The sequence below is a fragment of the Tiliqua scincoides genome, chromosome 5 (genome assembly GCF_035046505.1).
Source record: "Tiliqua scincoides isolate rTilSci1 chromosome 5, rTilSci1.hap2, whole genome shotgun sequence".
In the NCBI taxonomy this organism is placed as follows: domain Eukaryota; kingdom Metazoa; phylum Chordata; class Lepidosauria; order Squamata; family Scincidae; genus Tiliqua; species Tiliqua scincoides.
In genome coordinates, this window is record NC_089825.1 from 53,006,460 (window position 1) to 53,117,727 (window position 111,268).

Here is a 111,268-nt window from a genome sequence, read left to right on the forward strand (position 1 = left end):
AGGACCGCAGACCACTCCAAGAACAACATCCAGATGCCCAAACCTAAATAACACCTCAAATGAAGGTTGCTTTTTTCAAGACAGTGCAGAATCTGACCAGAGCAGTGTCAGGCTGCGGCTACAGCTGGGCTACAGCCTGCCAAAGCGGCATCATGTGCTGGGGGGGGGGGGAGGCAGTGTTGCAGTGGAGTTTGCTGCATTGCCACATCGCAGTTTCCAGTGGCTGGAAAGGAGGGACTAGAAAAAACAGGAGCAGTGATTCATGGCCCCCCTTCCTCATTAACTGCTTTGTTAAAACATCATGTTTCAACAGACACATGTGATCTCCTGCAAACTGCTTGAGAAACTTTCATTTGCTTGTAGCATCTGGTTGTTCCTGTGTTACATTTTTATGATCTTGTTTTCATGAGGGGTATCATTGTGATCTTGAATTGCATGAGGTTTTTGAGCACTTCACAGAAAAGCAGTTTACAAATTTAATAAATAAAAACAGTAGTTGCTCGATCTAGAGATGATAGTGTGCCAAACCAATGTACCCGATCCTTTTTCAACCCCAGGAAATCTGATAATACCCCCTCCCCCACCAGTGAGAGCTGTCTCTCAACCTCAAGGCTGATGTGTACAGTTGCACTTCCTAGCCTTCATCCAGAATGTTCCTGGGTTTATTTTCTGGGATCAGCACAGCTCCAACCACTATGTATGCCAAGATGGGGAGGGGGAAAACAGGAGTTGTGCCAAAATGCCAAAACTCATTTTGTGGCATTTTGTAGGAATGCCAAAAACATGGCATTTTACTATAAATGTCCCAAGAGAGCAGATTTTATGGCTTTAGAATGTGATTTTTTATTACATTTGCTCCCAGAACACTGTGCTGGTAACTCTGGTGACTCTAGCAATGCTTCCAATGAAACTTCAAGCACTGTAACTGAAAGGAAAAGCACATCTTTGGAGAATCCGTCTCTCTGACCTCCCAATTCAGATTAACAAACTCGCATTGTGCTTATAAAAATCATAGTCCACACTAATAACTAAACCTTGGAGTTCTGTTTAAGTTTAAGGAAAGATCCTCCAGCATTTAACATTCACTCTTCCAAGCAGGATTTTAGCTGTGTACTGTGTACTGATGAAGATGTACTGTGGCTTCAACTGAAGGCTACAAGTTAAGACAACCAGTTTCATGGTTCTACCAGGGCACTTGGGCCTCTTGATTTATCTAATGCTTTGTCATTAGTTTCATTTAGGTAAAGCTGCATCCTTGGAGAATATACTAATATAACTGACTGGGGGCTTTGATTGGTGATTAGGAGCCCAATCCTGGGATTGATGTGCCAGCTTAATGCGGCATGGACCACTGAGCCACAGTAAGGTAAGTGGGGGCGGGGGAGAGGTGGGGCAGAGGCGTTCCGGGGAAGGGGGAGGTGGGAGGAGGGTCGGGAGGAGGCATGACAGGGAGGTGGGGAGAAGCGGGTGGGAGGCGTGCCAAGGGGAGGGAGGGGAGGGAGGAAGGCAGGACCAGTGGAGCTCTGCTCCACCAGATCCTGCATGTTCGTGTGGGGCTTGGCGCCCAACATGAATGCTCTTACTGAATCGAGTAGCCTATACTACAGTATTACAGCCCAATACTGAATCATGGTGAATCGAGTAGCCCCATTGCAGGGCTACTTCCCTTACCTGGGAGAAGGGGACAAAAGTCCCCTTCTCCCAGAGTGCCACCCATGGCTGCTGTTGGTGCGCAGGATGAGGCGGTACCCATTTTCGGTGCTGCCATAACCGCACACCATGGGAGCTCAGAATTAGGCTGTAGGTCTGCATGTGAGGAGTCAGGCATGCCACACAACCTTCCATAAGTTTATTAACAAGTATGTCCTGCTGAATACATGAATGTACTCCCTAGTAACTATGATTATTGCAATCTGTGCATGCTTACATTGAAATAAGTTTCACTGAAATCAGTGAAATGTTAGCTGCAATCATATACACACTTAGAAGGGAATAAATCCCATTCCAATCAATCAGTCCTATAATTCTAAACAGTTCCGATCCTCAGTGGCGTCACTAGGATTAACGTCACCCGGTGCAGGAGGCCTGCACGTCACCCCATGTAGTGGGTGGGACAACGCCCCAGGTGGGCATGATGAGGTACCATTGCCTTGCCCCCACCGGTTTTTTTGCTGTACCTTTTATTAGAACACAGATATTTCAATGTGGTTTGCTTCATTGCATTCTGCATGAAATTACGCATTGATTGATATATAACATGATGGGATTATTCCTCCAAATTCTGATTTTAGTGATTTTGCATCTGTCCAGGACCCACTGGAAGTGATGTCATGGCCAGAAGTGACATCATCAAGCAAATGAAAGTAAATAATTATAAATAATTAAATTAAAATAAAACAAATAATTAAATAAGGGGGACCCTGACCTGTTCCACCATGTGAATCTACTCTGAAGTAAGTCCTATTGTGGTCAATGGGGCTTACTCTCAGGAAAGTGTGGATAGGATTGCAGCCTGTGAGCCCAAGCCTATGCATGTCTACTCTGAAGTAAGTCCCATAGTGGTCAATGGGGCTTACTCTGTAGTCTGCCTGCAGTAACAACCCCCAAAAAGAATCAGTGAGATTTCCAGCCCTCCCCAGTGCCCAATTTAAAGTTCTTCTGTTTCAAGCATATCAATACAAAGACCCACCTGGCTTTACAAGTGCAAAATAGAAAACTTTCCTCTTACCAGTTGAAGCCTCTTTTTTTGTCCTTTTTAGTGGGGGGGGGGAGCTACCTTCTGGAGCATTAGTTGCACTCCAGCTCCATCAGATCAGGACCATTCTGCTGTCCTCACATTCCCCTTTGCCTAGCCTGACCAGCAGCCAAGGCTCGTCTGCCTACTCCCGAGTAAAAGCGACATGAGGCTGCTTCACTTTCCGTAGGGCTCCATAGACTCGTAACTGGGAGGGGGGACCTCCTTCTCTGTGTTTTTGGGGGCTGCATTCATTGGATCAGGACCATTCTGACCTCTTTGGAGTCCTCTCAGCCTGCCTCTCAGCCTGCCTCCACTAAGGCAAGTCCACCTTCTTGCGAGTAAACGTGACCACATGGCTTTGTTTCAGGCTCAGACTTGCAGCTGGGAGGGGGGAGCTTCTTGGGTGTTTTTGGGGGGCTGTATTCATTGGATCGGGACCATTGTGGTGTCATTGGATTCCTCTCAGCCTGCCCTGACGGACTATGGCAAGTACGCCTACTCACGAGTAAATGCGCGATACGGCTCACTTTCACTTTCCATAGGGCTCCATGCATTTTTTCCTTCCGGTTTTTTGGCCATAACTTTTGAAGGAAAGGAGCTATTGCAATTCTGTTTTTTGCATTGCATCCCGCTGGCCATTCCGCATCCAACAGTCTATGGCATGATGCAGTACCTCCTCATTCTGTGATTTTAGCACGTCCTCCCCCCAGGGTGCGTCACCCCCCCGGCGCGTCACCCGGTGCGGCCTGCGCCCCCCGCACCCCCCTAGCGGCGCCAGTGCTGATCCCAAAGTAAATATGAAGAGCAATGGATTTTTTAGATGCTGATTATGAATCTCATAAACTGAATGGCATATATACATATATTTATTTGTTAATCGATTTGCATCTGAGGGCATTGGCATTTATAAACATGGAATCAAATCATTTTCCCGGTGAATGCGAATGAGAGCTTTGACCAATTAACTCTGCTCTGTCCCTGTGACACCTCTCCCCTCCCACCACACTACCATTGGTAAATACATCCTTAGGCAGTTTGAATATGAAAAGCTACATTGAGACCGTTAAGGATTGAGACCGTTAAGGGGTGTAGGTTTTAGGAAGGAAAATATGCCAGTCCATCAGAATTTGGACTAACAGGCAATGGGAGTACACTCTTTCTAGTTACGTTCAAGACAGAGCAGAAACAGGACACAGAAGCTGACATTTGGTTCATCAACATGCTCCCCAACTGGACAACCCAGAGTGTTCTTAAGTATATGTATTCAATAAGCTTCTAGAGGAATAATATTTGGATTTTATGAAAGTGTGAATGGCACATAGATGCCTTTATTGACAGTTTTACACTCATTTGCATTCAGTAAGGGCTTTGAATGCTAACCATTTTCATTGTTCCAAGCAAGCATTACAAGAAACAACATAATCATAGGGTTTTTGTTGTGGTGGGGAATGCCTTATAAAAAATACCGTTACTTTCACATGAATGTCCAGAAATCCATGTGCAGGACGCTAGGCATTAGTATCTGGGGAATATTTCAGATGACAAAAAAAAATGCTATTCTTACACTTACACTATTTACACTACAGGGAGGTGCATTTTAGTTGAGTTCTCCACATAGCATCAGGCAAAAAGTCATCTTCCTGCAGGATCTGTAAAATAACCTGTGCCATTTTTAGACTTTGTTTTTCTTTTTCGGTTGAGCTTCTCGCTATGTGAAATGTTGAGTCCCAGTGGTTTTTTGTTTTTTTTAACCCAAAATAGCCACAGAGATATTTTTACTTTTCCCACTTTTTCTGCAGTTATGCAGTAGGCATGAGGGCTCTGGTGATTCCACAAGTAATACTTAAAAAAAAAAAACTGAGAAAAACTCACCGTCAGCCTTGATAGAAGCTATCTGGAGGAAAAAGAAAGCAGATCCCACACACTGGATGAAGGTGAGAGGCGACTTCTGACAAGCTCCAGCCATGGCAGTAAGCTTAGAGTGGCTTAGAAAGAACTTGATCCCAGCTTGAAGGAGAGGGGAAGGGGTGTGTGTGTGTGTGTGTGTGTGTGTGTGTGTGTGTGTGTAGGAATTCAAGCAGTGAGATCCCAAGCCTTGGACATTCACTGATGGAGATGGAGCATAGAGGAAGGGAAAAGAGTAGTGGGAAGAGAGAGGGAGGCAGTGTTCCCAGGGCTGCCCTAGGGGAGGGGGGAAAACTGTTCAGCCTGTTGGACTTGGGAGAGGTTTTATCTAGCTTGGTTGGGTATATGGAGAGCTGGTGTCAAAAGTCACATTGCTCTGTCAGTAAACCTGGAATACATCAGAGGGGAAGAAATTCAAAATGCATATAAGGGAAAGGGGAGGGGGAAAGGGACTGACCAAGCAATCAGCTGGAGAAATCATGTTTACTCAGAAGCAAGTCCCACTGCTTTCCGTTAGGATATTTCAAGCACAATCCTCCATGCTCAGTTCACGCATGTGAGTTGTGGGGGCTTGGGGTTGTCTGGTTGAATGAGTGCACAGAACAGCATTAGTCTGAAATGGAGAGAAAGCAGGATGGCAGGAAGACACCCACTGCCAACTCTGCTATTGCAAGCTGGCAAAAGTGCAGCCAGAATCACAAGTGCTGTCTCTGTATTACACATGTACACACATACACTGAGTTCATGCTGGCATTTCTGCACACAGTTGAAACCCTCCCCCCCCCTCCATATACCGATCATTTCTTGCATGGACGAAACTGGTCCTTCCCCCAGCTGTCTTCTATGCTCATCTGAGAAGGAAAGTGTGCAATATACTTTTGTATATAAACTTGTGTGAACAGTGCAGACCTATCCCCATGCACTCCTGAATAACCCTTAAGAAGAGAACACTTGCCATTTTTCATGTGTGAATAGAGCTGCCTACAAACTCAAATGTGGACATAGGAAATAATTTTGGTGAAATGCAAAGACTAATTAGGCAAAGGTCCAAACTGTGTAAGGGCTGATGGGGTAGACCATTGCTCCTGTTAGTTCCTTTTTGAGATCTTCAACCCCTGATACTTCTACTGTGTTTTCCTGCACTCTCGGTGCATAAAACCATTGTGCCTCCTCAGTAAAAAAGGGCAATCCCTGTGATGAAATAGAACCTATCCATAGTGTTGCCAGAATCTTTTTGGTTAAAACACATACAAGAAATACTTTACTATTTCTACTGCAACTGAACAGAGCTCAAAAATAATGTTTTTTTCATATTTGTCTTTTTTCTTGCGACTTCTCCTTCACTTCTTGATATTTTTTTTCCCTTTTAAAATGTTAGGTTTGCCAGAAATGCATGAGCCTCCAAGAAAATCCTAGAGAATGAATAACAATCAAAAGCATCACTGACTTCATATGGAATACCACCTTCAATCATGCCCATTTGTGTCCCAAATTCAAACTAGTCCAGCTTCCTGTATCTCACAGCAGCCCATCAAATGCCTCAGGGAGCACACAAGACCGCAAGAGACCTGCATCCTGGTACCCTCCCTCGAATCTGGCATTCTGAGGTAGCCTACTTCTAAAATCAGGAGGTTGCACATACCCATCATGGCTTGTAACCTGTGATGAACTTTTCCTCTAGAAATTTGTCCAATCCCCTTTTAAAGGCATCTGGGCCAGATGCCATCTCTATATCCTGTGGCAAGGAGTTCCACAGACCTCACTACATACTGGGTGAAGAAATATTTTCTTTTGTCTGTTCTAACTCTCCCAACACTAAATTTGGTGTTGTGCGTGTGTGTAAGAGGGAAAAGAACATCCCTCTATTCACTCAATCCATCCCCTGCATAATTTGGTATGTCTCAATCATGTCTCCCCTCAGGTGCCTTTTTTCTAGACTGAAGAGCTCCAAAAGCCTTTCCTCATAAGGGAGATTCATCCATTCACATGGAGATATGACCAGATATGGAGGTGTGTCAGATGTGATGGTAAATTGAAAGATATTGTGGAAAACTTCTAATATACTCAACAAATATGATGGCAGTGGCATAAGGAAAAGAAAAATCGCTTGTGGGTTCTGTTGACCTTGTAATCCAACACTCTGCTATAATCATGTTCATTTAGCGTCATTTCATCCCATCTGTGGACAAGTCCTTTCTAAAAATTAGTATTATGAATTAAATGAAGTGAGAATATATTTTTATAGGAGTTTATAAGATGTTAAATAGAAATAATTAGAAACAGTGTAACTACAACATCAACATATAAGTTGACTCCACCCCAAAGTATGCGTTCCACAGAAATTAAGATCTACCATCAGTTAGAATTTGGGAATGTCCGTAAGAAAACATTTATTTTTCATCCAACAACAGAATGATGCCAGTGATGGATCTCTTGATGGATCTCCCTGACAAGGAGACACTGAGGGTACTCAATAACATGGATTTTGCCATGGAAAAGTCATTACTCAAGGCTCCCATTGACCTCACATCAGTACATGGGGCAACAAGAGGGGAATAAGTAAGAGATGAGAAATAAAATTACATAAAAGTATTTTTCCTCCCACTCCCTGGATTGGAAAATGAATAGGGGGATAATGTGGAAGAGAAAGTGTGGTGGAGAGCAAAGTGGTGAGTTATAGGAACAGAGGCTAATGCATCAGCAAATAAGAGGGTGTAGCATTTGGCCTGCCACCTTAGGTGCCAGGATCAGCCGTGGGTCAGTCCCGGTAACATTATAAGAGACAACTGCAATGCAATTGTTACATTTGGGGGTGGGAGTTTTTCTGTTCTTGTACTTACTGTATCTGGTTCCATTTTAAGGTACTGGTCTTGGCATTTGTATGATCATATTCTGGAAGGCAAGTTTTATGTAATGATAACTGTCATAGCCAATGCCAAAAAAGCATTTCCAAATAGTACTGCAATGACTATTGGTTGGTGGGATTCATGCAAAGAATGCTGGATTAAGTGGACCTTGATCCAATCCTACCACCTTACTTGCTGCTATCAGAGGTTCTGAAGCTGGTTGTTGCCGGCTTGGAGAGTACCGGCTCCCATACCATCACTGGTAGACCATAGAATTATGGAGCAGATCACTAGAACTGCCAGTGCAAAGCCCACATAGGATTGGGTTATTAGAGTGCTAGCCTAGGCATATTTACTCAGAAGTAAATCCCACTGTGTTTAATAGGACATCCTTCCAGGTAAGTGTATATAGAACTGTAGCCTTCATATAACCTACCAACTGTCTCTCAAGTAGACCTTGAAATAGACAACAGCCTGGACACCAACATTTGCTCAAGACACATTTCTCAGTTTGCCTCCTACTGAGACTGATGCTGCTTTTTGGTTAAGATTCTCTAAAAATATTTTTAAAGGCAGCACCTGAGCACTCCTGTTGGTGGCATTACCACTCCAGCTATAGGAAAAGTCCCAGAGATCCACATGCCCCCGCTTCCCCTCAACAGTACCCCTGATTCTTAAATAAGAGTGCAGGCTCAAGAATCTTTTAACATAGATGAATTGTGCCTTAATGGTGAAGAGATCCTGATCCAAGAAGCTGAGTGTGCATTCTTGCTTTGTCAATTTAAAACACATCAGTGGACCACAGAGATTCTAGGGAGAAAAAATAGACCACTCAAGGCTGAAGTCAGCTCATTCCAATCCTAAGAGGAAAGGAGCTTGAGTGACCAGTGCCCTTAGAAAACTCCTAAGTCTGTATATTTTTTGTACCTACTACACACTGTGATACGAAATTGTTTGCAGCTCTACCCATGCGTCCACTGTTCCCCTTCACTTCCCCCTTCCCCCTGCCTCCAAAGTTAGAGGTGGGGAAGAAATACAAGGTACCTTTGTTTAGAGAATCTGAATTATGAACATATAGCGAAGGGGGCACAGGCAAGCCCCTTTTAGTCTCTGGCAGCCAGCACAGTCTGGAAGCTGTGGGGAGCTTTTTATTTTATTTATACAGAGTGTTTTTTAACCAATTAAATGAAAAGAAAGTGCATGCAGAGCTACCTGAAAGAAATACAGGAAACTGGCTCAAAACAACCGTAAGAAAGCATATGTGCCAGTTTGCGTGTGGTGAAAGAAACATTGACGGCTGTGTTGTGGTCCTCCTAGCAATGTGTGTATAAGCAGGGTGGCATATTCTGATAATTGCAGGATGTGGGGTCAAGTCCGCCATGTGACACGCCCTGATAAATCATAGCAGCACTGTGTCGACTGTAAAAGGTCACACTTCAATAATGGAAGAATATACTGCCTCAAGAAAAGAAAGTTAAGGCTGGAGGCCTCTCCAACAGCTAGACATATTTAAAATAAGTGTGTGTGTGTGTGTGTGTATGTGTGTGCGTGTGTGTGCTTTGAAGACCGTTTTTTCAACACTGCTAACTCCAGATACTTCAAAATTACTGGTGAAACCAAGTCTTTCACATTTGTTCTCTGCCACATACAGTACATAGTATATTAATTACATGCGGCCTAATAAAGGACAACGGCAACGTTTAAGAATTGTCCAAGAACTTGATCTTTGTGTCTCACAAGATTATGTATTATTAATTTGATCTTTTTGCCCCGCCTTTCTCCTCAAAGCGCACCCAGGGAGATTTGTTGAGTTGTGAAAAACAGTCATATTATACCAGTGGTTCAGAAGGAGGGAGGAATGTAGCATAGTAGTTAAGATACTGAGCTGAAACTTTGGGCTTACTTGGTTCAAATCTCATCACTTCTGTGCAAGCCTATGCATATCTATTCAGAAATAAGTCCCACTGTGTTCAATGGGGCTTACTCTTAGGTAAGGGTGGGTAGGATTTTAGCCTAACAGCCCAATTCTATCACCCCCCCCCCAGCTGAGGCAGCTGTGCCACCAGCATACAATCAAGCTACTGCCAGAAACGGTGAGTGGTGCTGACTGCCCAGCAATGGCCTCCCTGGAGCCTCCAGCACTGGTAAGTCAGCAGGGGGAGCAGGTTGTTGGTGGGAAAATAAGGGGCATTACTGGACAGGGAGGAACTGGGTTGAGGAGGAGGCAGGAGGGGGTAGATTCAGCTGCAATGGAGCACACTGGATCTTATCCCCTCATTTAAAAACTTCCCTGCTCCTTTTCTATCTTCAGATATACACCCCCAAATTAGGTGGTATATGTCAGAGGAGACTCATTGCTGATAGGATGGCCTACCAGGAGGTAAGTGCAAAATGTTTTTACTTAGCTCTTGGAGGTTGTCCTATTCCCCCCCCCCCCCGATATAATTCAGAGTACATGCCTTTTTGGCACGGCTGCATCAGCACTGGTTGGGGGTGATGGGATTGGGCTGTAAGTATTATTATATTGGGGCTGATTTGCCTTGGGGTTCCCTAAACCTCTTCAGGGACTCCACATGCTGTCCCCTGCTATGTTTGCTCATCTGTCCCTCCTGCCTCCCTGTCCATTGTTGTCTTTCCCCATTCCTATCTGTTTTGGCTCTTTGGTGGTATTCAGCTTTGGGCTTGGCGCTGCGCCACTCCTTGCATGAGCCAGCACTCTGGGGCTTCCCAAGACTCCTTTTAGGAGTGTAAAGGGCTCCAGAGACTGAAAAGTTTGAAAGCCACTGGTCAAAACAAATAGGTGGTGCAATTCTGGTCTGAAAAATTTTGAGTTCTGTTATGTTATGCAAGTGGAGAGTGCTTGGCAAACTTTAACACTTTGATTGAACTATAAATGGCAAAATATACCAGACAACTACTTTCAAGGACAAAGTTGCTGCCAGATGAAAGTAAGCCTTTATTTTACACTGACTTCTGGAAAACACAAAATTGTATACGAAAATTACTAAGTATTCATGCTGTTCACAATGTCAGTGCCAACATGGTTGTGACTTCAGTTTCTAGAAGTGAATTTGCAAGCTAGAAATATGATGTAAGAAGAAAAGAAGTCATAACTAATTTAAGCTGATTGGCAAGCAAGTCTGAAGAACTAAGATACTAAATTAATATTGGACAGCAGCATTCTTTGGTATAATTTATTTCACATATGCACAATATTACGAAGAACATTTTTTGTCAATCTGGGTGCAATTTCCCATCAAAACATTTAATAGAATGGGGTGATACAGCCCAATCCTGCGCTCCCATGGCATGTAGAGATGGCGGCACCAAAAATGGCTGCCGCTGCATCCAACATGCCCATGGCAGCCGCAGGCAGCACCCTTTGTCCCCTTCTCCTGGGTAGGGGAAGTAGCCCCGCAATTGGGCTACTCAATTCACTGCTGACCAAAACGTTGGCGGTGAGGGAAGAGCATTTGTGCAGGGCGCCGAGACCCACACGAACGCTCTGGATCCAGTGAGCTCTGCTCCACCGGACCCGCCTCCCTCCCCCTGGCATGCCTCCTCCCCGCCCTCTCCCCTCCCTGGAACGCCTCCTCCCCATCTCCCTCCCACCCCTGCTTACCTTACCATGGCTTGGCGGTCCATGCGACCGCTGAGTGGCGGAGGCTGGGCACCCGCCTGGTACTAGCCAAGCGCTGTCCAGCACTGGGCTAGCATGAGTGCTGGCATGGCGTTAGGCCTCGCAAACGTGCCTTACAGCACATTTGCGACAGTAAGCCGGCGCATTGAGCCCAGGATTCGGCTCATAGTTATTAGTGTATCAGGCAGAATAACAGAGTCAAAAGTTTTTTGGGGTGAAGGAAAAAGACAATCACAATCATATGAGGCAAATTCAAATGTACAAATTATTATTATTATTATTATTATTATTATTATTATTATTATTATTAAGAATAAAAATTTATATACTGCTTTTCAACAAAAAAGTGCCCGGAGCAATTTACAAAGAAAATAAAATAACTAAATTAAAATGTTTGCTAGTTAGTTGCAAATGAATGAAATTAATTAATTGCAGTTAATCTAGTTGATAATGAATGCAATAAATTAGAAAATATATATACCCAAAAGGGCAAGGAAACAATCTTTATTAACTTATTAAAAGGATAAATTTTAAAACAATAATTAATAATTTTATCTTTTGAAGTAATTGATAAATCAGGCTCATTGATTTTTTTAACATTATTTGTGTAGTACAATCAGTGTACTACCCTGCTAACTGGGCAAAGAAGCACTTTTGCAATTGGTGCTCCTCATATATTTAGCAGGGGGATATAACTGTCCCTCTACACCCCAGCACTGTGTCTTTTCTAGTGGGTGTTTGCTGGTGTTCTTCTGCATTGTTTAATTTAGACTGTGAGCCTGTGATGTTCACAGCAGCGAGGAGCCCCTCCCCCTGCTTACCCTGGTATCAGACAGTCAGGGTCGCTGGGGAGACAGAAGAGACTGAGGATGGACAGCTTTGCAGGAATGGTTTACTCTCATAAAAGCCTTTACACTCATGGGGCCCCTGTTACATCACAGGGTGCCCCTAACATGAGCACCTCCTGTCCTCCTCAAAAGAGTCCGCCACCAAAAGTCCAATGTGTTGAGGCCCGGGCCAGAGCCGGTCAGTCCAACAGTGGTCCAGAATAGTTAATGGGTCAGAGCTCATGACCCTGGGTGTTGTGCCAGTGGCCTGATCCAGTGCGCTCTCAAGGACGTCCCTGCCGCCTGGGTGCTGGCTCTTGGTGCCCCCTGGGCATTCAAACTGGTCTCAGGTAGGTGGGGCTTTTTCGCCAGTCAGGTTGGCCCTTGCCCATTTAGAACCCGGAGGGTTCCGTCCCCAGGAGCTCCCAGGTCCAGCTCCCAGTGCCCGGGGCCGAGGCCTCGAGGACCCCTTTCAGGCCAGTTACAGGCAAGGGAAGGGCAAGGTATTCATCTGGTATGGCCCCCCACCCTATGCTGCAGACACAAGAAGAGAAGCAACTGCTCCCTCTGGCTGCTGGGCTCATAAGGACTCCCAAGGAAGCCCTCAGCATGGAGGCCTGGTTCAGGCGGGATTTTTTTCCTGCTGATTCCTGCTGATGGGGCCAGGCACGGGTGACAGAGCCCTTTTGGGACAGGGAATCATTAAGGGTGCAATCCTGGGTCGCCCAGGAGGGTTGCAAAGGTGCTGTAAAGCATGTTTGTGCCTCCTCAGGAGGAAGCCACACCAGCGCATGGATGGGTGCTGGAGCACGGTGGCTGCATCCAGCCTCCTTGGCAGCTTCCCCCCGGGTAAGTTGCGTCGGCCAAGCTCAACGGATGCAGGTGTCTGGAGAGGGTGGGGAGGAGGCGGGAGGGAGGTGTTCTGGGGCAGGGGGAGGGCAGTCCCTTGGGACGGTGGGCAGGGAGTGGGAGGCGGGGCTGGAATCCGACTGTTATGCCGGATCCTAGTCCCCATACCTGAGCAGCGCTTCAAGCCGCTCTGCTCTCCTCTGACTTATGCCACCTCAGGAGGTGGCGCAAGTCTGAGGTGACCCATAAGGGCTGCAGTGACTTACCTGGAGGTAAGGGAGAGGTTCCCCTTACCTTCACTTGAGCTGATTTAGTGCCCTAGTGTGCGTTTGATATAGCGCAGACCTCCTGGCCTGCCTGTTCCAGCACAAGATAGAATTGCGCTGCACGTAATTTAATTTTGTCTGTAAACCACTTTGTGAACTTTTTGTCGAAAAGCAGTATATAAATATTATTATATTATTAACAACAATACATTGTACTGTACTGTAGCTCAATAGAACAGCACCTGCTGTTAGTGATGGTCCCAGGAGCTATCCCTGGTATCCCAGGGAGGGGGTCTGGGAAAGATCCCTGTCCGAAATCCTGGAGACACGCCACTGGTATATGTAGACCAAGGATGGTCAAACGTTTTGGCCCAAGGGCTGTGCTGGAGTATGGAAACTGTACAGAGGGCCATCATTCACACTTGTTACAATTACTGTCATAACTTGCGTTCCTGTTCTATAAAAACATTTTTATGTTCCATTCTTTCTTTCTTTTTTAAACATACCTCTTCACTGTCCACTTTTTTCTCTCCCTCTCTTTGGAGGACTAATTTTTAAATTGGAAAAATTCTAAGGAAAAAATAGTAAGTTTTCTTTTCTTGCTGTTTTTTGTTTATGGCTGGTTCTTTTAGACTTCAAATGCTTCCAGGCAGGAAACACGCTTGCTCATTCTTAGTCCCAGCATGCATGTGCCAGCTTCTTCTGTGTTTGTGCACGTGCAGATACATAGACACACACTGACACTGTGTCTGGGAGCAGGGCTGCATTTGGTGGGCAGTGCAAGCATCCGTGGGTGTATGCAAAGGAGAAGGGTCTATGGTAGGTTAAGCAGGTATGGTAGGTTATGGTAGGTAAGCAGAAGCAGTCAGAGAACTGGAATGGATCCTCTCACAGACCAGATTCGGTTCCTGGGCTTTACTTGTCCACCTCCAATGTACTGACCTAGATGGACCAATAGTTTGACCAGTAGAAAGTAACTTCATATGCTTCATGTCTCTTACCTGCAGGATCATGGGTTTTTTTTCAGGACCAAGTAGGTGCTGTCATCTCTTTTTGTTCCCTAGTCACAAGCTGTGTGTGGAGGATGTGTGTGGTGTTAGTGCCAGCTTTTGTGGGGCCATAGGACAAGAGCCTTTGAGGGGCCCTCCCAATGTGTCTGCTGCTGCCACCTGCTCCCCACCACCCCCTGGCTGCTCATTGGCCCCTGGGCCCCTAGGTGGCTTCCCAAGTGATAGTAGGGAGCAACAGCAGCTGTATTTATGAGATGGTGATGGGGAAAGAAGAGGATGGTCCACTGCTGTTGCTCATTGCTCTCACGTAAGCCAACTGGGAGCCGAGTCCAATGGGGAGGATTACTGTGAGACAGTGGTGAACGGGCAGCAGCTACGGGCTGTCCTTTTCCTTTCTCTGTTGCTATTCAGCAGTTCCTGGTTACCCCAGCCCAGTGGCGTCACTAGAGTTTGCGTCACCCGGTGCAGGATGCCAGTGCATCACCCCCCCATGCAGTGGGCGGGGAACACCCCAGGTGATGGGCATGGTGATGTACCATCACTCCGCCCCCACTGGTTTTTTGGCTGTACCTTTTGCTAGAACAAAGATAGAACACATTCTGCATGAAATTACACATTGATTGATATATAACATGATGGTATTATTCTTCCAAATTATGATTTTTGTGATTTTGGTCACTAGTGGCATTACACACACCCCCAGGGGGGCCAACTTACTAACACTTTATTGCAGCAGTTCTCAAACTTTTAGCACTGGGACCCACTTTTTAGAGTGACAATCTGTCCAAGACCCACCAGCAGTGATGTCATGGTGGAAGTGACATCATCAAGCAAATTCAAATAAATAAGTATAAATAATTAAAGTAAAACAAATAATTAAATAAGCAGAAGCCAGCCCTGTTCCACCAAGTGAATTTCCTCTGTCACCTGCCTGCAATAACACCCCCCCTCCAAAATCAGTAAGGTTTTCAGCCCTGCCCCTACCCAGTGCCCAGTTCAATTTAAGAACTTCTGTTTAAACCAGATCACTGTCAGGATCCACCTGGCTTTGCAAGTCTCAAAAAGGTTCACCTTATCAGCTGAAGCCTCTGTTTTGATCCTTTTTAGTGGGGGGGGGGGGGAGGCTGCCTTCTGGAGCACTTGTTTAGCTCCATTTCCATCAAATCAGGACCATTCTGGTAGCCTTGCACTCTCCTTCACCTGATCTTCCACACCAGCCAAGGCACATTTGCTTACTCCCGAATAAACACGACCGTGAGGCTTAGTTTCACTTTCCATAGGGCTCAATACATTCATCTGCTTGGAGGGAGGGACTTCCTTCTCAGGTGTTTTTGGGGGCTGCATTCATTGGATCAGGACCATTCTGGTGTCGTTGGATTCCTTTCAGCCTGCCCTTTCCGACGGACTAAGGCACGTTTCCCAAATTGCGAGTAAACATGTGATACGGCTCGCTTTCACTTTCCATAGGAATCCATGCATTTTTTTGTTCTCCAGGTTTTTGGCCATAACTTTTGATAGAAATTAGATATTTCATTTTTGTTTTTTGCATTGCATTCCGCTCGAAATTCCGCATCCAACGGTATATAATATGATGGGGTTACTCCTAACCACTGTCGTGGTTACCCCCCCAAGTGCGCGTCACCTGGTGCAGTCCCCAAAAGCATCCCCATGATCTTGGTTTGCCAGGGAATAGTGGGAAGCAGGAAAAGTAGTGGGCCCTCCCTGCCTCAGGGGCTGGTCAGGCACAGATGCTGGCCCTTGTGTGGACATGGGTTGTCTGGGCACATTCTGATTGGATGTGCCTTCTTACATTTCTCACAATGAGAGGATGCGGGGACAAAGGAGCGAATAAACAGCGCATCCTGGGGCATTCCATGTATAAATGCTTTTATGCGAATGCCCGAAGTCTACGAGCAAAGGTGGGAGAACTGGAATGTCTGGTGACAAGGGAAAATATTGACATAGTGGGCATAACGGAAACCTGGTGGAATGCGGAGAATCAGTGGGATACCGCAATCCCGGGCTATAAACTCTACAGGAGGGACAGGCAGGGGTGTGTTGGAGGTGGGGTGGCCCTTTATGTTAAGGAAGGGATAGAATCCAGCAAAGTAGAGATTGAAGGTGGGTCCGACTCCACCGTAGAATCTCTGTGGGTTAAATTACCAGGCTTGTGCAGCGATGTAATACTGGGGGCGTGCTATCGTCCTCCAGACCAGAAATCGGATGGGGACCTTGAAATGAGGAAACAGATCAGGGAGGTGACAAGGAGGGACAGGGTTGTAATCATGGGGGACTTCAATTATCCTCATATTGACTGGGTCAATTTGTGTTCTGGTCACGATAAGGAAACCGGATTTCTTGACGTGCTAAATGACTGTGGCTTAGATCAGCTAGTCACGGAGCCCACCAGAGGACAGGTGACTCTGGATTTAATATTGTGCGGTACGCAGGACCTGGTTAGAGATGTAAACGTTACTGAGCCATTGGGGAACAGTGATCATGCTGCGATCCGTTTTGATGTGCACGTTGGGGGAAGAATACCAGGCAAATCTCTAACAAAAACCCTTGACTTCCGACGGGCGGACTTCCCTCAAATGAGGAGGCTGGTTAGAAGGAGGTTGAAAGGGAGGGTAAAAAGAGTCCAATCTCTCCAGAGTGCATGGAGGCTGCTTAAAACAACAGTAATAGAGGCCCAGCAGAGGTGTATACCGCAAAGAAAGAAGGGTTCCACTAAATCCAGGAGGGTGCCCGCATGGCTAACCAGCCAAGTTAGAGAGGCTGTGAAGGGCAAGGAAGCTTCCTTCCGTAAATGGAAGTCTTGCCCTAATGAGGAGAATAAAAAGGAACATAAACTGTGGCAAAAGAAATGTAAGAAGGTGATAGGGGAGGCCAAGCGAGACTATGAGGAACGCATGGCCAGCAACATTAAGGGGAATAATAAAAGCTTCTTCAAATATGTTAGAAGCAGGAAACCCGCCAGAGAAGCGGTTGGCCCTCTGGATGGTGAGGGAGGGAAAGGGGAGATAAAAGGAGACTTAGAGATGGCAGAGAAATTAAATGAGTTCTTTGCATCTGTCTTCACGGCAGAAGACCTCGGGCAGATACCGCTCCCGAACAGCCCCTCCTGACCGAGGAGTTAAGTCAGATAGAGGTTAAAAGAGAAGATGTTTCAGACCTCATTGATAAATTAAAGATCAATAAGTCACCGGGCCCTGATGGCATCCACCCAAGGGTTATTAAGGAATTGAAGAATGAAGTTGCAGATCTCTTGACTAAGGTATGCAACTTGTCCCTCAAAACGGCCATGGTGCCAGAAGATTGGAGGATAGCAAATGTCACGCCTATTTTTAAAAAGGGAAAGAGGGGGGACCCGGGAAACTATAGGCCGGTCAGCCTAACATCCATACCGGGTAAGATGGTGGAATGCCTCATCAAAGATAGGATCTCAAAACACATAGACGAACAGGCCTTGCTGAGGGAGAGTCAGCATGGTTTCTGTAAGGGTAAGTCTTGCTTCACAAACCTTATAGAATTCTTTGAAAAGGTCAACAGGCATGTGGATGCGGGAGAACCCGTGGACATTATATATCTGGACTTTCAGAAGGCGTTTGACACGGTCCCTCACCAAAGGCTACTGAAAAAACTCCACAGTCAGGGAATTAGAGGACAGGTCCTCTCATGGATTGAGAACTGGTTGGAGGCCAGGAAGCAGAGAGTGGGTGTCAATGGGCAATTTTCACAATGGAGAGAGGTGAAAAGCGGTGTGCCCCAAGGATCTGTCCTGGGACCGGTGCTTTTCAACCTCTTTATAAATGACCTGGAGACAGGGTTGAGCAGTGAAGTGGCTAAGTTTGCAGACGACACCAAACTTTTCCGAGTGGTAAAGACCAGAAGTGATTGTGAGGAGCTCCAGAAGGATCTCTCCAGACTGGCAGAATGGGCAGCAAAATGGCAGATGCGCTTCAATGTCAGTAAGTGTAAAGTCATGCACATTGGGGCAAAAAATCAAAACTTTAGATATAGGCTGATGGGTTCTGAGCTGTCTGTGACAGATCAGGAGAGAGATCTTGGGGTGGTGGTGGACAGGTCAATGAAAGTGTCGACCCAATGTGCTGCGGCAGTGAAGAAGGCCAATTCTATGCTTGGGATCATTAGGAAGGGTATTGAGAACAAAACGGCTAGTATTATAATGCCGTTGTACAAATCGATGGTAAGGCCACACCTGGAGTATTGTGTCCAGTTCTGGTCGCCGCATCTCAAAAAAGACATAGTGGAAATGGAAAAGGTGCAAAAGAGAGCGACTAAGATGATTACGGGGCTGGGGCACCTTCCTTATGAGGAAAGGCTACGGCGTTTGGGCCTCTTCAGCCTAGAAAAGAGACGCTTGAGGGGGGACATGATTGAGACATACAAAATTATGCAGGGGATGGACAGAGTGGATAGGGAGATGCTCTTTACACTCTCACATAATACCAGAACCAGGGGACATCCACTAAAATTGAGTGTTGGGCGGGTTAGGACAGACAAAAGAAAATATTTCTTTACTCAGCGTGTGGTCGGTCTGTGGAACTCCTTGCCACAGGATGTGGTGCTGGCGTCTAGCCTAGACGCCTTTAAAAGGGTATTGGACAAGTTTCTGGAGGAAAAATCCATTATGGGGTACAAGCCATGATGTGTATGCGCAACCTCCTGATTTTAGAAATGGGTTATGTCAGAATGCCAGATGCAGGGGAGGGCACCAGGATGAGGTCTCTTGTTATCTGGTGTGCTCCCTGGGGCATTTGGTGGGCCGCTGTGAGATACAGGAAGCTGGACTAGATGGGCCTATGGCCTGATCCAGTGGGGCTGTTCTTATGTTCTTATGATTGGTGGATAGTGGTGTTGTAGTTGCCAGGGTCAATATAGGAGTACCTATCAAGTTGCTATGCTAGCTTTCGTTTTGATAAATATTGTTATGCCATTGACTGTACTGCTTCTTTAAAATAGAATTATGAGTACAGGTCACATTCAACTGTTAACAATCAGATACACTGTAGAGGGGGAATGGAAGGATATAGGTTAGCCAGGCCCCCAGCATTGACAGCAGTGCAGTGCCCCCTGCTGTGTCCCCTGCTGCACTGAGTAGGTATTTGTCTGAGGATGACAGAACTGAACTCAGGAACAGAGCTGAAACCAACTCTGATTTTGATTGCCAGGACAAGGGGTGCAGTGAGGTTGCGTACCGGGGGGGGGGGGGGTTGACACCACTACTGGCCAAACTTTTTAAAATCTTGGTATTTTTTAATAATAGCATAATGTTATATATCATTTGATGTGTTATTTCATGCAGAATGCAATGAAACAAACTATGTTAAAATATCTTGATTCTATCAAAAGTTATAGCCAAAAAAACAGCTAGACGATGGTGCACAGATGGGGCAACGGTGCATCACCACGCCCACCAACCAGGGCCTGCCCTGGCCTGCCCTGCCCACTGCATGGGAGGTGGTTCATCATCAAGGGGCTGATGCACTGGCCTTCTGCCACAATCCCTAGTGATGCCACTGGCCAGGGTTATTGTTGCACCCAAGTTAGTACTGGTACAGTAGTTGCCTGGTGTACTGGGACTGTAAGATCACTCCATAGAAGAGGAAAATGACTTTTACATTCCATATGCTAGAAATATTTTCGGCCCACAAAAATAAAGAATGTAGACTTTTTGAAAATACAGTTTTGGCTTTCATATACCATGTTCTCATGTTATTGTAAGAGTTTTGAGACATGTTAAAGTCTTTCCAGTCACCCCTGGTAATCGGTACAGCAGTAGTTTCTGTCTGCTTTTACTCATGTGAATTACTGGTTGTTTCTGCCTATGTTATTGCAGCTGACAGAAGGTCAAGAATAAAATATAAAAGAAAAATCTACTTTATTTCCGTTTCTGAATATTTCTCATTTTTTTCAACTAAGAAAAACCTCCCAGATTTATAGGAAACAACAATTTTGCATGAGTGAGATGGAAGAAATTTTCTCCACTTTCCAACTTCTGGATACAATCACTGTGCTTGGAAATAATAATGTAATATGATTACCATTTCCATTTGAAAATTGTCTTCCACATAAAGGATTTAACTAATTCTGCTTCCTTAGCATTGCAAATTTGTATTTATAAAAAGTTAAGAACATAAGAACATAAGAACAGCCCCACTGGATCAGGCCATAGGCCCATCTAGTCCAGCTTCCTGTATCTCACAGCGGCCCACCAAATGCCCCAGGGAGCACACCAGATAACAAGAGACATCATCCTGGTGCTCTCCCCTACATCTGGCATTCTGACTTAACCCATTCCTAAAATCAGGAGGTTGCGCATACACATCATGGCTTGTACCCCATAATGGATTTTTCCTCCAGAAACTTGTCCAATACCCTTTTAAAGGCGTCTAGGCTAGACGCCAGCACCACATCCTGTGGCAAGGAGTTCCACAGACCGACCACACGCTGAGTAAAGAAATATTTTCTTTTGTCTGTCCTAACCCGCCCAACACTCAATTTTAGTGGATGTCCCCTGGTTCTGGTATTATGTGAGAGTGTAAAGAGCATCTCCCTATCCACTCTGTCCATCCCCTGCATAATTTTGTATGTCTCAATCATGTCCCCCCTCAAGCGTCTCTTTTCTAGGCTGAAGAGGCCCAAACGCCGTAGCCTTTCCTCATAAGGAAGGTGCCCCAGCCCCGTAATCATCTTAGTCGCTCTCTTTTGCACCTTTTCCATTTCCACTATGTCTTTTTTGAGATGCGGCGACCAGAACTGGACACAATACTCCAGGTGTGGCCTTACCATCGATTTGTACAACGGCATTATAATACTAACCGTTTTGTTCTCAATACCCTTCCTAATGATCCCAAGCATAGAATTGGCCTTCTTCACTGCCGCCGCACATTGGGTCGACACTTTCATCGACCTGTCCACCACCACCCCAAGATCTCTCTCCTGATCTGTCACAGACAGCTCAGAACCCATCAGCCTATATCTAAAGTTTTGATTTTTTGCCCCAATGTGCATGACTTTACACTTACTGACATTGAAGCGCGTCTGCCATTTTGCTGCCCATTCTGCCAGTCTGGAGAGATCCTTCTGGAGCTCCTCACAATCACTTCTGGTCTTTACCACTCGGAAAAGTTTGGTGTCGTCTGCAAACTTAGCCACTTCACTGCTCAACCCTGTCTCCAGGTCATTTATGAAGAGGTTGAAAAGCACCGGTCCCAGGACAGATCCTTGGGGCACACCGCTTTTCACCTCTCTCCATTGTGAAAATTGCCCATTGACACCCACTCTCTGCTTCCTGGCCTCCAACCAGTTCTCAATCCATGAGAGGACCTGTCCTCTAATTCCCTGACTGTGGAGTTTTTTCAGTAGCCTTTGGTGAGGGACCGTGTCAAACGCCTTCTGAAAGTCCAGATATATAATGTCCACGGGTTCTCCCGCATCCACATGCCTGTTGACCTTTTCAAAGAATTCTATAAGGTTCGTGAGGCAAGACTTACCCTTACAGAAACCATGCTGACTCTCCCTCAGCAAGGCCTGTTCGTCTATGTGTTTTGAGATCCTATCTTTGATGAGGCATTCCACCATCTTACCCGGTATGGATGTTAGGCTGACCGGCCTATAGTTTCCCGGGTCCCCCCTCTTTCCCTTTTTAAAAATAGGCGTGACATTTGCTATCCTCCAATCTTCTGGCACCATGGCCGTTTTGAGGGACAAGTTGCATACCTTAGTCAAGAGATCTGCAACTTCATTCTTCAATTCCTTAATAACCCTTGGGTGGATGCCATCAGGGCCCGGTGACTTATTGATCTTTAATTTATCAATGAGGTCTGAAACATCTTCTCTTTTAACCTCTATCTGACTTAACTCCTCGGTCAGGAGAGGCGTTCGGGCAGCGGTATCTGCCCGAGGTCTTCTGCCGTGAAGACAGATGCAAAGAACTCATTTAATTTCTCTGCCATCTCTAAGTCTCCTTTTATCTCCCCTTTCCCTCCCTCACCATCCAGAGGGCCAACCGCTTCTCTGGCGGGTTTCCTGCTTCTAACATATTTGAAGAAGCTTTTATTATTCCCCTTAATGTTGCTGGCCATGCGTTCCTCATAGTCTCGCTTGGCCTCCTCTATCACCTTCTTACATTTCTTTTGCCACAGTTTATGTTCCTTTTTATTCTCTTCATTAGGGCAAGACTTCCATTTACGGAAGGAAGCTTCCTTGCCCTTCACAGCCTCTCTAACTTGGCTGGTTAGCCATGCGGGCACCCTCCTGGATTTAGTGGAACCCTTCTTTCTTTGCGGTATACACCTCTGCTGGGCCTCTATTACTGTTGTTTTAAGCAGCCTCCATGCACTCTGGAGAGACTGGACTCTTTTTAACCTCCCTTTCAACCTCCTTCTAACCAGCCTCCTCATTTGAGGGAAGTCCGCCCGTCGGAAGTCAAGGGTTTTTTTTGTCAAGTTGTTCGCAAATATTGGGAGGAAATGATAATGTCAACCTAAAAGCCCTATTTTCTACAGTCTCCCTGCCATTTCTACAAACTTTCTGGACTCTTTGCTTCTGCCCAAACCTTCACTGCTCCACCATCCTAAAAGGAGAGCATTTCTGGAAAATCATTTATTGTTCAGTGTCTGCAGTTGTCATTCAAATGGGCATTTGCTTCGACATGGGAAAGGCAGAATTTAAATCTTTTAATTAAATTGTGAAGAATCCAAATCTCTTTTCCCAAGAATGTTGAAGGTAAAACATACTTGTTGAAGGTAAATTATATTGACCTGGCATTTGATCTATAATATTTCATTGCTGGAAAAATTGTGATTTCTCCCTCTCTTCAAGTTAGTGCATCAGAAAGCAAGTGCTCTTTGGTATATAACTGTGTAAATATCGTGGCATGTTTTGGATATTTCCTGTAATGATGAGCGGCACAATTCTCTCTCCCATGCGTAAACCAATTTATTTTTTAAAGCTGCAAAAACGGAGTGCAATCCCAAGGTGGAATGCAGCCACAGACCCACCAAGGGATAGAGTGGATAGAGAGATGCTCTTTTCCCTCTCACATACCACCAGAATCAGGGGAAATCCACTAAAATTGAGTATTGGAAGAGTTAGAACAAAGAAATATATATCTTTATCCAGTGTTTAATTAGTCTGTGGAACTCCTTACCACAGGAACTGGAGATGGCATCTCACTAAGATGCCTTTAAGAGGGAATATACAAATTTCTGGAGAAAAAGTCCATCACGGACTACAAGCCATGAAAGGTATGTGCAAGTTCTTGATTTTAGAAGTAGGCCACCTCAGAATGCCAGATGCGGGGAGAGCACCAGGACTCAAGTTGTGTCTTGTAGTCTTGTGGGCTCCCTGAAGCATTTGGTGGACCACTGTGAGATACAGGTGCATTGGAATCACAGAAGATATTGAGAGGAGATAGCATGTGGTGTCTGCAGTGGCCCTTTGCTCTAGTGCAGCCATTTTCAACCTTTTTCAGCTCAGGGCACACTGTCAAGGCATTAAAATTGTCAAGGCACACTCCCAGTTTTTTACTTACATTAAATTACTACATTACAATTAATTTTTATTAATATATTTAATTGAATTAATACAATTAAATATATTAATAAAAATTAATTGTAATGTAGTTACATGATTACATTACATGTACATGATTACATTACATGTAATGTAGTAATTGTAATTACATGACAAAGGGCACAATCCTAACCAGGTCTACTCAGAAATAAGTCCTATTTTGTTCAATGGGGCTTACTCTCAGGAAAGTGTGGTTAGGATTGCAGCCAAAGATGAGGGGGGGATATTGGGGGGGGGAATGTGCCTGTGGGACTTACTTCTGAGTAGATATGCCTAGGATTGGGCTTTTGGTTGCACTCTTTTTCTCAAATACACCAGCAGGCAATTGGCACTTCTCTCTCCTCCTCTCCCCCACCCCCCTTCCCAGAGGCACATTCCCCCCACATCTCATAATTGCAGTTAGCACCTCTCCTACTGTCCCTCCCCTCACTTGTCTGCACCTTCCAAAAGTACAGAATCACTTGCCTCGCATTCTCCCCCCATTGCCTGCTCCTGTATTTCAGAAAAAAGTGTGACCAAAAGCCCAATCGTAGGCATGTCTACTCAAAAGTAGGTCCCATTAGAGTCAATGGGGCTTACTCCCAGGAAAGTGTGGATGGGACTGTAGCCCAACACCCCTCTTCTGAAATGCAAAAGGCAAGGCAGGGAAGGTCCCTTGGGGAGTTGCAGGCAACTGTGGCAAGGAGAAGGGACTTTCAAGGACCCTTTTAGCCAGCCCATTCTTGGGCTGGTGGCCTCAGTAGACTTCCTTCCTACCTGCTTGTCTGCCCCTGGCTCCCTTATTCTCACTCAGTTTGTCCAGACAGCCAGGCTTTTCTGGTTGCCCAATCAGCATGCAGGGCAGATAAGGGACTTGATACCCAATCCTAGGTGTGTCTACTCAGAAGTAAGCCCCATAATAGTCAACAGGACTTACTTCCAGGTAAACGAGGATCGGGTTGCAGCCTTCCTCTTGCTCAGCAGCAGGAAATGCAAAACAAAAGACTGCTCCTTTTTCTCTGCTGCAGCGTGAGGGTCAAAGCAGCCACTTCTCCCGCCCACGGCTGCTGTCTGCCTTCCCTGGCCTCGAAGCACACTAGTGTGCTGAGGCAGAGCAGTTGAAAACCCCTGCTCTAGTGAATATGGGAGACATGGGGTTAAAACCTGGGCTTTCAGCAGTGGGTGTGCTGCACAGCTGCAGCCACTAGAGGCAACAAGGTCTTCAGGGATATGAGGAGCACCTGGAGCAGGGAGACTTGTGGGTTGTGGTGAGAGAGGAGGAGACTTGTGAGCTTATTGGACTGACTTTCTGACTAATAGATTGACTCATGAACCTGTTAATGCTAACTGTTTAATAGACCTGCGGATTGATTGATTGGCTGGAAACCTGACCAATGGACTAGCAGACATACAAGGAATTGGTGGACTGACTCATAGACTAGCTGACTACCCCAGGGCCTAGGAGAGGGGAGTAAAGGGGTTAATTTGTACTTGGGCCCAGAAATGTCCTGTGATCTTACATTTTCCAATCTGCTCAGGGTCCAATCCTATTCAGTTCTCCAGTGCTGGTGCAGCTGTGCCAATGGGGCATGCACTGCATCCCGTGGTGGGGAGGCAGTCACAGAGACCTCCTCAAGGTATGGGAACATTTGTTCCCTTTCCTTGGGACTATTGTTTGGCTGCTGGAAAATTGGATAGGATTGGGCCCTCAGATGTGTTGCCTGCATGGAATGGTGGGAACACTGCCATGAGCATGTGACTGCAGCTACTGACAAGCCATATATGCTGGGCCAAGGAATGCATACATGACATTCCTTAACACAGTGGGAGCAAACTGACCTGCTACTGTAGCTCTTTAGCTTGTGGATCTGCTTGCCATGAAGGAGTGTAGAGGAGCTCAGGGACACAGCTGTGGGGCTACAGCTGCTGCAGAAGGAAGTTTTGGTACACACAGGACACCATCCATTCTAATGTGAGCCTAAATTTGATGATGCTAATTTTCTATATTTAAAATTTTTTAGAGAGAATTAGAAGTGTGTTTGGTTTTCTGTATTACTGTATCTAGCTGCCAATGCCACATGGGTTGGGTACACCTGGGCTCCCAAGATTTTTCCTTTTCCAAAGACTTTTCCAGCTGTATCCACCCTGCCCCCATTCTGCTTGCCTATCACCACCATCTCCTGTTGTTTCACCCCTCTACCTTTGCAAAGGGGCCCAAAAGAACTTTTGTACCCCCTGCTAAAATTCCTCTGAGGCCCTGGACTACCTAGCTGACTGACTGCCTGGCCAGCTCGCTAAACAGAGACTGCTGGGTGGTGTAGAACTGAGGCAGTGCTGCTGCACCTGGAATTGCTGCTGCCTTAAGAACAGGGAGGAGGGACCCTGCAGTCCCACAGGCAAGCTACCTTTTTTATTGGTGCTGGGGTACAGTGGTAGCTTTTGCATACTACTTGAGGTAGCTGTGGTTAATCTGGGGAACTAATTAGCTTTAAAGTTCTCTAGACCAAGCTTAGAACAGGAATTTGGCAAGACAACAGGAATTTGGACCAGATGGGCCTTTGGGCTGATCCAGTGGGGCTCTTCTTATGACCCACAGTTTGGGAACTGCTGGTGTGGAAGCTGTTGAACAGACAAGGGGGTAATAGGCTGAAGCTGAGTTGAGATGTGAAAATGATACTCCTAGGGAGAGGACAGTGTTCTGTTGATGGATTAATGGTGCAGATGTGTCGATGTGGGGTTTCTGGAAGGCATGACCCCAGAGAAACAAGGCACACAGGAGCTCTGCCAGAAGGTGGCTGTTTTATGCTCAGAGGCACACTTTCCATGGTTCCCACAGTACAAGAGGTGCCAAGATAAGACATGGAAAGAGGGAGATGCTGAACTCTTCTCCCTGACATCCCATTTTGTATGCGCAGGGAGTCAACAGCCCAGTCCTAGGCATGTCTGCTCAGAAGTAAGCCCCATTAGAGTCAATGGAGCTTACTCCCAGGAAAGTGTGGCTAGGACTGGGCTGTACTTTACTCAGTGCCGTTGCTAGGGGTTGCGGGCCGCACCAGGTGACGCGCACTGGGAGGGTGACGTGCTACAATCGCGGTGGTTAGGAGTAATACAATCGTGTTATATATAGTTGGATGCGGAATTTCCAGCAGAATGCAATGCAAAAAACAGGAATGAAATATCCCCTTTCTATCAAAAGTTATTGGCAAAAAACCAGAAAACAAAAAATGCATGGAGCCCAATGGAAAGTGAAACTGAGCCGAATCATGCGTTTACTTGCGAGTAGGTGAGCGTACCTTAGTCCATCTGAAATGGCAGGCTGAGAGGAATCCAGCAACACCAGAATGGTCCTGATGCAATGAATGTAGCCCCCCAAAAACACCAGAGAATGAGGTTCCCTCCCTCCAAGCAAATGTATTGAGCCCTATTGAAAGTGAAACTAAGCCACGTGATTGCGTTTACTTGTGAGTAAGCAAACGTGCCTTGGCTCCTGGGCAGGTCAGGCAAAGAGAAATGTGAGGCCACCAGAATGGTCCTGATTTGATGCAACTGGAGCTCAACAAATGCTCCAGAAGGCAGCCCCCCATCCCCATAAAAAGAATGCAACAGGCTTGACAGGGTAAGGTGAAATTTTTTCTGTTTTAGGCTGCTGCCCTATCCACACTTTCCTGGGAGTAAGCCCCACTGGCTATAATGGGACTTACTTCTGAGTAGACAGGCATAGGATTGGGCTCTCAGACTTGCAAAGCCAGGTGGGTCCTGATAGTGATATGCTTGAAATATAAGAACTTAAATTGAACTGGGTACTGGGTGGGGGTGAAAATCTTACTGATTCTTTTTTTGGGGGGGGGGGTTATTGCAGGCAGGCTACAGAGAAAATTCACTTGGTGGAACAGGGTTGGCTTCCCCTTATCTATTAATTTCCCTTTAATTTATTTATAATTTTTTTATTTTCATTTGCTTTATGATGGGTCCTGGACAGACTGTCATTCTAAGAAGTGGGTCCCAGTGCTAAAAGTTTGAGAACTGCTCCAATAAGGTGCCAGTAAGTTGACACCCTGGGGGGAGGTGACACCACTAGTGACCAAAATCACTTTGTTTACAAAAATAATACCATTGTGTTATATATCAATCAATGCGCAATTTCATGCAGAAAGCGATGAAACAAACTGTGTTGAAATATCTTTCTTCTATCAAAAGGTACAGCCAAAAAAGCCAGTGGGGGCGGGGCGATGGTAGATCACCACGCCCACTGCCTGGAATGTTGCCCCGCCCACTGCATGGGGGCGACGCGCTGGCCTCCCGCGCCAGGCGACGGAGTCTGCGGTTTGTTTATGTCGGTGCAGGAAATAAGCTGCCCCAGTCCCTCCTCCTGGACACAAGAACCGCAGTCCCAGAGGCCCCGTCCCCTCAGAAGCCGCTCGCGACCGTTACACTCACGCGCACCCGCCCTGCCGTGGGCTGCTAAGCCACAGGGTTTTGTCACGTGCCCAGGCTGGCGCCGCCCACCCCGCCTCTCGCCCTCTCCCCACTTCGCTCGGAGGGTGGCGCGCGAGCGCAGTTCCCGCACCTGGCTGGCTGGTGGGTCGCTCGGCCTTTTCAAGTGGCTCCTTCGTCACCGGGACAACCGGCGGCTGGCGGGGTTGCTGTTGCCACTGATGATGGTGAGTCTTTCCCAGCGGCCGCAGTGGGGCCGTCAGGTGTGTCCTCAGACGGAGGCGGGATGGGGGGGGGCTCCGTATGTGACAGCGAGATGGAGCCACTGAGAGGAGGAAGCCCCATTTCTCGCTGGTCTGGTGCAGAGCAGACGGACACATGCGGACGAGCCTGGCGAGGGCTGTCAGGGTGGGGTTCCTGCGCTGCCTGGGTTCAGTGCTGATGGGGATGGACGCGAGGATGCAGAAGACTGAGAGCCCGATCCTAGGCCTGTCTACTCAGAAGTAAGTCCCATTAGAGTCAATGAGGCTTACTCCCAGGAAAGTGGACAGGATTGTAGCCTGCGAGCCCGATCCTAGCCATGTCTACTCAGTAGTAAGTCCCATTAGAGTCAATGGGGCTTACTCCCAGGAAAGTGGACAGGATTGTAGCCTGCGAGCCCGATCCTAGCCATGTCTACTCAGAAGTAAGTCTCATTAGAGTCAATGGTGGTTACTCCCAGGAAAGTGTGGGTAGGATTGCAGCCTGACTGGGCGTGGTGCAATGCAGTGATGAAGGCTTTGGGGGTGGAGGGTCAGGGGTTGGGAGCATGTCACTGAAGAAGGGGTCATGGTCATCACCATCAGAATCTTTTATTGGCGTATATAATACATACATGACAAGGAGAGTAATGAGCAATAACCTAAGCTATTATTATTACTACTACCACCTAAACTTATGCGCAAGAATGGAATATGATGGAGGTGGTTTGGGTGCATGGGGACAGAAAACTGGGTGTGCCCTCTGTGGGGCAAAAGCAGGAGAAGGGGGATGTATGTGCAGGCTTGGAGGGCACACTCCAAAATGGAAGGATGAGGTGATGGGTAGAATGTGTGTGATAATTTGGAAGGAAATCATGTTTTCGTGGACAAAAGGGGAGCTGGAGCTAAAGTGGAAGGCAAAATGTGAGGTAAATGGCATTGTGGCTTGCACATGTGAATGGGATTGAGGGACGAGCTGGATGCAGGCAGCGCCTGCCCCTGTTGTCTGGGGAGAAGCAAAGCAAAACTAGAGTCATAGGTGGTAGAGGAGGTGAACTGCCCTCCTTTTCTCTGCTGCTCTTTAACTGAGGCACCAGAATACAAACTAACAGGATGATCTTTCTCTCTCTCTAATCAACAGTCATGGTTTAAATTACCACTCCGATTGTGCCTTGATGTTGATCAGGTTCATATGAGAAAGATCAGAAGTGGTAGCAAAGGCACTTAGCAACTATGGTGTTTAATATATGTGTGCCTGTGTTACATAGGTTGTGGACATGTGTGTATGTTGCCCGGTCCACTGGTGTACACATTTTGTCCCTGTTTCATATATGCAACGTTGGGCAGAAATGGCTTTAATGCAGGTTAGATGACAGAATAAACCAACCATGCTGAACACCATGTAGATATTGCATATGATTTAATAAATATGGGAGAGCACCACCAATGTAAACGTTGCCAGTGTTTCACTATTGTGAAAATAGTTCTAATTTGTGTAGCTGCTAGCATTTGACACTCATGATGTTCTGTCTGCTATGAGACCTAGGACTTGGTGTTTGACAAAGTACAAAAGTTTCCATTGTTATTTAGTTTCATAGAAGCATTCAGGTGTACTGCATAGCAGTATTTAATTTCATTTGTGCACTAAGTTCATATATTTTTACATATAATGAACACTTCTTGCATTAATATTGGAATGTATAAATGGCCTCATTCCATCTGAAGAGACTGTACTTCTGTACTTTTATGATAATGAAAGAGGAAGTGGGCTGAGATCTTTGTTTTTAGATTTTATGAGACTTTAGGAACCGTGCAGGCACATCTGCGGGTCTCCCTGCACCCCCCAGAGAGCAATGTGAACTCAGTTAAGTATTAAAATGCCCCTGAAAGCCCTGGCAGCAACGCAATCATCCCAATTATGTTGCTGCATTCCCTCCTCCCTGAAAAGACTTACAGCAGCTTCCAAACTTCTGGAGAGTTTGGGAACTGCTGGCCTCAGCGCTTATTCAAGGTCAAGTGTATGGGAATGCAAGGTTATTAGAATGGTCCCAATCTAATGAAAGTGGGGCTCAACAAACGCTCCAGAAGGTGCCATCCCCACAGTAGAAAGGATAAAAACAGAGGCTTAAGTGGCTGGTAAAGTGAAACTTTTATTTTTGTGCAGCACAATTCTATCTTGAGCTGGAACAGGCAGGCCAGGAGGCCTGTGCTGTATCCAGCGCAAGATTGGGGTCCACAGTGGCTCAGCCAGAGGCAAGGCGAAACCATTCATCTTACTCCCGGGTAAGCCACTGCAGCCCCAATGGGTCTCTTTTTACTTGTGCCACCTCTGGAGGTGGCACAAGTTCAAGGAGAACAGAGTGGCTTTAAGTTACTCTGCGCTGCTCGGGGAACGGGGTTGGGATCTGGCATAACAGCTGGGTCCCAGCCCAGACTCCAGCTCCCTGCCCACCTGCCCCAGGACTGCCCTCCCCCTGCCCTGGAATGCCTCCCTCCTGCCTCCTCCCCAGACCCCTGCGTCCTCCAAACTTTGTTGACTCAACCCTCCTTCCCCAAGTTGGTGTGGAGGCTAAATGCAGCCTCTGTGGGCCGGTGTGTGTCCCTGCGCCAGCCCAGCTGACTCTTGAGGAGGCACAAATGTACTTTATGGCATGTTTGTTACCCTCCTAGGCTGGCGCAAAGGACTTGTGCCAGCCTAGGGTGCAGTTAGGATTGCACCTTTAGTCTTGTAAAGCTAGGTGAGTCCTGTTAGCTTTGTGTTCTGAGGGAAGCAGAACCACAGCTTACAAGTTGGTTCAGGGAGCAGGTGTAGATTGCTGAGTCAGCAGAATCAGCAGGCACCTGGGACTGACACACCCTGGGTGTGACCAAGCCACCACTGATTGGCTAAGCTGACTACATAAGGTTAGTCTGCTGGAGCTTCCAGTGCAGCAGTAGGGGAGTTGATGGAGATAACTGTGGAACTGCTGCCAGTGACTGAGGAGGCTGGATACTGTATGTATATGTTATTACTGACTTATGGACTGAACCTTTGACTGTGTATTGTTGGAAACTGATTTGGATTTGTTATACTTGGATTGACTGCTCTTCGTGCTGACTCTTGGACTGCTAACTGACTACTCTACTTGTGATATCCCTTGCTCAAATACATCTGCTGAAAGTACTCTGCTGTATTTGCTGGTTTTCTTGCAACCTGCTCACATTGGTACAAAGCAGGGATCTTACACCAACTATCCCATTCAAAACATAACCTTAACAAGTCCCAACAGAGCAGTGGTTTTCAACCTTTTTTATCTCACAACATACTGACAAGGTATTAGATTTTGACATACCATTGATTCTAGTGCTGGCTAACCTCTTATTGGTGCCAATATAACCTTGCCACACTTGTACAGGATCCTATAGGCACTTGGTGTCTCCCATGATTTTCTGGGGTCTTTCACAGAATGCAGAACCTGCTCGACTTTTCTAGTTGGTTTAAAACCTGCTTCAGTGTCCTTGTGAATACTTAATAGTATTCACTGGTCTATTGAATTCACAGTGGAACTAGAAATGGAGAAGGAGCTTCCCTTCCTCAATGTACTAGTAATTAGGAACAAAGATGTAATCCTGGCTCATAGGGCCTTTAGGAAACCCACACATCTGGACTGCTATTTACATTTTACTTCCAACCATCATCCCAAGCAAAAAAAGGGGGACTTACTAATACAAAAGGGCTAAAAGAATCTCAGAGCCTCAATATCTGCATCAAGAACTGGACCATGTTAAAATGGTATTAGAACAAAAGGGGAATGATTAATAGTCCTTTGGTTCCCAGAAAGGGTTGTATTCTCCAGGTGGAAGAACAAAGGGGTCACAGGATGAAGGCTGTTCTACCTTATATCCAAGGAGTAACTGACTGCATGAACAAGATTCTGGGACAAGCAAACATTGAATCAAGCTTTAAACCAAAAGTCCAACAGTGTCTGCGTTCTGTGAAAGTCCCCAGACACACATTCTGGAAATGTTATCTGTTTCTAAATACCCTTACCCTGAAGTAAAGTATGCTAAATGATGCCTTTTAGAAACAGCAATCTTCTATGCCAGAAGAAGAAACACAAGAAATGTGTTTGTCTTTCAGGTTCTGCAGGATTTGTTTTATCATCTCCTCGACTCATACATTTCTTCCAACAATGCTTCTATCTACAAGCATTTTTTCCCCAGATCAAATGAGCACTGAAGATAACTTTAATATCGTTTTCATTGCAGTTACTACAACATGTAAAAATAGACATATTATGCTATATTCCCAGACACTTTAAAAGTCAGTTTGTAGAAAGTAAAGGCATTTCTGCTACATTCTACTTCTTGGAGCTGTATTAATTTCACAATCAAAGAACTGACAAAAGCTTCTGAGACAAGATTTCGCCTTCTCACCCTTAGAGGAACTGGATATAATAACACGATGGCTTGCAGGAAAATTAAAAACGTGGTTGGTTTATGTTTAAAAGGATGTTGCATGTCAGTGCTTCAGCATTTCAGGAATTCTAGTTACAACTTGAGCAGAGTAAATGATAGCAAGAAAAAATTTAACTGGTTTTGTATGGAAAAGAGTTGCCAGTGTAACAAAAGTTAATGCTACAATAAGTGTGTCAAGTCTTTAAGGAGCCACAAGACTTTTGCTGTTAATTAAAAGCAAAAAACAGAATCTTGTTTTCCTATGGGACTTAACTAAAGCACAATGCTTAAGTATTGTAACTGGTGAAGATCTTAATACATAGAATGTGCTGCAGAATAGAGAATTCTGTAGCCCCAGTATCCATGGGGGTTCAGTTCCGGAACCCCCACCCTTGTGAAACCACAGATAACCCCACCCTCTGGAGGCGAGGGGAACAGGGCTCCCCTCATCTCCGCAGCATCTTTTGAGGCCTGCAGAGGCTGTGTGTGACTGGAGGGTTTCCCCGGGCCTGCTAATGCCTTATAAAGCATTAAAAAGTCACTTCTGGTTTTCAGTTGAAATTTTGGCCATTTTGAGGCCCACAGCAGCTCTGCGGGCCTCAGAAGCCTCTGGAGGGTGAGGGGAGCCCAGTTCCCATCGCCTCTGGAGGGGATGTGTGGAGGGCCCTGCAATCAGCAGATACCCGAAACTGCAGAAACGGGGGCTCCCCTGTACTGAAGAAAAGCAAAGAATGTGACATTTTAATTTGGAAGTATGACGATTACCTCACAGCACAGGTTAGCATTCGAACCATGAGTGAGGCCTCCATCTGGATTGCCCACTTCTGCAGTTTTCTTCAGCAAACTGGGGGTGCTTTCAAAGGTTGCTTTAAAAAAAAAATTTCAGGAACTTTTCGTGACCTACGGAAAATCAACTTGCAACCCACTGGTGGGTCCTGACCACTGTTTGGGAACCACTGCTTTAGTCAATATGTTGCATGTCTAAATGAGTTGTTTCAAATTATGTTTTTGGTTTTTTTAGACACTGTTCAATGATGATGACGCTCTTGTTAATAAAAAGTTACCCAAAGAACTTCTTTTAAGGTAATTTTTAAATTACTGTACTTATTTATTATTCTAATTTAATTATTGCTCATAGAAGAAACTTTGTTGTTTTTATGTCTGAGATTTGGAATAGTAATTATAAACTAGGTTTAATTGCATTTGATGGCAAATGTATTGTTATGTAGTTTGCAGATAGTTTAAAGTGCATTATCACTGAAGTTAGAAAGATTTTGTATTGATGATATGTTTTCGGTTTTAGGGCCCAATCTTATCCAACTTACCAATGCTGATGCAGCTGTGTCAACAGGGTGTGATTTACATCCTGTGGGGTGGGGGGAGTCACAGAGGCCTCTTCAAAGTAAGGGAATGTTTGTCTCTTACCATGGGGCTGCATTGCAGCTGAATTGACGCTGGACAGGATTGGGCCCTTAGAAGCTTCAGTAGATATACTGTGTCTTCCAAGGAATGGTAATGGAAAACAATTCTTGGAGACCAAGTGTGTATATGAGAACTGCCCCCACCCCCCCACGGATACAGAAAATTGCAGATAAGGATATCTGCCATTTTTGGCTCCTTAAGACCTTCAAAGGGGACCAGAGTTTAACCCTTTCTCTTACTATACTATTCTTCCAGTCTGAATTCTTCTGTGTCATGACTGTTTTGGCCCTCAGCGAATAGGTACTAGCAAAACTGACTTCAGCTCATAAAATTCCAAGAGCTAGTGCAGACTTAATGTTTGGGGTTCTCTTACCTGTGATCATGATGCTTACTGTAGGATCCCATGCTTCCTTTGCCATCCAGACTCTTTCTAGTGAGAAATCTAACCTCTCACTATATGTTTCTGCTGCTAGAACAAGCAAGCTATTTTTGTGCTTGCTTTGCTATGTAGTAATGGCAATTAAAATATATTGCTCTGTTCCAACTCTTGACCCCCAAATTCCTTTCCTGATGAACTTTCACAGTGTGTCTTACCCACAGTATATTTTTTGCAGCAGCGCCCTTGATATTGCTTTAAATTGCATAGAAAAACATATGGGCAAGAACATTCTGACTTGTTTAACAAGATCCTGTGTTCTCCTAGCTGTATCTGTTAACAGTGTCTTAGAAGCATTTTTCTGGTTGCTGTCAGAGTGAATGCTGAGCCTTAGTCTAGGCTAGCATATAACAATTCACATGTTCTTCACTTGATTGAACAAGCTTACTGGATTACTGATAAACATGCTTTTTTCCATTTCCTCTTTTTCATAGAATATTTTCCTTCTTGGACATAATTACTTTGTGTCGATGTGCACAAGTTTCTAAGGTACAGCTAAGTGTTTGCTTCCTAATGTTCTGTGAATAAAAAATTGCCAATGTAAGTGTATTTTCACTTGCTTTAATTCTCTTTGGATTGAATTGTTATAGTTTCAGGTTGCAATCCTAACCACACTTTCCTGAGAGTAAGCCCCATTGAACAAAATAGGACTTACTACTGAGTAGACCTGGTTAGGATTGTGCCCTCAGTCTCCTTTTTCAGATATATAAATCAGCGTTTCTCAAACTGTGGGTGGCAACCCACTGGGTGGGTCACAACCCAGTGCTGAGGTGGGTTACCAGCTGAGCCCAACCACTCACTCTTGCATGTGTCTGCCTCCAAATTGGAGCCAAACGGACATAACCAGAGGCCACTACATGTTCTGAAGCACCTATGGCAGTTGCCCCAATTTCATTCCAGCCCAGGACAGCCTCCAGAAGCCTCGGCAGGCCTAAGAAATGGCTCTGGCAGTGACTTCTGGTTTCTCAAACTCAACCTGAAGTGACTCAAAAGTCCCTGCCAGAGCAATTACTAGGCTTGCGGAAGACACTGGAGGCCGACCTGGACGACTGGGGCGGCTGCTGGAGGTGGATCACGATGCCACCTCCTAAGGACAAGATGGGGTCACAACCCTGGAAAGTTTGAGAACTGCTGTTCTAAAGTACAGTGTATTTGCAGGTATTATTTTTTTGAAGATAGATGTCACTGACACTCATGTCTACTAAAAGGGGTACATCTTATATAATACTCTTCAAAAGGTTTTGTTATGCTTGCGCTGATGGGCATTTTATACTTAAAATTCCACGGTGTTTTACATAAATAAAATTTATTTCAACGTAAACTCCATATATTTAAAAATGTTTGTGAACCATTATATATGTTTGTAGGTTTTCATGACCAGCAATAATCCAATGATTTGACATATATTTATTTGGGTGAGAAGACCATGGTTGTGTTAAAAAATTATAATCCATGATGTTAAAGAAGTTCAATGTTTTGTTCTGTTTTTTCAGAACTTCATCAGGGAAAACATGCCTAGATAGGACACGTTGCTAGATAGCAAGCCAGAAACAGCAGTTAAAAAGCCAGTACCCTCCAGGTGCTTAGAGTTCCATTTTACTGCTGTGTTCCTAAAGCAAACTCAGCCTAATCACAGTATCCCATCTCTGCTAGAAACCTCTACTTTTTTAGCAACATGATTCTAATTCTTTGACACAACCATGGTCTTCTCATCCGAATAAATACATGTCAAATTTATGAACCATGTTTCTAAAATTTCAGTCTGCATGCTAAATTAGTTTCATTTGTCCCATTCGTAAGGTGGGGCAAGTTTGAGCCCAAGAGACTAATGTCTTGCACAAGGCTTCTTAGTGAATTAATAACCGAGGTGAGATTTGAACTAGGATCTTCCTGGTTTACAATTCAAACTCTTAGCTACTAGAGCACAAAAACTAGTTTTAGAACATTAGGAATAAATTCTTCCTACTATAAATGTATGTAGGCAATTTTCTTGCATCCCTCCCACATCACCCCCTCAAAAGAATGTGGGCCTGTCATGTGAAAGAGGTGCTGAACTTGGTCACTTTTGTCACTTGGTAACATTATTATGGCCAATTCTTTAGCAACGATACTTGGTCTTGGTCCCCATCAAACCACGCTGATAAATTTTGTCTAAAGAATTTTACTGTAAACTTTTAAACAGTGAAGTATTAATGTATATTCTTCAGGAGGTTTGGTGCTCGGTGGGGCTTTCCAGATGGTCTTCAGGGAATGCTTCTGATGTACCTCAGCCCTTCCCAAGCATCTGCTCAGCCATTTTCCCCTCAGAGCTGCTGTCTCTCTCCCCACATTCTTCTCCAACTGCCTTTTTAAACTGCTCTTTCCCAACATTCCAACTTCCATTTCCCCACACAAAGTTCTCCTTTCCTAGAATGTTTCCCTGCTTCTCTCATCCCTTTCCTGCTTCCTGGGTTTGCAATATTGATGTTGTTTCCCACTGTCCCCCATTGTCAGTGTGAACAATGCAGAACAAACCCGATTCCTCCACCCCAAAATGCACTCTCTCAACACACCACTCTTTGCTCAAAAAGGTTTGTTGTATACCAACAACCTTTTTGCCCAAGTTACTTATATCTAAAACTAATTAACTTTAATATCATAAAACCCAGCACCTCTAAAATAGCTATGTGAATAAGATATCTCATACCTAGATTGACTAGTACCCCAAGCTCACAATCTGACTTGCATCAAAATCTTACAGTTGTCCCTAAATCAAAAATATAGCAAAACCACTTAGAACCCTACAAAAGATCTTGAGAAATCTATTCTCTTATCTAGGATCATACATTGATCTTAAATCCGTATCAGGGTACAATAAGGAGACATTTCACTTGCAACCGGAGATACAAACTTTCCCATGGCAACAGAAGCAATCTTAACCCATCCTATAAAATTCATAGTATGCTTCCTCACCACCTCCCAACTCTTAATGATCTCTTTTATTCCCTTCATAGATTCCTACATAGACCACACAGATTTCCCAAAAAGAAATAAAAATTTCAACAAACATTTTCCTTAGGATGGTACAGCAAATTTCTAAAGTTACAGAAAGTTTGTTGTACAAGCCTTCTCTTTTCAATATTCCACAATCAATAAAGTTATCATTTCAGATGTCTTCCATCAAATTGGAATCACTGCAGCTAAAAGATCTCTGCAAAACTTGTAATTTAATTGGAGTAAGAACACCAATAAACACACAGCTCCCAGGGGACACATTTGCTGGAACCAAAGCCAAAATGTACACAGAAAACTTAATAATAATAATACAGGTATTTCTATACCGCCTTTCTTGGTCCTCAGATTTCTCCTTAGACTTTATTCAAGGCGGTTTACATAGGCAGGCAATTTAAATCCCCGTAGGGATTTTTACAATTTGAAAGAAGGTTTCTATCTTTCAAGAAACCACAACATTCAGATGTTTCTTTCTTGATCTGGTCGCACATTCTTCATAGCTGTAAAGGAAGTTTAGGAACAAAAAAAACTGCCCAGGCAAAAGATCTTTTAAGAGCCACTGCTTCACCTTTCGTAACTTCTTGATGTTACTTTAAATTTAATGACATCTCACTGAAGTCCATTGACACTCGTTTGAAAGCCAGCAGGGTAGCTTTGTATATTCTGAGCATTTTACCTTTTTTTAAAATTCATAATATTTTCTGTCCAGTTCTCCATTCTGAGCCTTCCCTTCTTTAAGATCCTGCTCCAATTTACTGTACTGTTGCAGATTCTTTTCTCTATAAACCTCTGTGTCTTCCAAATCATCATGTATAGCAGAAATCTACCATCTCTTGTCCTTGATTAATTGTTCTAGGGATTTCAGTTCTTTTTTAAAAAATCCACTCATCTCTCTCTCCTTTCAAAGTAAACTGACTTCTTCTACCTTGCTTTGCATAAAGATCAGTTCTTTCCTAACCATACGGAAACAATTTATTTAAAAAGTTTTTTAACTTCAGTTTCCTATAAAAGAAAATCTGACAATTTATCCACATCGGGAAATAATTCTTCTGGGGAGCTCTTTACTTCAGATTGTGCTAAGAAAAGTCCAGACAAATCATTTACATTCCAAAATTGATCTTCTTACCCAACCTGCTTTTCAAGAGGCAAATAAGGAGCTGGGGTAAGCTTCTTTGCTTCCTTTGACTCCCTTAGCACTTCAGGGGTACTTTTGTGCCTAGCAGAATTAGAAGAGAGTGCTAACGGCCCAACAACTGCAGCCTCCTTCATATTCTCTTTCTCTTCAGTACCTAGCAACACAGTGTCCGTTTTAACCTTTTCTTGGAAACCTTTCCAACGTCACCCACTTTTTCCTGGGCCACAACTTGTCTTAGAAGCAACAGTTCTATTTCTGGAAAAGTTCTTATAATCACATTCTGGTTGCATCTTGGCATACCTGCCTTCTTTTCCATAGGTACTCTACCCATTTGCCACTATTGGGTGTATTCTCCACTAGGCTTATGCATCCTCTGCCAACTTCCTGGCATGGAGCTTTTTCACTGTCTCCAGTTCTGATTATTTTCATCTTGCCTGCAGCTGACCTGCTGTGTCTACCACTTGTTACCTTTGCTTCCAGTGAGATTGTTCTGGGGAAATTAATTCTGTTTCTCTTACTACTGTTCGAAAAGGCTGACATACATCGTTCACATTCTTTGGGAGAGTTAATCCACTCCCATTTTCCTTTCTAAGATACTTAGCTCCAACTTGGGGAGTAGAGTTCTCATCCATCATCTATCTTCTTCCCACATTGCCTTTTGCTCTACTCTATCCCATCCTTACGTGTGGGACAGGCTTAGCTTACTGCTGTCCTAGTTAGCCTTCCAAAATCATCAATCCGTGGCTGCTCAGATTCTCTCCTCTAGTTCCTTGGGTAAACCTCTTCTAAAGATGTAAACATCCCCAGTCCACTCTACTTCTTCTGTAATAGCAGGGTACATTTCTAAATCCACATTCCTCATCTGGAATTCTTTGTAAACCAGTAAAACTCTGTCTGTTCTCAAGTTCTAAGCAATCTTGCTTCCTCTTGGAACTTTGGGGTTTTCTCTGTACTCTTGTTTCTCTACCTGCATCAGTTTCACCTTTCTTCTCTCTCTCCAACTCATCAATTCATTGCTGTATTACTTGCATTTGCTGTAGAAGGCACTCCACTCTCTCCTCTTTCCTGATCTTATTCCAATCATCTTCTACCTGCTCAGATTCCCATTCTTCAGAGACTTCACCTGTTTACTAAGCTCTTGCATCTCTTGTTGCAACAAGTCTACTCTCTCCCCTGAATAAATTGTCCAATGTCTACACTTCCTTCTTGTCCTCACCTTTTGTCTGTCCCGTCCTGCATCCATAACTTTTCCATGTGGATGTATACTCATGGCTGCTTCTGTTGCACCACTGGTTGTTGCTTTATTCCTTGTTCCCTGCCCTCTTTTGCACTTTGAATATTCATCAGAGCCTTCATCTCTAATAACTTCTGTTCCTTTTTCTTTGCTTCAAACTACCTCCACCATCTTTCCATAGTCTCCCAATAACAACACTTAATTTCCTGATAAAAAGTTAATGTGGTAACTCTGTTCGTACCTCCCAGAGCACTTTCTTCTCCATTTCTTTCATCTTCAGATGTTGCTACTGCATCCTCAGCCAGCATATCCAACAGTCCAGGAGCCTCAATATCCACTACTGTAGTCCTCAGTAATTATACTGTGCACCAGACGTCAGCACCAACTGTGCCCATGAAGCTGTTGAGGAAAAAGCACCACCACACAATCTGGACACTGCCACCATGTCATGCGAAAGTAGTGTGGGACTCCTTTTTGTCACTTGTCACCTTGGCTAATGTTACCTTGGCCAATTTCTTTAGCAACTGGACTTGTCAAGTCAGTGCTTGGTCCCGATCAAATCACACTGACACAGCAGGATTTCTTCTAAAGAATTTTACTATAAACTTTTAAACAGTGAAGTATTAATGTATATTCTTCAGGAGGTTTGGTGCTCGGTGGGGCTTTCCAGATGGTCTTCAGGGAATGCTTCTGATGTACCTCAGCCCTTCCCAAGCATCTGCTCAGCCATTTTCCCCTCAGAGCTGCTGTCTCTCTCCCCACATTCTTCTCCAACTGCCTTTTTAAACTGCTCTTTCCCAACATTCCAACTTCCATTTCCCCACACAAAGTTCTCCTTTCCTAGAATGTCTCCGTGCTTCTCCCTTTCCTGCTTCCTGGGTGCGCATCATTGATATTGTTCCCCACTGTCCCCTGTCGTCATAGTGGACAATGCAAAACAAACCTGATTCCTCTGTCCCAAAGTACAATCTCTCAACAGGACTTTAAAATAGTAAAACATAAATCATCCAAATCAATTATTAGTAGGCTTTTTCGTGGTCTATGATCATTTTTAGCATGAAACAAACTGTATTTTGAATTTTTAATACTTTTATCATATCTTTGAGAGGACGACATTCAAAGCATGTCTTGCAACAAAGTGATTGTCTTGCAAGATATTTACAGTGCACCCCTATGCATGTTTACTTGGAAGCAAAGTCTGCTGTTTTCAGTGTGTCTTACTCCCAGATAACTGTGTACAAGATTGCAACACAGGTGAAGTATAATGCATACATTTATGTACTTTGTGTATTTTAGTCCTGGAATGTCTTGGCCCTGGATGGAAGTAATTGGCAAAGAATAGACCTTTTCAACTTTCAAACAGATGTAGAGGTTAGTAATATTGTAGTTTCTTGCTATCATGCACATTATATTCTCACTATATGCATACAATGTGGAACTAAAGCAGCAATCTTATGCATACTTTCCTGGGAGTCAGTATCATTGAAAACATTGTGAGTTGCATCTGAGTAAATTTATATTGGATTGAAACATGGTGTGCACAGGGCTTCCCCCATTTGAGAGCAGGAGCAGAATATTTAACAAAGTTCTGGAAGCTTCCAATGTGCAGAGCTTCACTACATGTGACTGCACAGCTGACCTCTCAAAGAACTATAGTAAAAAGGTAAGCAAAGTGTCCTTATCCAGTATACACAAAAGGATTGTTGCAGCTAATGGATGGAAATTAAATTATTATTATTGTACTTAACCTGAGTTTTAACCAAATTATAGTAGGCCCTTGGTATCAGTGGGGGTTCCATTCTCGGATATCTTCTCCCCACGGATTCCAGTTTCCATGGATAATCAAATCTGTGGGGAGGGCCTTAAGGACCTTTTCACTGAGAAGTGCCTTGTGGAGGTCTTTGAGGCACTCCAGACATGGGTTCAGCAGCTGCGTTGAGTCAAATCTGCAGGTGCCTAACCCGTGGATAAGGTGGGCCCACTGTACAGGTTTTTGTTGACCTGTGTGCTGTGATCTTTCTTCACCTGTGCAGAGCGATCCCTAGAGGTTCTCCCCATACATAGGCAGACAATGTAATGAACTATTACAAGGGCTAGAAGCCATGAATGTGACTCACATAGTCCCACCCAACTCTTCGCTTTTGCAGTCAAACTGGACTGAACTCAGAGATTGGTCAGGTCAGGCCCTGGCCCACTTGACGGACTTCTGAAGGCCCCATATCTATTTGGCTCATCAGTGACATGAAGGAGAATTCTCCTTCATCTCTTCCACACTGTGGATTTGGCTCCTTTCTCCTCTCACTATCCCTGGTAAGGAGCTCCATAACTTACTGGGTGATGGGAGGGGAAAATTCTCAGTGCTCCTTCCTCTTTCTTCATGGCATTTGGAATTTTAACATGAACAGGGTGACTAGACATCTTCTTTTTCCAGGACATGTACTCTTTTTTTTTTTTTTTTTTAGCCTTGTGTCCTGGAAAAGTGTGTCCTCCTTAAATGTCCTCTTTTTCCCTGTGAGTGGGCTCCTGCAGTATTCTTGTAATTAATAAATTATATGTAATATAATTTTAAATTTAATAAATAATACAGTGTAACCACATGAAATCAATATATAAGTGTTTTTAGCTTTTATTTAGTCCTATCCTACATTTTTCTTGGCTGTCCTACATTTTGGGGTGCCTTGTCCTCCTTTGTGGTTGACATCTGGTCACCCTGAACATGGAGCCCAACCAGAGGAGGAAGAACGGCTGAGGACCCCCCCCTGCATTGTTCAGTAAATTTATATTTTTCCTACGTCAGGGGTGAAGTATACAGACTGTCAGTATGGAGTCTTGTTGGAGGAAAAGCTGCTGCATGTTTCATGTTCAGCTTGTCTCTCCTCTCTCCATTTTCTAATAAGACAGTGAGCTTACAGATTGATGGAGATGGGAAGTAGCAGCTGTAGTCATCCCTTTCTCCTTTGAGCTTAATGTAAAATATTCTAAATCCACCTCCAACTCAACAGAATTTTAATTGTGAGCCCTGCTGAAGGAAGCAAAACCACTGTGACTGCTGTTTCTCCTGTTGCATACAGGGTGAGTCCCTTACAGTGCCTGTGTCCTGTGGTACCCCACTGCCTTCGAGTTACATGAATCCTAGATTTTGTGTAGCAATGAGGAAGCGTTAGTTGGGGCTATGGAGAGTGAGCATAGACTTCCTGTTCCTTGGACTGTTTTGGTGCCTGCTTGTGCTGGTTGAGGGAAGATAAATAGTGTTCTCTTGGAGATAGTTTGCTACATGGGAACACTGCTCACACATGAAGGAGCATACCCTGAAATCAGACTTCCAGTATGGGCGGAAAGAACTCCATAGCACTTCTGCAATATCCAGAACCATCTGATCGGATTATTTTTAAGGTACACACAGTGCGTATTCCCTGTATGCACTGTCTTTTGCTCATTGTGACTTTCAAGCATGCCTTATGGTGATATCTCATGCATAGTGCTAAGTTTCAACTTGTTGTTAAGGGTAAGATTCCTTATTATATGACATTTTTACATTTAACATTGTTATGATGGATATGACAATTAACACATTAATGCAGTATATACCCAGTAACATATACTGTGCAAATTGAACAGGAAGAAAATTTTTATCCAGGGTAGTGTTAATGCTTACTGACATTAACAAGAACTCTGGAAGTTCAGAAGTTCAGTATATTGTACTGGAGTATATTGTATCAAAATGACGACTTGACTACTGTAGTAAAAAACTTCTTGTATACTTGTAGTACCTTCACCAGGTTTTCTGACAGGAAATTTATTGTGGAGGTATGTACCTTCCATATGTACCTTCCATATGTGGATACAATCCCCATTTGGGGAAAGTTCCATATAGGACTCAACAATCTTGTTTCTCCACTTTCCCCAGCACATAAAACCAGGGAATAGGACATCTGTGTGGTTCTTCTGTAACCCTATCTAGCCCATGAAGCACAAAACATTTTAGTCATACTGTAATAAGCTTTTTTTGTGTTGATATATAAACATTTATTTGTAGGTGATATGGAAAAAAGAGCATGTTTTCCTATCCAAGTCACAAAACAGCTGCATAATTCTTGCTTAAGAAATACTATTTGTCTTCCAGACAGCAGGAGACAAACTATGGTATACAGAAAAGTGTAAAGAGACAAATCTGTTTGCTTTAGCATTTAACTGGGACAGTGTAAATTCAGGTTTATAAAAAATTATTATTATAAAATTACAAGCACACTGAAACTAAAATTCACACATGGAAATGAAATACGTGCTAGACCTCAAACAGTGCATAGTTTAACATCATTTTCTTTACATTACAAAGCTCAAATTGATGGCCACAGTCCAGCAGTATTGTAATTCCAGTACTCACAGTTTGCTGTAATCAGTAAGGCTGGCAAAGCATTAACATCCTGGAACTAAACTGTAGAATTATAGAAATCTAGAATGGAGTACTGAAGAGGAAAGTGGCTGTGATTTCTGTTCACTGAATTATTCAATACTTTAGGTAAGCATCTCACAGTATTAGAGTTTACATGCATTTGTGGTATCAAGCAATCTTGCACAAGTTTTTTTTTTTTTTTTTTTTAAGAAATCTGTTTGCTGAAAGTTGTCATTTTGCTAGATTCCCTTATGGTTCTTTCTAGAATTCTTGAAGCTTGTTTGGCCATGAACATTACAACATTACAAACATGTAATTTAATCAAGTTAAAGTTAAATGTAAATCAAGTGAAATCTTCAGCAAAAAAGTTTTCTTTTTCTTGTTCATTTTAGACATAATGCTTCCTGTCATGGGACTTCATCTTGAAATGCATCTGATTTAGATATGAAGCTGATATTTGTTTCATCTATTTAAGGGCCGGGTGTTAGAAAATATTTCCAAAAGATGTGGTGGGTTCCTGAGGCAACTAAGTCTACGAGGCTGTCTTGGGGTTGGAGACTCTTCTTTGAAGTAAGTAATAGGCTAAAACATTTGCAGATTGATGCATATCCTTGAGTTGTGTAATACACATTATGCATGTGAAAGCAAGTTCTTTATCAGTCAGACCATCAGCATGATTGAAATATAACTGTGATGGACAGTTGGAGATGGCAGTGTGTCTGTAGCATAGCACACAGCTGCATTACCTTACCATGGGTACAGTGGAACCGGGAGCATTAGCTCTGTTCTGAACCCAGTACGGGTCAGTTGCTGGGAAAATAGAGCCTTCCATTTCTGATAAGAATTATCTAGGCCAGCAGGTGCGAAAACCCAGCCTGCAGGTTGGGTCCGGCACCTGGAAAATGCCTTCTCCTGCGTGTGCAGCACTTTCCGTTTATACCAAAGCATCTTATCTTGCCAGCCAATCTCTGCAGAAAATTGTGCCGAGCAGCTGCTTTCACTGCCCATTGCTCCAGCAAGCTCTGCACCCTATTTTTGGGGCAGAAGCAGCTGCTCAGAACAACTTTCTGCAGAGATCGGGTAGCAAGATAAACCACTGTGTGGCGGAACGGTAAGCATCGTGCACAACAGGGAAGGCCTTTTCAGCACACAGCGGTCTGTGAATGTGGTTTAGAGACTGCTGATCTAGGCTAATAAGTGTTTCTGTAAGCAGTTATTCCACCTCAGCTAATCTTTCTGCCTGTGCATCTTGCATCTCGCAGTCAAAGGGACATTCTGGGCAACGCATTTCTCATTACGTGGAGTTCTTGCCAGCAGTGCAGGCTCCCTTTCTCCAGTGACCAGTGGGTTCAGACCACAGCTGTGTTTTGTCATCAGTTCCACTGTACTCATAGCCCAGACTGGTTACCAGGGAAGGTAATACACTAATATTGCCCTGTTTTCAGCCAGGTGACTTTATGATGGATTGGAACAGCTTCAGCAGTCATGGAACATAGCATTGCAGGCTTGTAACTGCTGCTGCAGGCTGCTGAAACTGTTCCCCCCAATTGCAGTATTGCTTAAGCCATTTCCGCCCAGTGTTGCACATACACAAAATGTACACCTGTGGGTCAGGCAATAATCGGTACAGCACCTCTGTAGTTGTGTGGCAGCAGGTTGTGAATCAAATCCTTAAAGAAAACCAAACCTATGTAGAGTTAGATGCACTTACTCCCATTTATTTCTCATCTTAATGGGATTGGCTATAAAGGCTAAATCCGATGTAATGTGTAATACTGCCTAGTGGGTTTTTTAAAGTGTCCTGGAGGGCCATGAAAGGGATCAAAACTGTAGCGGGGGAATTAGGATCACAAGGTGGGGTGATCTGAAAGGTGGGGGAAGCTTACTTTTGTGCCTCTATCCACTTTTTTTTTTAAGGTAAAAAGCTTCTCTCCAAAACTATTGAGCCACATTAAGCAATTTGTATTATGACCAATTTGATCCGGAATCTTTTAACACATATTCTACATAGCAGTACAACTTAGTGTAATTCACAACTTATTTGATTGCTTTGGGAAATTCAAGAGAATGGAACTTTACTCCTTAATGTATTTTACCATAATTTAAAAAAATAGGCATGGTCTTTCTTAATAAGCTGCAGACTGACAAATGGATTTTGAGAGTCTGAGTAAAACTATATCCAAATCTAAGTGATCTCCTTCAGAAATAGTCAACCATGTTTTTATATTTTCTGAAATGTTAACTAGAATGTCTGAGGGGAGAATGTATTATTAAATAACTTTTTCTACCTAATTGAACTGTTGATTTTATTGCTGTTTGCAGAACATTTTCGCAGAACTGTAGAAACATTGAAAACTTAAACCTTAATGGATGTACAAAAATTACGGATAGGTAAGTGAATAGTATTTGTCGTAACTGCATTTTAAAAAATCGTTAGCTGAATACATTTTTATCTTATTACCCAAAATATAAAATGTAAATATTTAACCATTTTTTCAAAGAAGCTATTAAAACCATAGGTAGAGGTGTGTGGTCAGGGTACCCTAGCGAGAGGCCTCAGACTTGTTCAAGGGAAGGGGGTTAAGGCACCCTGGTCCTCCTCCCTGCCTTGGCTGGTGTGTCCTGGACAAGAGCTGTTGGCTGCACAGTCTCCTGCCTCACGTCCAGTTCTGTTGTGTCTGTCATCACAGGCCTCTCGCCTTTTATGGGGCTACCTCTCTTCCGTGGCCCCTCCCCTTCCTGCTGAGAGGGTTGAAAGTGCCTCCCTGTTAAAGGGGCCCAGCCCTAGATCCTACCTGACCATTGGTCCCAGGCCCTCCCCTTCTCTTGGGCCCAGCAACTTGCATTGCCCCTCAGCGGCGTCATTGAGAGGCGCCGTTTCTCTTGTGCTGAGGCCCAGCCTATCGGGTGGGCCCGCGTTCTCAGGTGCGGGCCTGCTGGGTGCGTCTGGCCGCTCTGCGGCTGCAGGCACTCTGTTGGCCTGGCATCCGCTGGCCCCCCTGTCACGGGGGTGCGGGGTCAGGGTTGCTGGGTTGCCTCTGCCTGTTGTGTCAGCCTTGGGACTGACAGGCGTTGCGGAGGAAGTGGCCTCCGGGTCCCTCTGCACCGTTTGGCCCTTTGGCTCTCCGCCCTGGCTCTCCTCCCCTGGTAAGTTGGGGGTCTTGGGGTGCAGAGGGACCCCCAACACCACAAATTGTAGAAATGTTGATACAAAAATCAAACTGCAAAACATCCATGTTTGTTTAAATCTACATTATACTTTTCTAGTACTCTGCAAATGGTTGTCATTTAGTCAAATTTCTGTCTAGAGCTGAAGACATTTTAAATGTCCCACTTTCTTTACAGCACTTGTTACAACCTTAGCAAATTTTGCCCCAGGCTAAAATATCTGGATCTGACATCTTGTATTTCCATCACAAACAACTCTTTGAAGAATTTAAGGTAAAATCATATAATGCTCAACATATGTTGAAATCATTGCGTTTATATCTTGATATTGACTGATGTTGACAATACGTGGCTACTACTGTTATATAAATTATTGTGGCTTTATGTAGTCTTTCCTTAGGGATTTTTGTAGAAGGCAGTTATCTCTACTGCTTTTTGCAAAAGAGTTAAATTAGGATTTGCCACTGTAATAAATATTCTGACTTTATGTTTTGTTCTTACAGTGAGGGCTGCCAAAACCTGGAACTCTTGAACCTTTCTTGGTGTGATCAGATTACAAAAGATGGCATTGAAGCACTAGTGAAAGGGTGCAATGGACTCAAGGCACTGTTTTTTAGAGGATGCACTCAGGTATAGGCCTGCTTACATGTAATGTTGAATCTGTAAGGATCAATTTATCTTGTGATATTTGGAAAACTACAATTTTATAAAATAATAATGTAAAATTGAACTTTTGTAGCAGCTGTATTTCTAAATCTCTGGTTAATTTATTTTCTGTTCATTGATACAGCTAGTAGATGAAGCACTTCACCATATTGAGGCTTACTGCCATGAACTTGTTATCTTAAACTTGCAATCATGTATGGTAAGTACTTCTTTTAATACCTCCTTTCAAATTGAGTTCTTGGGTACTTGTGACATATGAAATGAGGCATTTGACCACTCACCAGATTTGGAAGAGAGAAACAATGCTGAAAATATTGCTTAGAAATGCATAATAGAGCCTGCAGTATAAGGGGTGAAAAACATTGGCACATTTTTGAATACAGTGAGACTTGTGTATACAATATGCATAGGATTAGGTTTGGGTAGCAGCACCTAGGAGCTGTGAACAATGTTTCACTTATGGGACAGGGCTTTTCACCTTTATATTGCCTTCCCACTGCATCTGAGGGTTAGGAGACCCTTGGAAAATAGCACTGGATAATGGTGTGGGGGGTGCATCTTTAAAGGGGGGAATTGGAACCCCATCTTGCATGAATGAAGGTGCCTTCCTTTCATGCAAACAGCCCTTTAGCTCTAACCTGTTATGTTTGGCTGTATACACTGTATACATAAAATCTTCTATTTTGCATCCAAGTGTAGCTTATGGTTTTTCTTTAATATGGCCTGAAATTGTTATAATTTATTTGTTTTTACAAACCATGTGTTCAGAGATCATGTCATGTTATGTACTCTAACATTTAGGGCCTTAATAAAAATACTCTGATAATTGGTTGCATTACAGTGAAGTAAGTGTTACTATTCCATGCAACTGGAATTGCCAAGGTCAATCACTTTCCAACCAAAAATGGTGGAATTCATTTTTCTGGTATACAGTTCTATGCTGTATTACATGGTGCAATTGTTTGTATACCACTTCACTTTAAAAGACTAATACTAAAGTGCATTGAACAGTACAAACAAGGGGGTAGATTACTGTTATGTTTAAACATTCTTTCTGTTCTTTGTAAGAAGTTCTTCGAGTAAAAAAAATTCTAAAACCGTTTTTGCCCAAATAGACCACTCAAGCAACTCATTCTACATCCATTAGCGCTGATGAAAACATCCATAGAATAGCACTAAGAGCGACATCCAGGCCTTCCACTCTGGAGGCTTCTGCTGATGTTCTTGACTTCCTCTGCCCCTCCACTGCCCTGCAGAGACCTTACCTTTTCTGGAGGAACTTAAACTGGTGCTGTCAGGCCAGTGTCGGCCTTTACACCAGTGTCATGAGCCTCTGCTGCCACAATGTGCCTTACGGTCTGTTTGTGACAACACACGGGCTCATCCCACTGGTAGACGCCAGCATAGGTTTTTTGCCCTAATGAACAGAATGAGTTGAGACTGTTGGGGGATGCTAAAGACAACACAAAGTTGTTTTATTGTTATGTTTGATAAGCTGGAGTGTGTTCAGAGAGAGGTAACTATGATATGAGGAATCTGGAAACCAAGTCCTAAGAAGAATGGTTAAAAGAGCTTGGTTTGTTTAGCCTAGAGAAGACTAAAAGAAGTTATGGTAGCTGTTTGTCATGCAAAAGGGGTGTTGAACCACTTTTTGTTGCTTGGTAACATTACTGTAGCCAATTTCTTTAGCAGCTGGACTTGTCAGGTTAGCGCTTGGTCCCCATCAAACCACACTGACACAGTAGGTTCTTCAATGGTGCCATGGCATGGTCAGTCTTACGAATGGGTAGCTCCTCCTCTGAGGCAGGCAGGTCACTTTCCAAGTCTTCCTGAGGGGAGGGGTTCCCATGATTCCCCAGACTTGCCTAGCCTCTGTAGGCAAAGGTTGTGTCTGCTTACACTTTGTGAGATGCTGCCTTTGCCAGGCACGTATTACAGAGTATGGTGCTAGTGACTTGGGTGCTTCCCACCCTAGAGATTGTACAGCATGACCATTTTCCATTTGTAAGGCTGACCCTGCCATGGCACCACTGGAGAATGGGAGGGTTTGAGCTTACCTGTGAACTCCTCAGTGGTGCCGTGGCTCCCACCTGGAGTCATCTGAGTCACTGCAGAAAAAAAAAGAGAGAGAGAGAGAGAGAGAGAGAGAAGGAAAGAGGTTGACTTAACCAGAAGCTTCCTCTGTTATAAGTTTGGGTTGGAGAGTTAACACTGTTGACCCTGTTTATTCACCGAGCTATGCTTGTCATAGGCCTAGGTTGTTGTTTCTAGTGCCAACAGGTGATATCTACATGCTGGAGCGGACGTCGTCTTTAGTCCTGTATGAAATTGACAGTGGACATCTACTTGAGGTTCCAGTTCCTATGAGATGTCACAGGGATCCTTTCTTGGAGTCCATGATTTTCACTGGGATGGGGTCTTTTGAGGCTTTTCCACAATCTGGGGAATCATGGGAGCCCCTCCCCTCAGGAAGAAACTGACCTGCCTGCTTGAGAGGAGGAACTACCCATTCATAAGACTGAACCTGCCCTGGCACCACTGAAAATGCAAAGTTTTCTCTCTTTATTCTTTTTGACTGCTAGTATGCCCCAGCAAAATACAAACATTTGTAGGTTAGCAATTGACATTCTAAACGTATGCAGCTGATAAAATTGCATTTTAAAACGAATGATCAGGAAGGAACATTTAGATTGGAAGTAGCCATACTTTGTTAGGAAGCAACCTACAAATCTTATTGGTGTGGCTGAGGAAACTCCTTTGGCTGTTTTCAAAGTTGTCAAAGTATTACCTAATTTTTTTGTTGTGGTGAAAATGTATAACACCACATAACATAACATTGTATTAATCTGGTATATTTTAAAATGGATTATGTAACGTTAGAGGACAAAACTTTTTATCATTCTTTGTTGCAGCAAATATCAGATGAAGGCATAGCAAGTATCTGTAGAGGATGTCACAGACTTCAGTCGCTTTGTGTCTCTGGTTGTACAAACCTTACAGATGCTTCTCTTATAGCACTTGGTTTGAACTGTCCAAGACTGAAGTGAGTATCACGCATATTTCATTCATATAATAAGTGGTATAATCCTTCCTTTATCTTGAATAACCTGAAATTGTATTAAACTTCATGGGAATAGTATGTACCTAGTTCAGTGATAAACTGTGTGGCTTGTAGTAAATGTTATTTTAATTGGCGTTGTCTTTAAAAGGCGCATTTATATCTAGCATACTATATGCTTGAATTTCTAGAAACCTATTAAAAAAGTTCAGTTTATATTGCAGAATATAATTCTAGAGATGCACTTTTTAGCTAGTTGGGATGTATCCTTTAAGAACATTTTAGTGGTGTCTACAAGATTGGAAATTAAGTTCTTGTGATTTGAGGCCTGAAAATTGATGATAGAGGTAAGCTATAGCAGCTTTCTCTATAACTCGATGATACAGCGCATGCTTTGCACACAGAGGGCCTTGGGTCCTACATAAGATCTGTATGTTCAAGATCAATTGTAAATTAAAGACAAAGAACCACATATGACAGTTACTTCTCAGTTGCCTCAACTAATTCAAGAAATTGTACTTAGCATCTTGGACCTTGCGAAATCTGATAAAATGCATTGAAAAATGTAAGTTCCTTCACTTTCTCTAAAAGGTCAATTGCAGCAAACATTTTAGTAAAGCTATTGCGACTGTTGGTCAACCTTGTAATTTATTGGGTACTTTTTTGTTTATTAGTAAGTTCGAGGAGGCGTTTCTTTTGTTTAAGGAGTTTCTCGAGTAGTGGTCTGAAAATAGCCATTCTCCTAGTCTCTTTAGGGTAGATACTTATTTCAGGTGACATTGGCAAAGAAGCTTCACAATAATTGATTCTTTGTAGTCCCCAAGTGACTAGTCTTAGAAGCTTGGACCAGTAAAAATGGTTATCAGCTAATAAATTTTGTAGTCTTGTTCTCAAAACTGCTCTAGAAATTTATAACAGCTCAGTGCAGAGTAGAAAGTGATTCAGGTCACAGCCCACATGCTAAGCTTACATTGGGGGGAAAAAAATCTATGGTTGGTAGAGCATTCATTTCTGCAGGTGAAATTGTAGTGCTTTGAAGAGGAGGAGACTTCTCCAGTTAAAAAAATATCTGGAGAAACAGCAAGGGTCTTGGGGCATCTAAAAACTAGAGCCCATGAAAGCATCTGCCATGATAACTGTGTTAGGGCCCTGTCCTATTCAACTTTCCAGCTCCGGTGTAGCCACAATGCAGCCCTGTGGGTAAGAGAACACATATTCCCATACCTCGAGGAGGCCCCAGTGACTACCCCTCCACCACAGGATACAGCGCACACCTCACTGGCACAACTGGACCAGCACTGGAAAATTGGATAGGATTGGGCCCTTAGTCTTTAAGGTGCCATTTTTTTTCATACATTTTTGTCAATGGAGTAGTCTGTATCTCTTCAAAGCAGTAAAATTTCAGCTGTGGAAATGGACTCTTGTCGTGTTAAAGAGCTTCTTGAAAAGTGTGGGATTGTTCGTTAATTCTCTACCCGAGTACTGTTTTCCCTCATCTTTCTTCCTGCTTTTTATTCATTTTGCTAGAATATGTGTAGTTATGTGTTTCAGCACAGTGGGAATGCATAATTTTGCATTTTTAATGGAGAATTTAAAAGCTTTCAAACAAAAATCTAGGAGAATGGAAGGCAAGCAAAAGCCTTGCATCATTAAGGCCGGTATCAAAATAAAACCATGCTACATAGTTTGGGGGCAGCTTTTCTCATGGGCCTGAAAGTGAGAGGAGTCCTCTTGTATTGGTATAGCAGAAGCCATAGTTCAAAATGGTAACTGGAAAAAATGGGGGGGGGGGAACACTACTATCTTGAGAAACTGGGTACAGGGCATATCACGGTTGCTGCTGTTGGGTCAAGCAGGGTTGCCAAGTACACCCGACTACTCTTTTTGCTTAGGACTGAAGGTGCTCACTTAAGTGGAAGGAAGTGCTGTGCTTATAGGCAGCCCCTGCCTTCCACTCCTGACACTCAGGCTTAGCTTCCTCCAAAATGGCTTCCAGAAATAGATGTCCCCACTCCCAGTGTATGGGCTTTTTCTCCACTCTTGTCCTGCCTACATAAGTTCAGGCATTTGCTGGTCTTAAAATAAAAATGATAGTTATTGGCAATTCTGTTGGTTGTGAGTCTCAACTTGAAAGTATTATAATGCCATTGTACAAATCTATGTTAAGGCCACACCTGGAGTATTGTGTCCAGTTCTGGTTGCCACATCTCAAAAAAGACATAGTGGAAATGGAAAAGGTGCAAAAGAGGCCGACTAAGATGATTACTGGGCTGGGGCACCTTCCTTATGAGGAAAGGCTACGGCGTTTGGGCCTCTTCAGCCTAGAAAAGAGGCACCTGAGGGGGGACATGATTGAGACATACAAAATTATGCAGGGGATGGACAGAGTGGATAGAGGGATGCTCTTTACACTCTCACATAACATCAGAACTAGGGGACATCCACTAAAATTGAGTGTTGGGAGAGTTAGAACAGACAAAAGAAAATATTTCTTTACTCAGTGTGTGGTTGGTCTGCGGAACTCCTTGCCACAGGATGTGGTGATGGCATCTGGCCTGGACGCCTTTAAAAGGGGATTGGACAAGTTTCTGGAGGAAAACTCCATTACGGGTTACAAGCCATGATGTGCATGTGCAACCTCCTGATTTTAGAAATGGGCTATGTCAGAATGCCAGATGCAAGGGAGGGCACCAGGATGAGGTCTCTTGTTACCTGGTGTGCTCCCTGGGGCATTTGGTGGGCCGCTGTGAGATACAGGAAGCTGGACTAGATGGGCCTGTGGCCTGATCCAGTGGGGCTGTTCTTATGTTCTTATGTTATGTTCTCCCTCTTCCTGATATTGTTCCCCTCCCACTTCTTCTTAGGGTCTGTTTGTGGAGGTGAATTTTTCTTTGCAATGTATTTCTGCATTATTTCCCTTAAGGTGAATATAGAAAGGTTGGTGCATTTTATATTGTTTTCTAATTTTTGTTTTCTAAGAGTTGCATTTTTCTTTCCTTTCCCTCTCTGCTTCTTTCAGTTTTAAAAATTGTCAGATTTCGTTAAGGACTAGATCAGCAAATGTGACACATGAGATTAAATGTCTATCTTTTAATACTTTGTTCTTTCAAATACTGTGTTATGCCTTAAATGCCAAACCACATCTGTAGCAAGGTAAAAAGGATAATCCTGTTGCAAAAGTAGATGCTAATCACTAGGAAATACTGCCATCACACAAGTGAGCAACTTTGCTTTCCTCCAGGCAATTATGACTTGCTTCAACTAGATTTTCCAGTCTTTCCAGGAATCTAGACCTTGGTTCCTCTGCTCTTCTTAACAGTATAACTTTTACCAGGAGCATAAAACACCACACTGGGGAAGGTGTGTTTTTGAATGGTCAAATCCAGAAGCAGAACAGATAGAGTCTGCAAGACCAAAGAGGGACCCAAACCTATATATGTTGAAAGATGGCAACTGTGCCTGTTACTTTTTGTAAAGTTGAGTAAAGTCAGCACACAAAAAATTTAACCCACATAATGTCTTTTGCATCATTTTACTACACAACATTCAGTTGGTAGGTAGTCTGCACCACTTTCTCAAATTGCATTTTCCAAAATACACAAGTGATGTGCTGTAACTCAGTATAGCCCTAGATATGCTCTTGGTGACCAAATCCAGGCTATCAGGTTCTGCACTTGCTGAATTGTTCAGACATCAACTGACATCAATTGTTCAGACAACAAAATCATGATATTTAGCCTTAAAAATATGATGATGTGAGCTGTAACTCAGAGTGAAACAAAAGGGTGTAGGCACTTCAGGTTTGCTATTACTTTAAAATCCAGATGGTTGTGAATCCCAGAGGTGAATAAACTCTGCAAATGATAAGTGTTTCCAGTGCTCCTTGTTCCCATGTCCAAGGTATGCTAGCTTTCCTGGTTTCCAGCCTCATTCATCTCCCTGAACTAGATAAAATGTTTTCAGGTCGAAATCAAGGAGACTTTACTGTATATTAATTATAGAAGCAGGATTTTAGCCATGTTACAGGACTTGAGGTTTCCAGTTGAGATGGTAAAGCCATCTTCTTGGGCAGTGGCCGCCGCCACTGCTGCTTCATTCCTGATTCTTTGCAGTCATGTACTAGGATCCTAGTATCCACATAAGGGTTTGCTTGGGATTATTCTCAACTCTAAAAATGCCAAAATTATTTTTCAGGATTTTGGAGGCTGCAAGATGTTCCCATCTCACTGATGCTGGTTTTACACTGCTAGCACGGGTAGGTAAGGTTAATTTTATTTATATTCCACCCTTTTCCCCAAGTAGCTGAGAGCATTTTAACCATACATCAGCTCTTGGAGGCAAAGGATAGCAATTTGCTAGATACCACTTAGCACTATAGCATTTTTAAAATGTGGATCTCACAGGTAGATGTTTGTAATATCAGACTACAAGAGAAGCATCTCTTGCTGTTTGGGAGATGGACTAGATAACCCTAGAAATGGTTGTGATCTTGCTTTTTGCCCCAACTTTGCATAAGAGTGGAGCTGACTTACTTATACTGATCCAATATCCTAGAAACAGTGACTGGATTAACAACCTCCTGATATTTTGAGGGCTTATTTAGGTGAGACAAAATGACCCCAAATTGTCTCATATGTTTTCTATTTGCATTTTATAATTTCCAATATAGGCGTATTCTCTGCAAGTGTGAAAATGTCACAGTGAAAGTCTAAGTGTACTATTGTTTTTAATTGTGGAATATCTGTTCTGATTTTTAGAATTGCCATGAACTAGAAAAGATGGACCTAGAAGAATGTGTTCTGGTGAGAGCCATTTCTGTTCAAGGGCTATACATCCTGTCCAGTGAAATGTATAAAATTGGCATTCTCAATTTCCAACATGAACTTGGCTGGTTACAGAAAATATTTTGCTCAGCTTTGCATTAATTGCTGCTACATATAATTTATTTTTTTCCCCTAGATAACTGATAACACATTGATACAACTTTCCATTCATTGTCCTAAACTTCAAGCATTGGTGAGTTTCTCTTTATTTGTGTTTGTAAAATGTAAAATTCCTTTCATTGCTTTCTAGGGAGTTCTACTTCATCTTGTTGCTAGAGGAGAGCTGGAACCAGAAAATGTATAATTGGTGTTTCTACTATGCAGAGCACAGACAGACGGCGCTTTGTATGCTGTTTAAACAAAATAGTAGGTGCATGTTAAAAGCAGAATTCTGTGCCGTTTGTATAAAATCTGAATATCTATCTTTGACTGTCCCAATGACTGACAGATGAAAGGAACTATGTCAGCACCGAAGTTCCCCTCTGGAACAACTCTGGAACAACTCTGGAAAGCAGGATAGTAGGGGATGGGTTAAACTACATACACACTTTGTAATAACATCAATAATGCTATTTCCTTTAGGGCTGTTTTGCTATGTAGTCTGGGTTAATTGACAACTATTGCAGCCAATGAGAATGAACCTTTCCTTCTTCTAACTCACTTCAGATGCCTGTGCTGTTTGGGTGGTAGATGCATTAATATTCATTAAATGAGAACTGCACAGATTGCAGAACTTAGGTGGTTGAAGGGCGTAATGTACTACAAGATCTTCCACATGGGCTGAGTGGGTAAACCTGATGAGATTCAAGATGGTTCTTTGGTTTCTCACACTTCTGATGACTTGCTAGTCTTTTTCTAATTTATTTATTCATTTGAACTTCCTATCACATCAGCTGGTATCACAATATTTAACCTCAGAAGTAAGATACTCCCTTTTTTTAAAAAAAAAACAACAGGATTTAACTCAAGGTACTTGAAAGCATAGGCATTAACATGTTTATATTAAAATCTCATTTAATTTTAAACCAGGTTATTTTTAAAGTAGCACACTATAATTAACTTTTTGCAATTCAGCACTGCAGGGAATGTTACTCAAAAGGCAAATGCTGTCCAAAACAGCAATATAGGAAAAAAGACAGGCAAGTAGTACTGACTGGGCCAGAATACACTATTCCCTGGCAGTGGAAGGGCATTCCTAATGGACAGGGAAAGCCCTTGCATCTGTACTGAGATAGGGTAACTGTTAAGGACTTCTCCTCTGGGTGGAGCTGACCATTTCTCCAGATTGGCCCTACCTTGCAGAGGAATAGGACTCTGGCTGTAATTACTTTTGCATATTCTAGTGTTTCTTTTCCTAGAATGTTGTCATCCTTAGTGAGAAAAGGAGTAACTGAGACCGTTACAGAAATATTAGTGAGATGTGATTTTTTTCCCCCCTTCTTGGTTTCAGAGTTTGTCACACTGTGAACTGATCACAGATGATGGCATTCTCCATCTGAGTAGCAGCACATGTGGTCATGAAAGACTCCAGGTACTTGAGCTGGACAACTGCCTTCTAATCACAGATGTGACCCTAGAACACCTTGAGAACTGCCACAACTTAGAGAGAATTGAGCTGTATGACTGTCAGCAAGTCACCCGTGCAGGCATCAAAAGAATAAGAGTATGTATTGTGCAAGTGCTCTGTGGGGCAGGGCCTCAACATTGTTTCATGGGAACTTGTCATGCATGAGCTGTTCTTCATATCATATGTACTGGGGCATAGTAGAGTGCATTTTTTACCTATGTTCAGGATAGGCCACTTATGCTGTATAGCAGAATTTTTTCCCCCCTTCAGCTACTGTTCAGCAGGGGGGCGGGGGGAGAGAATGGCAGGTGGCACCTGTGGAGGTTCATGAACTTAGGACAAAAGCTGTCATGAGTAATCTTGCTATTATTGCTCCTTTAGTTAATACAGGGCATCTGACTGATCTTGTTGCTCATGTAATATTTCTACAGCAGATCCTCACTTTACAATGGTAATCCATTCCACAGATTTCATGGCGTTGTGATGTGAGCCCAATTACTAAAAACATGTGATGTTTCAAGACCTTAGAAGTCTGACTTTCTGCCACAGAATTCAGCTATTTCTTAAACTAGTTGCCTTTTAAAGGGCTATGGTTATTAAGCCAGTATCTTTCCCTCAATACATACAGCCAAAATGTTAAATGGTGCTATTGCCTAAAATGCTACCATATGCTTACTTTGCAGCACCTATTGGCTTATCATCACTCATGAGATCTTGTTGACCACAATTGTGAGTCTGTCATAGAGTAAATAACTTATTGTATAGTTAACCTTGTTTTACTACAGTCCATTATAAACACTGTACTACAGTAAAACCATTTGTAAGGTAACTAATCAAACTTTCCATAAAAAATGATTTTTCTATCTACAGGCTCATCTACCAGATGTGAAGGTTCATGCTTACTTTGCTCCAGTAACTCCACCTCCTTCTGTAGGAGGCAATCATCAACGACTCTGCCGATGTTGCATTATTCTTTGAGTGAAGAGCTGCACTGAAAGTATGGGAGCTGTTTGATAAAAGGAAATATCAGGGTATCGTCTCTCTCTCCCCCCCAGGGCAAACAATGCTATTTAGTTCTGTACTGATTGAGTCTATTGTAGACTTACAGAAATGAGGTAATATTGTTGTTTTGGCTGCTGTTGCAGTTGGCAACATAGTACTATTTGGTGTGTAGATTTGAGAGTCAAATTACTAGATTCCACTGGCTGAAGTTGTTAGACACCAGTAGGTAGAGGCATTTGTTTCTGGTAAGATCAGATTACAGCCCAAGTCTTACTGAATATGACAGGCTTATTTCTGAATAAAATAAGTTTTCAAACACCTCTCCCCATAGGAAAACCCCATTAGTAGTAGCTCAAATTTACACTGGACAAAGGAAAAGTAAACTTTGAAAGATGTGAACAAAATGTATTTAAGTGCTAGAACATAATTTTTTTATGAATTAAAATTTTCAGAGATAAATTTCACCTGAAAAAGAAGTGCAGCTTTAAGCAAATTACACCATTCTCAGAAGTTGTTATAGGCCTTTTCTACCCAAGACCATGTAACAGCCCTATTATAAGTGTTAGAAGGGTTTTGCTGAGACAACATTGAATTAATTTGTACAATACATGCAACCATGAGAAAAGTGTAATAGTTATTTGTCCTGTGGGATGCCCCCTTTGAATCCCATGCTGTAAATGCAGTATACTAAAATCTTAATTTAAGACTTCCACCTACAATCATTTAAGCAAACCCCTCCAAATATCACAGAATGTCACTCATAATACAATACTCCCTAAAATATTTAAGGAGCAGTCATTGTTAGTTGCACATACCTGAATCATTGCAGATTTCACACTGAAGTTTCTAGGGCATCCTCTTTGCCTAGAAACAGACACTTCTGTTCATACTACCATCCTCTTCTTCAGTACTTCTGCATTACCACAGACTTCTGGCCTCTCCCCTTTAGCACCAAGAGGATGCTTGGCCACAATACCCTGGGCAAGGTGCATTGTAAGAAATGGGTGGGGGAGGTCAACATTGATACCATAATTGGAAAGAATTCCCTTTCCTCCACGCACCCCTGCTCTTTGCCATTTGATGGTCTGCATTTCATACTCAACTGTATATGAAATGCAGAACTCAAAATTCATAATTGTTTGCAATTAATCATAATTGTTTGCAATTAGACATTTGTTTCACTGATTGGAAATGTAAGACTGACTAGTAGCCAGCATAATCAAACTTTATCACTAACAAACCTTTGTAATTATTTGAAGTGAATGTTTAACACAAGTAATAGAGTTGTACTCCCAGGTTGAAGAGTATAGCATTCTGACAACAGATTATATTTAACTGATTTAATGCAGCTAAGGGATAAAGTCACCTAATTGGGAAGATGGGAATGTATTTGTGGGAAATGTATTGGAATATAGCTTTATATTTATGTTAATACTATTTAGAGCAAGATTTTAAATGGAAATTACATAATCATTAACCAAATACCACAAAAGATATACACTAATACGGCATTGAGAGAGCACCAAGATATTCCTTCAAGTGCTATTGGGGAAACTTTCTACAGCAGCACCTATATCTGTAAGATTTGCTATCTAAGTTGTCAATTTTTCATTAGTCTTTTTCAGACTAAATAGCTTGTCAAAATGAAACTTTCAATGTGTGACTAAGTCAAATGTTTATGAATTCATGTTAAACATTCTTGCTCCAATTCAAATAATTTGGTACAGGATACTATTTAAATAAAGTCAGCCATAATGGGTCTGGCTTCAGTCATTTCAAAGCCAAAAAAAGTAAATGAATGCATGCTTCAAGCATTACACTGAAGTTCAATACAGTGTACAGCTTACCCCCATCCGATGCATATTTGCACAAGTTCAACTACATGTGCTTAGTAAATAAGAGAAAAACAATTTAAAGTAATGTAGTGATTCTGCTGCCCTTCCACTTACTAAATACCTGCCCTGGAGTAAGCCTGTGATTGGAGAATGAAGCTGCTGTTCTCTCAGGCGGTTTCAGTTCCTGCCTGCCTATTCTGGTTTTAGAGACAGTATGTACTCTAGAGGCAAGGGATTTTCAAGGTAATTTTGAGTATATGCACTTTTAGCTTCATGTACCAACTCTGAAACATGACTCTTGCATAAGAGACAGGGTGACTATGCATTATTATCTCAATTAATATATCAGACTGTTATCTCACACTCTCCTTTTAACAGTTTTTGTAAGGAGTAAAATATTTATCTTCAACCAATACTTTAGAGTAACCTGCACTTCCAACATATGCAGAGATTTGACAAGAAGCAAACTTAAGAAAAAACAGTTATTGGAAAATGTTTTTACTGAAATTGAAATGTGTACATCTTATTTAAAAACAAAAGCAAGTTGCTGGTGTCATAATTAAATCCAAGTGAACCAAACTACTATACAGCTTTTAGAATTTAGACTTTTTCAAAGCTTCTCCACAAATTTGAAAAATGGTGCTGAGATGACATTAAGTCAATACGACACCAAAGTACAACAAAAAATAATTTATAAAGCAAGAAAAGTCTCAAGATACTTAACTAGGCTCAAAACTCCCCTCCCCATCAGTGCAGAATAATCTAGGTTGTAGAAAGGAGGGAAAGCAAGCATCATTCTAACTCATGTAATTAAAAGATTTTAGAAATACTAGTTTAGGCATGTCGTTCAAGCATAATTAAAAATGGGAATGACATTAAAAACAGTATTTGACATGCTGCTGGGGTGGGTTTTTTCATTCTCAAATGTTCACACCACCATTCTTCAACCATTTGATAAAGGGAAGGGGTACACCATGGTGGTAAAGCACTTGTATGTGTACCTCTTAAGAGGTGTAGTACCTATATGTATTTATACAGTATATCATCAAGTACATATACCTCTATCCTTGGACAGTTGTATCTCATCTTCAGCTAACATGTAAGAATGTTTTTGCAGTTCACTCATTAAGATGTGCAATTATCAGTCAAGTATTTGGTTCTATGGAAGAGGCACTCTAACAATGATCTTTCCATAAGAAGCAGAGAAAAAAGTGGCAGTTCGCACAAGTATGATCATGGGAAGATAGTGCCCTGCAACTCAAAGAAGAAATAACTGGTGATTTTAGTGTTTGAAGGATTTATGATTTTTACTTAATGCTTCAATATTGTCCCTCAGTGACATTCCCTTTTTCTCTGAGGAAGTCCCAACACACTGGTACTTTTGTTTTTAAAAAACCCCCAAACCCACTGAACTACAACAGTGTTTCATAGAAAAAAACTAAGACATGATGCACAGGCAGAACTTTTCCAATGAACCTGTTACAAAGCAAAATATTGTACCTTGCAGGATTTATATGAATCCTCAATTAGGTACCAATGCTAATGCATTCTGTTGCATGCTTAATTTTCATCTGGCCTGGACTTAATAAGTCCACCTCTGACATTTACACTTCTTACATTCACGCTTATACACAATTTACACAGAGGATGCTGTTTTGACAGCTGTACTCTCAAAACCCAAAACCTGATTGCTATCATCTTTACTACTTGTCTCCACACAAATTACTATGTGCTCTGCTAACACCAAAAAAAATAAAAACAGCATAAAGGTACAAGCAAGTAACAGACAAACTGGCACAGAAAGGTAAATGCCCAGAATAAGTTTACATTCAAACTGGATACAGTGTAATAGGAAAGCAGTACTGCTTCTAGAAACTGCATCTACTGGCCATAGCTTGCCTTATTTCAGAAGGGCAAACACCTTTGCTTATTTTTTTCCTCCATGCCTGTACATAAGCTGTCATGGCGTTTATACCTCTTATGAGGACATTTGGCTATGGCAGTGATAAGTTCATCTACTAAATAGCTCATTAGAAAGGTCATCTTGTGTTTTCAATATGAAACATTCTATATGGTGAAGTCAGATCCCTGAAGAGACTTGATGATGCTTGTCATTCTTGAGCCATGACTTCATTCTATACTGGAGTATCAGTCCATAGCTATGGCAACATCACTTCAAAATTATATGGAAGCCTTCGCCATTTTCAGCTGTTGAAGCAAAAGTTTTATCATTAAAATGAATTTTTTTCTATGTCACACACAAAAGATCAGTTTCAAAAGGAAAACGTATTTCTTATTTAATGTTTATATAATATTGCCAAAATATAAAAAGCTGTTCAACAGTGCTTCTAGGGCTCACTGCAAAACTACAGAGTTATAACAACCTGAAACCCTTTATTTGGTGGCATCATGGACTGCAACTGATTTTCATTCTATTTTCCAGAAACTGATCTCATACTTACATTCAAGTATCAGTCAGTGACAGATTTCTAGAAATACTGGAAACTTATATTCCACATAATTTAAAGGACAGATAACACACCTTTTTCAAGTACAACTTTAGTTTCTGAATTTTTACCAAAAGAACATCTCCGTGCATATACTCCACGCAGCAAACCCTAGTGCAGTTTGTCCTAAATAGTACCTGTGAGTCAATATCCAGAGAAGCTGATACATGTCAGAGGGAGGGGAAGAGTGACCAGTTTACCTTTCAGCCTCATGGGCTTTTCAGGCAGATGCCCCGGGAGAGCTGAAAAGCCTTCATTCCACTAGTCACCACACACATAGGGGTTTGGATCCTGGGCAATGTGTTTTGATACAGGACAACCTAAAAGTTTCCTTTTGCTTTTATTTTAGATTAACTTCATGGAATTACCACATGTGGCCACAAAGCCAGAGTGCTTAGTTACGAGGGTTGCCCAGAAAGTAATACACCACATTTTTTTCCTCAGCCTACAGTAATGGTACGAATGCGAAACTTTAGATACACGTTATTTGAATTTTCAGGAGTGCGCACACAAATTTTTGGTTTCTTCAGACAGATAGCGTAGCTGCAGCAGTGTTTCGAAATGGCGTCTGTAAGTGATGTACGTTACAAGCAGCGTGTCGTCATTGAATTTCTCACTGCGGAGAAAGAAACTGTTGGGAACATTCACAAACGTTTGTGTACAGTTTATGGAGAATCTGCAGTCGACAGAAGTACGGTTAGTCGCTGGGCACAGAGGGTGAGGCCATTAGAAGGCGGTTTGGCAGAGCTCCAAGATTTGCAGCGTTCGGGGCGGCCATCCACGGCTGTCACACCTGACAAGAAGCAGCTTGCTGATGTGCTAATTCTTGAGGACCGACGCATAACGACTAGGCAGTTGGTGCTGAAGCTGTCAATCAGCAAAGGAAGTGTGGATGCAATCATCTGTGCTCTTGATTACTCAAAAGTGTGTGCACGATGGGTTCCGCGCTGTCTTACAGTGGACCACAAATCTCTCAGAAAAAACATTTCTTCTGAGTTGCTGAAACATTTTGAAGATGAGGGGGAAGCGTTCTTGTCCAGGATTGTGACAGGTGATGAAACCTGGGTTCACCATTTTGAGCCCGAAACAAAACAACAGTCGATGGAATGGCGTCATCCTCAATCTCCACAGAAGAAAAAATTCAAAGCAACTGCTTCCGCCGGTAAGGTCATGATCACTGTGTTTTGGGACTGTGAGGGCGTCATACTCCTTGATGTGATGCCAAGAGGTGGCACCATTAATTCTGAAGCTTATGTGAAGACATTAACCAAACTCAAGAAGCGCTTCCAGCGACTTTGGCGCCATAACAACCCAGGTGAATGTTTGATTCAACATGATAACGCTCGGCCTCACACAAGTTTGAGGACTTTGGAACACATCACTAAACAGGGTTGGACTGTGTTACCCCATCCACCCTACAGCCCTGACCTAGCTCCCTCAGACTTCCACTTGTTTGGGCCATTAAAGGATGCCATTCGCGGAAGACATTTTGAGGATGACGAAGAGGTGAATCGCACAGTGCAGAAATGGCTTCGTGACCAGAACAAGGAGTGGTACCGACAGGGCATACATGCCCTTGTGTCTCGGTGGAGGAAGGCCATAGAACTGGACGGAGATTACGTGGAAAAATAGGGAGCGTAGAAGAAACATCATTCTTTCTTGTGTGTAAGTTTCACTGTGTTCAATAAATAATTGTTGAAGAAAAAAAATGTGGTGCATTACTTTCTGGGCGACCCTCATAGATACATACATACATAACTACTCAAAATGAATCTTACTAACATTTGTATACAAACTAATCAATAATATGAAGTAATAAGTCTTTGCTAACTTTCTCAATAGCCAACACAGAAGATCCCTAATTCAGGCAGAATATGACCACAGATACGAGTTACTTGTAGACCACTCATGGAACAAACAAATAAGTGTCAAGGTCACAGAGCTGAAGATGAACCAGTAAAAATGTCCTTGAATAAAGTATCTTGGGACTATGCGTTCTCTTCAACATTACCAGGCTTGTTGGGGGAAAAAAGTCACTGATCAACTGAGAAACCTGTCTGTGCTGATGGGTCACTCTTTTCAGTAACAGAAACTGAAGTGTGTTCTTTTTTCATTGGAAGCCTAGGACAAAGATGGAAGAGGTGGTGGTGTGGACTCCTTAGAGGGGTCACCTATCCATCCACAAACTATGCAGGGTTGGATCTGAAAGTATCCCCCAAATGGTGAACCTGTTCCTTTAAGTCAGGGATCTCTAAACGTTTTGGCTGAAGGGCTGCATCAAATATTGGGCACAGTGTGGAGGGCCGGAAAAAAATTAAATACAAAATTTAAATAAATACATTAGAGATGGAACTTAGATGAATGAATAAATGAGTGGGCTAAAATGTCCAGGACTTCTCCAAGAATGAACACAGCCCAAGAAATAAAGCAAACACTTAAATGGACCCCCCTTCCCCCACCCCACAAGCACAACTCTGGTTGTGTTTGGTCAACTGGGCCAGAGGCTCTCAGGGAGTCAGAGGCTGGGGTTTGGAGACCCCTGCTTTAAGTGGAGTGCAATCCCCACCTGAACAAGTCAATCACTACTAGGGTGGTGGGTCTTCTGATTAACAGAGCCATTATTTTGTCAGGATTTAAGAGTTTATGTTGTTGATCCTTCCAGGATACAGCTTGGAGGGGGTGTTTAGTTCTAAAGTGAAGGCAGCTTCCCCCTCCCCTTTTAAAAAAGAACTGACAGATACTGACACTAAGAGTTAAAATAGACTGAAAACTGAGGTAATGCTTTTTGGCACAAGAAAGAAAAAGACAAGGCTGAAGTAACTCTTTGGGGAAGCTGCTGAAGGGGCTAACCAAAAAGAAACTAGGGGATTGCACATTGTTCTCACTCTTGAGGCACACAGGGTCTCCCCTACTTGAGCAAAGGAGAACTTTTCCAAACCTTTAAAAGCTTCCAAAGGTAGCTCTGCAGATGGGCAGAATTCCATTACGCGTGATGCAGAGACCACAAAGAAAAGTGTGGGGCTCTCCTTAATTGGCATGTAGTGACTACCCTCTGGTACCATCTTTCTATTTTTTTCTGTTGGTTTCCCTTTGGTTCCATTTGTTAAAGTGTATGTTACATGTAGTTTCAATTGTTATTGCATCTCCTCCAGTTTCTATGAGTTCTTCTGCAGCTACAGCATGTTCCATGACAGAACTTCATCTTACTTCCAGAAAGTGGACAAGAGGTGTTAGTCACTGCAGAATTACACTCTGAGAAAACTTCCACAATATGTCCACTTTTCCTTTCAGTAGTTCATGAGTCAAACTGCTTTTGACATGCACACAGATGAAAATGTAATGGGGTTGTTGGGCAACTGCTATAAGGAAATATATAAATACTGTTATTAATCATCATCATCATCATCTTGCAAACAGTGCAAAACATGATTTTGGATCACACCCATTATCTCCCACACAAAAACCTCACTACACCTGCACAGTAAGTTAACACAGCCACAGTTCACCATAGAGTGGTCAGAACTATGGAACCTCTGCCTTGTAAAAACCAAAGCTACTAATTCCGAGTCTCAGACACTCCAGATCACAGTCAACATGTAGGTTTTGTTTTAGCTTCATTAACGGCATACCTTTTATTGTGGTAACTAAGAAGCAGCTCTCATCTTCAAAGTTTTGAACCATCTAGGAAGAAACAGAAATACCATTTCCTGATGACAACGTGCAGTTCACACAAAGGTATCATAGGGAGTTGGGCATCTTTTTCCATAAGCATCAAGCTGAACTTTTGATTCATTCCTCTTTCCATGTCTAACTCACTCTGCTGCTCTTTGTGTCTTCAGGTGCTGTCAAAAGTGCAGTGCTTCCAGGTAAGGTTAGCACCATATTAGACACAAAGCTACTGTTTTGCTCAACGGAATTAAGCAGTTACATAGCTTAGGTGACTCACAGTCCAATCCTATGCATGTCTACTCAGAAGTGCCATTAGAGTCAATGGGGCTCACTCCCAGGAAAGTGTGGATAGGATTGGGCTCTCAGTCTGTTAAAACATGGCCACATTTTACACATGCACACTGTATTAGGAAACCTGGCCACAAGGACTTGGGCACCAGTGACCACTTGGAGCAGCATATCCAAGGGACCAGTGGCAGGCTTGGATCCTCAGGTCAAAAGGTGGGGCTGATTTTTTTGAAACAGTTATACTCCATCCATTAGGACCCTCCCTTGACAATCAGATAAAAGTCAGGGAAAAGGCACACATACCAGCTACAAGCAGCAATTAAAAGTCCTTCAGAAGGGAAGGATTTTCACTGTGTACTTAAAAGGAGTCATTTTGTTTCTTACACAATGCTGTAAACTCTTAATTCATCTTTTGCTTTCTAAAGTACTCAACTACAATTACTTAGATTAATCAGACCAAGTGTAATGTACAATTTTCACATTTACACTTAAAAAATTCCATGTACCATAAAATGTTTCTGGCACAATTTCTAAGGGTAAATGTTAGCAAGTGCCAGCAGAATCAAATAGTTGTTTTACCATTAATTTTATTGCTATTTTGATACAGGTGACTGCCTTGAGTTTTCACTGAGAAAGACAGGCAAGGTTCTATAAACTGAATAACTAAAATCAGTGCTGCAGAAAAAAATGTCATTGTATCTCATGTAAAAAAAATTCATTTTTCTGTCCTCAGTTCCATTTGTTTGTCCCTCGCATACTAGTGGCAACCATGCCCACTAAGCTCAAACTTGGACATCAGTTGTATTCTTTTAGTCAACATCTGAATGTATAATCAGAATCCTCATTCCAAATCTCTGAATAAAAATGTAACATTTAGTTTACCTGATCACTGACAAGAATATGAATGCCAGTAGGACCTTGTCTGTAAACCTGGTTAATCTGATGTAAAGGAATATTGAACACCAAAGCAAGCTTGCGAGTGACTTCTGAGGCAGCCATTTCTTCCAAGTAGATTGCATGATAAACTAAAACACAAAAGGTCTTTAAGTATTCAAACATAGATTTTCCTCACTGTTTCTTTTCTTTTTTAATAATAATAATACAGGTATTTATATACCGCCTTTTTTGGTCCTCAGATTTCTCCTCAAACTTTAATCCAAAGCGGTTTACATAGGCAGGCTGTTCTAAACCCCCGTAGGGATTTTTACAATTGAATAGTTCTAATCTTTCATAGAACTCATTCCAGCTGGATTCCTTCCCGGTCTGGCCTCTCTCTGGCTGCTTTGCCTCCCATGCTCCACTTGACAGCAACTCCTCTCTGTCACTGAGGGTCAGCTCATCAGTATATCAGCGTGTTCTCAGATACTTCCGATACTTCCGGTTGTTCCAAACTGGCAGCCTCAGATCTACAGAATTCAAGGCGGCAGCTCTACCAACTGAGCCAGACCTCCTGCCTTTTCTTTTGTGAAGTTTATTGGAATCTTATTTCAAATCAAAATGGTAGACGGCAAAACACATGAGGAACACACTCTCTTCCACTTTAAATCTTGTTATAGCTGCTGTTTGCATCATTCAACCTACTGTTGTACTTTCCACTCCAACTCAATCTCTCAAACATACCGAACATAACCTTAAGCCTCATGTCTACTGCCTAACAGAGCCCAGAATCATAATCTAGGAACATCATGACCTTTTCATAGTACTGTGGAAGCAATTTAAGACAAAATCTTTTCTTTCTGAATAGCTCTCTACTACTTCTGAGTAGAAGTTCTAGCTCTATTAAGCAGAACCAGTATTATTTCCAAATCTCAATTACAATGCACTTAATGGTAACTGAAACTGACTTTTTCTGTGATAAAGTCATAGTTTGCATCAGAGGTAGAAGAGGTACTTCTTTCTCACGGCTGGACACTTATGAAATAAAACTTGCAGCACCACACTGAGTACATGTAGCTTTGTTTCTTGCATGTGTAGTTATGCAAATAATTTCACAAAGGAGGAGTATCTGGAAACTTGATCACCTTCTTTGACATCCTGAAAGTCTGCTCTGCTATTTTGAGAAACTGAAAGTCTGTACTCCTGAAACTTAAATTCATTGTTCTTTATGCTTTTCTTGGATGATATTATGAACAAATGTTTTCCTTCCTCTCTTTTTACACAGCTGAAGTCCTCAAATGTTGGCTTGGTTTACTAGCCAGCCTCTATTTGTGCACTCCCATAAGCTCACAGAGTAGATGCAAATAGAGGGCTTGGGGGAAAACAGAGATTTCTTATTTGCATTAGATAGCAAGCAACAGGAAAGACCCTTGTTCCTTCTTACTTTCACTAAATTACAGCACAAATGAAAGAAAATCCCATCTCTCCCTGAACCTTCTAGCTTATACAAGGATGTGAAAAAAGACGGCAAGGTCTTATCTCATTTGAACTGAGGCATGGAGAAAACTGAATGTCATGCGTTTCCTCCAGTTTCTTACCTTCTCTAAACTATTGTACGTACAAGAGCTTTGGGAAGGGATGCATGTTGCAGGGCATCCTTGACACAAGCACCTGCCTTAGGGAACTGGATTTGTGGATGCTTGGTTACATGCTTCTTTAATAATCTTTGTTTACAATCTGAACACCCCAAGGCGCCTACTGCCATTCTGTATGCTTGGACTACTAGGCCCTTAAATTTTTGCGTAGGCTTCCCTATCCAACTTGCCAATGTGCTTCTTAAACCATAGTGTCTTCAACTAAGCACAACACTTAAAATGTGAGCTTAGAAGCACACATTTACCTCATGATTTGGACAGCATGCATATGTTAATGCAGCCTAAAATGGCCTCTGCTTTTTCTGTCAAAGCATCATATTGCCAGTTCATGTTCAGACTGCTATTTGATACCACCCCTCTGCCTGTCCTGCATTTTATGCTTGGGCCCTTAACCCTTCATGCAGCACTCTGCCCTTGTTACACTTCATTTTACTGTTGTCAGCCCACATCTCAAGTACCTCAGAGTTGTTTTGGGTGTTCATTTTCTCCAATTGATTCACAGTTTCTCCTGTTTTGTTATCTAGATGGTTTTTTATAGATTTTAAATGAAGATGTTGATCCTTATCAGACCAAAAACAAACCCTGAGAACCCACATTTCTTTTGAGCTTAATGCAGATCCATTTCCTAACAGTTTATCAGTCACTGTCCACTTTCCAGCTTTCTGTAGAAAGACGTCATGTGAAATCAGATCAAAACTTTATCTAAGTCTAATCTATACCAAAAGCACATCACTGGTTTGCTAACTTCTTTATCTTAACAAAACGAGACAACTATACAGGTTTGACATATGATCTTAGCAAATCAATGTGAGATTGTGCAAGTGACATCACTTTCTACTAGGGGCTTGCTATATCTTTGTTTATATGCTCCAAATATCTTTCTATTTATCCAATTAGATGAACAGCCTTCAGATAAACAGGCACTCTCCAACTGGTGTCTACAGTTCCTAGATTTCCCCTCCTATCCATTACAGAGTGATATTGGTACTATAACATTCAAATGTTTTTGCCCACTATAAATATCCAAAAGAACTAGCAAGGTGGCTGTGAGGGATAATAAACTGCTTTCTTCTGATATAAAGGAACAGTAAAATGATAAAAAGATACTTGTTCCTACCATATATTGCACCATTCCTGCTCTCTCCACTGCCTGAGTCCTGAGGCCTTTCCAGTTGAATATTTCTTGATTGCTCCTGGCATACGTAGATTGTTAGACGTGGCCTAACAGACCTGGAATTTCAAATACAAAACATCAATCTCCCTGTACAGAATATAGCGGATGTACATCCATTTTATTTTACACTATTCTTTAAAAACTACTCAAAATCTGATGCAAACTATTAAAGATTGTTTAGTCTAATGACTAATCTCAGAACTACTGAGATTGTCTGACGCTGGTGAATTAATCTTGAAATTTAAATTAAAGCAATTAAGTCACTGATGTATGGTGCAATTTTGTAATATATCTACTGGAGTAGCAGAAGTAACAGCAAGTTAACATCATCTATTATGCCAGCTTAATTCATAGTTAGAAATCGGCAATTGTTAATATTTAGTAGCCATGACCTCAAGAACTTTAGGTTGGTTATAGCTCACCTAAATGAGAAGATTTGTCTCTTGGCAACAAACCCATCCGTCTTCAAGAAATCAGTACTGCCCAACTGCATTGCTACCAGTCTTACAGTCTACCTTTGAGCTCATCAGTGCCTGCATCATATCTGTGGCCTGCCCTGAAGGTGTACAACAAAACATTCTTCTTTTGAGCACAGTACTTCTGCATGAGCTCACACAGGCATATGCCAATTGAAAATCTAAATTAATATCTCCCAAATCCCTCTAGTCTAAGACAGACTTTCTTAAACAACTGAAACAAGTGGAGCCAATCTTGACATAGTATTTACCTTGATTTAAGTGCATTATATAGCCGAATTCCATCAGCTGGACCACAGATTTGTACCAGATCTTCTCTTGTCAGCTTCAATAAATCAGCACCTACAAATACATACAGGATGCTTTATAAATGAGAATGAAAAGTCTAGCAGCTGGAAAGCAATGCTGCTATCTAGAGACATATCACACTGTTGGCAATATTTGTGTACAGGTAACCAGTAACTTTTTAAGATATTAATCTGGCTTTAAGGAATCTAAGCAAAAATAAGTTTCTTCAGCTATAAACATAGGCTTCCAGCTATTTTAAAAGTTAGTGATTACATACAATCAGATTGCATTCCATACCTTAATTTAGAGCACATTTATACACATGTAAATCCAATTAGATGAACAGTAAAAGTATTTTATAAATGATACAATAAAATATAATTTAAGAAAAAACAAAAAAATGAATGGTTACTGTATCAGGACATACATTCCTACCTAGCTGATATTCTACCGTAACAGCCACCTTTTATAGCCACTCCATAAGAGGAGCGGCCATAAGAGTACATTCCATGGCCATGGAATGTACAGTATAGTACAGCACATGGTCATAAATTCCAAAAGATGCTTTCAAGCAGGGGGCACTAAAGCATCCATTTGAATGCACAGCTGACAGGAGATGCACACTTTTAAAAGTCTCAATACCTGAGAAATTTGAGAACAGCCTCGTATAAGTGGAAAACCTATGTTTAAGCAACCATTGTTGGGATTCTTGGATTGTGGCTGATGGATGAAGTTGCTGCAAGAAAAAGAAATGCCACTATTACCTCTGCAATATCATGTATACACTCGCTCCTTGACTTACCCGCAGTTGACTTGAGTTAATTCAACTACACATACTTGGTAAACAAACATAGAAAAGCAACAAGGTAAGTAGTGCAAGAAATTCTGCCTGTCAATCTACTTACTAAATGCAATCTACTTACTGACTGCCCTGACAGCTCTTAAGCGGTATGGAAAGGAGTGGTATAAGCATGAGATTGGAGAATGAAGCTGCTGTTTCCCCAGTGTTCTCAGTTCTTGCCTGCTTCTTTAAAGAGACACTACATATTTTTCAGTTGCAAGGAATTCTGAAGGTACGTAATTTTGAGTATATGCTATTTTGGTTTTATACTCCAACCCTGGAATGTAAGATGAGGTGCTACCGTAATTTAAAGTTAGTGAAATGAACACTGTAGAAGAGAGTTTGGGCAGCATAGGAACCTTCAGGTTTTAGAAGTAGCCTCTCTCTGAATGCCAGATGCAAGGGAGTGTAAACAGGATACAGGTATCTTGCCTGTGTGTGCTCCCAGAGGCATTTGGTGGGCCACTGTGAGATATAGGAAGCTGGACTAGATGAGCTCCTGACTTGATCCAGCAAGGCTCTTATCTATTTAATGCATTCTTATACCACCTTTCTCACCGTGAAGGCACTCAAAGCAACTTACAACCACTAACTCGCTACAATAAATAAGTCAGTACAGGTGGGACCTCGGTATCCATTGATTTGACTCACCACTGATACTGAGGTCTACCTTTAAATGCCTTGTAACAAGGAAAAAAAGCACAAAAATTTAATTTCCTACTTTCACGCTGTTAAATAATTAGAATTTCAATTCCATTAGATTCCACTATTCACCCCATTGTTCCACCCTTGCAACAATAGAGGAGCAAGTAACTTAGAAGTAGGTCTTCAAAGCTATTTTTCCACTGATTTGGTATTCACTTTTTTTTTTACCCACTAGGGCAGTGGTATTCAAACTGGGGCATCGTAACGCCCCAGCCTGTGGGTCCTGGCCTCTGCTCCCTTAAGGGGCGGGGGCAGCCAGGAGACAGGGGAAAGGCAGCAGATCGCAATGCTCAGGGGGGCTGCAGGGGCTTGGGTGCACTTGCCCAAGCCTCCTGCAGCCTCCCGGGAGTGTGGGGAGCCCTGCGCAACCTTCGGCAGGGCTCCCCAGGTCAGGAAAAGTGAAAGCGGAGCGATTGTGCCCCGCTCTGCAAAACTGGAAGCAGAGCACAATCGCTCCGCTTTCCCTTCTGCAGGGGTCCCCAGGTCAGGGAAAGGGAGAGTGGGGCGATCATGCTCCGCTTCCACTTTTGCTGAGGCAGAGCAGATCGCTCCACTCTCCCTTTCCCTGACCTGGGGTGCCCTGTAGGCGCTTGCACAGGACTCCCCACACACAGGGATGGCTGCTGCAGGGACTGGTGAGTGCATCCCAGTCCCTGCAGCCCCCTGAGCAACGCGATCCTGGGGATCGCGTCACTGCCTTCCCCCTGCCCGCTGCCTCCCCCCCCCCCCCGTCCCCGCAAAGACTTACTGCGGGTTTTAAACTCCTGGAGAGTTTGAAAACCACAGCACTAGGGGTTCTGGAATGGAACCTCAGTGGATAACGAGGCACAACCTGTATGTTTTTAAACTGACACTCACCTCACCAGATGCTTGAGGAATTCCATCTCCTTGGTGATTTGGAGATGATGAGTTACTAGACAAAAAAATGAGGAAGGAAAAGTTCAAAGTAATTTCATTTTGATTTTACAAGGCTTTGGATGTAGAGGGGCACCTCTCAGCTACTTTCCTATCAGTTGTTTCACAGAGCAAACACAAGCTACTGCTTAAACGTTCTAAAGGTTAGAAAGAAGTTGAATAGCCACCAGGGAAACTGCTTCCAGTGCATGTGGACTATTTTAGGTGCATTTCCCTGTCAGCAACTCTTGCACTTAAGCTCCCCTGGGAGCAATTTCACAGTTATATTATGAACAATTCGGCTTCTCAGACGTGAAAGAATATTCCATTGTAAACCTGGACTAATCAAGCTTATGTTGCTTTGATGTATATCCTCATCACCAACTGTGGAGCCCTGCAAAGTCCCTAGGGCTCCCCATGCGCCCCCTCTTCAGAGTCTCCCAGAATCATTAGCAAGCCCAGACCCCCCCACCACCACAACACATTCCTATATCAGATTAGTTAGTCTTCCTCACCTCACACCTTTTGCCAAGATGGGCAGGAAAAGTATCATTATCCAAAGTAAAGAGAAACAAATACCCATGAGAAAAACACCACAAAAGAGTTCCACACCACTCTTATTTTTCATATATTGGAATGTACCATTAGTAACAGGGTTTTTACAATAGTCTTAAACATTATTTTGAACTTTGAATTGGACTGAAGATGACATGTAGAATAGAAACATACCTGTCTGGGACACTGTAAGTACTATGTGGAGTAGAGGTAAATGTTGGTGTTGGTGTTGGGCTACTGTTCACAAAGGCAGTAGTAGGTGCATCAGGCCATGGGGAGCACTAGAGTAAAGAGAAACATTAAATAGCAGTTTTACCATTAAAGTTGGGCATCATGCTGCAGTAACATAACTCTCATTTAAAAAACCCCTATAAGTTTCAACCTTCATTTATCTTTGCTGTGTATGCCTAACTCCAAGATCATTTCAACAAACACTTCTGTATTTTTCCTGTTCTATGAGGGCAGTGATTTGCTGCCCTAAACAATGAACTAATAACCAATGAACTAATAAACAAACAGATTAAGCTGACTCATAAAATAGTCAAATCTGCTCTTGTACAATGTAGATAATTTAAGCCAATCTTCAGTGAATTACACAAAATTCAGTGATGTGATAAAGCAAGATACATTTACATTTGTTCAAAGTTTTGTAATCAATAATCTAAACACACTTTCAATAAATTGAGATTCCTTCAATTCTCATATTAAGCAACCTTTCATTTCCAATTCTTTTTGAACTAACAGAAGACTTTTGCAGACAGAAATTCTCTTTAAAAACTACATACTTTAAAAGGCAAGTTACACAGCACAGCAATAATAATTTTCCTAAATTACAGATTTTGCTCATGTAACAGAAGATTGTGATTATTATGCCCCCTATATCAACTAGGCACTGTAGAAACAATTAGGAGTACTACCACACCTCCTCCAGGAAAAGAAAAAATGGAACAGCTGAGTATTAACTGCGGCAGAGCGTGGGAGTAACTGGTCAAGCATACTCAGAGCTGCTTTTCCACTCCTCATTTACAAGATGGACTTGTCCCAATCCTAGGACAGCAAATACAGGCATCCCTGTATCCAAGGGGGATAGGTTCCAGCTGACACTGCAGAAACAGGAAACTGCAGATAGCAGCAAACCCTACAAGAAGTAATTCACAAATTCCCCCCATCACGCAAATGACTTATCTGTTTCTGGTTGCAGCCCTCCTGCCACTGACTCCTATATCTCCCTGTCTCTGCACTGTCTGCAAACACTAACAGGAAGTGGGTTGGATGGCTGAAAACACAACACTAAACATCATGCTATTTTCAGTCCTCCAACCCCGCTTCCTGTTAGTATTTGTTAGTATTTGCAGCAGCACAGTGGCAGATAAGTCATTTGTGCAATGGGGGGGGGGAATTTGTGAACTGTGCTGAAGTAAAACTGCACATATGGGGGGATACCTGTATACATCATGACATTCATTTGCAAAGGTTTACATTGTTTACCACCAAACCTAGGTTGTGAGGTTTTCAGTTCTCCTTTTTAAGTTTATATACCTTTTAAAAGTATAGTTAATTACAGCAAGGTATCACAAAGTAGGAATGTTTCTGTAGCTTTGATATGTTCAAGACTGGTATTGGTTTGGTTGTAACGTATTTTGTGTTATATTGTAATAGTTATTGATTTCAATATACTAACAATTAAAACCTGTATTTGTTTTCAGTTTATAACATACACTAATTAGATATTTTTGTTGTATCATTTTCAAAATTACAGCAATTAACAAGAAGTTAGAATTCAGCTGAAGCTAAAGTAATTATCTTGACTCAAAAGCAACTGTGTTCCAATGAAATTGCTTGTAGTTTAAAAAAAAAGCTACACAGAGAATTCCTCCTAAAACGTTCAGTATCTATTTAAGGGTTTTGGGTGTTTTTTTTAAAATAGATTACCCAAAAATAGTTTTTTGTTATTGTTAATAGTTATTTGGTAAATAACTACAAGAGTGAACTATTTGGTAACTAAATACCAAAAATAGGGTGCGAATTTTCTTTCTTTTTGGAAATTGGTAGGAAGGAAAAAATATTCCTTCCTACCTATTTACAACCCAATCCTGAGCTTCCCCGGTGCCCGCTGGAGCAGCTGCACCAAAGCAGCCAGAAGTCATTTGTGCAATGACTTTTGTCTCCTTCCCGCAGAGAAAGCCCCAACCCCACAAAGGGGCTTCTTGAGTCTGCGTCAGCTATCTTGGTAGCACAGACTTGAGATACTCCGTGTCAGGTTTTTAGCGCGACATGGAGTTCAGGATACACTGGAGTAGAGCTCTGCTGATTCCGCCCCCCTCCTGCCCGTTCCTCTCCCACCCCAGAGGCTGCACTTAATCCCAGCAGAGGCACATCCTCCTCCTGTCAGCGCACTCCTTGCTCACCAGGTGCCATAAATGTGCTTTACAGCACATTTTACAGCGCTCAGCGCTGGGGCTAGGGCTCAGTGCCAGTGCTGGGCCAGTTTAGAATTGGGCCCTGATGTAATGATTTGTAATGTAAAGATGTAGTGTTTTCATACATTACATCAGCACTCAGTTTGAATTATCTTTTTTAAGCAGTGCATTTAACCTTGCCTTGGTGTGGTGGGGCCATAAAAAAAACATTTCCACTCATATTTCACAGTTGGCAGCACTGATAACCCTCATCTTTCCAGAACCAGGATTTCTTCAGTTGTGTCTCTGCATGTGTGAAGAGTGAAACTATTTTTTCCTTGTGAGGTGCGCTGACACCCTACCATTACTAAAGCGTTACTGTTTCAAGATACAGGTCCAGCCTATTTATACACGGATTTTTTTATACACAGATTTGACTCAACATGAATGGCCCAAATGAGAAGGAATGTGCTGATCCTTGTAGAAGGGGAAAATGCACCCCTTAATCGGTTTAAAAAACTGAACAGTTGTATTGGAATTGCAGAAGATCTGGCGAGGAGGTAGATGCGGTATCAGCAGTGGCCCCTTTAAGGGTAAAACCTGGGCATCCAGCAGAGTGTGCTGCACAGCTGCAGCCACTTGAAGGCAATAGGCCCCTCAGGCATAAAAGCACCTGCTGAAGGGAGAGTTTGGTGTGGGTAGCAGAAGGAAGAAAACTTGAGGAAGGACAGACTGCATTAATGGACTGATGTGTGAATGAACTTTGGAAGCTGCTGCAGCAGAAACTACTGAAGACACTAAGACGGATGTTTGGCTGCTGTGCCCAAGACCTGCTGAGGACCAAGGGGCTGCTGTGGTGGCTGGAGGCTGCTGGCAGGAAGGAAGACCTCTGTAGGTTAAACAGGCGAGCTACCCTGGTGGTGGGGTCTAGCAGTACTGCAAGGCAGAACCAGGGTCTCCTTTGAGGAAAGGAGAGCTAATTAGCTAGAAGTGGGCATAATTCTCCAGGTGGAGCTTGGAGTGGGAATCTGGCAGAACAACAGTCCTTTAACAATAGCCTTGTTAATGAGAGGGGGGGACAGCTGGCTGACAATCCATCATTCCTTCTCTCTCCAGCAGAGGGATCCCTTCCCCTGACACTTGAAAGAAAGGTGATCATTTTGCATTGGTGAAGGGAGGGACTGAGTGAAGTGCTGATGGATTGTCTTCTTAATGACTCTTATCTTACATCACAAAGGTCATCAAGGCTGTTTTTAAATCACTGGAGCAAAGAAACTTTTTTAAATTGATTTGCTATAGTGTGTTTTTTGTCATCCACTTGAGTGCTTGGAATGGAGCCCACGTGAATAATTAGTCTCAACGTGTACACATTTTAAATATTTTTTCTATTTCTGGAATACAGATTAAGATGAATCCCCTGCACTTGCCCTCCTTTTCCTGTGTATTTTTGCCTGTCTCCCAGTATTTTGGGCACTTTTGGCTCTCCAGCAGCAGTCCGTGCTATTCAGTTGCTGGGATCAGCTTACAGACAGCTTTTGGCCATTGTTGGAGACACCATGAGCCACTGCAGTTGATCAAGTGATCATAAGGTGAGAAAGTGTAACAGCTTTAATAAATGTGTGTAATAAACCTCAACAAGATGCTTGTCAATTGCACCGTGTCAAGATACAATATCAGGTGGTGAATCAGAGTAATGAGTAATGGTGATGTTTACCAGAAACAACCTTCTCTTTCAGGGTTTTGTAGTGACTCCACACATTTTTCTAGGATTTCCATTTTTATTGGATACTATGTATATTCCTGTACAGCTTTACTGAATAATTAAAAAATTTTTTTATTAAATTGAACACTTTTTTAAAAAAAATGAACGTAAGGAACAGATGGGCCCCGATACCTACGGAACCAGTATCCATGGTTTCAGTTATCAGATGTTTCATGGATATTGGTGGGCACACTTCTTAAACAAAAGGGAAAGTGAGGGGAAGGTTTAAAAATTGCTTTCTTGACCTTATTGCAGCAAAGTTGCTGTGTTTTCAGGGTTACAGGCAGCCTTCCAAGCTGCCTGAAGCCTCTTCCATGTTGCTCCATGGAAGAGGCTGACTGCAGCCCTGAAAAATGCTGCAGTTTCACCGCAATAAGGTAAAGAAAGTTATAGTTACCCTTCATGTTCCCTTTCTCTATAGTTTAACCTGAAGTTTCCCAGTATCTGTGCGGTGGTGAAGGTCCAGAACAGAAGCCCCGCAGACACCAAGGCATGCCAGTACGAAAAAGCCTTCATTAATGAGTAGAGGAGTATGTACAAGAAGCTACATTAAGAGATTAGAAAAGATAGTAGAATTTTCTCTGCTGGGTGTTCCAAACCCTACCGTACCAAGGCAGGATTAGGGTAGCTAATAAAAATAAAGATTTAGTGTGTCAGTAGCTTTTAAGCCTTCTGAAGAGCTCAGCATTGACTTCCTTGTTCTCTATATTAAAGATGCTTTCCTCTCAGATATGTTTTATTTCCAAAGGAGTCAATCGTTCACACATATGATCACAACAGTCTATTCAAGACTGCTCTTTCTCTCCCTCAGATTCCTATGCTAATGCCAGTTAACTGGATAACGCAGATTTCAACTTCTTGGTATTTCATGACAAAAAAAATTACTGATTTGGCAATAGCAACCAACACCTACAAAAGCATTCATTATAAAGCTACAGAAAGATCAGGTGAAATCAACCACCCTTCTCAATATAATCAGGATGGGAGAACTTCAAGAAAAGTCAACCAGATCTATGAGAATAGGGGAGCCAACACCTACTTTGTCACATGTTTATCAACGATTCTACATAACAGATTTCACTGTTGCAGTTTTTCCTATGACTTTGTTATAGCCCTGAAGAGGATCTGTGCAAAAGCTTGAATGAGGCAAAGTTCGTACACGTTGGAAAGGGCTATGTTATGACAGTGTGGATTTGCCCACGATTAAATAAAATCTGGTTTCATTTCTTTGCAAGTGGGGATTGTAAGGGAAGCTGCCTATCAGAATTTCTACCTTGATATAGGATCTTAGAACTTCTTGACAAGCAAGCACTGCAGAAGAAGAAAAGCAAGGAAAGTAAAACTGAAGCCAGTGTCTAAAGCCACACCTACCTACAAGCCCTCATCAGGAACATCTGGATAGTTCTTGTTGACTTCTACAGAAGTGGCTAAGGATTCTGGTAAGGTGCCTGAACTAGGGCCAGAATGAACTCTACTAACCTTTGCCAAGACCTTGAGGAAGAAGGCAGTGCACTTTAAAAAAAGAATACTGTATATATTTGTGCATAAGTTAAAAAAATTATGCCCTAAAATTAAATGGGCAGAGTTATACACAGGTTAATACGGTAAATAAGGCTTCTAAGAGCAGCTGCCTGGTGAGGTGGGGGTAGGACTGGGCTGAGAAGCAGGATGCAGGGAGATGGGGGAAAGGCAGAATTTTACTTACCCGTAATTGTTCTAAAGCAGCAACAGAAAGCAAACAAAAAAGGTAGCCATTTTAGTTTCTTCAAATAGGAAGAGAAATGAAGGCGCTTATGGCAACTGTAGTCTATATGAGGGCTGCTGCTATGGAAGGGCAGCACTGTACTCCTCACAAAGCCTGCAACTCCCGTAAGCACCTTCATCTCCCTTCCTGTTTGGAGAAGGTTCTTGCTTCTTGTAAGAAAAATGGTCTGAAATGTTTAATTCTTGTATTGAATATTTAATTTCCAATAAATTGCAATTAAATTTTGACAAGTCTAAAATAGTGGTTTTTGGTTCCCAGGGGAAACTTCTCTTGATCCTTTGGAGGGAAGGCAATCCAACAGGTTAAAGTATTCAAGTATGTGGGAATCCTGTTTCATTGAAGCCATACTTGGTCATCTCGTCAGGCTGCTATTTGCTCAATTTATTAGCTCAAGCTACCCTGCTATTTTTTTTACACCTGCAGCAATTCTTATATCCCAGCAGCGGTACAGACCTTTAAGTCCAAGGTTCTGGCACGACTGTTGTTTGATATCCCTATCTGGATATCAGCTGTTTCCATCTTAGTAGAATGTGTTCAATCCAGATTGCTTTATAAGATCTTTGCGGTGCCTCACTGCATTCCTTATGTAGCACTGTGCCTCGAAGCTGGCCTGCATAAAATTGAAACTCTGGCCTGGCTAAGATTCCTGAGATTCAGGCTAAGAAACATCATGCTTGGTATTATCCTTGTTGATGTTACTCTTTCCCCAGGTCTAACTTTATTTTATAAAAGACTTCAGTTGCTTGGTCTATTGCCTGACCTGTTAGAAGGATTATCCATGCCTGCTGCTGACAATCTCATTTGGACCCGACTATTTGATATAGAGAAACAGGATTTACAAGCTGCAGCCTGTAAATCTTGTTCCCCTCTGTATTTTGATCTATTGTGGCCCTCTGATTTGGGGTTCAAGCGATCCATCTTTCATGTGTTTGCCTCAGATTTGTAGAGCCTTTACGTTTGCCAGGTTTAATATCATGTCTACGAAGGTGCTGAGAGCAAAATTTAATTGAGGAGTTCCCAATCATGTTCTTGTGATCTAATCTCAATTGAGTCTTTGACCCATGTGTTATTTTCCTCACTATACTGATTTACTTCATCAATTCCTATTCCCAATTCTGGAAAACTTTCGTGGATCGGATATTGACACTGTTCTGTACCTGCTGGATGGGAGAAATGAGTGTTACTTGTTATATGTTGCGAGATATTTGCTCTCAGTGTTGTCAAGGAATAAAAATTTTTATGTATTTCTGCTCCCCATATAGTGATCCTGAACAATGAGTGTTTTCAACCTTGATTGTTTTATCCCTCTGTATATTGTAAGTTTTTTTTATTTTGATATTGCTGTCATTTATGCCAATAAAGGTTAAATGAAATGAAAAAAATGGCTCTTTTTGTTGCTGCCTCAGAACAATTCCTGGTAAGTCAAAGAACTTCACACACCTGTACATTTTACCACCCTCCTGACTTACCCAAGGGTCATAGAAATTTCCATGATTTTGGCTCAAAACCAGCCTTTGATTTATCTATGAGGTCAGCTTATATTCAAGTATCTACGGTACACAGTGGGGGAAAAGATGTTTCTCACAAGCAAGCACACTGCAGGAATGGCTAACTGACATAAGCCAAGTATGGTCTCTGAAATAGTTTTAAAGTACATCAGGCATTATCCATCTCAAGGACAGATAGTGCGGATGTGTTAATGTGCCATGTGGTTGGGCTAGGCCAGTGAATAGTCTCTTAACTGCAACCAGAGGTGCGAAAGAATTATCTTTCCAGTCTTACCATTCTGCCCTGCAGTCACTGTTCGTTGCAGAGCCTAGTGCCATGGAGCCGCTTTTGCTGTATGTTGCCCGAGAAGACTTTGCACCCTGATTTCCTGGGGGAAGCGGCTCCCTGGCACCGGACTATGAGACAATCAGGCACAATGAATGGTACAGCTTTGCTACTGCTGCAGAGTGCCTAAGGGTTGGAGTTTGGAGACTCCTGGGCTAGGTCAATGCCCACGGCAAAGGAGTTGAAAATAATCCCTATATGAACTGACAGCATCAGCAAGGACATTTCAGCCCCAAGGGCCTAGGGAACTGAGTATGCCTAACTGACATCTAAGGAGCTGCTTTCATGTTATAGACATGAGAAGGTCCACTGTCTTATAGGTGTAAGAATGACTATTCCTCTACTTCAGTGGTTCTCAAACTCTCTGGGAGAGTTTGAGAGCCACTAAGTACTTGCGTGGGTGGGGGGGGGGCAGTGGCCCGATCCCCAGGATCACACTGTCCAGGGGGACTGCAGGGGCTTGGGTGCACTTACCCAAGCCTCCTGCAGCCTCCCCAGGCTATGGGAAACCCAGCACCACCTGCAGCAGAGCTCCCCACAGCAGTGAAAGTAAATGCTGAGCGATCACGCCCCGCCTCCGCTAAAGCTGGGCTCCCCACAGCCTGGGGAGGCTGCAGGAGGCTTGGGTAAATGCACCCAAGCCCCTGCAGCCCCCCTGGGCAGTGCGAGCCTGGGGAACGCGCCACTGCCTCCAGGCTCCCCCCACCCCTTAAGGGGGCAGAGGCCAGGGCTCACAGGCTGGGGCGTCGCGACACCCCAGTTTGAAAAGCCCTGCTCCACTTAATGAAGGTATATATAGCTTTCTTCTCAAGTGTCAGTTTTTTAAATAAGGAATATCACATGCATGTCTGTGTCGTTAGGCAAATACATGATCAGACTGAGCCCATCAAGATATTTAGCATTAGTAGTTTTTACCGTTTTACTATCTTCAATACCAACATCAGAAAGGGAAAGGCAATAACCAGAAGAGCAAAGTATTATTACCGCAAATAGTTTGTCTCGAGACGGTTTTTTTTTACTATTTGTAAAAACATGCAAATTGGATATAAAGCAACACAACTCAACAATATTACTACTTCTCATTCCATTAATTAACATATGAGAAAACAGCTTTGAAGAACACAGCTATTCAATACAGCCATTTCATGTGTAAATGGAAGTTCTCATGTTTTGTAAGAGTCATAGGCCTGCTAACATTTTTCTTATGTGTTAGATTTAGGAAGTATTTCTCACTAAGATACAAGCATGAAGTAATTTATGGGTAAGCAAAAGTGAATGAAATTAAGCCAAGGCAGATAAAATCTTTGCATTTTTTGATCTTCAATTAGGGAAATTGGTCCTATATCTAACACTGCACAAGATAACTTGCACAATGAAAAGTAAGCAGAAGTCCCTTACACTGCCTCGCTTTGCCAGAGAATCACCGTAGTCTGCTGGCAAAGTCCGCTTGCTGGACTTTTTCTGCTCATGTTCAACTGCATCTTCAATTATAGGCTCAAGCCTCATCTGGACAAACACCAAAGATGTGGATCAATTTCTTTTCATTATACAGTGAGGAAAAAATTTAAAGCCTTTTAAAAACTTTGCAATCTTTAGAAAGCTATAGAAAACTCACTGGCATTTAAATAAAAAGAAATGCAAAAACCCAGTGAGGCTCTGCCCATAAATTCAGCCATTTCTAAGTTATACCTGTAGGCTCAAACTGGACAAGGACAAAACAAATCCTACAACAGTTTTCCCCTGAACTGAAGGGTTCTTTATGTACATGTGATCCTAAAATACTAATTATTTTAACAAAACATCTATTTCATCTTAAATCTTACAGATCTTTTTTTTTTTTTATGAAACACATCTGTCAAATAAGACGCCTACATTTATGTATATACATAGCTCATGCCCCACCCTCCAACACTGCTAATATTAAAGTATGCAATGCACGCTTTACACCATTTCTCTCTGCAAATAAAGACACTTCCATATGATTACCTCTGTGAGAATTGTAGTGTCATATGAAGGTTGATATTTTTCTTTTTCATGGGCAGTTCGTTTCTCCATCTTTTCTCTGTCTGTTTTCTGTTTTCTGTCTGCCCCTTTTGGCTAAAAATGCAGGAAGCACGTTTAAAACACTGTTACAAAATTATATATCAGTGTTAAATTCCCAATCTTTACTTACAGCTCTTACCTTAAAAACTTTGATTTGGCAGCTGGCTGAATGAAGATGATCAGTGTATTCTCCATTTTCTGCCTGTTTAAAAGTGTCAACCTGAATTCTAAAAGGAACTCCTTTTTCACCTCCATGTTTACGAGGTGTAAATTCAGTGCTGATACAATGTACCTGAAAAACATACCACAACCCATGCATTGCTCAGTAATCACTATAATGATTCTCTTGGAAAAGCTGAACAACTTGTGATTGGGTAAATCACACCATAACCACACATTTTATTCCATCAAAGACTTTATATTCAGAAACAAGCTCTGAATTAAAGAATTCTTTCTTACTGAATTCTGTATTCTTGATGCCTGCAGCTCCTTGGAGGAAGGGTGAATATATGAAATAAATACCACCATATAGAGCACTATTTAACTTATGGAATTTGTGGCAACAAAATACAGTTATGCTCACCAGCTGAGATGACTTCCTATAAGAATTACTCAAATTCACTTACCATGTCAGCTAAATGGAGCCCTTAAATTCACAAGCAGTACACTTCTGAGGACTAGAGAAGGACAACTAATTGAAAAATAGGCTGTTCCTCTTGGGCTTCAATACAGAATGGTCAACTACATCGTCCCCCCTTCTGACTCTTTACTATGATAGTTACATTTCAAAAGATACTAGAAAATTAAGTGAATATCCAATACAATATTGTATTCAACACAATACAATTAATTGTTAGACATCCTACAATAAAGAGAACACAGGATCAAACTGCAACTCTTTCCAGATGCTAAACAAAACCATCATTTTCCAGGAGAACAAGTTTTCAAACCTGAATAAAGGCAGATGTTCGTTTTCCTGGATCCCACAGGAATTCAACTGCATTGAGTTGGTTTGAATTTGTCTTTATATCAATTACTCCAACCGACATAGGAATATCTACATAATGGATAGGAAAATGAGTCAATTAAGATTTCTGAGTTGCACAATTACACACTTAATTAGAAAATAACTTTTACTTAGCATTGGTTCATAATAGCAATTTATTATAATAAACATGTTCTGATACAGAGGTGGATCTAAAGGTGCAGGACATGCCACAAGTGATATACATACCCACACAAGGGCCCACATTTATACCCACTGACTCCTAAGGAAGTAAGGAGTTACAGCTGCCACTGCTCAGCAATTCAGACCCACAGGGCTGCTTTCTGGACAATTGTGGGATGCAACTGCAATGGCGGCAGCAGACTATCTTTTCCCCCAGTGCCTTTTTATAGTTCCCAGATATCCTGTCTCCCAATGCTGCTGTCTGCAAGAAGTTGGGCAATCTAGGAATTGTCAAATAGCACCAGGGAATGGAAGAGAACAATCCACTGCTGCTTCCCCCATTGGGCTTACTAGATGGCAGCTGAAAGCAGCAACAATGGAGCACTGCCTTCCTCTAAGGACACTTTACAAATCCTAAAGTTGCAGCTCCCTACTATTGCCTAGTAAACCAGCTAGGGCCTTGGGCCCAAAGGCAAGAGCTTACTAAGAGATGGTGGGGAGCAGGTGTCAACAACAGACACTGGTCTACTGTCTGGTTCCTGGGCACCATGGGGACACACCACTGGAGGGCTTTTAACCCAGGGTGCCTCAAAGGCTGGAGCCAATACTGCTTAGATATCACAGTACAGTATTACTTATGACAAGAGGTGTTTGTTTCTGGTGAGTAAGATAGGATTACACAATGGGCTTACTTCTGAATAAAATAAACACCATTTTCAAACACCTCTACTTATGACACTGCTGTCACAGGCTCTTCCTAAAATCAGAGACTTTTCAAAGGCCTTAATCTTCATGGCAGTGGTTCCTTTTGGTCCCTGGCCCACCAGTGGGTTGTGGCCCAATTTTTGGTGGTTTGCAAAACCGACAGGGTAGATTAGGCTATGTGCATCAAGAGTTAAACAACCTGCTACTTGGGGGGAGCACTGCTGCCAAATCACCATTTTAACCTCAGAGGATTGAGCGGCTGGTAAAGGGAAACCTTTTTTAGGTGGGTCCCAATGTTAAAACATTTGGGAATCACTGCTATCTGGTATTTTTTTTTTTTTGTATATACATTTTATTGAAATTTTCACAATACATTATATCTATAGTAGATCCAAAACATCAAGTTTCAATTCACTCCTTACATTTCTACATATTTTTCTTTACTTCAATATAAATTTCATTTCCACTCCCCCCTCCCTCCCCACCCCAGACTTCCCACAACGTTTTAACCATTTATCATTTTGTTTTTTTACCAAGATAATAAGAACTATACAATGAACAAAAGTTTAACATTCTAATAACATTAATGAACCCTTGACCTTCCAATTTTTCTCCAAGTAGGCTTCAAATTTATACCATTCCAAATGAAATTTCTCTAGCATTTCATCATTCAAACTTCTCTTAATTTTATCCATTTCCATCATATATATCATCTTTTGTAGCCATTTGTCTATATCAGGCACTTTTTCTTGCTTCAAATACTTCGCATATATCATCCTTGCTGCTGTCACCATATGCCATAATAAAGTTCTATCATTGACTGCTATTACCTCTGAATTTAAACCTAGCAAGAACAATTCCGGACTCTTATAAATTGTGTATCTTAATACCTTCGTGACCTCTATAAATATCTCTGACCAGAAATGCTTTGCTTTTTTACAAGTCCACCCACATATGGTAGAAAGACCCCTCATACTCACGACATTTCCAACATTTGTTAGATAACTTATTATTCATATTTAATAGTTTTTTTGGAGTTAAATACCACCTGTACATCATCTTATAACAATTTTCATTTATATTATTGCATATCGAGATCTTTAATGATTTCTTCCAGAGATGCTCCCAAGATGTCATCATTATTTCTTTATTTACATTCACTGCCCACTTCACCATTTGTACTTTTACAAGTTCATCTGCAGTGTACCATTCATTTATCAGTCTGTAGATCTTTGAAATTTGCTTTTTCTTTTCTCCCAGCAGTATCTCTTCTAGTTCAGAATTTTCCCCCTAAAACCAACAGTTCTCTTATCTGCATCAAATAGGTCTTAAATCTGTCTGTACCCAAACCAGTCATACCTAAAAGTTAAATCGTCCTTTTTCTTTAATTCCACCTTCCCTCCCTCCATGTCCAAAATATCTTTGTACTGTAACCAATCTTCTCCTTGAGAGGTTGATGTCGGTTTTATAACTTCCGCTGGAACAATCCATAGCGGCTTTTTTTCTCCCAGGCATTTTTTATATTTTTCCCAGACCATGTAAATACTCCTTCTTATGAAATGATGCATGAAGTGTCCATCCATTTGTTTTTACCCGTACATCAAATATGCATGCCACCCAAAAATCTTGTCATGACCTTCTAAAGATAAAAGTTTTCTGTTTTTTAGATTTAACCATTCACTAAGCCATGACAAACAAACTGCTTCATAATACAACCTCAAATTTGGAAGTTGAAATCCTCCTCGTTCTTTAGCATCACACAACACCTTCATCTTAATTCTCGGTTTTTTTCCCGCCCACACAAAATTAAAAAGCTTCCTCTGCCAATGCTCAAACATTTTGAAGTCTCTAATTATCGGTATTGTTTGTAAAAAGAACAGGATTCTTGGTAGCACGTTCATCTTAATCACAGAGATTCTACCTAGTAATGATAAATTCAACTTATTCCATCTTAACATATCCTTGTCGATTTGTTTCCAGTTTTTCATAATTATTTTTATACAAATCTATATTCTTCATTGTTAACTCCACCCCTAAATATTCCGTTCTTTGCACTACTTCACATTCGATCAGGTTTTCTATATCTTTTTGTTTATTTTTACTGACATTTTTACATAGAATCTTGGACTTTGATTTATTTACATAAAAGCCTGCTAAATCTCTTTATTTTTACTAACAGATTTGACAGTGATTTCATTGGGTTCTCTACTATAAACAACACATCATCTGCAAAGGCTCTATATTTATATGAAAAACCTCTATATTTCAAACCTGAGATTTCAGAGTCCTCTTTGACCTGTAAAAATAAAATTTCTAACACCATTATAAAAAGCAATGGAGACAGAGGGCACCCTTGTCTTGTACCTTTTTCAACCTTAAATTTTTCTGTGTTGTCAGAGTTTACAGTCAACGAGGCTCTCTGGTCACTATATACTGCCTTAATTGCCTTTGCAAAGTTCTCGCCCAAACCCATCTTGTCAATTAATTCCAACAGGAAGTCCCAATTCACATTGTCAAATGCTTTTTCAGCATCAACAAAAAAAAAAAGGCAACTTCTTTCTCTGGGTGCTTGTCATAAAATTCTACAGCATCTATCACCATTCGCAAATTATCTTTTATTTGCCTATTTGGCAAAAAACCTGCTTGTTCTTCCAATATCAGCTCACTTAACGTTTCCTTCAACCTTTCCGCCATTATCTTTGCAAAAAGCTTATAATCATTGTTTAAAAGTGAGCTAGGTCTATAGTTCTTGACATTTGTTAAGTCTTGCGCCTCTTTTGGTATCAAAGAAATATTTGCTTCTCTCCATGTGTCTGGAATAGATCCCGTTTTTAAAATCTCGTTCAAGAGACTCTCTAACATGACCACCAGGTCTAATTTTAAAGCTTTATAGAATTTTGTCGTTAGGCCATCTGGGCCGGGAGCTTTTCCCAGCTTGGTATCTTGTATGGCTTTCAATATCTCCATTTGTGTAATCTTATCGTTTAATCTGTCTTTCATTTCTTCCTTTATCTTTGGCACATCTAGCTTTGACAAATATGTCTCAATTGCCACCTTGTCTATTTTTTGCTTTCCATATAATTTGGCATAATATTTATAAAACTCTCTTTTTATTCCATGATGATCCACTATATCTTTACCATCTTGACAGATCTTTGTAACAATTTTTTTCTCTTTTCTTTTCTTCAATTGCCATGCCAAATACTTCCCTGGTTTATTTCCTCCTTCAAAAGATTTTTGTTGGAGTCTTTTCAAATTCCATTCCATTCTTTTAATGCTAATGCATTTAGTTGTTCTTGTAGAATCTTTATTTCTCTTAATATAGACTTTTTCCCTGGCCCTCTCTTTAAATCATTTTCTTTTTGCTTAATTTTCTCCTGAATGTCTTTATACTTAAATTCTTTTTCTTTTTCCCCCCAACTATTTAAACTTATTAGGTTTCCTCTTATCACAGCCTTATATGCATCCCAAACCTTCCTAATTTCTACATCATTGCCCATATTAGCTTGAATGAAGTGTTTAGTCTCAGTCTGTAAATATTCAACATTTTTCTGCTTTGTTAATAAGTCTTCGTTAATTCTCCATATCTTCTTTCTAGCCTTCATTGCTGCCTTCCATATCATTGGATTATGATCAGAATTCTGCTTAGGCAGTATATCTACACTCTTAGTTATTAAGGTTAACTCTTTAGACATCCAGATCACATCTATTCTCGAAAAAGATTCATGCCTTGCCGAATAAAATGTATAATCTCGCACTCCTTGATTTAATTTCCTCCATATGTCTTCCAAGTTTTCTTGCTCTATCAATTCAAAAAAAGATACTGGTAGTTTGCCTTCCTTTCGTTTACTTTTAGTCTTCCTGTCTAATTCTAAATCCACAACTCCATTTAAATCTCCCATCAATATTGTTTGTTCATAATAGATCTGACCCAGATCCAATTTTAATGCTTCAAAAAAGCCATCCTTAGCTCAATTTGGTGCATATACTCCAACTAATAATGTCTTTTTGTAGTTCAACATAACTTCTATTGCCAAATATCTTCCTTCTGCATCATTAAAAATTAATTTTGGTTCCAGCTCTTTCTTTAAATACATCACTATTCCTCTTTTTTTTTATTTGTTGCCGAGATAAATTCTTCCCCCAAATTCTTATTTTTCAAAAGTTTATAATCCTTTTTACAAATATGTGTTTCTTGCAAGCAAACAATATTTGCCTTTTGTTTTTGTATCCAATGAAAAATTAATTTTCGTCGCTGTGGTGAATTTAGTCCATTCACATTCCAAGAAATTAGTTTGTATTCCATCGCTGATATAAAATTAAACTTTATTTCTTTTTTAGTCCAAATCTTCTTTATTTTGCACCAAAAAAATCTTCCATCTCCCTAACTGTTTTAATTGTAATCCGTGCACCCTTCAAATAAAAACTTAATCCTTGTGGAATTTCCCATCTATATCTTACGCCTTTACCTCTCAACTTGTCTGTCAATTTTCTGTATTTTTTCGTATCTTGCACCACTTTCCTTGGTAGTTCTTTCATGATCCCAATTTCTACCCCTTTTACCTTCAAAGGGTCCCTATAGTGCTTTCTCAATATTTCTTCTTTAGTTCTCTTTGTTATTAATTGCACTATTATATCCCTAGGCAGGTTCTTTTGGCGGGCATATTGGGAATTTATTCGGTACACCATGTCACATTGATATTCCATTTCCTCAGGTTGTAAATCTATAAATTCTGCCAAGATTCTAATCACTTCTTTTCTATCTTCTTTTGTATCTTCCATTAAATTCTCTGGAACACCTCTCAGCCTTAGATGGGTCTCCATAGCATAACATTCCAATTTCAGCATATAATCTTCAAATCTCTTAGTATCAGTAGTCACTCTGTCAATCTTTCCCTCTACTTCTTGTGTTTTCTTTTCCATATCTTGTACTTTTTGATTTACTGTCTTCAACTCAACTTTAACTTGTATCACTTCAATTTTAAGGTCTCCTATCAATCCTTTCATTCCGTCCATCATTTTCTCCATATTTTCTGTTATTTTGGTACACATTTGTTTCATAGAGTCATTAAGTTTCTTCTCTAAACTTTCCATTGCCATTTGCAGATCTTTATCTCCCTTTTTTGCCATTTTCGAGCCGCTCCAGGTAAGTGTTCTTTGTCTCTCTCTAAAGTCATACGACATGTAGCAAGCGTTTCCCTATCAAAACTCAGTATTTCCCACTTTCTGTAATGCTGTATAGTCAACTTAATATTGACATTAAGTTTTCCCTTAGTCAAAATGGCGGACGCGACTTCTTTGTAGTACTCTTCACAAAATGTCCACTTCTTCACTTCCTGTCTTCTCTTGACCTCTTTCAAAATGTCCACTCAAATATGTCCTCCCAATCTTCTGACCCTCTTAAAATGGCCGCTCCTCCACTTCCTGTTGCTATATGACCTTCTCTCAATGGTGAAATCTCACTTCCAGGCTACAATCTCACGATATTTTCACTCCTTACTGACCAATCAGCTTGATGTCTTTTCTTCGTTCCTCCTCCTCCTCAGATCTCGCATTTGTCGTCTCCTTCCCAAAGCCTCCTTATCACCGTTAAATCTCCGGTTCAAACGCTGTTTCTTTTTTTCCAATTTTTTTTCACATATAAATCAAGAGGCTGAGTCAGCGAGGATCTTAAGCCACATTTCTTGACCCAGGTAACTCCTGCTGCGATTTTAGCGAAGCCTTCACTGGGGGGGGAGTTCAAAGCAGATAGAGAAACCCCTATTCAGAGCTCCTCTATCGCCAAACTCACACCCCTCTTGGGTCTCAGGCGTCCCCAGCCCTTCCCCTACCTGGGGGAGGATGTCGGTGGGCTTTTAAATGCCCTCCAACCAAAGAAAGCAGAAGTTCCCGTTAGCCCTGTTCTCACCAGGGCTTGTTCAGAGCTCCGTGACTCAACCGGAAGTCCTGCTATCTGGTATTATATTAGGGAATGGGTATGGTTCAAATTTTTAAAAGGCAGTAATGTCACAACCCATCTTTCCATATGAATAGATACACCTACCTAAATCAAGTAATCTGTCTCCAGGGCGATTCCACTTCCAACCCTCTAGCTGCTGATGCTCAGTGTACTGCAGCCTTCTGTCATGGAACACAACTCTTATGATACTCTAACAGGAAAAAAATGCACATAAAATTCTGGCTGGTTAAAAAATCATTTATTTTAAAAAGTCATAAAAAAATCATTACTGTAAATTCAATTCAATTCATTTTTCATTTTTCAATTTTACAAAATATATTAACACACAACAGTTAATCACTGTAGGACAGCTGTACTATGATAGCTATATACATACAATTGTCCTACAATTACAAATACAGTCCCCCCCCAACAGTTAACACTGTTTATTTGCTTACCGCTAAAAAAATGTTTTTCTTTTAGAGGTTGCTATAAACATGCAAGTTTACAGTGACATGCAGAAAGTGTGAATACTTGAAGAGACTAGATCAAACACATTAACAGGAAGCAGTTAACTTCCTGTTTTCTGTTAGTGTTCAATCTAGTCTTTTCAAGCATTTAGGATGTCTCAGCTTGCCTGCATGTTGTGATAAGTTTGCATGCTTATTGCAACCTGTTTCCAGAAAGAAACATTACCTTAGCGGTAAGCAAACAAACATTAATGGGCATGGGGGGGGGCTGTGGAAATAGGGTCCTCCTGTATCCAGTTTCTGTATCGGGGGGGGGGCTAGAACACATTTCCCATGGATAAGGGGGGATGCCTGTATGCATCAACTCTCCGTTCACCCATATTCTCTTAATGTTATCTGGTTCAACAATTGTATGAAATGTTTTCAAAAGATGACACAGGAGTATACAAATGCATCAGATCACCCCCACAATGACAACCTCAGCTTAATTATTTACTGTGTTTTTATCCCGTCTTTCTCCCCGTCTAGACTGGCTGCAAATATTCTCAAGCTTCTCTCCCTAGTAATGTGTACAATCTTTTCTGTTAGACTCTAACAGTTAGAGGATCCAACTCAGAAGATCCCAGGGAACATCGGTTTACACATAAGCAACTTCGGGATTCTTTATTCGACTTCATTACCGGTCCATAAAGTCAAAGAAAAGACAGTAAAACTCTGGTTTAAGAAAAACAGAAAAAACAAGCTGATGGGTGCTGTGTAAAGCACTGTATTAAAGAGGTAAAATGTACAGTGGGATAGAAATAAGAAAACTGGTGAGAATAGCTACGTTTGCATAGGGTTTTAAGATCTGATTCCAAATTACTGCATCAGAAGCTATAATCTGGAACAGTGAAACTCTAAACCATGTGAAGTTGTTGGAAATATCACGCTAGCAAAATAGCACTAGTATATGCAATCATGAGAATGTCACTTATCAGTTCCAGGCTCTGTAAATCCATCAGCAAAGGTCTTCAGTACTTGTGCTTTAGAAGACATTCTTATTGAAATGGTGACTAAACAGTGAGAATAGGCAGGTTTGGTGCCCACAGGCTTTTAAGAAAAATCCAATATCTTGTTCTTCCCAATATTATTGTTTTCCTATTTAAGAATATCCTACAAGTTTCCCTTTTTCATTTCCTTCCCAATTCTAAGAACAGAGGTAAACAAGCAGCCTGGGAATGTACTTGTTTAGCTCAACTCAAATGGGCCTATGACATTTATTCTGAATTATTTTGTTGACGACAGCCCTAACACGGATTTAGAAGTCTCAGGTAACATCAGCCGTCTGGAGAACTGGGCTTCATGAGAGCCAGCAGTTTCCTCAACAACTTGCCAGGAGACTTCGGGTATTTTTTCCCCAAGGTGATAAACATTTACAGCTGCTATGACTAGATAAAGCTGTAGGTGCTCAGAAATCCATAATTCAATCTCTGTATCAGTTTCCTGTTCTACAATAAGGATATTAGGCTAATACAAATTCTCAGTAGAATAAAGGCTATTTGGGTACTGAGGGCCCAATCCAATTCAACTTTCCAGTACTGACGCGAATGTGCCAGCAGGGTGCATGCTACATTCTGTAGTGGTGGGGCAGTCACAGAGGCCTCCTCAAGGTAAGAGAATGTTTGTTCCCTTATTTTGGGCTTCATTCCAGCTGCACTGGCAAGTTGGATAGGATTGGGCCCTAAGTCACCTTGTAGGCCAGCACCTCCATCCATCCACATGTGTCAAAAAGCTGTTCGAACCTTGCAAAATACCCATGTGAGAGAAAGTTTTCCTTCACAAAGCTAAGCGGTTAACCAATCAGTAATCAGGTAGTGGTTATTTGTACCTAACGATTTCTCATATTTAACTGTTTGTGCTTTTACACATTTTACATATGAAACTACACACGGTTTAGACCATGAGCCAAAGACCCAGTTCAGACCTCAACTATTGTATTAATAGACTGGAAGGCCTCAGCTCCAGTTTCCCTGTCACACATACAGACAAGAATTCTATTGACAATTGAGACAATACTGGCCTCAGTTATGGGGCGATTATAAAACTTACTTAAGCAGAGGTTCTCAAACTTCCTGAGGAATTTGAGAACTAAGGCACTAAAGTCATGTATATACTATGAGTGCTTAGGAAAAAAGCAAAGTAAGAACTAAACACTGTTAAACTTATAATTTTCCTCTAAGAACAACTGCTAAGCAAACTTCAAATTTCACAGGAATTCTACTCAGGGGGACTGTCCTTGATTTTACTTTTCCCTACTCAGATTTTAAGGCTATCAGAAGGAAATACTGGCATCCACTCCCTCCCACCCCAACACATGCATCCTCCTAATGTCTGAAGGGTCTAGCCAGGCTTATCACCCACAGGATTTTGGCAAGTTCAATGGACATGTACAGAATCTTCAAACATTACAAAAACGAGTGCGTCAGAGGCTGTCTCCATACTCTCCTAGCTGTGTTTTTGACAAAACTGCAACTGCAGCATTGGAAACAGCCCCAAAGTTCACTAAGATAAACACAAAAGAGACAGGAGTCAGAACTGAGTCACCAACATACCTTCACCAGTTTCCCATTGATCTCTGGCATATCTCCCATTTTTCGATTATCTAACAGCCGGATTTCATAGGACTGACCTTTCAGAAGAAGAAGAAAGCATTTATGTAATGCCTTACCTCTCATCCAAATGTCACCTGAATGCTTTACTTAAAACTCTTACAATAAATTGAGATATGTCATATCAAAACACTAAAGGGGAAGGCAGAACACAAAAGAAACAAATACTCAAATGGAGTTTACAGTGCACCTCTAGCCCAATGGAATAGAATTGTCTCTAGGCCCTTTCTCAAAGGTAAGACAAGGAGATGAATAGCCTGAAATCTGGAGGAAGCAACCAGAAACCCACTGCTTCAGGTTTTTCCCTTGTTCCCTAAGTGTACAGGACTATTTTTCTTTGTTTTGTTGGAACTGCTGACCAATAACGCTGAGGGAACACTTTTCTTTCAACAGAAACTAAACAAAACCAAGTGGATATTTAAAAACATCAGTAAAAATGCCTAAGTGAAGTTATGTATCAGCATTCCACAAGTGTTGGCTGAGCTATTGCCAAATGACAATTATGGTTACATCCAAGACAGCCCCCAACTGCCCTCTCTTGCTCCAAGTCCAGAACAAGTAAGGGAAATGCAGAGGAAGGGGCAGTCATTCACCTCGGCCTAACAGTCAAGCCCTGTGCTTCCCTCTCTTGCTTTAAACAGATGATCAAAGTGTAGGGGTGAGACATTCAGAGCCTTGGATATCAAATACAAAGTCTTGAATACCAGCAATGCCATCTTACGGTCAACCAACCATGCCAATACAGGACAGCGAAGTGTGTGTGTGCGTTTCCAGCTAAGGCACCCTGGATGACTCAACCGAGTGCAATCAAACGCCCTCCTCACTGCTCTTCAACAGCACATGAAAGCACAGGGCTTGCCTACACTTAGCAAAGATGTCTTGAATACTTCCACCAAGTGCAGCCAAAACTTCGTCTTCACCTTGTCCTGACGGCACCAGCCCACTGGTAAGGACTGCAACTTTAATTATGGAGGCCACACTAACTGACATATCTAACTGACCATTCTCCCTCTCTTCTAAGAACTAAACTTATCTCTATCTAAATATCACCAATCCCTAAGGAGATCTATTTCCCATCAGACAATAAGAATGATGAGTTTTTAGATCCTTTCTTCAGCCCCAAGCTCTCACCTCATCATTAAAAATTATATATTTTTTGTTTTTACAGATATGCTATATTTTTATCTGCTCCTGTAACGTCATCATTTTCAATGGTTTCCAAAGTTTTAAAGTTTTTATTCTGATGTTTTTATTTTTTGTATGTTTTATTTTTTAATGTAAATTGCTCTGAAAGTTAGAGAAAGTGGCATATAAATAAATAAATAAATATTACTACTGAGAACACATTAAAGTAGTTTTCAAATTAAATCAACATTAACTCACAACTTCACTCCATTTTGCCACATTCTAAGCTAAGGACACTGCTACAAAAAATCAGACCATCCCTTTCCTTTGCTGACTTGATATACAGTAATCACATGACACCTCAAAACCACAACCAGTCATCATTTCAAAAAGTTTCTACAGCATGTCAGAGCTAGGACTTATATTATATAGCTTGTATCATAAACTGAATATTAGCAGTGTCACCTTATGTTTAGCCTACAACCACTATAAATTATACACTGGACATAATAATCACTATTTCCCAAAGTAAGCAATCACTATATTGCAAACATTTCCAAATTGCAAGCAATTAAGAAAAGGAAATTGCAGAAAACCAGATATTTTCAACTTATTTTGTAGTTAAGATGGTATTAAAATCAAAATAGTGAACAGTAACTCTAGAACTGTTTAGTAAGCTATTCCATTTATTAAGGAAAGTATTCAAAACATGGTCTCATGCAATATACGAAAGGGTTGAACTTTTGCACAGGATCTCTTAGCTGGCCCATAAGAGTGCCCTCATAATGGGAAACAAAAGAATTCCCTAACCTGGGCTACATCACACACCATGCCAGCAAGGAGGCTCTGTATTAGCTAACTTTCCAACACTTATTACAGTGTCCATTCTTATAATCTGAAAATTTCACCAGTATAGCATGGACACAAGTTAGACCCAATTAAAGTAAATGGAAGAACAATGAGACACTGGACATTTAAGGTTCTGGGGTTCTACATGACCCCGATTATGAAGAAAACTTACACAGTACTTGACGTAACACTATGTTAATATAGCACTTAAATAAGTTGTGAAGCTTCCATTTCTGATTTTTTGCATGCTTTCTCTACAGCACACAAAAGCCTTGAGTTGAACACAAATAACAGACCCCTTAGACAGGGGTCTAAGAAATTAACAGTGAGATAATTACACAATCAGACTCTAAGTCAGTATACCATGTACTATACATTTTAGTAAAACTGAGTCACATTTTTACTTTGACACAATTGGAGTCTCTGTACTTCAATACCAGACTAGCAAAGACATTGTTTTCTAAGATGATGATGATTAAACCTTGGTCACAGTATCAACATGCTGGAATGCCTTCAACATGGCTTTATCACAATATTTCTTTGGCTGCCTGGCAAAAATCTGTTTAGGTTTTGCTGTGGGGTCAAACTGAACTAAAAGCCTTTTTCTGATTCCATTAATTTGATACTGTTTTCATTATTGGGACTTTTAGTATAAAAGGGAGAGGTAAGGTATATATGATTTGAAATAAATATGTATCTTAATGCAGTTAGCCACTCTGAGTTTCCTAGTGGAAGAAACGTAGGATACAGATATTTTGGATGAACTAAATACTAATACCTATTCCCCGTAATACCACAGAAAGCCATGAATGTCCTTTTTAAGTTTTAATAACGTTTTCAGCATTAGCCTTGACTACAACTGTTACAACTGCAACTGTTACTTATTGATGTAGAGATGTGACTTATAGCCAGCCTGTTTCCTTAACCCCCCCCCCCCCCAAAAGAGGAAGGTTATCATATGACACCATTCTGTCTGATGTCTGGATTACACAACTGTTCATCAGACCCCGTATATTTTCAGTACCTAGACAAAAACCACTTTTTCTGTGAGGAACATTTATAGTTTATATTCATAACTTTTGAATCTGACGGACTTCCAAGTCATTTTCTCTATTACAGTACCTGTTCTGTCTGTACATACCAGGACAAAAACTCAATTAAGAACAACGATGTATAATGAACTTCCTTAGTACAAGTACTTTTAAACAGCCTTTTTATTCGGCATTCAGATAGTCCAAATTTGTTAAAATTTAACTACAGTAAATATAAAAAGTTTCATCACATAAACAAGGCTAACCTTGATTTAAGTAAGTAAGGGTTTCATCATGCAACTTCACTGCTGGAGATGTTGCAGCTGACATAACATATTGAAATGGTGGGTGTTTTGCATCACTGTCTGGTGGAAGGCTTGAGTCTTCTTGCTTGAAAATGGGCAGTGCTAAAACATCACTGAAATAAGAAAAGGTTACAACATTAGATCTCGTAAACTGAAAATCTACTTATCCTAGCAATAAGCGATCAATCCATTGGTCTGAAGAAGTAACCCAACTTATAGAAAACTAGGCACCCTCAAAGAGACATTCATCTTCCTTTTTCTAAATGTACATAGAAATCCCAGCATTTTTGTAAATGAATCAAAATGTATACATAGATCAAGCCACCAGAATGTCACTTACTCTTCCAAGTGATATTTGCTGTTACAAAAGCATTAATGGTTCTACTGCCTAAAATAACATCAGCCACTTTTGGTTAAAAGGAGGCACAGGAGGAACCTGTTTATCCGTGGATTTTATATCCATGGATCTGGTTCAACATGGGCTCCCTCTAACCCATGCTGAACCAGATCTGGCCCAATCTGAATCCACCAAAGGCGACCAAAGCTGCGCTCCAGTCACCTCCAGAAGGTTTTCTGAAGCCTGCAGAGGTCTTATACATCTGCTTGCACTCCAGTTGCCTTCAGAGGGTTTAAAGGGGCCCCAAACAGCAGATTTCATTATCCATGGTTTTCAGTACCGGGGGGGGGGGGGAGCCAAGAAAGGATCCCTCACAGATACTGAGGCCCCACCTGTATTAAAAACCTTGATGGAACTATGGGTCCATGTGAACCTGAAGCATCTAGGAGGAGTCAAACTCAAAGAGCCAGTGCAGACAAAATGGTTAAGATTCGTGGGTAGGCCATGGAATCACATGTTCATTCTTCATCCCATCCCAGTACTAATTCTACCCCCTGCCAATTAATCTTAATCATGGTTTACATTATGCTGGTCTTGGGTAAGGAAAGACAAAAAAAGGTCATGACACTATCTTATGGGGAAAACAAACATGTGTAAATACACTACACATAATGTCTGCTTTAGCACAGACATGGTCTACATTTTAATATAAATGTGTGTTCCTGAAGCACTTCTCTCTTTTTCCATTAAAACTTAGAAAAGCTTCAGTCTGTCATCTTATTATAATCCTAAGAGCCATATTTACATACGACCATTCTACAATGGTAATGAAATCCTGCAAGGAACAGGAAAAAAAATACGCATCAAAAGTATGTATCAACTGTTGTGTGAGTTGACAATTACAAGTGGCCACCAAGATTATGTAACCATTTACGAAAGATGCTAACCCACTGGCATTTGCTTTAGATAACAATGAAACAGTTCAGATAGCAGGTCTTTTTACTTAACAGTGAATTTTGTAAAAGTTACAAATTCAGGTCCTGCTTAAAGTATATAGTCAATCTGACAGAGTCCTTATGAACATTATCCTAGTTACATAAAGCTAGCACTCAAAGAGAAATGGTAGAAAAAAGTGATAACAGGAAAACAAAACAAAACAGATTCTTTCAAGCTAATGGCTTAAGAGACCCAGACACATGGTGAGATGCCATCTGCCTCAAGATCTCCAGGGATTTTCTTATCAGCCTTGCAAATCTTGCGGCTAGTCAGTCAGATACACATGGCATCGGTTTTCAGCATGTGTAAAAGGCCTTCAAATGTCACTTCTAGGTCCTAGGAGATATAAATATATATAAAGAACACTTCATGTACCAACTTTAGAAACTGCTTGGATTCAAGATTTTGAGGGCCCAATCCTGAGCTGGGCCAGCACTGATGCAGAGTGTCACAAACATGTAGTAAGGCACACCTATGACACCCTGTGCTGAGTCAGCACTGGCACAGGCCCAGAGCCAGTTGGGACCTGCCCAGTATCGGCTGGATGCCCCCCAGAGCTAGGTAAGAGCTCCAGCTGGTGGTGAGGGCTTCGGGAGCACAGGGGAGGTGTCCCAGGGCAGGGGAGACAGGGCGAGGAACCAGGGCAGGAGGGGGGCAGAGCTCTGCTCCACCGGATTCTGAAACAGAGTTTAGGATCTGGCGCAGCAGAGCCTTCCAGCCTGACACAGAGTCTCTCAAGTCCGTGCCAACGAAATAGCCGACAGACTTGAGAGGCCCCATTGCAGAGCTTGGGGCTTTCCCCAGGGGAAGGTGATAAAAGTTCCCTTCCTCCAAGGAGACCTCCAGAGGCTGCTGCGGTACAGCAGGATGCAATGGCAGCTGCTTTGGCGCCACTGTACGTGGCGGCAGCACCGTCGCCTTTAGAATTAGGCTGTAAGAGAGCAGATAACAGACTATCAGAGAAGCTCTAAGTAAAAGCAGTAGAACATCCACAAACTATATTTTACATTAACAGTTCTGTATTGAACTCTTACTGAAATAGCTTTTTTAGCTCGTATTGGATAGTTGGAAAGGGCACTATATACCCAATAAAGTTTACACAAAACTGTCTTGTTTTGTGAACAAGAAAATAAACAAGAAAATGTGAACAAGAAACTAAGCACATCAAATGCCTAGCATAGACCAATCTTCAACTTCTTCCACTTATTTAAAAACTCTAAGGTAACAAGTGTTAAATAACTGATATATTAGCTAGAGCTCCACACATCCAAGTGAAACCCAAGGGGCTGGCTACTCTAGACAAAATCTTAACTGGAAAAGAGCTGAGTTAACTAAGAAGTCACCTTCTTGCTATGTGCCATCTGTGGTTATCAGAATGTTCTGGCAGATTACTTTGAAGTATCAACACATTGGAACAGATTTAGTCACAAGGTCTTATGTATGATATTTGAACTACCCAGAGAGAAGATCTGAATAGAGCAGGGGTGTCAAACTCATTTCATACAGCAGACCAAATATCATTCATGATGCCTACTGAGGGCCGTAAGTGATTGTGTCATTTGGCAGGAAGTGATGCCATTAAGAGCAGAAATAAGCACTCTGTTCTTGTGTAGGAACTCATTAGCTGCAATGATAGAAGATGCATAAATCTTGATCACATTTCAAGATATGGGGGAGCCCAATCATCATGCAGGCCAACTTTCAGCAGTGAGACCTCAGTGTTGCTCAGCAGCTGAGAGCTCAAGTGTCAGATAAAAAGCTTCTCTGGGCTGCATCCGGCCCCCGGGCCTTAAGTTTGACAACCCTGGAAAGGAGAGTAACATCTGATGGTATTTTTTCTCCAGTCTCACTATAAGGTATTCCATCAACTTGCCGCAAATTTTTTTTAAAGAAGGATCTTCTACAGCAGTGTTTCTCAAACTGTGGGTGGGGACCCACTAGGTGGGTCATGAGCCAATTTCAGGTGGGTCCCCATTCATTTCAATATTTTATTTTTCATATATTAGACTTGATGCCACTATGGTAGGTGATCGCATTGGGGAAGTGTAACAGACCTGTACTTTTAACAAGCTACTATGTTTATTTTTTTTTAACAATGATAGTCAATGGAACTTACTCCTGAGTAAGTGTGGGTAGGAATGCAGCCTAGGATTGCTAAATTTTCCTGCTTGATGATGTCACTTCTCGTCATGACATCACTTCTGGTAGGTCCTGACAGATTCTCATTCTAAAAAGTGGGTCCTGGTTCTAAATGTGTGAGAACCACTGTTCTGCAGAACATTTCCTGTTGTCAGATAATGCAAAGATTCCATAATAAGCTTCTTGTTTTAGCATATGAATGCTGATTAACTCAAAATTATACAGATACAGTGAATCACCGCTCTCAAGGCCAATGGCAGGACACTGGACAGAAGAAAGTGGTAGCAAGATTTTACGGTTAAATCATGCTCATGACTGTTTGTCAAAATGAAAACGCGATCTACACTTATAATAGCCACACCACTTACACAGTTTTTGTTGCCACTAAACCTGCCTAAAGAAGAATTCAAAATGAAAATCATTTTGTCCCACCTTTTCCTCCCCAAAGGCAACTAACAAAAAGCACCAAAGTAGTAATTAACGAAGCATTTTTTTAAAGAATGCTTCAATATTTAAAGCAAAGTCAAAACAGTAACAGAAATTAAAAGTACTAAAATCTTTTTAGTAGAGAGTTAAAATCAAAATTCCGCTCAGGGCAATAAGTGATACAGGGTATCAGATCTGTTGTTGTCTGAACAAAAATGCCTGTCAAAAGATAAAAAATTGACAGATCAACAGACCTCAAATGGGAGTAAATTCCATAGCCTAAGCGCTAAGGACTGAAAAGATCCTGTCCTCTGTCCCGTGTCTCCCCCCCCCCCAAATGAACATCAGAGGGAAGGGGAATATGGTCTGTGACAATAGTTCCCAAATTTTTTAGCATCAGGGCACTTTTTTAAAGGACACTCTTTTGGAACCCACACAGGTTTACCACACTTTCCCTAGATCTAGAAACAAATAGTATTTTATTTTAAAACTAATAACCACAAAAAAGACGTTTAATATTTATCTCAAAGCGTATTTACACATGCTTGCAAACTGTAGGAGCTGTGCTCTTTGCAGGGTAACTACAGTATCTGATCTTCCCATCACCTTTTGGCAAACCGCCAAAAATCAGGTTGTGACCCACCAGTTTGGGAACCACTGGTCTATGATATCTAGAACAGTGTTTCTACTGAACGTTCTGTCTCAAGTAAAACATCTGAAGAATTTCAAAAGAAGCTAAAAATCTTATAAGATTAGGGAAATTATCAGGCAAAATAAGCACACTGTTATCTCTTGCATTGTCCACTTTTTAGCAATTGTTTCCAACAATTATCAGACCATTTTTATTAAAAGAAAAATACTAAAGCTCAAAGTAACTTTAGTGGTATATTGAACTATTTTGAACTTCTGTGGTATATTAAACTATTAAAGACATAGAAGCAGTTTCCAAGTTAAAACCCCCACCCTGATTCTAAATCCCCCCTTGTTTTCCCCCCTTCTTTCCTTACTAGTCTCTTGTTGTGACTTTTTTTTCTCGGCAACATAGCCGAGTGGCAACACAGCCACTGTGCTGGCCATTGTTATTTATTTATTGTTTAATGCCAATAAAGGTTTATGGTATGGACATAAAAGCCCAGCAAGAAAGCTATTTAAAAGATGTTTACTGCATTATGTCAGTCAAAAGTCTCAGAGCAATTAACACAATATAAAACACACTACCACCACATGAAAAACAGACAAGATAAAAAGAGAGCAGTGATGCAGGCCACATTTTTAAGTGCTATGCATCTTTCAGCAACTGAAAACCCCAAGGAAACAAAAAGGTCTTTGCCAGGTGCCATAAAGACACCAGGTTTGGCACCAGGAAAGCCAACTCAGGGATATAGTTCCAAAGTTGAAAAGAAAAAATTCAAGAAGTTATTCTCACAGACTTCCAACCTACTAAGTACTGGCAGTCTGCATATCTAAATGCATAGCATTAGTAATCTGTTAGGGCAGTGCTTCCCAAATGTTTTAGCACTGGGACCCACTTTTTAAAATGACAATTTATCGCAACCCACTAGACCAGCATTTACCAAACTATGGCCTGCAAGCTAGATTCGTGGAATGCAACAGCGCTCCCCATTGTGAACAGCATGGGTGAAACTGGGTTCACCCATGATCTACACATGCCAATTAATCAAGAAAATGTGATATTTTAATTTGGGGGTATAAAGATTACTGCATACCACAGGTCAGGATTCCAGCTAACAATTTTCTTCTGCAAACTGGGCAAGGGTGCTTGCAAAGCTATGTGTTTTTTTTTCAGATGTTTCAAAAAACTTTCGACCTATAAAAAAATCAGCTCGCAACTCACTGGTGGGTCCCAGCCCACATTTTGGGAAACACTTATAATAAAATTCTTCACCATCACTTTATTACTCTTGAACAAATTTAAGCCACAATTTTGCTTATGAATACACCAACAACTATCTTAAACATAAATGATAGTGCACTACTTTGCAACACCCATACAACTAGCCAAGTTCTAACCTCTGCTCATTCTTGGGTGACCTTGGGCCAGTCACTCTCATTCTTACCTATCTTACAGGGTGGTTGTGACGACAGAAGAGGAGGGGGAGGAACTATGTGCACCACCCTGACCTTTGTGGAAGGGTGATATAAAAATGTGAAAAATAAAATAAATTACATGGTGCATGATGAGTTGAATAACAGCCTCATCTTAGGCATGTCTACTCAGGAGTAAATCTCATTATAGTCAATGGGGCTTACTCAAGTAAGTGTGGAAAGGACTGTAGTCTAAGTGGTTGTCAGGTTATATTATTCATTCTGCAAGGTCAGTTTCAGAATGAAACTTTACAAACATCATTTAGTGTAACCTGCTCTACCTAAACACTTCATTTACCCTGGATATCCTTATATGCCTTGTAATTTTATAAACGGAGACTACACTTGATCTTTGCCATTAATAAATGAAAACCAATAAATTAGTTGAGATAATCTCTGAAGATCATCTTAAGGTTGTTTGGTTCTCATAATATTCTTAACCATACAAAGGATTCCTGGAATACTTCTTACAGGCAAGAGTCATATGAAAGAGTTTAATTTGAATGTGACTTGAGTCTGCTCTTTCCAGGAAGATGTGATTTGTAGGCTGCTTTGCATGAAGGCACATAGATCCATGGTACCAGAACTAGCCTGAGATCTTAAAAGGTCAAGAAAATAATGGTCACACTAAACCAACAAACATGGAAACAGATTCTAAGACACACCAAATGTAGCTATGATTTTTAAAAATGCATGTATTCAACACGGGGTTGACCAAAGTGTTAATTAGCACTAACTTCACACATATATAGCTTAATCAATTGTTAATTACACCCACAATAAAGTTGTGGAAGAGATTCTCTCAATCCACACTTGTATCATTACATACACCTTTTAAGGATGCCCTTTCTCTTCCCCTTTTTTCTCTCTACTTTCTCTGCTCTTAAGCAACTACTTATGTTTAAGATCTAGCTGTGAATGTATGGCTAAGCAACACAGAATTGTTTTATTCAGATACGCTGTCCCTATTATAGTTAATTACACCCACAATAAAGTTTGTTCTGTTGCATCTTCCACTCTCCCTTTTCACTTTCCACCCTCCCTTATCTCCCTCTTCATTCCCCACCATAACACTGAGCTGTGCCACTAGTGACTACAAGAGATCTCAGCAAACATATACATGATAATGCTTGTTTAAAAGCATATGTGGTCAACACCTGCTAAGGACAAGTGAATTGAGACTAGAGAAAAAGTAAAGTTATATTAAATACAACAGTAAAATAATCACAGAAGAGAATTAATCGTTCAGTTAAATTAGATGCCAATTTGGAGAAGCAAAATGGAGTATGGTCCTCACTCTCTTCTCATTCCATTCCATGTTGAAGGAACCCACTTTTCCCTCTCCTAAGAGCCAAACAGTAAAGCAGGACTAACTTTGATTTCAGATTCCCCTTCTTTATACTGAGGTACCACAGCTCTGTGGTTGATGTTACTGCTGCATGTCCACCACAGGCCCAGAACAAACTCAGAAGATTGCATACCTACTTCAGAGTGCCTCTCTTCGATATACAACACATCCATGCAGAACAGAAATGCTACATGCGTTCAAAAAAGTGAGAACACACACATATCCCACACATCATTGGATGAAAACACAGAGAAGGCTACCTAATTGAAAGCAGTTCTTTACAGTGCATCTGCAAAGAGCATCACTCACTTCTGTGTCCTTATCACAAAACAGGCAGCAGGCACAAAAGGCCTTAGGCAGAATCTTCCACCAACTTCTGTTGCATGAACTGCAGCAGTTGTGCTCAGTCTACAAACCAACATATATACAGGCGGGCAAAGGAATTCTAAACTTGGAAGTTTAGAACCTGCTAAGTAAAGCAGATCATGAGCTTCCCCATCCCAAGCCTGTGAGCTACATTATTCCCCCTCTCCCATTTTTGAAAGAGGAATGAGGCAATCCTAACTGGGACAAGCCCATAGAGAGATGAGCAGAGCTGGCTAACATGACAACAGTGCCTTGCCTCCTCCTCCCCCCTGCCTGAGGCTCCCTCCTCCCAAAGGACAAGTCAGTAAACTTGTCTCTTCCTGGCAAAGGAAGTAAATGAGATGATCCACCCTGCTGGGGTGGTTTTGAGGTTGAAAGGAGAGGGCCACTGGCAGGGAAAAGATGCTGCCTGAGCGGCCTGGCCCCTTGGTGGCCTATACATACCTACTCAGAAGTAAGTCTCATTATAGTCAATGGGACTGACTCCCAGGAAAGTGTGGACAGGATTGTAGCCTTAGAGCACGAGCCTATGCATATCTACTCAGAAGTAAGTTCCATTAAAGTCAATGGGGCCTACTGCCAAGAAAGAGCAGATAAGACTGCAGCATTAGAGCCCAAGCCTCAGCATGTCTACTCAGAAGTAAGCCCCGTTATAGCCAATGGGACTGACTCCCAGGAAAGTGTGGACAGGACTGCAGCCAGCAGGTGGTCCGAGGGCTCCTGACCAGGGGAGTCCCCCGCCTGGCTCTCTCCCCGGCTGGGGAAGCAACCCACCTCATGCTGTAGGCGCCGGCGCCCAGCTCCTGCCCGATGCCGGAGAGGCTGGCGTCGAAGTCGTGCGCCAGGCCGGACTCGATCACCTCATCCATCTTCAGCACCCACGCCATCTTCCACCGGCGGTCCCGGCAGGCGGGCAGACAGAGAGAGGAGGGGACGGGAAGGGGCGAGGCGGCGCGTGTCCTCCTCCTCCCTGCGGCGGGGCCACCGACTCTGGCCGGGCGGGCGGAGGAGGCTGTGGCGCGGCGGGCGGAGGAGGCGCCTCAGCCGCGGGGAAGCCCTCTGCCCTCGGGGCAGGACGCGGCGGGCGCAGGAGGCAACACCACCACAGCGCCGGCCGCCCTCAGCGGCATCCTGCGCTCGCCCGGCCGCCCCCCTCCGCCGGTCCCTCAGCAGCAGCAGCCGCCTCTGCGAGCCGGGCCCGAGGCGCCGCTGGCCACCCGCATCAGCACCGCCCTCTGCAGCAGTCGCCGCCGCGTGCGCCCCACCTAGCGAGCCCCAACGGCTCCTCCAACAGCCGGAGCTGTTCCGGCGTCCCCGCCTCCTTCCTGGTCCGCGGGGGCAGTGACGGCCACAGGCAAGCCTGCACTAACATGGCGGCCGCATCCTCCTCCGCCTGCCTTTCCTCGACACCCCCAGCCGTAGAGGGGGCGGGGCCGGCCGCGGTTACCCCGGCCCTGCCTTGACGGACAGCTTTGGATCAGCCAATCTGAAGGCAAAGCAGCGAAGAGGGTTCTTCTCCCGAGCCAATCAAAAGGCGCTCCCCGCCCCTTCGCGGGCTCACACTGATGTTTGCGAAAGATTTCCCTTCGGTCGCCAGGTGGATGCAAGGACTACAAGATCCAGAACTCAACGCGCGGCGTACAGCCACTGTCACGCGGACGTTGAGCGTTCTTATGCAACCCAGGAAGAACAGTCCTGAGTTATTAACTCATAAGTGTCCGGAACTGCTTTGATTTCTGCATTATTGAATCAGCTGAAGCAGTGTTGCTGAGACCGTGGGTCGGGACGCACTAGGTGGCTCTTGAGCCAATTTCAGGTGGGTCCCCCTTCTTTGCAGTATTTCATTTTTAATATTATTAGACTTGATGCTCCCAGGCTATGTGACTGCATTAGGGGAAATGTTCCAAACATATAGTTTTAACAAGCTACTATGTATGTTCTTTTAACTATGATAGAAAATGGGACTTACTCCTGCGTAAGTGTGGGTAGGATTGCAGCTTAGGATGGTTAAAAATTTTCCTGCTTGACCATGTCACTTCCACCATGACATCACTCCTGGTGGGTCCTGACACATTCTCATTCTAAAAAGTGGGTCCCACTGCTAGAAGTTTGAGAACCAGTGAGCTAAAGAATTACAACCACTGGTGCAACATTTCTTGGAGCTGTATAATAGACACTTGTAGAGATTGTTTTGAATCAGAATCAATTATTTTAAATTGATACTTGTACTTGAGTTGCATTTTTATGTATTTAAGTGTCATTTCAGGTTCTTTGAAATGTATGCTTTAGTAATTCCTTTTATAGGCATTAGTTCAACTAAACAATCCTTCCAAGCAAATAAAAGAATTTCAACCCTTATCCACCCCCACCCCCAAATCCTCTCTCTCCTTCTGATCAAGGTACAAGTGTTATCTACTACAGTATTATTTATTTATTTAAAATATTTATACCCCATCTTTCCAAAAGCTCAAGGCAGCATACAGAACTTAATACATAATACAGTTAAAATCTAGTTCAGTGGTTCTCACACATTTAGCACCAGGACCCACTTTTTAGAATGATAATCTGTCAGAACCCACCAGAAGAGATGTCATGACCAGAAGTGATATCATCAAGCAGGAAAATGTTTAACCATCCTAGGCTGCAATCCTACCCACACTTACCCAGGAGTAAGTCCCACTGTCCTTGTTAAAATAATATACATAGTAGCTTGTTAAAGTCCAGGTCTGTAACATTTCCCCAGATGCATTCACATACCATGGTAGCATCAAGTCTAATATATTAAAAATAAAATATTGAAATAAATGAGGACCTACAAAACTGAGTGTATTGTCCTGATGGCTAATCCCAGCTGTGCTAACAAAGTAAACATGGATGGTTTATTTTTAAAGAGTAAAATTCAATCGTGTTAGGTGGTGAAAGGAAAACAGCGCACTGGTATTTTGTGTCCATTTACATGCATGCACACTAGAGTGAAGACGCACCTACTCCTGAGTCAGATCAATTCCTAGAAAGCTGAGGCTTGCTGAAATTGAATACATATGTGTTACACACACAATAAGACTTTTTTTTAATTGCCTGAAAAATAAAATTGAAGGACAATAGAGAAAGGGACATGTCTCCAAAATAGGTAGATCAATATTTAGCAGGGATATTTCATATCTAGGTATTTGTATTCCTGCGTTTCCACCTTCAAATAAGCTCTCAAGATAGCTCACATTTGACTTACAAGAACATGCCTCCTTCCTCTTCCCCTGGATCCCTGCAAGGGGTGCAGTTTGCTTTTAAAGGCAAGGGACAGCTGGTGCATCTGGCTGCTGTGAACTCTAAAATTAAGGGCACACACTTATCATTTAGGCTGTTATGACTCTGATATTCTACGTTAACAGTGCCGAAGAAGGAAAGCAATACAGATGACTTTCCAGTCTCTCATTAAACTTCAAATTGACAAAGGAAAGCAGGGATGTTAATTTCTTAATATAGTATTTATGAAATGGTAAATTCATAGTTTCTTCAATGTCAAAGAGGAACTGTACTTAATTTTTCATTGTAATTGAATAATGAATATCAGTTTAAAGACAATCTAGCAGCTAAGAATTCTTTGTGCAGTTCACAGCACAATACTATATACAGGGATGTGCCAAGAGCCACAGTGCTGAGACTCGAGTCCTGAGTCTCCACCCCTTTGACTCAAGTCACCCATGAGTCATAACGGGCAGCTGCCTTGACTTGCCCAGAGGCATTTTGTGAGACATTTTGACTTGAGTTTGATTTTTTTTGAAAAGTGAATCAAGCTGCAGAAGGCAAGAAAAAAAAAGCAAACAACCATGCAAAAAAGTGAGACTTGACTTGAGTCCATTTGAGTCTTCATTTTTAGGATAAAACCCCAAGTTCCGAGTCAGTGCCCAAGTTTTGACATGTGTGACTTGAGTCTGTACGAGTTGCAAAAAACATGTTTTCACGACTTGGGTCCGAATAATCTGAGTTATGACCCATCCCTGCTAGTAGATATACAGTACATTTTAACTATTATATTTTCCTCCTGGCACCACTGGTTTTCGGCCTTGCATCACTCTTTTTTGAAAGGAGCACTTTCATGTCCTTTGATTAACCTTCAAAGATAAAGGAACTGAAAAAGAAACTTTCAAGTGTCTTACACTAGGCAGGGAACCATATAATCATACAATACGAGAGATGGAAAGAACCTTTGAGGTGTGACTAGTGTAGAATTGCCTGGAGCTAACCTCTTATAGTTTAGAATAGATGCTATGCCTCTGCTAATGCAGCCCAGCTTTGCATTAGCTTAAATTTTTTTTGTAGGTACACCACACAGTTGGCTCATATTCAGTTTGTGGTCGCTCAGGACACCTAGATCCTTTTCACATATGCTGCTGCCAAACCAAGAATCCCCCATCCTGAATGTAAGTTCTTAAGTATATCTTACAATATTTATTGTTCATAACAGCTTTTCGTTGTTATGTTCCATTGTGATAGTGTTTGGGCTTCTGATAGACTACGCAGCAACTTTCCAAAGGAAACTGTGTAGGGGACAGAACGAGCTCTTGTTTAACACACCTGTTTTGCCAGCAGAGCAGTAAACAGAATGCCAGGTGGATGTAGTACGTGCCAATAAAAAGGATAGAATCTGTACACTATTATTTGTAAAATGGACCATGTATAAAAGGTTCCTTTTAAAATATTGATCATGCTTAAGACATGATCATATTTAAAAATACCTAACATTCTGCACACGGTTTCTGATGAGGAATATAGCCTACCTTTTTCGTGAGTCTTCAAGTTTTAATTTAGTTTTAGATCTTTGTTTCAATTTCTCCTTCAAATGTGTAATTGCGAGGTGAACCTAGTTCTAACTTTGGTTGCATTATAAACTATTTTGCAACATACTAGCAAGCAAACTTCTGTTCCCAGTAAAATGGAATACAGTGTTTCTCCACACACCAGAGTTGCTTTCCTTTCCCCACTACAGTCAGAGTGTAACCATAACAATACAACAAAGCAATGGTATTATATTTTTCTCAGTTACTACAGCAAATTGTGGGAAAATGTTGAGTGGTATCA

General features: G+C 41.9%; 3 protein-coding genes across 5 annotated transcripts in view; 1 reads left to right on the forward strand and 2 right to left on the reverse strand.

Annotated features, from left to right (window-relative positions):
- The window catches only part of SUSD5 (sushi domain containing 5), a 21,197-nt gene extending 16,494 nt beyond the window's left edge, over window positions 1-4,703 (reverse strand). The window contains exon 1 of the mRNA XM_066631447.1: window positions 4,610-4,703. Within this exon, the coding sequence (XP_066487544.1) occupies window positions 4,610-4,703 (94 nt within the window). The remainder of the gene's footprint in view (window positions 1-4,609) is intronic.
- A 23,545-nt stretch (window positions 4,704-28,248) lies between these two features.
- On the forward strand, window positions 28,249-60,919 carry FBXL2 (F-box and leucine rich repeat protein 2). Its single transcript, XM_066631145.1, has 15 exons — window positions 28,249-28,323; window positions 33,794-33,855; window positions 35,065-35,119; window positions 41,287-41,361; window positions 44,859-44,953; window positions 46,706-46,774; window positions 47,729-47,824; window positions 48,055-48,181; window positions 48,342-48,416; window positions 51,130-51,260; window positions 55,470-55,530; window positions 56,033-56,077; window positions 56,235-56,291; window positions 57,549-57,761; window positions 58,536-60,919. The coding sequence occupies exons 1-15, from the start codon at window positions 28,318-28,320 to the stop codon at window positions 58,641-58,643; spliced, it is 1,275 nt and encodes a 424-aa protein (XP_066487242.1). The 5' UTR covers window positions 28,249-28,317; the 3' UTR covers window positions 58,644-60,919.
- A 65-nt stretch (window positions 60,920-60,984) lies between these two features.
- Window positions 60,985-107,600, reverse strand: UBP1 (upstream binding protein 1). 3 transcript variants are annotated; one of them, XM_066631142.1, is made up of 16 exons: window positions 106,964-107,600; window positions 98,433-98,584; window positions 95,105-95,181; window positions 92,149-92,254; window positions 85,183-85,289; window positions 84,372-84,524; window positions 84,176-84,286; window positions 83,588-83,695; window positions 74,605-74,711; window positions 73,840-73,894; window positions 72,078-72,171; window positions 71,399-71,489; window positions 70,615-70,727; window positions 67,849-67,991; window positions 66,639-66,690; window positions 60,985-62,710 (listed from the first exon to the last, which is right to left on the reverse strand). In XM_066631142.1, exons 1-16 carry the CDS (start codon window positions 107,074-107,076, stop codon window positions 62,673-62,675), a joined length of 1,620 nt encoding a protein of 539 aa, XP_066487239.1. In that variant the 5' UTR covers window positions 107,077-107,600; the 3' UTR covers window positions 60,985-62,672. The 3 variants fall into 3 exon arrangements, with proteins under 3 accessions (XP_066487239.1, XP_066487240.1, XP_066487241.1); XM_066631143.1 differs by lacking the exon at window positions 83,588-83,695; XM_066631144.1 differs by lacking the exons at window positions 60,985-62,710; window positions 66,639-66,690; window positions 67,849-67,991; window positions 70,615-70,727 and adding an exon at window positions 71,106-71,227.
- Between the last annotated feature and the right edge of the window lie 3,668 nt (window positions 107,601-111,268).

Excerpts from the sequence above, each read along its gene's own strand:
- FBXL2 (XM_066631145.1), top strand. Across the intron at positions 41,362-44,858 it reads ACTTTCAAACAGATGTAGAG|GGCCGGGTGTTAGAAAATAT; the intron begins GTTAGTAATATT and ends CATCTATTTAAG. Across the intron at positions 47,825-48,054 it reads AACTCTTTGAAGAATTTAAG|TGAGGGCTGCCAAAACCTGG; the intron begins GTAAAATCATAT and ends TTGTTCTTACAG.
- UBP1 (XM_066631142.1), bottom strand. The coding sequence starts at position 107,076 with ATGGCGTGGGTGCTGAAGATGGATGAGGTGATCGAGTCCGGCCTGGCG. Across the intron at positions 92,255-95,104 it reads TCAATGGGAAACTGGTGAAG|AGTATCATAAGAGTTGTGTT; the intron begins GTATGTTGGTGA and ends TTTTCCTGTTAG. Across the intron at positions 67,992-70,614 it reads CAGGAATGGTGCAATATATG|TTTATCATGCAATCTACTTG; the intron begins GTAGGAACAAGT and ends TTTGTGTTTTAG.